Genomic DNA, 144,179 nt, shown 5'->3' with positions numbered 1-144,179 from the left:
TAGATATGTTTAACTGAAACTCAAAATAAGCCACATAGGTAAAAAAGAAATACTACCATTACTATTTTTCTCTTTTACATGTCCTCTTTCCTTTTTTGTATAAATTGCTCCTTTTTTAAGAAAAAGACAAAAAGATTTACATTGTGAAATTAGTAATACAAAGCTTATAAAATAGAGGATGTCCAAATTTAGAACCAAAACTGTTACAGAAAAAAAAAATTGATCTCTAAGTGTAAATACCCTGTGATTAGGCCTACCATGTGCTCTATGTAAGGATTTTAGTAAATCTTGTGTTTCAAAAAACATCAAAAAAACAATTAAAACTTTTCATTTTAGCAATCTCATTCAAAGGTTCTGACCTTTGAGGGACTAGATGATTCTGCATAAATTTAACAAGCTTCTAATAATTCTACAAATACTCTCTTTTCTTTTTAAATGTGCATTTTATTGGTGAAAATGTTTTTTAATTGAAAATAATGACTTTATCTTACCAGATATATTTTATTTCTGTTGTACAAAGGAAGCCATATAACAAAAATATCACTGAGACACTGATAATTTTGAACAAAAGCTGAAACCCTTTCAGTTCATGATGTATAGAACAAGCTTACATAGCTTAAACTGCCTTTAATTTTACTTATTAGAAACTATAAAGAATCATGAGAGACCAATAAAGAGGAAAGTTTTGGGTGATTCACAAATAACATACTATGCTATTATTCCATTTGGAATAAATAATGAATACTGTACTCCTTAAATAAAATATTATTTTCTGAAAAAGGAAAATTGTTTGTTTTGCTCATATTTACATCCTTAAATAAACTAAAGGACCCAATGCTGATTTACTTTCTTTCTTGACTTCTTAACTCCTATTTGATCCAATTTTTTTTCTTCATACTGCTTTTGTAGTAGTAGTCCTGAAAGAGAGACCAGTTACCATCTCATTTATTTTAATAACACTGCTAATACTAGTCATTATTCTGAAACCAGATTGCCTGAGTTCAAATCCTGATTCAACTACTGTTTACTATGTCTTTAGGCAAATGACTCTATTCTTCATCTGAAAAATGGGAATAAGTATCTATCTCACTGGATTGTTATGAGAATTGAATTAGTGAATATACATTATACATTAGTTAGTATACCTTAAAACAAATGTCATAAAGTAAGCATTCAGTAAGTACTTATTGTTATTATTATCACTATAATATTTTTAGTATTTTTAAAAATCATTTTTCTTCCAGAGTTGCCATGGTGTCTGAAATACTATTTTTGCTTGTTTTTAAAAAATCTGAATATTAGTTGATTCTTAAACGCTTGATTTGAATTTCTAATCCATCTTATAACAAACTGAATCCAAGTGCATTGATTTGACGTAAGGGTTGGAGGCATGATAATAATAATTTGAACAGAGGCAGGTTTTAGAAGTATAAAATCAAAGTGCTGAAAGGATTCTAGAAGGTCATCTGCATTTCTTCCCTTCTCTTCCCAATCTCCACCCCTACCATCTTACGCTGACATCAGGTAGCTTTATCCTTCCAAGACCAAATGACTCTATGTTGGACCTTTAAATACTTCAATAAAAGTAGATTCTATGTTTTCCTGATTAAAAATTTGAGGCAATAATGTATTGAAGAGAACATGGCTTCAGGCAAGGCAAATCTGGGATTAAATTCTTGCTCTAACATTTACTTGTTGTATACCCATGGGAAAGATAACTTAAACGTTTTGTCCTCAATCTATCTGTAAAATGAAGCCAATGCCCATCTTGCAGGGTTGTTGCAGAGAGTCGTTTACAAGGTTTATAAAGTCTTAGGAATAATGTAGCTTAACATCATAGCTGTAAATAAAGATGAACACAGATAACAATATTTCTCAGAATTATGTTATATAATCATAAAAGTGAAATATGCATTCTATGAGGAAACATAATAAAGGCAACTACCAATAATCTGAGGAGTTTAAAATGCAATAAATTTAGAATAAATTAAAAAATAATTGGTGGGACTTCCTGGGTGACGCAGTGGTTATGAATCTGCCTGCCAATGCAGGGGACACGGGTTCGATCCCTGGTCCAGGAAGATCCCACATGCCACAGAGCAACTAAACCCATGCGCCACAACTACTGAGCCTGTGCTCTAGAGCCCGTGCACCGTAACTACTGAGCCCACACGCTGCAACTACTGAAACCTGGGCGCTCTAGGGCCTGTGTGCCACAACTACTAAGCCCACGTGCTGCAACTACTGAAGCCAGTGCGCCTAGAGCCCCTGCTCCACAACAAGAGAAGCCACTGCAATGAGAAGCCTGAGCACAGCAATGAAGAGTAGCCCATGCTCACCGCAACTAGAGAAAGCCCACGTGCAGCAACAAAGACCCAACGCAGCCAAAAAACAAAAAAAGTAACTGGTTCAAGATACACCTGTACATTGATTTCTAAATCTAGTAGATAAAAATGTGGTTTTGAGTTTTATTTTTATTTCAAATTAAAGATTTTGTGATGAGGAATCTATTTGTTAAAGCCAAAATCTGCAATTTGCTTATCAAACCTCTTCATTATAGGTGGGCAAATGGTAATTAGTATGTAGAGGTAGTCCATGAAATTTTACAAAGGTTTTTAAATTATTACCAGCTAAGAAAGAGTGCATTAAAACAAAACTAAATAGGGAATTATCTACTTGCTTGTTTTGTGTTAAATCCCTGAGATTTATTCCAGTGAGACCAATAAACAGAGAGAATGAAATAAAAAAGGCGGAAGGCCAAAGTGTCATAAATGCTGTTCAAGTATTCGATAAAAGCTATCCACTTGAGGTTCACTGCAACACATTGGAAAAAATGATCTTCTCATATTTAGACACAAGCGATAGCAAGCCAAACACTCTGAAAAAGATGTGATACTGTTATACAACACCACACAGAACCATATTTACTTTATTATTGCTACCTATGTGGCCTATAGTGTTAGCAGGAAAACTGATTTGATGTACATGATATTATGTTTGGAAGCTGCTCTGCTTATTCTACCCTAATTAGCAGGATGTCTGGTAAAAGTCAGCAAACAACACAATCCCTCAGTTTGGTACTACAAACTAAGTCTTAAATCTCCATAATATTTTTAAAACAAGCAAACTAGGACATGAATTTTTTTTTCCTGGATTCATCTTTTTCGAAAATTTTCAAGATCTTTCCAGTCAATACTTAAGATAGGGCACATATTGTCAAGAATAAGTTGTTAAAGTGAATATGAAATGTGCTTCTCAAAATATCGTTTACACATTTACCAGATGGTAAAATAAACATGTAAATTGTTATCAAGTATACACTAAGTTTGTATTAAAATTTTATGCACTGTAGGAAGGGTGTAAAAATTATCACATATTGTATTACCTGTTCACTTAATAGTTGATTAGCATTTCATAAATATTTTCTTTAAGAAAATAGTCTTAAATAGTCAGATGATTCTGATCAGAACTGAAAAAGCTACGAACCCCATTAGAGAATGCAGAACAATCAATTTTCTCCTATTCATTCATTAGTCAAAGGTAAAAAGAACATTTTTTAAAATTTTAACTAGTGGCTTCCCTGGTGGCGCAGTGGTTGAGAGTCCGCCTGCCGATGCAGGGGACGCGGGTTCGTGCCCCGGTTCCGGGAGGATCCCGTGTGCCGCGGAGCGGCTGGGCCCGTGGGCCATGGCTGCTGGGCCTGCGCGTCCGGAGCCTATGCTCCGCAACGGGAGAGGCCACAACAGTGAGAGGCCCGCGTACCGCAAAAAAAAAAAAAAAAAAAAAAAAAATTTTAACTAAATCCATAAGTTAATACAGTTAATACCTTTGCAAGCTATGGCATTAACTAAGAAAACTGGTTTGATGGCCATGTACAGTACACTATTATACTGAGGGTCATCTAGAATATTCCAGATTATATAGAGTCCTCTGCTCATTGTCGTTAACTACCATAATAATTTAAAGTATTTATCAAAGAATGTTGACAAAAAAGAAAAAGAAAATTAAATCTCTGTAAAGCTTCTATCTTTTCAGTTCAATCTGTGGTCATACTTCATAGACAAAGCTTTTGAATGTCAACAGGAGCATTTTATGACACCTCCAATCTCCTCTTGGGTTTAATCACAAGTTTTAATGTACAGTGCTGGCATTAGTGCCTTTAGTTATCTGCCACACGTCACAGATCTCCTGCTATGTGCAGCATGTTGATAAAGAAGTGGTATTATGGACTTCCCTGGTGGCGCAGCGGTTGAGAATCCACCTGCCAATGCAGAGGACACAGCTTCGAGCCCTGGTCTGGGAAGATCCCAAATGCCACGGACCAACTAAGCCCATGTGCCACAACTACAGAGCCTGCGCTCTAGAGCCCATGAGCCACAACTACTGAGCCCATGTGCCACCAACTGCTGAAGCCTGCATGCCTAGAGCCTGTGCTCTGCAACAAGAGAGGCCATCGCAATGAGAAGCCCGTGCACCGCAATGAAGAGTAGCCCCTGCTCGCCACAACTAGAGAAAGCCCGTGCACAGCAACAAAGACGCAATGCAGCCAAAAATTAATTAATTAATAAAAAGAAAGAAGTGGTATTATTATAATATTTAAGGCAGAATTTGTGGAGTAAATCTACCTTTAGAATGAATCAATGAGCCAATCATCAAAGCTTACTTAACATACCTCAGAAATATATGATTATTTAAAGGAGACTGTTTTCATAAAATTTAAGGAGTCCTTTTTTTAACTTTTCCACCAAAATATTTTGGTTTAGGAGAGCCTAGAAGTCAGGAGCAGAGCCCAAAGCATCCAGCCCAAGTATAAAATTTCCCTGAAGATTTATGTTTTAAAAGAAAACGATAGAGGGCTTCCCTGGTGGCGCAGTGGTTGAGAGTCTGCCTGCCAATGCAGAGGACACGGGTTCGTGCCCTGGTCCGGGAAGACCCCACATGCCACAGAGCGGCTGGGCCCATGAGCCATGGCCGCTGAGGCTGCACGTCTGGAGCCTGTGCTCCGCAACGGGAGAGGCCACAAAAGTGAGAGGCCCGCGTACCGCAAAAAAAAAAAGAAATCCATAGAGAAAGGATCAATGAATCACAATAAGAAAGCTCTTTGAGGGTCACAGAGGTAGCTTAATTTATTACTATCGTTACCTGGTTCATGCAAATAAACAATATGATAAAATGAAATTCAAAGACCTGTTTGCTTCAGCCAAGAAACCTGGACCTTTAGAGTTTCATATAGCATATCCAGGACCTATTATCTTCCAAAAACAGAGTAGAGAATAATCCATTGAGTAATCTGGGGGCTTTCACCTAGTGGCTCCTAAAAAGCAAGGGCACCAAAATCGCCTAGGAGGGTATTGCCCCTGCACTGTGTTCCCAACAACCTAGATAGGTTGGGGCTACCCTCAGGAGTCACTGGAGGAACTGAGGGAGAGAGGCCTGGTCACCAGAAATCCTGGGACCTCACCCTGCTTCAACAGAACACCTCCACTTTTACATCTATATTCTGCACTTTGAAAAAGAGTTGTGTTGCTAAAGAATTTTTAAGTATGAAGGCAACCGTCCTCCTTGAGAACCTTAGAGACACTGAAAAGTCAGTATCTTTTCTTAGTACTTCCTTCTATTAAATGTGTTACCTTAAATATGAATTAGCCTCTGTGCCCTTCAGTTCACCTACCAGTCAAGAGAGTTGTGTACATTATGTGGTGACTATAAAAAATTATTTGATATCTGCAAGTTTAAAAAGTGACTTTTTTATTAAAAGCAAAATAAATAAGAAATAAGTAAAATTAGTTAAGGCAATGTAATAGTTTGCTTACAAACTGAAAGGGAAAAAGAGAGAGAAGTAGGTGTTTATAACTAAATTCTACTCTATGACACTTTTTGATTTGTGTATGCAACTATTCTATCAGAACATTTGAAGAAATAAACAATTTGCCATCCCTTTTTCTTGTACACTGATGGCTTGGTTGAGCAATGAAAGGAGAATTTATGTCCTGTAATAGGTTGTTGACTAACACAGTAATAAAATTTGTATAGCACTCCAATACGCAAAGTGCTATCATAAACATTATTTAATAATGAAACATTATAAATATTCATTTTTGTTAATAAAAAATCATAAACACCAAATTCTACCTTTAAATTTTTCAGCTTGTTTTAAAATGAAAATAACATGTTTTCCTCCCAAATCTTTAAGTAAAACTAACAACCTAGAAAGGCACGTAAGATAATTCCTGTAAGTCTTCTCTTCTACTGTCACACCATCCCCTACCCCAGGACTACACATCCTCCAAAATTATTGATATATGTTCTCTAGCTAGTGGATACCTTCCTATTTTAGATGTCAATTTCTAATTTCACCAAAACAATCAAATTTTTAGTTATGTCAAGACTGACACAGTTGGAACTGGTAAGTGGGTGAGGAAACAAATTCTCATATACCTATGGAGTAACTGTAAATTGACAACAGCCTTTAGCCCAGAAATTCCACTTTTAGAAACTTACCCAATAGTTATCTAACACAGGAACACAGAGATAAATGTATAATGTAGCATTTTTACAATAGAAAAACCTAGTAAAAGCTACATGTATATCAGTAAGGACTAGTTAAGTTAGGTATAATTTACCCATGTAATATTAATAGTAAAGATGTTAAAAAGAATGTAATCAATAGGCACTGATTTAGAAATACAGCCTTAATATATTATTAAATGAAAAATATAAGTTGCACAACAGTACACATGGTTTCTTCTAGTGGAATTCATAGTAAAAGTCAGTTAAATTTAATCAGATCAAGTTATTTTCATTTAATCAGAAGCCCAGTTTGTCTTAACCTAACATTCAAGGTGTTCCATCAAGGTTTTCCATTTTATGGCAACCAGCCTCTCCAAATTTACCATTCTATTACCTCCTCTACACATGCTATTTCCTAAGCATCAAATCTATTACCTATTTCTCCAATAGGCCTCTGCTTCTCTACCTCCTACACTTGGCTTAAGACTTTTTTTCTTCCTATCCAAAATGCCTTTCCAACCTCTGACTTCTGAAAATCCAGGCTCAACAAGTAACACATCCATAAAGCCTTCCAAGATTCCCTCAGCTAGGTGTAATCACACCTTCTCCTGTGGTCCCAAATGATTTTTACCTGTGCTTCTCTTCTAGAATTCATCACTCACCACTTTTTATCATGCAATATAGTCTTTCACAAGTCACAAAGAATCCATATTTAATTCATCCTACAGTTTCCATGGTGCCTTATCTAAGCCTCTATCATAGTCAGCAATCAACAGGGCTTGCTATATTAAAATAATCAGATTGGGACTTCCCCGGTGGCGCAGTGGTTAAGACCCTGTGCTCCCAATGCAGGAGACCCAGGTTTAATCCCTGGTCAGGAAACTAAATCCCACATGCATGCCGCAACTAAGGAGCCCAGCTACCGCAACTAAGGAGCACACCACAACTAAGACCTGGCACAACCAAATAAATAAATAAATAATATTAAAATAATCAGATGAACATAGAAAGTTCTTATTGTTATCAGTTTTATCTTAGACAAAGAATCCCCAATCTTTCTGTGAAGAGGAGCTTAATAGGAGCTCATACTTTTCTCAAAGTTGTGAACACAAAAGAGTGGCAGAAGAGAAAGGAAATTTATCTAAACTACTGTAACCCTAAACAGAGACATGAGTGGGGGGTGGCACCACTGTCCATTATAACTCTTCTTACAACTGACAATCCGCAGGAAAAATGAGGACTAGTCAGACAGCCAGTTTGCAGATCTACCAGGGAGGCTTTCGAAATTATGGCAGAGAAATCCTGAGCTCTGGTTCAAGTATTCGAGAGTTCACCTTGGAAGTACATATTCACTAGAATTTCTAGGAAATGAACTATGGCAATGTTGCTTTCAGTTTGCAATAAAAATAAACTAAAATCTTTCATTTAATTGTAGTTTAAGACTGCAAAAGAACAAGGATAGATAAAATCCATTGGTCTAAAGATTTCATTTTAGAAATATTTTATCCTCCTTCTTGCCAAATTGCATTCACTGATAAACAGATTTCATTTTTACCATAAACTTCCCTTTTTTGTTATCTAGGAAAAATAAGGAGTAAAAGTAATCAAAAGATTGGCAGATGGAAGCAAGTGAAAAGCAATGTACACAGATAATTCAGAAATAGGAAATTGTCTGAATTTTTAAAAATTGACTGTATATCATTTCTAGAAAGTATGCTAATTGGACAAACAAAAGAAATATAATTTATACAAATAAAATCTGCAGATCTCAAAAAATTCTAACACAATCTTACTTCATTCTCTTAAAAGGCCCAATACAGTATGATTAGGATAAAAAATCTAGCTTCAAAAAATATATAAAATCCAAAACAAGGAGTAAACTAAAAGCTGTGCATTTGTTCTCTATTCCCTTCACCATTTTTCAATCTGGAAACACTTTTAAATTTAGGAATGAGCTATAATAAGCCATGGTCAGATGACTGCCTAGTTTCTTGAACATTAATAAATACTTAATTCCAGCACAGATTAAATATTGCATTTGGAGAGGTGGGTAGTACGCAGTGAAAAATAAGTAGAATCAATAACTTTAACTTTTCTCATTGCTGTGGTTCTCTTTTATTTTTAAATCCCAGAGCCTGCAGACTTCTAAAGATTGAACAAACTGAATTGTTTGTATATGACAAAAACTTTATAACTCTTCTAATACTTTAAGCTTAGGAAATCCCAAAATATACTTAACCAAGTTTTTTCCTTTTAACCTTTTGAGTTTTAACCATTTTGAGTCCTAGAGCTGATGAATTTGCATATCCTAAATTATATTTCTCAGCAAATGAACAGATTTCATTTCATCCTATCCTTTAGTTATGATATAATGCTTCACTATATAAATATTATGTAAAACACAAACAACTCAATTCAAACTAACTTATTATTCCTAGAGATAATAGAAAATAATAACCTTAACATAATTTAGTGGATTCCAAATCTGAATGAAAAAAGCAAAATTTCTATGATATTTCTATTGCAATATACTGAATACAACAACTTCTCAAATATGTAAATTAACCTGTGACTCAGTTTGCTGGGTGATGTTCACATCATGACTCAAATGGATGCAACCACTTAAAAATGAATGAATTGGGAGGTTGCCATGGACTATGAAGCTATCTGAGTAAGCTGCTTGTATCTAGCCTATATTAAGGGTAAGAAATTTTTCCATCTAACACATTTTGAAGGTAATCCCTCTATAACCGAATAGAAATATGATATATGGCTGGCATGGCTACACTGACTTCCTACCCTAGAATTCTGTATTTGTTCCATGGATTAGAACTATTCTAGATACTCTGGCATTTATTCTTTTGAGAATGACATCAGATAGATGTCAAACATGCAATACTTCCAGACAACCGTCCAACTTCCGTGTATGTAGATAAGGGCTACCTTATGGATGTCTGTCGTTTCCAGAGACAGCATTAATCACCACATTTTAATCATGATAAGCTTGAGTACAAATGCTTCTTCTGTACAGAAAGTGAGAAGACAGTGTTCTTCAGGTTGCTCCTCTCTTAGAGTCAAGGTGATAAACTCTAAAACAAGACCATACATGTCACAGTGTTTTAAAAAATAGAAAGGTATTTGAAAAGAGTTATTTTTAAATCTGTGAACTTATTTCTATTTTTAAGAAAGTTACCATTATAAGAGTCCCTAGGCATGAAATTATAATGGACAGATAGTTTGCCACCATGGTTAATAGCTGCTAAGCTTAAAAAAAAAAAAAGAAAAAAAAAAAACACTTTACCTTCTCTTTCATTACAAAAACAAACAAATAAACAAAAAACCTAGAGGAGCGGTTCCCAGATTTTGCTACACACTGGAATCACCAAGCAATCTTTTAAAAACACTGATGCCTAGCTCTCACCACCAAACATTCATATTCTGATTTATTTGGAATGGGGTGCAAATCCAGACAACAGAATTTCTAAAAGCTCCCTTGGGGATTCTACTGCGAAGCCACTGACCTAAAGGACCTTAGATGCTGATAGCCTCTTCCTGCATCCAGCTGTGTTAGTGTCAAGAAAGGGCAAGAGGCAGTTCATACAAAGAACCACACCAGCAAGTATGGGCCTGCTTATCTCAAAGACTAGAAGTGACCTCGATTTCAATAAATCAATATGCTTAGAGTAAGTATGTTTGCGTGTTAGAGAGAGAAATGTTAAATGCCAAAAAACATAGTCTTAAATAAAATCTAGCCATCTCAAAGAGAAAGAACTTTAAAAGATTTTTAAATTGCAGACCATAATGGAAAGAATACTGTAAATGACAGTGTCTCAATTTTTATATCAAAACATGCTTTATACCATACATTCAAGTAGCTTATTAAACAAGAAGTGATTCACACTATTTCACTAATCCGTATATTCTGCGATTCTAGAAGAGAAATATTTAAATGCAGAGATGTAAGAGGAAACTGAGGATGTTACAGGCTAGTCAAGGTAACACTATCACTGTGGCAATGCTTCTCAAACTTCAAGTCACTGTCAAATTTACTAGGTCATAACCAAAATTTTCTTTTCAATAAAGTTGACCATAAAAGAAAAAATATTAGAGTGTATCGAATGTGGTAAAGTTAAATGTTTTGTGACACTTGTATATGTCTATGCGTACTTATTTATTACTGCGAGTCTCAATTTAAAAATTTTAAAAGACACTGCCCTAGAGGTCGTTCTACTGCAGCTCAGAACATCTGAACTCAAACTGCAGAGAAAATCAGAGGTCCAAAAGAAACAAAGTTCTTTAAAGCTGGAAGATACTTAAAAGATTTGCTTATCATTTCATTTTACGAATGAGGATATTGAAAATCACAGAAATAAAATGTTCTGTGTCCAATTTTTTCTACTATACCTCAGCAGTCAGGTTCCTTTGAGACCTATACTTACAAAACAAATTTAAGGCAGTATCACGCATACTACATTGGCTTTGGCACCAACTACAGATTTTCAGTCGTATCACGTGAACATTCCTTTGACATGGTGGCATTTTCACCAACTTATTATTCAAATGGAAAGTCTACTGTGTGCAAATTAAATAATAAATTTAAAGTCTTTTGATTCTAGTGCTCAGAGGTATAGAATTCTTTTCATAGATAGGAGATTATTAAACGGGTACGTATTCAGGCTCCAGTAAGAGAACCTCATAAAGCACACGATTATGACAGTGCCTAAGATGCAGGATACAAGGAGTGTCAGAAATTCCCCGCTCATTATCCTTGATTTTACGTTCTCGTTCTCTAGTTTCATTATGGTGTTATACACAAACACACACACACCCATTTATATTTTGAAAGATTACTGTAGAGAATCTGTAAAAAGAATTGAAAATGAAATTAAAACTCTTTGTAACTTTAAACTCCAGAGCAAAGAGTTTCCTAAAAAGTGGTGATGCAGGTAGAACTGTTTATCATAATCTGTAAGGCCTGAACCTCTTAGGTTTGGTACTTTATTTTTTGTAACTATGTAGAGAAAGGGCTGATAGTGATGTCATTTAACATATATACACTATCAAAAGTAAAATAGATAGCTAGTGGGAAGCAGCCGCATAGCACAGGGAGATCAGCTCGGTGCTTTGTGACCACCTAGAGGGGTGGGATAGGGAGGGTGGGAGGGAGACGCAAGAGACAAGATATGGGGATATATATATATGTATAGCTGATTCACTTTGTTATAAAGCAGAAACTAACACACCATTGTAAAGCAATTATACTCCAATAAAGATGTTAAAAAAAATAAGATATAGTACATACAATTGTATAGCCATTTAAAAAAAAAAACCTTCCTCCTTAGTGGTGCTGCCACATATACTTGACATTCCAATCTCCTTAAGGGGTTACATTAATATTAACTAAGAGAAATTAAATTTTTAAAATTCATTTCAATTCTCATCATGTTAAACTTAAAGGCAAGAAGAACATGAGTCTGTATCAGATGGTTCAAGGAAGGACAGATAGAAAAATTCAGAATGTCAATTAAAATGTAACAGGCTAGCTTTGTGACCGCCTGGAGGGGTGGGATAGGGAAGGTGGGAGGGAGGGAGACGCAAGAGGGAAGAGATATGGCAACATATGTATATGTATAACTGATTCACTTTGTTATAAAGCAGAAACTAACACACCATTGTAAAGCAAGTATACCCCAATAAAGATGTTTAAAAAAAAAAATGTAACAGGCTACAAGAAATAAGAAACCATTAAGCAGGCAAAGGTTGTTAGACAATGGGTAGAAGGTATGTATTAGGAAAACTAGTACTAGATCTTCTTTTTCCCACCCCATCCTTCCATAACAGATGTCAAGCAAGTTTTCTTGGAAGAGGTATATGAGGGCATACCCTGTGAAAAGCAACCCTATAGAAACGTAGAAACTGCATAAATAAATAAGCAAGCAGAGAGCCCCATGAAAGAAAAGCCGGAGGAAGGAAGGAAAACTGAAGGAGTTGCAGAATCTGTGATTCTGAATCACCCAAAGGGCTAATTATGATGTTTAAATAGCTAAGAGAATAAAGATTAGTCTATAACAAGGCCATTACATTTGGTTAAGGGCACACTGGTAAAGGTAAAAAAGATTTTAATGTCTGTGCAAATGAGGAAGCTGAATTGAAAAGGATCAAAGAAAGCATTGAAAGATGGGTCCTAAGTACAAAAGATGGCAGGGAATAAATGGAGTGCCTCACATAGCTAAGAATGTTAGGGGTAAAAAAGAGAACAGAAATACCAATAAAAGAAAAATACTGTCCTTTCACACAAAAAAATCCAAGATAAGAGAATAAAGTGAATATTGAGAGAAGTGATTAGAAATATATAGGGGAAAAAAGCACAAAATAAAAAAACCAATGTGGGAGAAGTTAAATAAAAAGACATATTGTATCTGATATTTGTCCTGAAAACTTTACAACTGCTTTTGAGGAAAGCATAAAAATTCTGATCTGAAAGAAACTGATGAATCAGGCATAGATTTTATAAAGACTCAGGTTCAGGGTGGTAGCATGAGAAGGAAGAGTAGGTTTAAAAAAAAAGTTGTTGGCAAGAGAGTTGACAAGGGCAAAATGAGTGTCAGAGAGACAGCAGAGCTGGGGGGAGGAAAGAACAAATTTGTTGAGGAGGAATCAGTATGTCTCTTTGACTTTCTTCACAGGAACAAAGCAGAATGTGAGCATAAATTAAGAGAGTGAATCCCAAAGGTGAGTGAGCTCTAAGGATTATTTAGAACACAGTCATTAAAAAAAATAGCGCGCGCACGCACGTGTGTGTGTGTGTGTGCGTGTGCGTGTGGGTGGGTGGGTGTGTAGCAAATTAAGACAGAGGTAGGAAAAAAAGATTTCATTTGAACATAATACACAGCATTCAGTGGTAGGTAAACTGTGAAAGGATAAGTCCTCATTACAGCTTCTGTTTTTTTAGGAAGGTGCTGAGTAGTAAACATTGTTATTATTTGGTGAAATTATATCCAAAATTATACAATTCAAACTAAAAAACAAATCAGTTATAAAAGTACTAACCACCTTTGAAAAATTTTTTTTAGAAATAATGGTTTGGCCTTTTGTAAATTCCCAACTGAGGGAGCCATTCAAAATAACAAATCTATACGATAACTGAGACGGTCTCATAAAATATCACTGTTGATTGCGGATGGCCTAAACTGAATCTATAGAACATGTATGTGTATTTCATTCACTGAAGTTCAAGGATGTTAAACTTAAATATATATGTGATAGTTTCATACCGTAAATAGAAAGATTAAACTATTGAGAAGTTATAATTACACAGAATAGCCTATAATTTGACTGTATTACAAAGGGGGAGAGATGATTTTGCTAATTCATGTTTTAGATACAAAGAAAAGAGCTTCCAATGCAGAGTGAGAAAAACACATCCCAGAGCCTAAAAAGAATAACCTTTTGTTGATAGAAGACGGCAAATCTTTGAATGCTCACAAGTATGCTTATCACTATTCAAAAAGGATATTTAAAACACACACACATACAATTCAAACACACATATCTGAAACGGTAGTGCCTTCTATCCACTTTCAAAGGAGGCCTTACTTGTGCCCACAAATGGCAGCCCAGTAGGCAGTGACATCAGACCTAGAAATGATGTGGCCTGTATAGTATGCAGTGAAGTGCAGTGCTCTACTTGTTTGCAATAGTTTTATTTTTCGACTAGTTTTTATCACACTTGGCATGAACAAGGGAACATGTGCTTTGCTAAATTTGAACTTTTAAGATGAGACTGAATTAACTGAGAACCAAAAAATTGCCTCTGAATTATCCTAAGATTGAAAAATGCCTTCCCCTTCATACTAGGAATGACAAAATAAAAAAGAAATACACCTTAAAAGTTGAAAATTGAGCTAGGAATATCCTTTCAACCAGAAAGTTCAATTAACTTGCCATTTCTTGAAACTTAGTGTATATGTATATACATATATAATGCATGTATATGACATATATATACTAAGTAAGTATAACTTTTGTCCCCAAACTTAAAGTTAACCTTATATTATTTTTTTTTTACTAGTATTGAAACAAAATATATATTAGCCAAAATGTTAGCCAAAATAACCAGAGGCATATCCCTAGAGATGCTCTCCCTTCATAAATTCCATCTTCCTCCTCATGAAAGGTTGGCCAAGATACATAAGTATAAATGCTTTGTATATAAAATGAGTGCCTTGTCATGCAGATATTTTTAGAGTTGAAATCCAAAATAATTTTAATATAAAATTCAAGTTATAAATCACAGGATATGTTCATAAGGAATCTAGTGATTAGTAATAGGTCAAACAACCTGAAAGAATCAGCTTGTGGTACAAGTTTCATTGCATTAATAATGTCACAGTTAGTGTGTTTATTAAATTAAGTATTACCAGCAAGGGTCTTCTAAATGCCACGTTCCTAATACTAGACCACATATTTATTTCAGAGTTAGCATAGGAAGATGGGGATCTATCACTAGAAGGTCTATTAAGCCATGTTTTTTTTTTTCCATTGCTTTAATGGAACTATTCAAATCAAATTCTTCACACTATGCCTTGAACACCACTGCAAACCATACTGTGGGTGTAAAATACATGCAAGGCGGATATAATCAGCTCAGATGTGACCAGTCACTTGTACACCATCAAGTTTACTTTATTGTGAAAGCAGTGGGGTTTTCTTTCAAGTAAATATATTATTAAATATGTTGCAACCTAACTTACAAGCTGAAGACCAGAACCAGGAAGACCTACAAATCTCAAAGCAACTGAATTAAATCAAATATAATGCAATGCCTAAAATCCTACTTTGTAGGATTTTTGTCTCTGTCTTCCTACTGCCTACTTTGTCTCTGTCTTCCTTGACTCATCTTGTTCTGGCAAAAGAAAAACTCACTGTCCAAAAGTAAATTTTGCACTAAAATTGTAAATTCAATAAATCATAGAGATTCAACTTGCTTAAAAATTCTCAACTACCTTTTCAAAGACTGATTCTACTGATATTAGGATGAACATTTACTCTTTAAAATATTAAAATTAACCAAGCAATTGCCCACATACCAGCGTAAATTAAATATTTAAAAACTGAAAGCTTATCACTGGTCTTTAAAGTTGCTGACTTCTTCAAAGTAAGTTTGCCTAAAAATGAGAATAATTGTTACTGTTTCCTATGGAGGAATCTAGATTGGTTTGTTTTCACACAGGATCATAAGCTCTGCGATTTTTCCTATCTCCATGGCTAAAAGGCATACATGATAAAATAACTCATATACGCATAGAAAAGGTGCTGCACCAGAGGACAGGCAGAACATTTTATAAAAATCACTTATGTACACAAATACGTTGCCCAAATACTGCCACAGTGCATTTTAAATTCCCCGAGAATGTAAATAGCCTCTACTCAACAAGGCTTTTGTTCCTAGCCTGCACCCTAAACAGCAAGTACAACATCCTTGAAAGCTCACTCCTAAAAAGATAAATACTTAGCATCACAAAAAAAAGGTGGGTCACAGTGAGTTTTAGCAGCAGGATTTATAAGAAAATGTAACTGCAGGAGGTAAGATGGTTCATAAAGTTCTCCATAGACCCTAAATTACAACATTTTAAGAGCTCGGGGGATGTTAAGTCAGTCCTAAAGAGACAGAAACGACCTGATTTTTGAAGCAAACCCAGTAAGTTTCTGCTAGGCCTACAAACGCTTTCACGCCCTAAATCCTAGTGGGTTGCCCGGCTTGGGAGGGCCGCACCCAAGGCCAGAGTCAAGGCCGCGAGCCACGCTGGACCGGACTCTTGAAGGGACAGGAGAACCGCCTGGACTCCAGGTCTGGACCTACGCTGGGCCCCCTGTCTAGACGCGCGGCCTGAATCCCTGCCTGCGTTCCTCGCCTGGACTCCCGGCCTGGATCCACGGCGGGGACAGCCAGGACGCAGCCGCCCCCCACCGCCACCCAACAGCGAAGCCAGAGAGCCTGGGCCCAGGCTCAGCGGCACAGACCAGGCCTTCGGAGCCGCCCCACTGCCGGCCGAACTCGTGCGGATGTCCGTCCCCGCCGGCCTGGGCTCCCGGACGCCCTCGACCGCAGCGCGCTCTGTGCCCGCCTGTCGGCCACCCTGACCCGCGGCACCAGCTCGAAGGTGAAGAACGCAGGGCGCAGCATCTCTGGGCTCGAGCGGCGCCTGCCCGCCGCGCTCGGCCCCAAGCGGCTGGTGGGCAAGGAGCTAAGATGGCGAGGGATGCGAGTGGCGGGAAGGCTGGAGCCAGAATAGAATGCTAGCCGCACGCTCGCCTTTTTTTTCTTTCTTTCTCTTTTTGAAAAGACACTTTGGAAAACTGGGGAAATCTGCAGTTTACGGGGAGGATTCGTCATCCTTCTCCGTCCCTCCCGACTCCTACCCTCACGGAGGTAAAAAGGCAACTCGAAATCTAACCCGGGACGCGAACTCTGGTTCCCGCAGGCCCTCCCAAAACGAACTCTGATTTCCTTGGAATAGCAGCAGCTTCTCCGACACATTGACAGTGTCACTTCACTAGACACCCAAGACTCCTTGGAAGCCAGGAGAAATGATCATGCTTGCAAAGGACAGGAAAGCACACTGGCTCCGAGAGGAGTGCGGAGCTGCAAATTTACCTCACGCTGACTCAGTCCACACAGCAGATGGTGCAGAGCTGCAAGGGAAACGACCTCCCCAATTTTTTTAAGTACTTCCTAATAGCAGCTAAGTGCGTCTTTCAGTACCCGGCACTACGTTCCTGTGAAATCTATCCTCGGCTTCTAAGAGCTTCGTTTCCGCACATGACACCGACTCCTTTGTTCGCGGTGACTCTGGCCCGAGGGCGGCAGGTCTGGCCGGGCGCCGCGCTCCGACCGCCAGGCTTACTCCCGGAAGCCCAGCGCGGCCCCCGCTACCCTCGCCCTCGGCCTGGGCGCCCCCGGGCCTCCCGGCTGCACGTGCGCCTCCTGCTCGGCGGCACCGAGGTCGCAAGAGCGCAGGGCCAGTGGGTGATTGCAGGAACACACTGCTCCACTTCACTCGCCACGCAGGCCCCCTGTTTTGTGCTTTTTGTCCTCTTGTTTAGTTCTTAGGTGTGGGAACGGAGAAACACAAAGGAAAATCAGTCTTCGCTTTTCTATGTGGCAGACAAAACTCCGCGGAACGCCGTCTAGTGGCGAAATCGCCCAGGGAAGGCAAATCGGTCTTGTTCCCCCCACCAATTTTCACTTTAATTGGAACTTTGAAGCCTCTTTGCATCTGTCAAATTGCAAAGGGGATACACGACCATCTCTGGGTGGTGGTAAATTTCGTCCCATAACCTGAGACTGGCCCAGACTAAGCAAGAAAGTTGAACCATTCTCCACCTCTTTCTTGGATCTCGTTTCTCTGGACACAAAAGTACAAAAATCGCTTCTCCAGGAGGTAAAGGCAGAGCTCTGCGGACACCTTGACTAAGACGCAGCGACCCCCCAGCTGGAATATCCACATTTCTGTATTTTTTTTCTCAAGGGATGGGGACCTGGCTTGGGCAGGACTGGCACAGGAGTTCCGTTGTAGAAAAGACGGGAGTGGTGCCCCCCAGATACCTCCTAAAGCAAGTTTTAAGCTCAGTGGTTAAATACCGACCTTTCACGAGTTTGCTCTATGAGTCCTTCCCCCCTCCAACCCCTCCCAATCCCCCCAAAACAATCCACTCAAGAAATGTAGGCCATCCTGTGTATTCATTTACGGATTCACCACTCAACTCCAAGGCCTCGTATTTAAGGACCGGAATTTTCGACATCTGCCTAGAGCTGCGGTCAACAGCCTATTTTGACAAGCATTTAAATCACACCCTTCTCTTGCCCAAAGCCTCCCTCCTGACTTTGTGAAATTTAAAGAAATTCTAAATTTCGTATTAAAGACCCTCCTTTTCCTGCTCACGTTATTTCCTACTTAAAGATATAAGGAAGTGTCTACATTTTCCTGAAAAAAAGAAAAAGTGCAACAAAGTGAAACGACTCACAGGGAACTAAGTAGTTGTAAATAAGAGGAAAAAAAGTAATTACTGGTAGTGCTATAAAACAAATTTAAGAGGAAAACGGGAGGCAGTTTCCACTAAACAGACTGCCCCATATTGGAGTAGGGACAGGCTATTCTTCCTTAACCCTTAAAAATAATCATCTATAATTAAATTATTTTCAAACTGTAAACTGCTTTCAAACACCATAGCATTTTACCAGATTTATTTTACTTGTTATACACAGACGATACAAACGAGCAAAAAACAAAACGTTTCTCAATGGAGTGTGTACTTGTATAAATTATTCAGTTCACAGACAAAACGAAACAAATATAAAAATCACAACATTAGATTTACAGAAGAGCCAAAATATACACACGTTTAGACCCTGAATTCCTATCAGGAAAAAAAATCCCCCCAATGGACTGAATCTAGATTGAATATTGTGTATGATGCATATTTCACATTAATTTTAAAATACAAAAAAAAAGTATAGGTTTGCTACACAACATTAGAAATCCTACTAATCTATTTTCAGGGGGATTAGTGCTCCTTATCAAATATAACAAGACTTAGTGGGAGGGGGAAAAACAGTCTTACTTGCATTAATGCTAGTGTTTTCCCAAGGAAGTCAAATTGCAGCTGTTTCTAGGTGTCGGGGAAATCATTTTCAAAACTAAAATGCAGTAAAATATACAACTCACACAATTCATCTTCACTAGACTACACTATAGTTACCAACAATTCAGTCATCTATATCATTAGTAGAATATTCATTACAAAGATTTACAGCATATAAAGGTGGAGGGGGGAACTGAAAAGATACTCAGAAACAGTTTGTCAGCATATGTGGCACCTGCACAGACCAGTAATGGATTTGGCACTTGGGGAAAAACAAATAAGGCAAAATAATATTGCTGATGTCGAGCTATTCTATTTAGAAGTAAGGGGTAAAAAACATATAACTCCAGTTAGCTTTGCTTTGCAGGCATCATGCCACTTAATCGACTTGCCTATGAAAAGACACCTATCCTTTACAGGTGTTTGGTCAGATTCTCCTTAGCTATTTGTGTGCAGTAGGGCACAGAGTAATTATTTCATGCAACGGATTGAGGAGAAGTGAGAAACCCATCATTATCTAGTTTTTCAAGTTTCAAGTTTTCAGAGCCTCTTAGAATATTGTTAATTATCCCACCAGAAAAAATGTTAAAGGGGAGGGGGTGGAGAAAAAGGCAAAGAAAGGAAAAGAAATGAACGAGAAGGTTAAGCATGAACTGGTTTTGTGCCTTGACGATGAGAATAAAAACTAGCCATTCGTTACAGTAAATTAACACTATATACAGTCATTTCACAGGCTTTGTTCCACTAAAATTATTAACATCCCTACCATCCATCCATCCATCCACTCGGGGATAAGAAAGGACGCGCTGGGGGGTCCAGGTTCTAGAGTCAACATCCTACGGTTAATGGGGAGGCCGAGATTTGGCGGGTCGGAATAGCTGCTGCCTTACAGGACTGCCCAGGTCTCCTAAAGGTGAAGAGTTTCATTACCAGAAAGGGAAGGAGAGGGTGAGAAAAAGACGAGGGGGAGGGGAGTTGTTGGGAGGATAACTTCACAGAAGGTTCGGAAGTAGGAAAACCAAAAGGTTTACAGCCAAGTTGAAGGTCGGTGCGCTAACTGCGGAAACTGCTGTGCAAAAAAAAAAAAAAAGAAAGAAAGAAAGAAAAGGTTAAAATTACACTCGGAGACCTGTACTAATCCGCTGCAGACGGTGTTCGAGGGTCAAACAAACTGAGGGGGCGCGCGAGTGGGGCGTGGGCAGGAGGCGCAGGGGGAGAGGCGCGAGGGGCTGGCGGGGGCCCGGCCGCGGCGGGGCGCGGGGCCGAGGCGGGCAGGGGCGGCCTAGCTGTGCGAGTAGAAGCCGTAGTAGCCGCCTATGTCCTTGGCGCAGTTCTTCTCGCAGTCCCGCTGGGCCAGCACCTCGCTCTTGAGCGGGGACGAGCTCTCGGACACGGGCGTGTCAGCGGGCGAGATCCGCCTCCGTTTGGCCTGCTCGTAAATCCCCGAGTCGCTCGAGTCGATGGACTTGATGGAGGAGGGCGTCTCGATCCAGCTGGAGTCGGACAGGTCCTTGGGCTTGGCGTCCTCGGCGCCGGGCGGCAGCGGCGAGCGCTCGGCGGCCAAGCCCTCGGCCTCCTCGCCCAGGTAGGGGTTGGCGCCGGCCATACGCGCGGCGGCCGCGGCGCTGTTGGGCCAGCAGGGCAACACCGAGCCCGACTTGGCGCCGCAGTACTGCGGGGGGCTGCGCGCGCCCCAGCCCGACGGGTCGGCGTAGTAGCCGAGCGGGCGGCCCGTGCAGCCGGCCGCCTGCAGCGGCAGCGCCTTCACGCCGGCCGCCGCGTACGAGAGCAGCGTGGCCGCGTTGCCCGCGAAGTCCGTGGCCGTGTCGTAGGCCGAGGCGGCGAAGTCCAGCCGGTTGTTGGCCGGCGTCACAAACCAGCGCTGCGGCGACGGCGCGCCCGGGTCCTCGGCCTGCTGCGGCGACAGCAGCCCGTTGGTGTGCGGCACGCTGCGGTCCGTGCCCGGCCCGGGGCCCGCGCCCGCGCCCGGGTGGAAGCGGGCCTTGGCGTAGTTGCTCACGAACTGGTCCTGCAGGAAAGAGCCGGCCATGGCGTAGCGGGCCCCGGGCACGATCTGCGAGCGCGGGGAGTCGTTGGGCGAGGGGGTCAGGCGGTCCATGTCGCAGCCAGTGTAGATCCTGCGAGGGAGGGAGAGAGAGAGAACCGAAGGGTGGCGCCAGGTCCCTTCGGGGGGCAAAAGGGAAGGCCACCCCTGGTTGCCCACCCACACCATCTCCACGTGTAACCTGCCGCCGTCCAGGATGGAGACAGACAAAAGGTCACAGACCTGCATCCTCTCCAAAATAAATCGTGAAATTATAAAGGAATCAATCTGTCTATTCAGGGACCTAAAAATGATACAGGTGAAGAGGAAGGCTTCCCTCCTCTCTTGCGTTCTCTCGCCAGGTGCACAGGGGGCCCAAGAGAGGAGCACAGCAAGGGATTCTCATCCCACTTCTCCACTGTATGTGTACACATTAAGGCAGATTTACCCAGGAATTAAGGTGTTATTTGCCCAGTGGGCCTTTCTTCTTCGCTGAGAGTTTCTGAGCGAAATTTCTAAACAAGTCACCCACTTCCACCCTTTTAAGACCGCTTTCCTCCATTTGACACACGCGCGGGCCCCCCAGGTACTGACAAGCATCGGACTGGTTTTCGCCAGTCTGCTGAGACCCGGGAGGGTTACTGCTGCAAGCCTCCGCAGGACTTACTGTCTTGTTTTCCCCGTGTGATCTTTCAACCCCCAGCTCCCGACCTAATACAAACAAGAATTACTACTTGGAAACAAAGTCATCAATCAGTAAAATTCTTTTGCAGAGAAAAAGCATTCTTTACTCTGACCTTCTTTCCCCAGCTTTTGATCTGTTACTGGTTAAAAACAACAGCAACAACAACCTGGGGGGCAAACTCTTGAAGTACAGTTATCAACCTCTGCCAAGCAGTCTCCCACTAATAATAGCTCATCCTTATACAACTTGATTATGTGTACCAGGCACCCTTGTCTAGGACTGTACAGACAGTAATTTATTTAACCATCACAACAATTTTCCAAGTTAGGTACCATTATTATCCCACTTTACAGGTGAAGAAACTGAGGCAAAGGGAAGTTAAATAACTTGCCCAACCACATACAGTAATTGTGTTACTAAGAATTACCTTAAATAAAATAGTCAAAGATTAGCTCTAGGCCCTGGGCCTAGAAAATCCCATTCGAATTGAGAAGGAACCAGAGATTGGATCAAGATTGGTCGAAGTATTTTCTCATACACATACACACATGCCTCCCTTTTTATTTAGCTCACACATAAATGTTTTAATCTTTAATCAACAGACTGTTTTGAAAGAGAGCCTCAGTCTTGTCAGACCTCAATCCTTTGGGGAGGAGATTCCCTGGTGAGTGGCCAAGCAAACCCCCTGGCCCCCCTGAACTCTTTATTGCTCTCCCTGTTTCTCCAAAAGTGAGCCAGGCCCGAATAACCGACATTAACAGTGGAAAGGGAGTGTCATAAACCATTCTACTCTTCTCTAACCCATAAAGGTCTAAGATAACCACTTGTATAGTTAAAGAAGATTTTTATGAGGAATATATAGTGGTTTAAGAACCAAATGGAAGTGGTTTTTTCCAACAGAAGTCAGCCAGAAGAGGGGCAAGTGAGTGTTATGCTGTGGCTGCTCAGGTGCAGTTTGCTTACTGCACAAAATTTTCCTCCTGAAATTTAATTCCAGCCTCAAATAAGAACAAGTAGAGGGAGGCAGGAAGGGAACATAACCAGCAAGGTGCAAATATCTTCTCTGTTTACCACCACAATATTTTAAAAAGAAAAAAAAAAACAATCTGCAAAAGATACAGTTTATATGCCCATCCAGGTCCCAACCCACTTGGGATTACTGAATTGATTTGTGCAAAATAAATGCTTTGGAACAGATGTTCACAGCAGAATTAAAAGCTCCAAATCTACAAGACCCCCTAGTACAGAGACCAATATCTCTGGTCTCATGGGCCACACACTTTCCACTGTGCTGAGCCCACCTTTTTTAGATTGTGAGGAAGGACTAGAGTAGCCAAGTTTTTTTTTTTTCTGGGGAATCATACTGATTAGGCTTGCTTCCTTTGGACCACTTTTGAGGGATGCACATGGCAGTTACAGGCAGTACCATCCATGACTGTCTTTTCAATTTGTTATAAAAATATCAGGAGGGAAGTTCGGTATCTACCTGGAGATAGCCACTTGTCTCCTCCACAAATTTAATCTATTCCTAGTCAAAGACAGATTCAACTTTGTAGTTCTATCCCAAGCACTTAATGCAAGCCATGAAATTAAAATTTATGTATCCTTCCCTTCTATGGTCAGAAAAAAGTGAAGGGATCACCATAATCCAGATTTAGATTTTGCTATATAACTCTATCTGAACTCCTAGGCACTATACCTGGGCTCTGAGGAAGAACGCTAGAACAAGCCCAGGAAGTATTCAGTTTACACCTACTGTTGCCCCCAGAGGACAGCATTTTGATAGAAAAGACATGGAGTAGGTAAGGGATGCCTGGAGAAAAGGGAACCAACACATTTAATTAAAACGCACCTAGATAAAAACGATAAGAGGAAATATTTTTCTTTCGAAGCATAAATAATACACAGCAACAGAACCTGGGTCCTTCCCAAAGCCTGAAGTGACTGCAATATCGGCTGTGCTCGTGAACTTGCCTGTAGTGGGTGCACATTTTTATTCAGTCCATAGTAAACTTGCACAGGAAAAGCTATTACACAAAACTTGGAAATGGGTAAATAAAAGTCACATATGCCAAGGAGACTGTAACAACTGCCAGAGCCACATGCACTTTCAGGCAGGCTCGGGCGGTTTCAGACACAGACAATCTGAGCTGAGCATCTGCAGTGCCACATACAACTCGCGCACCCGGGAACCAGGGCGGCTTCCCCAGCCAGCCAGTCCCCAAGCCCCGCCAACAACTTTGTAATTCACGCAAAAGCTAAAAATAGGCAGAGGAAACCTTTCACCAAAACCACAGAAGTACTAAGCCAGGTCACCAGAGAGAAGGGGAGCCGACAAAAAGGAAAGGAAAACCTCGAAAACAACCCTGTCTTTACACTTTCTAGCTTCCAAAAGCCTGTACAAAGCAATCCACCTTTGACCTAAAGCCCAATTCCACAAATTTGAGAAAGTGCAAAACTACTTACGTGTCATAATTATCCCGAAATCCTTTTGCAAAGGGGTTGTGATCTATTTTCAGTTGTGTAATCTGGAAAAGAGAAAAAAAGATTAATACGATTTTACATTCTATACAGAGGATTGGGTGTTTAAGGATATGTCATCTGCTGCTTTTTACAGGGGCTTACGGCCCACAATTTCATGAAATAGCAAAGTTTCCCTAACTGAAAAATTTGAGGGAATGGGTGGAAAGGAAAAAAAAGAAAGTATGATGAAAGTTATGAGGAACATGTTTAAATTAATGGTGACTAAAACTAAAGAATTGCTTTCAATTAGCTCTCCCATGTGTTCTAAATTGGTTCAAATGCTCATTTTTTTAAATGCTTGTTACATAATGCCCTTACTCAGGCAAAAATCTTTAAGGGGCACTTGAATTCATCACTAAAAAATGTTTCGTACCTTAAATGTTTCATCACATTTTTTAAAATTGGTTGCTTTTGATACACAACTTGAAGAACCCACAATCTGCATCTTAAAATCAGTTTTGATTTAAAATAAACGCATATTTTTAACTTCTAATATTTTCATTTAAGTTTTTAAAAAACACCATCAATTCTAGTAGTCAAATCAACAGTAGTAAAATAAGTTTCTGCAAACTTGCAAATGCTTAAGTTCAAACTGCTAGAAAACTCACTTCGTAGCCCCCAGTAATTTATTGTAGTTTTTAAATATATGAATGTGGGTTTCTTTTGATCACCCAGAAAGTGATGCTTGAAAACTAAATAAAAATTCCCAAGAGGCCCGAGAAATTCTGGTCACCTTAAAGGTGGCCCGGGTGACCCGCGACGGAGACGAATAGGAAGCGTTTTCCCACCGGCTAGGTGTTTAGGGAAGGTGCCCAGCAGGCCCCTAGCCCTACGCCTAAAAGGCGCAGCAGAGCCAGCTGCGGCTGACGTTAGTGCCAGAGCGGGGGATGGCCGGGGGTAGCGGCGCGGGCCTGGAGAAGCCGGTGCCGACCGCCGCGCGCCCAGCCCCCAGGCCTCCTTACATCGGTGTTCTGGTAGGCGGTGACGGCGATGAACTGAGTCTCGGGAAAAGTGAATGTCTGCACGCGGCCGGGCTGGCTGGTGTCCTCCGTGCCGTCCTCGTTCACTTCCACCACATGCAGGCGGGGCTGGTACTTGTGCAAGGACTGCAAAACCACCATCTGTCCGGCGGAGAGAAAGGGGAGCGCCGGGCGGCGCGTTAACGCAGCCGGCGTGCGCGGGGCTCTGCGCCGCCCGCCGCGCGGAGGCTGCAAGGAGCCCGCCGCCCCTAGTAACTGATAGCGGGCCTCGCCCGGCTGGTGACTGGCTGGCGGGGGCAGACCAGCCCTCGCTGCCCGGGAGCACGGATCGCCCGAGCACGGGAGGAAAACCAAACCCGACCGCCCGATCCTCAGGGCCCTTCTCCCTGTCCTCCTTTAAGGAGAAACAAAGATTTTCACAACCTGCAGATCCTGCGCGTTTCCTTCTCAAAATCAACCAAGTATTTGTACTTGGGAAGGTTGGGAACTCGGGAATTGGGCGAGAGGGGGGGAGAAGAACAACTTTGTAGATTGTTTAATATAATTTCGGAGGATGGAAATAGAATTTTTTAGAAGTCTTTTTAATGAAGCAAAGAAACGTGTCCAGTTTCTCATGTTGGTTTAAAGTGATGAACTGGATCTTAGGGAGGGACGAGTATGTATAAGTGAGTGTGTGTGTGTGTGTGTGTGTGTGTGTGAGAGAGAGAGAGAGAGAGAGAGAGAGAAATGAGCGCTTGAGCCACTGACCTGCCCATTGTTGTTTGAAGCTCCTTTGTTGTTTGTAAGTTTTAATTTTCCAAAAGAGATTTCTTGACGCATCCAGTGAGCCCCCGTGTTGGGGGAATCCGGATGCATATAGACCCGATTTCCTAGAGAAAGAAACAAGTTGTTTACATGTGCCCCGGGCACTGCCCAGTCTTAACTCCTCACCACGCAGGACACACACACATATACACATACGCACACCCCTTATTCCACCGTGAGGCCCATTAGCTGGGGCTTTTTAGGCCGTGCTTTCTTCCTATTAACTGGGATGATTAAAATTGCTTTTGCATAATCCTCCCCCTTCTCGCGGCTCAGTCTGTCCCCCTATCCCCCTCGTTTGCTTTTAGAAGTCATTGGCCGATCGTTTTAAAAGTCGCTCGAGCCAGTCCACAAAGGCTTTAATTAATCATTCTCACCTAAATAAGTGTCAGGAAAACGTGTTAATTGGAAGGACTTGCCTTGCACATTGGTGTCCGCTTTGCCGCAAGGAACCCATTTGCCTCCTTGAAACCTCCAGTGATTGGGATCCGCCAAAATCACATCCACAAAAATATTGTAATGAGCCGTGGGATCGAGACCAGAAATGTTAAAACTTAAAAAAGGAAACATGCGCCTATTTAAATTAGGAAGGGGGGAGAAAACAAGGGGGAAAAACATAAATGTTAAAGATTAAATGCAAGAAGCGAGGCGCCAGATAGCAAAGCAAAACTTGTTCTCTCAGCGTCAATGAGCGAATGTTTGCTGGGTTGGAAAAGGGGTGGTGGCGGAGGAAAAGAAGTGGGGCTGAAAGTCGGGGAGTCGGCAGGTAGCACTGCCCAGCTGAAAAGCGAGATTGGCGACCCGAATCTCCACCTGTCGGTGCATCGGGCGTTGATGCGTCCCTCCCATCTCCCGGCCACCGGCCAGGGCTCTCCCCCTCTCTCTCGCTCTCCTTTCTCCGGCCACTGACTGGCTCTCCGACCACCTTTCTAGAGCGGGACCCCCCTCCCCGACATCACCGCGGTGGCTAGACCTTCCACTTTCCGTTTTTCCAACACCAGCCAACTCTAGGACGCGCCAGAGCGCCTTCCACTCTGCTCCCGACCCCAAATCTTCGCTGCCGCGGCGGTCACAAGCCGGGTGCACTTGCCCCCGGACCGCGCCTGGAGCAGCGGCAGCCAAGAACGTAGCATTACCTGCCCTGTTTGGTGATGATCATCTCCGTTTGGTGCCGGTGAAATTTCAGCCAAAGGGGCCTGTTGCACAGGTACACCTGCGCTTTGCCGGGCACCAGCCCGGGCTGTGTGGAGGAGAACTGGTAGAACGGGGCTCCTTGGTAGGAGTGGCCGTACTGCTGTGGGTAGGGGTAGCCGGCGGTGGGGTAGCCCTGCGGTGAGGAGTTGGACAGGAGGCTGTTGTAGGCTCCGTTGGTGATGACCGGGTGGTGGGCCATGTAGCGGCTGGGGCTGCCGATGGAGAAGGCGGGGTGCGCAGGTCCGTGCTGCCCGGCGTACGGGAACATGGCACTGGGAGCAGTGGCCGCGGACTGTGGCTGGCTGGACTGAGAGAGGAGGTAGCGATCTGCAGCAGAGCCATCGAAACTGTGACGAAGCTCAGAGACCCCGTCCAAGACAGGAGAGAGTTTACTTCTCTGGACGTCCCCTGGTGAGTCCTTGGAGTCAGGAAAATTGTCTGTATCTGACTGATTCGTCATCCCCCTGGTAATTTTTTTCAGAGGTGAACTTCTCTCCAGGTTGTCAGTGGTCGAGATAATGGGATGATCGTGCAAGACGAGCTCAGATCCGCCTGAATGTGGGTAGCTGCTGCTCACATTGAGAAATTTCTTGGAGAGCATGATAGAAGGAGAAAGGCAGTGCTCCAGCTGCATAGCTCTGGAACCTGAACACTCGCCCTCCTGTCCCTGGTTTTTAAAGTCCTATTTATCATAAACTAGAAATCCACAGACCCCCTCACTAGACAGAAAGCACTTCAACCAGCAAATGCTTCTCAAAGGTTTGATTTACTTTTTTTTTCCCTGGGAGAAGAGATTGGCCAATTGACACTATGCAGCAATCAGAAAAGGCTCACTTTTGATCTTGCTGCTTGTGCAGCCGATGAAACGGCTCCTGCCATTGGTTAACTGCTGACAGTAATTTAATTAGATAGACATTAATTAGGATAATCACCTGGCTCCTGGTCGCTGCGATCATGGCAAACTGAAGGGGATGATTTTATTGTTGGCTTGGGGGTGGGATGGGGAGCGTGTGTTAGTTTTACGTGAGCACTGTTGTGTCACCTTTAAGCTTTGTGACCACTGCTTTAGGAAGATTCAAAGATGTGCAATTTACTAAACATTCTCCTACCTTCTCCCCCCACCTCCCTCCTTTGGAGCTGAGGGGCGGAGGAGGGAATTCAACGATGCTAGGAGATTTTTCGGATCTGAATGAGCCAAATATTCAGTTGAATGTAACGATTTCAAGTGCAAAGTATACAAAGCGCGAGCCGGTGGCCTCTTCTCGCCCTGTAAAAGTTCCAGAGTCTGTCTTTTCCAGTTAATACAGAAGCACAAGACACCTGACCCAGTCCTTTGTGAGCAGGTCCTGTGTGTCCTCCACGAACACCCCCACCAACGCACACCTTTTAAACTACATACATACATAAATAAATCACTGCTGCTGAGAGCCACCTCCATGAGAGAGAGCGGGAAGGGGGAGTAGTGGGGGAGAAAGGCAAGCAACTCAGCCCCCCCATCCACCCACCTCGGGAAGGTTCGGTTTCTTGGTTGAGCACAGAAACAGTGACAATCAATGATCTCCTTTTTAAGTTTTGAAATAATCATAAGCTGTCGGGCTGAAGTGCCTTAATGTAGTTGCTATGATGTTTACGAGGTCTTTCCTAAATATTTTATCAGCGAGCTTGGTTGCAGATTATCTGAAGAGCATCTAACTGGGGGCAGGCGCCATGCATGCCTCGCATGCCACTGCACTTCCTTCTCTCTGAGGTACGGCCTTGGCGACAGGTTCAAAAGCCTCGCCAGGAAAAGAGAGGGCCGGGTCCTCGCGCAAATGGGTGCCCTAGAAGCGTTGATCTGGGGAGACAGAGTGGAAGTGGTGTCAACGCAGTGATCGTTACGGAAGACTCTCTCTGTGTGTGTGTGTGTGTGTGTGTGTGTGTGTTTAATGTTTATATAATCTGGAGGGGAGAAAAAGAATCCATGCCAGTAATTTTAAAATGAGAAAGAATCTAAAGAGGAATAGAGAAAAGAACCAGTTTAAAAGGATGTTGGCACAAATCAATAGCACGAGGCCCAAAGCAGCGCCGAGGTGTAGGAAGAAATATCCCAGTACTGGGTCTACAGAGGAGCCCAGCCCTCCGCCCGAATCAGAGGGCCAAGAGGCTTCACCGCTCTACGCTGCTTACCGTGGCCGGCACCCGCCAACCTGCCCTCCTGTGGCTTTCCCGGGACGCCGAGCCGCGCGGGAACTAGGAGGAGGAGCGCAGCGCCGGAGCTCAGCTCGGCCCCGCGAGCTGGCTGACTGGCGGGCCGGCTCCACGCGGGGCACTGCGGGGGCAGGCGGCGAGAGAAGCCACCCCCGCGCCCGGCGCTCGGCCCCAGGCCAGCCGCCCGGCTCTGGCTCCATTGTCTAAGGTCCCCGTAGGCTCCCCAGCACCCTGGCGGTCCCGAGAGGGAGCCGCCCACAGACCCGGGGAGCGCGGGGCGAGCGGCCGCTGGCGCGGACCCCGGGGGCACACACTCTTTCCCTGCCGGAGGCTCGGCCTGGGCGCCTCCGCCCGGTGGAGCTCGTACCTTCCTCCGAGAGAGTGCATCTGCCTTTCTCGGGCCCGGCCGCTCCCTGAGGGAGAGCGGCGCCGGGGACATTGGGTGGGTCTGGCGCTTTGCAGAGAGGGTCTAACCCGACTCGACCTGCGCCTAGGCGGGCGCATTTTGAGAGCGCCGCCTCTGGGGGCTGAGCGGCCAGCGCTGAGCCCGGACTGCGCCCCCGAGGTGGGCGGGCGCTTTGGCCGCAGAGGGCACCAGGCGTGGCAAGGCCCGGCGAGCGCGGCCCAGGGCCGGAAGGGTTGGTGCCCAGATGTCCCGGACTGGGAAAAAAAAAATACAGCCAGACCCCATTTTCCTTTAGAAAGCAAATCTCAGCTCGTGGCCAGGAAGCTTCACTAACAAGCAGGGCCTTAACTGTTGAGGCGTTGGGGTGTGGGGGGAGGGGACAGTAGCTATGACATTATTGGACGCTTGGTTTTCTTTGCCTTTTACCTTTCACCGCCATTTCTCCCGAGAGCCTTTGGCCTGGTTTTGGCTACTCTTGCTTTCCCCTTTTTCGATCATTCACTTCTTTGTCCCCGAATGCCTCTCCACCCTCTCCTCGGTGGGACAGAGCCTTCAGTGTGTCGCAGAAAGGAGACTCTGCCTGGGCTCTTTTTCGGGTTTTGTTACTCCCGGTACCCTGAACTGGCTTTTTAAAAAATGAAGAATGCTAAAAATGACATGTTAAAGTAGAGGAAAGGGAGAGTGCCTCCTCCTCAGAGTTTCTAAGGAATTGGATTAGGAGATAAATGTGCATTCTCACTTAGATTACCAGTACTGAATTCAGTGATTCCTCACATACAGGCTACATCTTCAACGTATATGCTCAAGAAGGAAAACAGGCTTTTCTCAGAATCAGCACATCAGCTCTTGAATCATACTTCCACAGAGCTGGTCTTCTCAAACTTTAAAAGTGCTTATGCACCACACCAGGATTCTTGATTCGGATTCAGCAGGTCTGTATTTCTAATGAGCTCCCGGAAGACTCAGGTGCTCCTGGTACAGGCAGATGGCACTGAATAGTGAGGCTGGAGCTTTTGATGCCCCCATACTAGGCTAAGTGGAAAGCGGGAACATCTCTGTATTAGAGGCAAGAGTTTTGGTTCTAGTGCTGCTTTAGTGCTGCAGAGACCGGTAAAGATGCTCACATAAACACACACACACACCCTGAAGTGGCTTATTGAGCTTGTGATTAAATAAGTTGTTTCAGTGCCTGCCTCGGCCTGGGTTATCAGGCTCCTGCTAAAATAGCTGTGCATTCCAAGAGAAAGGTGTTCACTGAGCCTTCTTAAGACATCCTCATTCTGATTGACTCCAAATCTACAAAACTGTAGGTTTTTGCTAGGAGGGATTCTGGTAAGGTTTTGAAATTGGGAACGTCTCCAACATGAACCAAGTGGGAGAACATGGTATGTGACTGTGGGAAGTCCCGGAAGATGAGGTGATCAAACAAGAAGAGCAAAAGGCAGGCCTTGTGTAAGCCTTCTCAGTCACTTTACTCACTCAGGAGCTATTTTTCAGGGGACTAAAGTGAAAGAAAGAAAAAAAAAAAAAAGTAGTTTCCAATGGAATGTTGAGAATAACCCTTGTATTATTGAGGCCTTCTTCTTTGGACATATTGTACAAAAATAATCTTGACTAGCTTTTCACACTATCTGTGAAAGTCACAGAACCTGATTTATGTAAAGGGGAAAATCATGTATTAAAAAAACCCGAAACACTTGCACACAAGTTTAAATCAGGCAAAAGGAAAATTTCTACAAACTTCAACTCATATTTTAATTGTAAATGGTTAGCTGTTGTAATCCCAACAATTAATACATATTACAAGTCCTATATAAAATATACCATCACTATATTTAAAAGAAGAAACCACAGCACAATCAAGAAATGCTCAGAATACCTTATTCCACCAAAAACAGAGACTGTGAAACATAGTGGGAATTTAAGCCACTTCCACTTTTAGTTTCTGGTAACTTTTCATTAGGCAACCAAGAACAGCCTAGAATTATTCAAATAGGAGAGTAATTTGGTTCACCACATTATTCATACTACTCTATCGGAGGCTAAAGCTCAATTCTAAATCCCCAAGTAAATTCCCTCTTTAATGAAGCCTTAGAAACATTCTTACCGTATTTTCACAAAGGGAGAGACAATTAAATCTTTGTCTCCATGCGTTTTGCACATTCTTTGGTGTACCCAGTATGGTGCTGTACCATGTGTGAGTACTTATGTACATCAGGTTAGAAACAGGTTGAGGGACGAGGTCATCTATGAAAACTGCCATTAGTCAAATTTTTGTCTTTATCAGAAAACTGGGTACTTCTAAGTTAATTTAAGAAAGATGAGAGAAAACAGTAACAAAATTACTGCTTATGTGCTCATGATATTCAATTCACATTATGGCTACGTTTCTCGTTTTGCTTTGAGGACACTGCACACCTTCTATGGCTGTCTCAGCTGAAAGTCTAGTGAAGTTTTGCAGCAGGCAATTCCCAGACAATCGCAACACTGTTGGTGGAATGTACTCTTTAAAAAAAAAAAAATCATCAAAGTCTAAATTTAAACTGCCTCCCTTTTCTCCTTATATGTACCCCTCTGAAATACTGAAAGTATAATCTGTTAACAAGATATTGAGTATTCAGTATTAACTTGTGACAAATATTTTTAATAAAATATGTCAACATTTTTCTGGGTTACTCACTAATGAGGTAGCCACTCTTTAATGGCAGTCATTTTACATTTGTGAAGTTTTGTTATCACACTGATGTTTTATGTGTTATCTTAAATTACAAAGGAAAACATATCTTTGTGTGAGATTTCCAGTGCACTGTCAAATGTTATTCTGTCAATTCCACCCAGTGCCAAAAAGACCTCAGGAGACATAGACTGTAAATGTATTTTATTTTGTAAGCAACAATCAAAATATATTTGTGTTACTGATTTCTTCAAATATTAAATGGGATCTTAACAAAATTTGTCCACTTTGATGTATTCTTATACAACTTTGGAATCTGCAAAGACCCTGACTAAAGAAACAGAAGTAATTGCACAACGGAGACTGAAGGTGTTACAGTGCTGCAAATGATGCCAGATGTCTTACATTTAACCAAATACACCTTCAGAGGTCCCTTGATTTTGAGCATTAGGAACAAGAGGACTATACACTGAAAGTATCACTAAGAGCTTTTTGCATTGCTTTATTTAAATACAACAGTATCCAACATAGCTGCTAAACACTGGACAATATTTGAAGTCATAAGTACATCCACATGTTCCTCCAAATGACGTTTGGGGTCCTAAAAGAAAAAAGGAATAAGGAAAGAAAAAGGAAAAAGAACCATATTACTGGTAGATGAATTATTTAGATTTTTTTTCAGTAGCTGATGAAATTGGTAAAGAAAGCCAAAACTAAATTTATATATATTTTACAATTTAACTTTCCCTATATATTGTTACATTTTCAGGATTTCTAAATCTGTTAAAATGTTAAGGAGCTGATAAAATAAACATCGATTTACACAATCGATGGTATGACTCTGCAGCAGAAATGATAAAGAGTCACAAGGAATTCTATACAAATCCGAAATCATCTGATTTTTTTTAAAAAGCATAAGCATTTTATCTGTGTGCATAAGCCTGATTATGTGTGTATATTTTCTGCCATTCATATATACTGAATGTCTGAGGGGGTACTTTACTCAAAGCAGACATACCAAAAGGAAAGAGTTCAATGTGAATTCTCATCACTTCCTCTGTAATTTTAATTTAATTCCTATGTAATTTTAATATTTCAGGAACAGTGCTTTAAATGATTCAGGAAATATTCTTGGATCAAAAGTCACTGTTAGTAATTAAAAAATTTAAATACAATTTGGATCAATTCTAAAATGTTAAGGATAAATATTTCGTGTAGCTATTTGGAAAAAATGTATCACAGAAAAGAATATAGGTACAATCCGTTAATTTAAACCTGATCAAATCTGTATTTGAAACATCTGAGTTAAAAACAAGACTTAAAATTGCATTGTAATAAAGGAAGTTAAGTTTAAATGCTTAATACACATTTATGTTTAAGGCTGAGCTGATTAAAATATTTCAGCTAAATTTGAAAGCTTTGAAATAAAGGATAGATATTGCACACAATAAAAAACTTTCAACTAAACCATTATTTTCTTATATGTATTTTGCTAAAATACCAAGACTCCTAACTTTAAACAAATGTTCACCACTGAAATTACTTCTTGGCTGTTCTTTTCTAAACTACAATTTCAATACGCTCGATTTCTTTAAAATACCCAGAGATACAACACGCTACAAATAATTTCAAATAACTAGACCACAACACTAAATTTTCTTTATTTCAGAAATAAGCCTTAGGACATTTTAGGTGACAGAGACTAAGAAAGACTGGCAGGAGAAAAAGATATTGGTCTGATTCCATCATAGGCAGTTTTGCTTTTGCCACAAAGGAGGCCAAACTAGTGAAGTACTATATTTTTAAAAAATGATTCTGATGATTATTAAACTTTGCCAATTATATATATTTTCAGTTTCACTTTTAATTTCTTTGCTGCTGTTAAATAGAATCTACATCAAGAAACTATAGCATCAGAGTCATTTATTCAAAAAATAGTTACTGAATGCTAGGCTCCAAGTTGGTGATCTAATATTACATATTAGACTAAAATAAGTAGTGGGAGAAGACAACAAGGGTGACTGTATCACACAGGATGAGAGAATAAGATGAATTATATCTCATTTTCGGTTTTGGAGGGTTCCTCTTGTTAATGAAACTGTAATATTCAGAATGCAGTGAGATTTGACTTCACCAATTATGATACTTAAGTCAGACCTTTGCCCCTACTGCTCTATTGGAATAACTGGTTTTGCGGTGAATTGGTAACACACTTCCCTCAGTTATCTACATTACTTCTTGTGGCAGCTGGGTGATTCTTAGAGATTTCCCATCCAAGAATGGTCCTGGCCCAAACCTACATAGCTTGTGAGATGTGATGGGATCAGAGCATATGGTAGGATGGCTGAAAGCAAAGACAGCTTAGTGTCTTGCATCTGAAATATCAAGATTCTGCCAACATCAGCAATATGATAACCATGTTCCATGAAATGAAAAAATGTAATCAACATTCTTTAAAAAACAGTCTAATTAATCTGTAGATTCTTTTAATTGGTTGCTGTGTTCCCCCCAACCTTCAGAAAAATAGGAACTAAAATATATATTTCATCTTGGGAAAAGTGAAAGAGCAAATACTTAAAACCCTTTCCCTTCACTCAGTAGAATCCAACAGGGCTCTAAGCTTTCTCAGGAATATTACCTATATATTGAAGCCTACATATTGATAAACTATATCATTTTAAAAACTGTTACATATGAAATAAACCTATCATTCTATTATCTTCATGGACAATATTATTTCAAGTAAAAATAGTGCTTGGAAAATCAACTCAGGACACAAGTTTCCTACTTTATTTCTACAAAATTGTTTTCACTGAACATAGTATCTCACAGGTATATTTGTGATTTACTTCTCTATAGATGGCAAAAAGAATCTGACATCAAATAATTCAGGGACCTTTAAAATTAGCATCACATTTACATGACAGAAGAAAAATGTACAGTGAACAGACAGGGAAAAAAAAAAATCACACAGGCTCCAAAATACTTTTAACTCTACAAGAGCATGTTATTATGTGAATGCATAACCTATTACAGTACACCTCACCTGCTTGCCAACATTCTTTATTGCCAGCTGTTCAGGTGTCATCTTATCTTCTTCTTCTACAGCCTGTGAATGAAACACAAAGGACAGAGTTTCAAGTTCTAAATGTACTTTTCCCACTGCTGAATAATTATCAGATAATGATGATCATAATTTTCATTCACAGAACCTTTTATTCAAGTAATTTATTGCACAAAAAAGCAATTTTGCTAATCTTCAGAACAGCCTTCAGGGTAATAAAAACTATAACCACCATCATTTTGAAAACAGACTTAAGAAATTTGTAAAAGACATTGAAAATATCCAATTGGACCACCAAATGGAAGTGGTAACCATTTGAAAACTGTTATGGAATTATCTGAGGGATGGCTAAACTGGAGGATGGAAGACCCTAAGGGAGCTGCTTGTGGCACTGGGGTACTAACTACTCCCATTCTGTCTCCTTTTTCTTTTCCTACTTTCACTATGGCTCTCCCCCAACTTCCTATTATCTTTGTCACCTTTTTCTTGTCAACCAAACTGTGCATACCCAGTATCTAACTATCAGTAGTAACACTTAGGATCCAAGGACCTGCTACTGACTTTTGATCCACAGTTAACAAATCATATAGTGTAATCCCTTAATACCTTCACATATTTAAATCTGTAAAAGTAATAGATGTACTCAGAAAAAATTCTCAGTTCTCCACATGAATGATCTTTAATAATCATGAAGAAATAGAGTAATCTGAAGTTTTCAACATCAAAAATATTACTTGAAACAAATGCCAAATCAAATAAAAATTATTCAACCAAACCATATATACAAACCACTTTCTACTATTTTCAAAGCCAGCTACAAACTTTTATGTGTATGACCATAAATTTTCTAGCAGAATAATTTTGAAGTAATTACAGCATTTAGATTAGCTACCAGTATTGCCCTCTACCCTAATAATGCACCACTGTGTAACCTCTTTATCGAGAATTCTAAGTTTAAGCAACCTCCTTCATAACAGTTTTGGGTATGGTACTGCCTGAAGCTAGGACTCTGCATCAGGTGAACTCCTGGTCTATGATTTATTCACAGCATTTGATAAATGGAAAATGAAGAAAATTTAAGTATCACCAATCTTAAGAAGTAATACCATAGCACTTAATATGGTTACAAAGGGGGTGAGAAGACAGGGGCAGAAAGCAGGAAACCAAAATCCCAGTGAGGGTTAGATTTGGATACTCTAAACTTAATCATCTCACAGCTGCCAAATTTCTTCATGTGTGAACAATGAACACGTAGGAAATGCAAGCATCAGACATTTCCCATAAACTGGGAAGTTTGGCTGCATTTCACACCTTCTTAATAGTTTTGTAAACAGAGAACTTGAAAATGAGCAAAGATGGCAAGTATCTAATTTTATAAACGGACAAACTATCTGGAGAATTTTCCGCAGTAGAATCTGCCTAAAGAGAAAAGACAGTTAATAAGTATTGTATCTACTGATTATTACAGGATACTTATTTACAACACATCATTAGGAAATACATTTATGACTCATAAAACTAAAAAGGGGAAAATAAGTTAATAACACTCCAAATCTAGAATTCCCTAGACAGAGAATATATTCATTTTCAGAGTCAGATGTCAATCCTATTATTCGCAGCTAGTTAAAAAACGTATCTTCTAACTGGGAAATTGCTTCTCCTACTATCTCAGTGTTTTACATATACAGAAACACTGGCAACGCATAAAAAGTCTGTCTTTCTAAATTACTTTTACAAATCATGACACTACACCTTACCAACCTGAAAACATATTAGATAAATGGAACAATTCACGTTAAGTCTGTACTCTATATCCATTCAGTGTTAGTTCTATGCACACGCCAACAATAGTACTTTACGGTACTGGAAAGAGGTAAGGGTTTTGGAATTTGGCTCAAAATACCAATCCATGTACAAAATAGTTATTATGGAGTATTTTGGAGTGTTGCAAATATCAAAGATGGCAGACATGCAAAGATGAAAGTAAAAAAGCACTTAAAGCATTGATCTTATTTGAAAGGTTAAACAGAATATAAAAAGCTCTAACTCAATTTTAAAAATCTTTTATATCATTTAACCACTTTACCAATTAGTTTTTCCATTTCCTATAATTAAAAGAGAGAGTTCACAAACTCTTTGAGAAGTGCAGATGGTAAAAAGTACTCCCAGCCATAGATGCCATCTGGAAAATGAGGAGCAGCTGTAGATTTAGGCATATACTAAGGTTGCAAACCCCCATGACAAAAGAGTAAGCACATCTCTTACGTTCTGAGATAGACCAGATCATCACATTAAACCCCTAAATATTTTCTCCAGCTACCTAAGTTACCTTTATCTCATCTATCATCTGAGCAAGACCAGTTTGCCTTCATTCATAGCTCTAATCTGGCTAGTCACCAGGAAAAATTAAGAAATGGTAGCAGCAGAAACAAATGAAATTCAGGCACAGGCAGTGTCCTTACTAGGGGAACTTCTGTGTTTATGGCAACTTCTGTGATTTGGCATCAAATTTTGCTTTTGCATTCGTGCTCTTCGGTTTACTCAACCAACAAAAAAGCACTGAAAATGTTTGTGGCTATTCACACTAGAAACGTTTTTAACAGTTTATCAACAAAGACCCCCAGATGGCTATCCCATCATGCACGGTCTGCACAGTTCTAAGAAATTCCTGGAATTTGGTCTGTTATGTTATCATAATCCCCTCAGATGTACCCCCTATCTTAAAGAGGCTTTTACTAAAGCCATTAACCTCATTATTTTTTTCCTGGTAATAGTCAAATTTCTCAAATGGAAAATCTGTGTTTCAAATTCTACCATTTTATTTACCTTCTAACAAACATGGATTGGACCCTTAGCACTTCATGAGTACTCTTTTAAGGATCTCCACCTGGCAAATTCCAATGGACTCAGTTTACTTGAACTTTCTGAACACCTTTTCCAATACCCCTTTTCTCTTCTAATCCTTTAACCTCTGCTTTCATGACACCATGTCTCTTATTTCACTTTATATGTCATATCTATTCCATTCCTTGGGCTTCTTTTTTTCCCTTTGATATGTTTGCAGTGTTCACTCTTAACATGCCATGCTTCCATTTAAGTACATGCTTTGTAAAATCACCTATATGGTAAATTTTTTCACCATTAAACAATCTCTGCATAAACTGCTAGTGAATGTAATATAGGCATTTTAGTTCTTTCTTGATTTTCATAAAAACTCAATGCATTGACTATATAACTGAAAATCACATTATGGGTTATGGGGATAGAGAATAAGTTTAAAGAAATGGCTTTTATAAAACATACTTGGGAAAGCAAAATTAACAAACATGAAACGATTAGAAAACTATATGAGAAAGTATTACAGGTGTGAATATGGAGAACAAAAAAATGGGTTCCCTACAACCATTAGTAATTAAACATTAACATGTACATATTAATTTACTGAATCCTTAAAACATCCCAGTGAAGTAATCTACATTTTACATAAAGAAATTAGGCACTATCTCCTATATGTTAATTCCAGCAATACTTCTACTATAAATTTTTTTTCTAACTCTCCTTTTGAAAGTGCTTATAATGCTCTAGTACATTCTATGTATGTCCTAACAGTAGAATTTTCCTCATTTTATACATTTAGTAAATAACTATTAAGTACTCACTATGAGTAAGACAGTTCTTGCTCTTCAAGAAGCTTGCATTTGGGTTTTACTTTACCTGCCTGTAAATCTCAAACTATAATGCAATAGGAAATATACAAAAAAGGAATGTGCCCAACTAATGGTGGGGACAATATAGCCACACAGCCAATAAGCAATGAAACTGTGACTTAAATACAGTCTTATCTATCTCCAAAGACCTCAAAGCAACATTCATGGCAATTCGGGAAATCATTACTTTATAATGACACATCCTGAATAAAGCCAAACCCATGATTTATTAAGTGACCCAGAATATGTAAATTCCTTCTAAAAATATTATAAGGAATCCAATTTTAAAATGTAATTATATAAAATAGAGATATAAAATAAACATCATGTGTGTGCCCATACAAGTGTGTGTATGTATAATAGAAACTGCAGTTTAGACTGTTGAAAAAACTTTCTATGGCAGAGTCTACTGCTAGTTGCCTACCTAATACACATCTTCTTTTATAATATAGCTCTAATTTTATTAAAGGCAGTAATGCTCCCAGGTAAAAGACTATATAGCCTTTCTCAAAGCAAAGTATGTCCACTTGATTAAGTTCTGCCAATGAGATATAATCAGAAGTGCTGGGTGGGACTTACAGAAAGGATCCTGAAAAGGAATTGATTTAGTTGAGAGGTCTCTCTCTTTTGCCCTTGCATTTCTTCCTGTTGCTTGGAACTCAGATGGGATGGCTAAAGCTTTAGCAATCACCATGAATCATGAGGAGATCTAAACGATGGAAGCCAATACAAGGAAAGTGGAGCAAAAGATGGAGATATCTGGGTATGTGAATGTAATAACTTCAAAGTTTCACATGGACTTGAATTGCAAGAGATGTACATTCCTATCCTCTTTAAGCCATTGCTACCTCAAGCTAACACAATAGATATAAATAACACCTGCTTAGTGCAAAAACTAAAAAGAATCCAGGATTTACATAAAGTATAAAATTCCCCTACCTTCCACCTGAGAGGTGACACTGTTAACAGCATAATACGTTGAGATATATGTGAGACAGAGAGGTATCATTGAAAAATGGAGGGAAGGTAACATAGTAGGGACTTTTCATATTGTTACACAATTTCATTTTATACACATAACATCAAGCTTTAAATATTTCTCTAAGTTGGTACTTGTAGAATTTCATTCTTCGTAATAAATCCTTAAAAGAGAACACCTTGGCTTAAAGAGTTATATGCACTTAAAATTTAAAGATAAAATGGGAGATGGCCTTCAAAAATGTCATATATCACTTTTTTATTTTCCCACTAGTGGCGCATTCTCCCAAACCATTTTTTTTAATTTGAAAAGAAAAAAAAATCTTATACTTTTAACTTTTTTCTTTGAATACTTAATAAGACTGAATTCTTTTTCATGTTTATATGCCATTCATCTTCAGTGAATTTTCCAGCTCTGTTGTCCAATTTATTATCCTTTCTTTATATTTTATAGGAATTCTTTGTCTGTTAGGTACTTTTTGGATACTAGCCTTTTCTGTGTTATAGGTACAAATATTTCCTGCCAGTCTGACTCCTAATAAGCATTCAATAAACGTTATTTTTATTGCAGGTAAACTTTACTGTCAAGTTATCAAAATTTAAAAGCTCACCGATATTCTTACTAGCACTAAAGTAACCTTTGGGAAGCTTGACCACAGCTTTACAAATACTAAGTCTTCCTTTTGGAAATGGGAATTTATTCACAAATGTTTTTAGCATTTTTCAAAGAAGTCATATATACATATTTATACATTTACATTTTTTATGGTAGTTATTCCTAAATACTTCGTAATTTTGGATGCTTCTGTAAACTGATTTGCCTTTTATATATACATATATATTTTTTATGTGTGTGTGGTACGCGGGCCTCTCACTGCTGTGGCCTCTCCCGTTGTGGAGAACGGGCTCCAGACGCACAGGCTCAGTGGCCATGGCTCATGGGCCCAGCCACTCCGTGGCATGTGGGATCTTCCCAGACCGGGGCATGAACCCACGTCCCCTGCATCGGCAGGCGGACTTCTCAACCACTGTGCCATCAGGGAAGCCCTGCCTTTTATATTTTTCAACTGGTTTCAGCCTATGTAACTGCATGGCTACATAATTCTCAATCATAATAGTTCTAATAGTATTCTAGTTTAGTTTCATGTATTTCTATGCTTGATTGCAAACATATCCTATCATACTTAAATAATGATAATCTGGCCTGGTTTCCCAATATTTATATCTTATTTTGTTTTTCTTATCTTATTGCACTAGCACAAAACAAGACCTTCTTATTTAATACAGCTACTTTGATAAACCAAATGTAATCTTATAATTACATATTTTGTATGTAATTACATAAAAGTTGCATCCAAACCTTCTTTCAGGTTACTAAGTAGGCAGTTTTTCTACCTGAAAAGTAAACTGTCAGATCTCTGAATTTATAGGGCTACATGCTTGAAAACAAAGCAAAATTTTATGTGTCTATGCTATTCTTAAAAGTCTTTTACAATTCATTTTTTCACTGGCAGATTCATTTACAAATATGCAATCAAATGTTATCAATATTAAAATACTGATGCATCTTGGCACGAATAAACTAGGAGATTTGGAATAAAAGAGTTGTGGGTGCTAAAGTTCAGTAACTAGAGAAATCAATGACTAATAATCAAGCAGAACGTCTGCGTGGACTCCAGACTTGAAATCAAAAAGTTGGTACAAAGGAATTTAATTATTTTCTAACCTTCTTTCACTTTAGGAGCTAACTGGCACCTAACAGTAATTACCTTAGTTTAAAACACCAACCAATTAAAAAGAATACTATGAAGAACTGGTTGTATGGGCCTTTCTTTTTATATTTTAAGTGTTACTAAAAACTCCACCACATTCTCTTTCAATCACAGAGGGAATTACAGCCCCAAATTTGGACTCCTTCATATCACAGCTTATACATTGTTTTCACTTTATAACCAAACCTTACAAATTTTTGAGTACTTCAGAGATTTTTTAAAACTGTAAAATAGCAAAAACTTCTGTGGATGGGCAGCAGTAACCATAAATAGGTTATTTCCTGGCAGTAGTACCAATAAGAATTTACTTAAACTTGTAATGTTACAGAGAAATGAAAACCATTCCTACAGTCTGCTGAATAATAACTTAAATTTCCTTAAAGGTTAATTTATAAAAGGTTAACTGTTTTAAATAGGATGAACTATTGTTTTCTCTTTAATCTCCACAGCATGAAAACATACACTAGAAAGATTAAATATATATATATAATTTCCCTACAATCTAGAAGCAATGGGAATTTCCAGCTGGAACACTACATATAAATCAGGGCATGCTCTTCAAAGCTAAACCTAATTCTGCTGGAATTTAGCTTGTATGGGCCCATCAACATTTTTTCAAAGCTCAATTCTCTCAAAAGGCTTGTTGTTAACACTTGGCAAATCTTATACACCGTCTCTTGGTTAATATTTATTTTGTAAGATGTGTTTAATTTAAAAAGTAAAATATTACTTTTTTGGTGTGTGACAACCAATATCAACTTTAACTGTCTCCAAAAGTTCTAGCCCCCACCATTAATTTTTAGTCCCACATAGTAAACTGCTTGTTTAAACTTTTTTTTTTTTTGGCCGAGCCATGATTTGTGGGATCTTAGTACCCTGACCAGGGGTTGAACCTGCACCCTCGGCAGTGAAAGTGCAGAGTCCTAACCACTGGACCGCCAGGGAATTCCCTGCTTGTTTAATCTCTTTATCTTCTTTCTCAATCTTTCTACTTCTACTTAAATTGGAAATGTTAATGGTACCAACATACTTCTGGTCACCTAGGCAGGAGACCTTTAACTCATCTTTGATTCCTTCTTCTTTTACTTTATCTATCCAACTGGCACCATGTTTTATTTTATTAGTCTATTGAAACCTCCCTTCCCACTGCCACTACAGTAATTCACACACTTAGTACCTTTTGTTTGGGTAATAGTAAGCTCCTCCTAAATATAGAAACTCCATTTCAAATCTCCTCTTACAACACTCTTTCTTCTATAGCCTTGTCAAATTATGTTTCTAAAGTCAGGTTCTGGGTATACCATGCCCCTGATCAAAAATAACTCTATCCTGATTTTCCAAACTCTGTTACTTGACTTCAGTAACTTTAAAAATCTTTATTCCCCACTATTCACCCTTTTATGTACACCCTTCTCATGTACTCTAGCCAAACACAGTTTCCTAAAGATGCCCTTGCTTTTCTGTCTCCTAGTCTTGCTCATGATGTTCAGTTGGCCTAGGGTAACATTCCTTTGTACGTCCAAATCTTATTCATGCTTTAAGGTCCAGTTCAAATGTTATTCTCTAAAGACATCATTCTGGGTCTGTACCAGCTGAAAGCAAAAGCCTTTGAACTTCTACAGGACTTCACATGGACTTCTCTATGGCAGTGTTCTCTAACTTCTAAGTTGAATGAATATACAAATCTCTTGGAAATCTTGTTAAAATGTTGATTCTGATTTAGCAGGTCGAACACCTGCATTTCTAACAAGATCCCAAGTGATACTGATGCAGCTGATCTGTGGACAATCTGAATACTAAGGTGTTATCAAACACACGAATTTTGGTCAAGTACTCTGGTTATGAACTTTTCTTAATGCCCCTGTTTTCCTAAAAATGAAGGAAGGATCCCTGTTTTCCACTGCAAATTGTACAGAAGATATTTGATAAATATCTGTAAGCATAACACTGTATAGTATGTATACATGTTTTACAAATTGCAGGTTTTCAACCCATTAATAGGTTGCAAACTATATGTCGATGTATATAATATGTATGTATATAACTGAAACAGTATGAAGTTGAGTCAAATGAGAAAGAAAATAGAATATAACCACTTGTAATAAGGGTAAATATTGCTTCATAAAACTTTTGTTGCAATATATATACACACATACATATACATTTGCAGGTACTGGGTCAAATGTAAAATTTATTCTTTATATGGGTTTTGGTCAAAAAAGTTGAAAAATACATGTTATGAGTTGAATCATGTCCCCCCTAAAAGGATACATTGAAGTCATAACCCTGGTTAGAGATTAGAGTTATGCTGCCACAAGCCAAGGAATGCCTGGGGACCAAGAGAAGCTAGAAAAAAAAAAGAAGGATCCTCCCCACTAGAAGCTTCACAGGGAGCATGACCCTAACAATACCTTGATTTTGGACTTCTAGCTTCAGAATTGTGAGGGAATAAATTTGTTGTTTTAAGTCACCCATTATATGGTAGTTTGTGATGGCAATGCTAGGAAACTGATATAATACAGAAGATACATTTTAGTCTTGGTCAAGTATTCTCTTAATTTCAGAACTGTAAAAGAACATAAATCTATAAACAAAATGTTATCATGGCCACATATACTTTAACATACAATAAATATTTTCAGAAAATTGTAACTTTTTTTACATCCTCATATGAAGTGGTCTCCCTTTGCTACTCTTTACATCATCCTGTTTATTGTCTTCACAGCACTAATTACAATGTATTATGTTGTGTTTGTTTACTTTCTGTTTCCCCTACCAGAAAATAAATTCCATGAGGATATGTCTTATTTTTTACCATATCCCCAGCACCTGGCACATAGCAGGTTTTCAATAAATACGTATTAAATGAAAAACAGAGAAGTTCATAAAATAAGTTATATGTTATCAAGTATTAAATGCTGTTGTTGTTCACATCTCTTTGTTCCTCCTTCCCTTCCAAGAAAAAGTCCTCTGAATAATGAAGAGATTTCAATTGTAAAGCTATTTACAACAGGGGTTGGCAAACTATAAGCCACGGGTCAAATCTAGCCAACTGCCTATTTTAGTAAATAATGTTTTACTAGGACACAGCCTCACTCATCCCTTTATGTATTGTCTGTGGCTACTTTTACACTATAACAGCAGGGTTGAGTAGTTGCAACAGACTGGATGGCTTATAAAGCCTAAAATATTTACTATCTGGTCTACAAAATAGGCCACTCTACTCTTAACTATTTATATTTATACAATGCCTGATATCTAATCATATATATTCCAAAGATTATAAGAAATAAATGTTGAAAGTAAGTTTTTACCTTATTGTAATTTTTGGCTAATTCCAACATCTCTTTTACCACTGATTCATTGTGTTTACAGTGTTCACTGTAGTCCTGAAGTGTCAAACCTTCCATCCAACTCTTCTTGTGCAAATTTAACAACATCTAAAAAATATAAAGAAAAATTACTTTCCTGTATTGAGAAAATTTCCTTTATTTGTCTTGAGAAACAACTTTACAAACAACTTTTGGAATTAATGAATTTAAGTTTAATTTTATTAATTTAAATAAACTCTAATAAGTATCCTTCTAAATTTATATTAATAAAATCTAAGGAATACTCCAACTCATGGCCTTTGCATTTGCTGTCCCTTTGCCTCAAAGGCTATTTTTCTTATCTTTCTATGGCTTACATGTCTCACTTCCTTAGATATAGCTGCCATTCCTCACCACTATATAATAAAGCCACCCCATACTATCTAAACATCTTTCTTTCCTTAACTTGCTTTATTATTTTTATAACACTATAAACAGCTGAAATTTTTGTTTTCTTGTTTAGTGCATTTCTCTCCCATTAAAGAGAAATCAAGGCAAGGACTCTGCTCTGTTTATTTCAAGATCACAAAGGTCTAGATTCTAGAATCTAGATCATAATCTAATCATAGCAAATACTAAATAAGCATATGTTGAATGAATGAACTACTATGTTACACACAGGATTTCTATTAGTTCATATAGCCCTGCTCTCAAATGCCGAGATAAGGAGGTAAATGCCTCCATTTACTGAATGACTGTGTCAATCTTTCTGAGTCCCTGTTTACATATCTATGAACTGAAGGCTTGTATTAGATAATCTTTAAATTTTCTTCAAATTCTAATATTCCATCTATAATTTAAAATTTTTGAACTTCTTTATACCAGAATGAAAAGTCGTAAAACTGGGAAGGAAATCACAGATCCATCCACTTTGCAATCACATCAGCAAACTGGGATCAGACCCTATTAGTAGTGATCATGGAACTAAACACTTTAGTTCATTATTTCTCAAACTGGACTCCTAATTCTGAATACATATTCTTCGAAGTTCGTAAGTTTTCAAGTTCAGAGTCTTAAGACAGTTTTTCTTAAAAGTCCTACTCTATAATGTCCTTCAGTTGAGGATAATCATTGAATAAGAAGAGTTTTCTAAACGATTGATAAAATTATGCAATGTGAAAAAAAGATGGTACCTACAGAATGACTATTGTTCTTTTGCTGTGAGAACCAGTATACTTTAAGTGAGATCCACAAGCTATGAGGATCTAAAGACATAGTCGGTAAGTTTATGGGTTTAGTTTAGAACAATTATTTGTTTAGAGGTTTGCAGCTAAAAGTGGTACAAAGTTTTCCTTATGCTGGAGAATAAGCTGCATGTCAAAATCACCTATGAGAATTTTCAAGACACAAAAGATCCATATTCCTCCATGCCCCTCCTAGGGCCCATGGAGGCAAAAGTAGTTTGGAAAAAAACTGGAAAACTCCTGCACATGTAACCCGAATTTCTTGGATTGCTTCCCATCTTCGCCAGTGACAGTGTTTTAGAAAAATACATCCTCAGGAAATTTTGGTGCAGCTGCAACTACCTATGCTATAAAGCTACCTATAATTAAGTGTTGAGAATTGGATTTTTCTACACTTCAGAAGCAAACAAAGAAAGTTCCCACAGAGCAGGAGAATAATTCTACCATGCCTGGACAAAGATTGGATTGGGCCCCTCAGGTAACACTTGGAGTTAAGTATACAGGTTGGTGAGATAAGAGTAAAGGCAGGGCTTTGGGTATCAAGAAAGCACGTGAACTGAGCTATACTAGGAACATAAACAAAATATTAATTAATTTATGTAAGTATTTATATGTGTGTTTTTTATACCAAGGATGGTGGCTAAGTTTATGGGGTACCATAAAGGAAAAAAAGAAAAAGAAAATTTGATGTAATTAGACGGATATTTCCAAATAGTTGGGTGTCAGACTGATAAAATATTTATGTATCTGAATGAATTTTTCAGTTTATGTCTGAGTGGTACCCTTTTATCCCACAGCCTGTACCTATTCTACATAAAATTAAAATAAGTGTTGAAAATGTACTTCAAGCTATCAACTAAATCTACCACAGGTGATATGAACTTTGGGACAAAAGCAAGCAGAAGGAAGAACCATGGCTCAGTGTCTCCCCTCAGGTCAAGGAAGAACTGGTCCCCTGCAGCCCCTCACTCAAAATCATGCTCAAGCACCTAGGAACTTTGAGTGAGTTTACTGGTGGCTTTGAACTTTTAAAACAATTGTTTATCAAACTTCAGAAAATCTTATACAGCACATTCTGCCCACAATATATAAATAAGACTGAAAATGGAGATGATCTGGTTGAAAGAGGGAGTAGTATGGAGAGCGCTCTAACTCCACTCCCATACACCATCACTAGAATCCCTTCTAGGGTGACTTTGTGGGGAACACTTTCAACTAGTAAGAAAGGTCTTGTTTACTACTGATTACTTATGTTTGGACTTCAGAGTGCATGTAGAAACCAAAACTTTGGGGCTGTCAATAGTACTCATGTTCTTTCAAATTTTTTAAGTCTTTCTCAGAGAGAAATACAAGAAGCTTATTTGGAGGATGACTAATTGTAATAATAAAGAAAAAAAGCAGTTCAGATTGTAATTTCAAAAAGCAATAGGCAGACTTAAATATTTCCAATTAGTTGAGAGAAAAACTGTTCTTGAGATAATCCTAAAATAGTAGAAACTAAAGAATGCTAATCTACCAAGACGCTAGGTAATTTTTAAAGTCATCAAATTTGATTACTATAAAAAGGTATAAAAATTTAGATCTAAATATCTGAAAACCCTTAAAATGCATTCCCCTTTTGACTCACCTTTAGTTTATCCTAAGTAACCATGGTACTTTTTTAAAAAGCACTATACAATTACAATCTAATTTATTCCTTTCAAATCTGGAAAGCTATTTATTTAGCAATTTAGTAACAAAAGGCCATTTTATTGAAGATAAATTAATCTGAAAAATCGCAGAACTAGAAGAAAGATTTTTATAATTTATCATAAAACCAAACTGGAATGTTTGTTTCCTACTTCCTCTCCTGTTTTAGCGCCTACCAATAAGGTAAAATGTCTCTCCATTTGTCCAATAAAATATTCCTTTATTTTATGCTACAGTTCATCAGGAATGAAAAAAATATTTGAACACATCAATGAAAGAGGTCAACAATTTAAATTCAAATATACCGGGTAACAGTTTAAATTGTTTGAAATAGATTTTTTTCCGCCTCTAAGATAAAAATTTAAGCTTACCTTCTGTTCCAGTTCATTTTTCCGATAGTTAATAGTAATGGAGTAATAATGTCTGTTTAGTCCATGAATTAATGCCTATATAGATAAATGATTAGAAGGACAAATTAGTATTTTTCATCTAATAAAATAAATACAACTGTTTGAAACTGTTGACATATCCTGTAGACAATACCTTTACCATCTTCTAAAAATAGCTTTTTATCCTAAGTAAATATTAAACTATTTTTTTCTCAGCTACGAGTTTAGAAGTGAGATTTAGAGGTACAGGGCACACATTCTTTAAAACATGACATAGAGCCCCACAAATTCAACAGTTTTAGTAGCCTTGCTCAGAGTCAGAGATATGATTTGACCTCATCATAATCTAACCTATAAACTAATTATTCATAATTTATAAATAATACATAATTTATTAAGTCTGATTTTATGATTATCTACATAGGGGGCTCTTTCTTATTTCAAAAGAAAAGGCTAAAAAGACATAAATATAATTATTCCTTCACCCACAACATTAATCTGGAGTTTCCGTTTTTCTTAATTCAGTTCTAACGTATTAAAAATAACTGTGTCCAGGGCTTCCCTGGTGGCGCAGTGGTTGAGAGTCCGCCTGCCGATGCAGGGGACACGGGTTCGTGTCCCGGTCCGGGAGGATCCCACATGCCGCGGAGCGGCTGGGCCTGTGAGCCATGGCCGCTGAGCCTGCGCGTCCGGAGCCTGTGCTCCGCAACGGGAGAGGCCACAACGGTGAGAGGCCCGCGTACCGCAAAAGACAAACAAACAAACAAACAAACAAAAAAATAACTGTGTCTGGGCTTCCCCAGTGGCGCAGTGGTTGAGGGTCCGCCTGCCGATGCAGGGGACACGGGTTTGTGCCCCGGTCTGGGAGGATCCCACACGCTGCGGAGCGGCTGGGCCCACGGGCCATGGCCACTGAGCCTGCGCATCCGGAGCCTGTGCTCCGCAACGGGAGAGGCCACAACAGTGAGAGGCCCGCATACTGCAAAAAAAAAATAAAATAAAAAAATAACTGTGTCTGCATATGTCTCCAAATTAACGAAATGGGGTTTGTTTTTTAGTGGGTCCAGTCTCAGGCAACCTCACTAAGCAGAAATTTTTCCACTGTACTTGATCACCAAGACAAACAGTCAAATCATCATAAAAACTGAAGCTAATGGCATGGCTTTATTAAGAAACAATAATCCTACATGTGCTGTAATCCACTCACAGCTGCACAAATGTCTAACTCTAGCTACATAGGTTCAAATGAGGTCCAGAACAGTTTCTGTGGACCCCTCTGTCAGCCTTCTAAGACATTAAAGTACAGAAATACACCTTGGACATATCTTCAAGTACAAAAAGGGCTTTGGGGTTAACTCTCAGGAATCTAAAGATAAAGCTAACTAAAACAACCACCACACTAATAATTGGATTTTTACAATGTAGTCTTAAGGTGTTGAGGTAGAAGAAGGGGTGGAAAGGAAACATTTGATGAGCACCTGCACCTGCTTTACACAATAAGTCTTCTAATCTTCACAACAATCCAGTAAGGTAGGGTGGTTCCATTAGTATTTTGACAGATGAGGAAATAAGACACAAATCTCAATTTGTCCTAGTTTATACCTAATAAAATGCAAAGCTGGGATCTGAATCCAAGCTTTTCTGACTCCAAAGCCCATGTTTTTTTCTATCATACTATGCTACAACGTATCTTAGGAAATTCTTAAATTAAGTCTTTGTACTTCAGGGATCAGAATGAAAACAAAGCATAGTCTTATTTTTAAACTTTGCTAGCAAAAATCGCCCCACCAAATACTAACCCATTTTAGGTATGTACTATAACAATCCATTCTTTTTTGTTTTGTTTTTTTGTGTGTTTTTTTTGTGGTACACGGGCCTCTCACTAATGTTGCCTCTCCCGTTGTGGAGCACAGGCCCCACGGCCATGGCTCACGGGCCTAGCTGCTCCGCGGCATGTGGGATCTTCCCGGATTGGGGCACGAACCCGTGTCCCCTGCATCGGCAGGCGGACTCTCAACCACTACGCCACCAGGGAAGCCCAACAATCCATTCTTATATTCCTAACATCTGCTATAATAAAATGGTTGCTATATGAAATTAAAGTACTAGGAGTATCTATTAAATCCTTATTCATTTCAATAATAATCAGGAATAGTGAATTAAATTTCAGTGCCTAGATATGCTGTACTGTGTGAATCAAAAAGTGGAGCTAATCAGTGCCTCCCTTAATCTGTACTCACCTTTATGCAAATTAGGAAGTGCATCCTCTGGGTGGAAGAATTAGAAAAAGGTGCCCAGTGCTCCAAGCAAACTCAGCCTGGCTGGAGAGCAAAGTGTAGGCTAGATTCCAGGTGCCAACTGCCCTCTCATCCAATCACCTTTATGCAGTGCTTCAACTATATAATTCTACATAGTGGCCATAAAGCTAGTAACAGGTATGGCCAAGAGATACAGAAGTCAGACAAATGGACACACAGATAGGTCCACATTTTGGAGATTAACTGTACTGCTGAAATATACAGTTTGGAACTTGAAGGCACTACCTACTTGATTTTCAATTACATTATTTAGATGAAAGTAGTACAACTAACAGGCAGCATGAAAGATTAGCAGGGACAATAATAAAACAAATATAAATTTAAATCAAATGATATCCTCAAGCCATTTCCCAATTTCACTTACTCACCTGCTGTGTGCCCCCAAGTACATTCATCCCAAATCATAGGTAAACTGGCCATGTACAGTCCTCCTTCCATATAAACCCAAAGGCACAGGCTCTTTTATTTAGCTCAGTGAAAAATAAATTCTCTCAAATTCCCCATTCTAGTTGACATTGAATTACAAGTTGTGACAGCATACACCAAATATAAGATTAGCTTTACCAAGGGGGAGACTAGCCTTTTGACAGGGTCAAATTGCAAATTAAACATAACATACTAGCAAATGCCATAGTATGTCAGGCAGACAAAGAAGTTACATAATCAGGAAATTTCTCAAAACATCAATACTTAACTTTTAAATTTACACCTAACAAACATATGATGAATTTAGGAAAATTTAGGCAATTCTTCATTAAAACAGGATATTATCCTGAAGCTCATTCATTAATTATTTGAAATCTGCAACAGTTTCTCATAGAAGCACTGTTAAAAAGCATGGTTCTATTCTATAGTGTTTATATTGTGGGCTAAATAATATTTCAGTGACTGACCTGGGAAGCTAGCCACCTTTTAGAGCACTGTTTCTGGGACAATACTTTTTGGAATTACTAACAGGACTTCTTGGGTATCCTGACCCTTGTTTTCTTTGCTCAAAGGCTGCCAACCTTTCAAAGTAGGAAGTTCTTCCTAGGTTGGTACTATCAGTCTAAGATGCTATTTATTCTAAACAAAGAGTGGTTTGGAGGAGGAACTAGACAAAGCAGAGTTTTGAGATCCCACTGATTAACTTCCAGGTTATTTCTATGTTTCTTTAAGCTAATCTTTAGAGTAGAGCTTTATAATTTTGTTGGTATGACAAATTCAAAGAAAAGCTCACAAATAATCATTACGGTGAAATAATACTTCACTGGCATTGTCCAGACTACTGAGAAGAGGTTAGAAGTTATAACTCCATTTGCTCACTGCTGTGGAAAAGCAGGCATATTATAAAATACACAGCTTATGAACTATGTAATAACCTATTTATAGGTTCTTGATAGGTTAAAAAAGTTTCATGCTCTTAAAAAAGGCATGTTTACTTAGATCTAAAGATATATGTTTGCCTTAAATTCTTTTACATTGATAAACTGAAAATGTGGTACTAAATATAATCCAGTAAATCATACTTTAAAATGAATCTTTCTTTATATAAATATAATAGCTCTGGAAAGAAACAAAACATGTGCTTTGTTCCCTTTAGGGTGGAGAACTGGGTCACAAATGGCAAAAGAAGAAAAGAATTTTTGCTAAATACCTTTTCATACCTTTTGAATTTTGAGCTGTATATATACGTTATCTATGCCAAAATTAATGAATTAATGAAACTTCCAAATATAGTATAAAAGAATGAGGAGCTCTGGTTATGTACTAGTTCCTACAGTAACTCAGTGGATAAGCTAGGCAAATCACAAACTTGCTGGGCCTCAGTTTCCTCACCTACAAAATCATCACAATGGTTCCTTCTAGTACAACTATTTTATAACTGTTTAACAGCTACCGAAAACAATGTTTTTCAAATAGTTTAACTGTGTTAGACAATGCAGTTGTACTCAGGGCTACACTTAGAGGTTCATAACCCTAGTATAATGCATCTATGCATCAACAGCTACTAAATTTCCATTCAGTTGACAACCAGTCTTCATATACACTGTGGCCCTTAAGCATCTGAAATGCTGTTGAACAATTTTTAGTGGAATAGTTTTACATTTTTAGTTACTAAAATAAATGCTTGCTAACTCTCAATTCTATACATTTGACAATAATGGTCAAATGTTCCAAGAACAAAATAATACAAAGTCACATATATTAATAGAGAAGTCTACAGTACAGGCATTATCCTCTTCCCTCTCTATCAGGATTATTAATGACTTCTCATTTAAAACATGAAAGTTCACATAAACTTTGTCTATTAGCTTTGTCTTGTGGCAGATACTTCAACGTTGTTATTAGTGCTTTAAAAATAATATTTTCTAAAAGCAATATATGTTTCATTATAGAAAGTTTAAGAAATATAGAGAAGGAAAAACAAGAAAAAAAATTCAATAACCCTACAACCTAAAGGTAATCAATACTAATATCATATTGTAAATATATAGGCACAGTTTATAAAATATATATTTTCAAAAAGGAGAACTTGCATATGTGATTTTATAATCTTTTTCTTAACATATTTTGAACTTTCCTCAATATATTAAATAGTAGTCTACAGTATAACCCTAATATTTCCCCCCCTACTTTTAAGTATGATAGTAAAAAAAAATCAGTGTTAGAAAAGCATTAGTAACCACCCACATGAGTGCTGATGGTACCTGTTAGGTTCCTATTCCTAACAGTAATAAGCTGGTTTAGGAATAAGATCCCTCTAAATACAAACTAACTTTCCTTCAAAATAAAAGGCATGGCCTTTCTGAAAGGCTTCTGATCCCTGAGGTAAAGATTCTGCTAACACATCTTAAAACTCTATTATGAATATCACCATTCACTTCAAGTTCTCCTGGGATGCTTTCTTTCTAGCTTGTCTTAGAAAACTAAGAAATTGTTTTAAGGTGTGCCTTTGTTCCGTCACTTTTTGGCTTGATCCCATTTGAGTGTTTCAGTATTGGAATTGTCTCAAAACTGTAAAGCACCCAGATAGATGTTTTCCTGATGGACGCTATAAAAACTGTGAAATAAATATATATACAGATTTTAAATGGAAGCCAAAACAAACTAAAGTGAAATGGAAAACAATGATGCTGTAGCTGTTATATACACAGGTCCTTTTAACTTCGGTTTGGAACCTGCTTCATAAGGTTCACCTTAAATTACAGACTATAAGGTAAAAATACAAACTGGACTGATGTAGAAAGAAACAGATTTTAATTATTTAATTAACTCAAATTTTAAGGTTAAAAACCAGTGTTTAAATTTAAAAGATGAAATCTGCAACAGGTGGCTGTTGACTTGCAATTAGTAAAAACTTCTGGCAGAAACACACCAAGCAGTAATCACAATGATCTTAGACTGTGAGATGCTACTTAACAAAAAAAATAATATTTGCAAAAAAATAATGAAGCAGTATGATGCTATGGGGGGTATAAGAAAGGTCATTATCACAGGCTAAACAGGTCCAATAAAATATTCTCTTGGAACATGCAAGCATGGGCTTGTCTGTACCCAATCAAAAACACTAGTAGCTTATTTCATCATACTCACTATACTTTGCAGTTTTCCCTGGCTTCTAAGTAATTTTTTCAAAAGGAACACACCTCAATCCTTTGAAAGAACTTTTTCACTTTGATGAAGATTTCAGATGAGTGACTGCTGAAAAAGTAAGCATCTAAAAGTATAAAGTTATCAAAGTATAACCAAGCTTAGTTTAACTGTCAAAGCCACAACTCCCCAGAGACAATCATATGACAGAGCAAGGTTTCAGAAGGGGAGCAGCAATAGCTACTATAATGTCTCTGTCCTATGTGTTCTGTTTAACCAAACACGGTATTTCTGTCCTTTTAATTAATCTTCAGAGAAGCAATTAACTATATAGACACAGGTTGTGGTGCATTTAAAAACACACTTAAAATAATTTTTGCAGACAATAAAGATCTGTGTAAAAACAATGAAGCATGTGGATGATACAAAGAAAACAATCACTCAGGAGGATATTAAGTGTCTGAATAACTGTAATAATGGTGGTTGACATCACTAGAAAGAACAAGATATAAACTTATCAAAAGAAATATGTAGTTGTGTTATATGATTTGTTTTAAAAGTAGGGATTAAGGCAAAAAAAGAAAAAAGAAAAAGGTAAAAATATTTAAGTACTATTTAGGAACTGCTTCTGGGGACCTCTTAAAGTGTACAATAATTTACCATTATTTACTACTATAAGAAATGTCTACTAACCAAACCAATAATGATACCATGATACCTAACGCACTCCACCTAAAACCCCTATCAGTCCTTTACCACAGTGTTAACCGTGCAAAGCTGTAAGGTACTCTCAAGATTAAGGCTCTACTATGGCCCCAAAAGGGTGTCCTCAAACTATGTTAGGAAAGTTTAAAGACTTCACTGAAAGCAGACTCATATGTGAGCAAATCTAACTTTTGCAACACTATTTCCATAATCTCCTTTTAAAGCACAAGAAAAATTAATTGCAAAACAAATTAAAATGCTAAGTACTGGATCTTAAAATGGTCATTTATAACAGGCTTTTAAAATGTAAAACAGTTTTAACACATTATTAAATACAGGTATTACCTGGATAGATGGCTTGTTTAGGTGACCCAGATTTGAGGTTGTTTGTCTTGGTTCATGTCCTAAGACCATCATATTAGCATTGATCAATCTGAAGGCATCAATAACAACCTGTAAAAACAAGGTGTCAGGTCATCTCTTTTTTAAAAAGCAAGTGATGGTGCCAAGCAACACTGGACAAGGCATGATCAACTTGCATCTGTTTCTGGCCTATTTCCAGAAAATCATTTAATTATAATATTAATAAAAAAGAACCTCCTGCTGACTGCACCATCAGCACACCACCCTCTATCTTGTAATGTAAGGTGACACCAATTATTGCAATTTTCATGAAGCAGTAAAGGAAAATACTAACTTTGCATCTTTATTATTGAAATACGTCATTACTAAACTTACACCAAACAGCCTTCATCGCTGTGCATATGTCTGTCACCTAAATTTTACCTAATCAAAATGAATGACAAAGAGAAACGAAAACTGAAAGTGAGCACAAGCTAAGGGACCACATCTAAAGCCCAGCCCTGTCACATCAATTATACTACCACAGTACTTGAAATGACAACAAAATTACAACCAGCAAGGCACTTGCTCCACGTATTCTCTTCTAGTCAGATACCTTTTACTTCTTGTGACTATAAAAGACTTTGTACCTTGTCTGATGGCCTTAAATGTCCAGGCCACTGTCAAGAATACGAGGCACAATACAAGAAAACCAAGGTCATCCGTGCTTTAAGCCAGGAACATGGTATAGAATGATACAGCCCTAAGTTCATAGTAAAGAAATAACAATAGGTATCCTCTTTTTCCTAGGTGTACTCAATATTTCTGTAGAGAAACACTTCAAATTCTTACATGATACAAATCATCTTTTAGCTCATATATTAAGAGACTGAACAAGAATCACATACTATCCGAATGCTTTTCTCTGTTCATTATCATGGATTTGAAAGAACTTGTTAAAGCTTTTAAATGTTGTTAAGTTTTATGTAAAGAACTGGGGATCTTAAGACAGATGCCTCTTCCAGGGAATGTAAATCAATTACCTAGAGAATAAACTCAATACATTCTTCACATAAAAATATCTTAAAGCAGGGTAATACAGTTATTTCTAGATTTGCCTTTAAAAGTGCTAAACAACTGAGATTTATCAATGTTTTAAAATCTATTGTCTACTAGACTGTTTCTCATTTGTATAATTATAGTTTGAGGATACTAAGGGATTTAAAAAAACTTATTTCCAAAATAAACCAACTGGAATCTAATCAAGTCTGAAAACTTTGTATTAAGTATTACTAAATGCTATATGCTAAAGAATAAGATTTAAAGAAAGAAAGAAAGGAAAAAATCACCCTTTCTAAAAAGCTGCCATGAAGGGTCAACGGTACTAATGAATACAAACTTACACCAAAGCACTATGACAAGTGACTCAATCTAAGGCCTCCATCTACTCTGGCAATTCCCCCCCCGCAGCCCCAAAACTCTGAATTTTGCTTTTATTTCTAACAGTTTGAATTTCCCCAAAGATTCCTCTTGCCTTAAAATAAAACCAAGTATCCCCAGAACATGCATGATTTAATAGTTTTGTGAAAACTTTTTTCTTTTTATACAGCAACTGTAATCCAGACTTAACTTTCACAATTATGTATAAATAAATATGGCCTAGGTTTATACCTCTTGCTTATAAACTTTTTTCTAATCATTTTCATAAAGTAATAAGTACTACTATCAAACATGCTTTAATCAGATATTATCATAAATAATTTCAAACAATTGTTTAAACACATATAGAAGTAAAATTTTCTACTAAAAAGCACATAAAAATAAGATAAAATGTAGGCTAAAGAAGGGAAAAGAGACCATTTTGATAGACAGATGTACAACTTAAATAAATACAAAATTAAGAATTGCTTCCCTAACCAATAGCAGTAAATATTTAAGAGCAAAGCATCATTTTGGTCCAGTTGTTTTTAGAATACTTGGATTCCATTTAAAGATTTCTGTATCATTTGTAGAAAAAGAACACTTCTACAAAACTATGAAAATTCCACAATATATCACAAAATATCTTTTTTATACTGAATGCTTCCAAACTAGAACAGAAGACCAGCTATTTTACACACAAAAAACATCTCTGTAATATTTCTCTAGAATATTATAAACAGGTGTGAAACTTCATAAAAGGGAAATAAAAATACCAGCTAAAGAGATATCATGATCAATTAAAAACAGTCTGAAATTTAGAAATTTTAATTCTATTTAAAATTAAGAGAAAAATTCAAGAATTTAATATACTGTTCAACTAGTAAATGATGGCCCAAATGAAATGAAATGTTTAGAATGACGATTTCTGAGTAGCAATATGAAAGCCAATAGAAAATGAACACTTTACACCAAGATTAAAGGAATTTGCTGCCATCACTATAGCAACTGTCTTAAGGAAACTAACATGTTCAACAACCTGCAGACCAAAATTAGATTTAGTACACAATAAAAATATAAATATGGCAATATAGTCTACATTTTAATTTCTGTACAATTTTATAATTGCTTTTTGTGCTGTGAGAATAAGTGGGTTTCTCCTTTAGAGCAACCTATCAAAATAGACTCATTAATGTCCAGTGCACTAATGAGCAATGGGTGAAGAAGGTGTTAATTATGCCATAGTAAGATTCAAGAAAAAGCCTTGGTGAGCACTTGGAGGTGTGTATAGGCTGAAGGCTTTTCTCCATGTTTATGTATTTACAGCATGATGCAACAGAATGACAGCAAAGTGGTCACTCCATGGATGAGAACAGAAATCTTAGATACAATAGACTGAACAAAGAACCCCCAAGGATTAATTAAGTTATGGGAGGGGGGCAGGGGAAAAATTCATTTTTGGGGGCTATATGAATTTTCTAAATGGTTTGTTTTAAAGTATATATACATTAAACCAGTTCAGCTTATGTCTTATAAGGTTATAAATCCAAAAAGTAATTTAGCCAAAAAACTTTGCCCAAAAACTACCCCTTAATATGTACTAACAAAAACTTCCAAGCTAAAGTATGACAAATATTTTCAGGAATATGAAGCTAGACTTTTATAATTCCTTTCCATGCTGCAGTCCTACGCACCACATTGAATCTCCATTCACCGGCCTGACCATTTAATTTTTTCTGGTACAAGTGCCTTGAGACTTTTCAGAGGTCACTGCAACAGTAGACAGCTTATAACAAAACCATTAGCAGTTTGGCTAGCTTAGGGAAACCTCTTACTTTCCTTTTTTGTTTATTATCACTGCATGAATCTGCAGCATATGATAGTTTATAATTTCTCAGGCTTGTTAAATTCATGTTAAAGGTCTGTTTTCTTGTTGAATAAATTTTGTTCATATAATGCTGCCTATTTCATACACTCAGTCTTTAATAGCACCTTTGGTCTATGCGCAACTCACAGATCAAAACAGAGGACTAAAATAGGGGTTGATGATGCTATTTACATGTGTGATTCCTGCTGTCTTCTTGTTAGTAGCTTTAATATAATAGAAGACCTTGTCTGTTTTGTAATTAACACATCTTTACTGGAGAGATATTTGGAAGTGATTGCTGTGAATATACTGGTTAGTAAAATAAACACAATCACACACCACTTTCTGTTATCAGACAAATTTGTGAATTGTACACATTATACCCCAGATCAACAAACTGTGATATAACAGCCAAGTAGAAGACACATATTTATATAACCCTTTATTTTTCTGAAAATATGTATTCACTCTGACCTTGCAAATATAATTAGCTTGTGGGATGTGCAGATTTCAGTACCATGGTTGCTTAACTAATTGCAATTCTTGGAAATAGATACTAAATATTTGGAAGCTGCCAATACAAAATAAAAACTGCATTTTTTTTGTACATCTGTCTTAGCTTATAAAAGCAAAATAGTTTTAAAAACAATACTGTGTTCCACATTTATTCCAAGCACACCCAAGGGTCAAAGACCTATCATTTCATTTTAACAACGAATCTGGTTTAGGACACAAAACTGTAATTATTTTCAAATTCAGTTTAATCCATAATTTTTTGGCTTCTTTCATGAGTATGGTACAGTTTATCCAATATGCTATTTATTTTTAAATTCATGTTTTCATATCAACTGCTAGGTCACGGAAAGACTAAATTTCTAAAGCACCAATGTATGGTTCCCAATTTTTACATTCAAAGGAGACTAATTTTTAAGTAAAGCTTGTAAAATTAATTTAATTCAAAGGTGTTTGAAAGAAAAATGCACAAGCACTTCTGGCAGTAGATGCTGTACTTCATAATTTATCTCCCTCCCCACCCCCCTCTCCTTTTTTGTTTAACAGTAGCTGCCTTTGGCATTCCCAGCTGCCCTTATATTGAAGTCAATGACTATGGGAAGTGTTTATATATAAAATGAGCTGGAAGAAAAAAAGCTTGAAAAAAAAATTCAGACCTCAAAATCAATGTCAAACATCAAGAAAAGAAGAGTTACAATTCAGTGACCAGTTAGGTTACATATTTAAACACATATAAACCCACCACCATAAATAAGTCTCTAAATGACTATAAAAATGCTAGGTGTGGAAATCAAATACCCTTTATCACCTAGAAATGACCTGTTATCAACTGCTTAGGTTGTTTCTAGATTCTTTAAAAATTAAGGGTGCATGTGACCTGGGAAGTACTGCTGGGGTTTGTGACCAGTTCGTTACTTCTGCTGCCGTGCACTGCCAGGCATCTATAAGAGAAAAACATCTTATGTCTCTTGTAAGCCCACGGCATAAAAAATTCAAAGAAATCTTACTTTTTATGCCATTTCCAATGAAAAGCACTAAGAACTAAAACTGACTCATGCCAAATGCATATCACTGAATTGCTGTGATTTCTTAGTCTCAACTTTGCAACATGGAAATTATTTATAAAATGTCAATTTTAGCTCTGGAAAAGAAATTCCTATGTGTATGTACATTTTCTTTCTTCATCCTTGGAGAATTGCTTATTGTAGCTAGAGATCTGTAGTACAACTTCAATATATTGGGAGAAAAGGGGATGGAGTATAACTAGCATAACGTATTTTTTTTGACAAGTGAAGACATGCATCAAAATGCAAACAGTAAAGCCACCGTTTTGGATATATATACTTTAATAAAAACAAATCGATCTCTAAAAACTAGTATGGTGAAAGGTAATTAAACATTTTTAGATCCATGAAACTTTCTAAAAAGAATATAGTTATGTCATAAAATAAATTTAGCAAAATTTTTACAGTGTATGCATGTACTCAGTATGGTATAGGTATTTAAATGCTTAAGACACTGCAGTCAGAAGCCTGCCTAAGTTAGAATTCTGGTTCTAACACTTGCTAGTTATTGAGCTAAGATAACTGTTATTTAACTTCTCAATGTCTCCATTTGCTCATGAATGACACCATTTAATGATAAGATTAAATGAAATAATATGTGTGTACCTACCACTATAGTTCTCAGTGTTTTTAACTATGGTGCTCATGGACTTGCCTAGCTCAGATCTCCTTTCAATAGAACCTACTGTAGAGAGCATAGCTGACTCACAAACTCCAGATGCTACACTTTTGGATCCCTCTGGGGGTTCACCCCAGGTCAAACCTCCCTTGGGCTACTCCCAGCCAATGTCTGAGCACAGCAGGGGTACTACAAACCTAGCCATTCCTGCCAAATAAGGGCTTCTTCTAAAGGACAACTGTCTCAAGGACTCCCCAACAGCCTGGCTGAAACTTTCTTAGGAACATGCTGCAGTCTGACGCTCTTCCTACCCAATCCTACTTTCTCTTTCTCCTTCCACACGGTCAGACAGATTGAATCCCATTTTGGCGTTTGCTTCTTGTAGCACTCAACCTGACCAGTAAACTAAGCAGAATACTGCTACTGCAATACAATGTTAAAGTTAGAAAAAAGCCACCCTCAAAATCAAATCAGAATTATAAATTTGGTATCCACAGACATTTGGCATATGAAAATACCAACAGGAAATTAGGGAGAGACGTTTAAAGACATATTTCCCTAGGAAAATTCCTAAATAAAATAAAGAAAAAATGTAACAGCTATACTGAATATTATCTCTTTAAAAAAATGACAATATGCCTAGAATTTTGATACTCCTCTATGATAGGTATTTCTAGAATTATAGGTGATGAATAAACAGTGAACTTAAAAACTGAACTCTTCAGGGACTATTAATGAGCTACAAGATACTAGCATCTCTGGGTCACTGGTCAGATAACCAACTCAGAGTACCAATCCTATCTGGTGGCTACTCTGTCAGCCAACATAAAATGAGCAAGTGACTTCAGATTCCCCTCTAGTAGACAAATGAAAGCAACACAGTTGGTATGCTTATTGACAGTTCCACATAAAGTAAAGGAATAAAAGGCTCTAGAGATTAAGGGCTAGGGCTCACCCATGTTAGAAAGGCAGTAGGGAGGGGATAAGGGAAATAAAAGACTTAACATACATTTCTTGTGCTTTAACATCACCTTCAAAGAAAAATACAAATATATCCTTCAGACTGCCATCTCTCAAAAAATATAGTTCTTTTTGTGGGAAAAATATGCAAAGGTCAATTACTTTGCTATGTTATCACTTTTACATATTTTTATTGGGCTTGTTAAAATATCATATAGAAATTATACTGTCTAATACTCAACAATCAAGAGGTAGGTATTAATATTCTCAATTTATGGATAAGGAAACTGAGGTTCCGAGGACTTGAATACATTAAATGAGATGACAACCAGGTAAGTGACACCACTATCATTTGTACATACACAGCATGCCAAAGCCAGTACTCTTCATCACCAAGCTATTTGATGTAACAGTTATCCTAACACAAATGCAAGAAAAGATCACTCTTAGATTCAGTTACTTCACAGCAAGGTTTGTGTCTTATCCACCACTGAATATCCATTCCCCAGCAGAGTACCTGGGGCACCTAATATGGTGCAGAATAAATATCTATTAAAATGAAAAGCTCCAAGAAAGCATTTTTGGTTACGTTTTTTGGGGGTTTTTTTTGGCCACAATGCACTGCATATGGGATCTTAGTTCCCTGACCAGGGGTCTAACCCACACCCCCTGCAGTGGAAGCACGGAGTCTTAACCTCTAGGCAGCCAGTGAAGTCCCTTTGGTTACCGTTTTATATATTTACCACTGAATGCCCCCACAAATTCATTATCTATAAAAATCTAATCACTAGCTTTACAAAATATATACTTCCCATTTCCTTACCACCGCTCAGTTTTGAATTCATGAAACACTCAAACATCACAAAGCACTGACTTGTGTTTAATTAGGAATAAAAACTGCATACAGAAAAGCTATTTGGCATGTAAAAAGTGGCAGTGGGCATCTACTGAAAAGCTTACTACTAGTCTAAGAATAATTACTGATTATTAGAATAATAATCAACTATGACTTAGAAGAAAATTCACCAGCACAATCAATTCTACCCTCTTCAGGAAATTAGTGATAACAACAGACTAAATCCGCCAAAACTAAGTCCCAGGCCCAGAAACATCCTCACAATTAACAAGGGTTAATGTCAAATCATTTGAATATGATCTTAAACAATTAATATACACGGGCTACACAAAGGCCTTTTATACAAAGTCATAGTTTCCATTTTCCGGTACAACACTGGCATTAAGGACAGGGAGTAGATCTTACTCTCCAGTGTGTCCACTGTATGCCTGGCACACAGTAATGATCAATAAATGTCTGTTGAATGAATGACCAGGGATCGTTAGATTGGGGAAAGAAAAGCATTCAAGAGGCAAAAGAGTCAATAAATAATATTCTTATAGATAATGGGACATTGTTTTAAAGGTTTTCCTATATCTTTACAGAAACAGCTGAATTCAAACTAATTTGAAGCAGATGTCTATCACTCAAATGCATAGCAATTACTAAACAATAATATATTAGCTCAGAAATTATATTACTAATACAGAAGCTCTAAATTAAAAGAACAAAACTAAGAACTGTTAGTTCTATATCAGATTTATGCTTCTTAGAATTTTAAACATAAAATTGGTTTAAAATTCTTAGCTGACAATTTCTGATTTATCAGCTAAATTAATGTTATAATTTAAGACTATTAAGTCTATCAGGAATAGTACATGCACATTAGCACCTAAAATATTTTCTTAGACATCCTCACAGATTGTCTGAGAGTATTATAAAACTTCAAATTGATACTAGGAGTAAAAAACAGGACACAAACAAAAGATAATATAGTAACTAACCTTGTTCCAAGAGTTGGATGAGTATGCTCACAGAGCTATATTAGGAATGGAAATAGAATTTTTATGTGTCCTATTTTCTATTTTTCTCTTTCAGTCTGAAAAACTAGGCAAAGGAAAGGTATGTGTATATATACAATTTGAGATAAGAATTATTCAGCCCTAATTAACCTTTATGGGATACTGATCAACAGAAAATCTTATGAATGACAGCTATTCTAAATATCTTCCACTACCTTTGGAAGACAAATGACATGATAAACTTGAACTCTAACTCTGATTACACAAGGCTCGGATTCATCAAGGTTAATGTCTATGAACAAACTGGCTCACTGACCTTGTCAATCTCATGTTTCACTCATTTAATAAGTGATCACCGCTAATGTATACAAATTACTTAACCTCACAAAATTAGTTACAGTTTTCTTATATGCTAAAAGTCTGAATTGGTAACAGCTAGCTGACCACTGAAACATTCATTCCTGATTTTACCTTATATACATTTATTTTAAAAAAACTACTTTTTGCAGACACTGCATCAATTCCAAGATATGGAAACGTTTCTCCCTTAAACGAAGCTCCAATCTTGTGAGAGAGACAACATACAGACAGGTGAATGAAACACAAAACGGTTTCAATCACAACCATCATTTCAAAGGCCAGAATTTTAAAGTAATATATTCATTTTCTTTTTCATCAGCATGCCCCAGAGAAATATGTTGAAAAAACAGTAAGTGCTCAATAAAAAAATCAGCTGAATCAGAAGAGTGTTCCTAAATTCGTCTGAACGTACAAAATATAAACGGGAAAGTTTTCATTTCTTTTGTAATTATTACCTTCATCTTCCTAAAGTGAGCAAGTTAGTAATTAATTTATAGACTTGTTCTTAACAACATTTTCAGAAATGCTCACATTCTATTTTTTTAAATATGCTAGTTGTTTTTCCTGTTAAGTATCAATTATTTTAATCTTCAGAATAATAAAGTGATATTTATTGCACACCTTCTATATGCATGTGCCCTGTAATGATTACATATATCACTTTATAATATTCATAATATAATACTATGAGATAGTTACTAAAATCCCTGTTTAACAGATGAGAAAACTGAAGCTCAAGATTAGGTAAGTTGCTCAAGGTCATGCTATAAAGAAGAGATAAAAATTGGATTCTAATACAGGCCTGATCCCGAAGCCTGTGCTCTTTACTTTATGCCCAGCCTTTATGGTATATAATTTTTAATAGCAATAAGAAAATGCTAAAACAAAACTATTAGTGGAGTAGTTTAAAATTGTCACCATCTTAAAACTTTCGAATACAAAATTTCTTGGATAAGTAAAATATTTTCCCCCTTACCTTGAAAAAGACATGACCTTCTAGATATCTGAAAATAAAAGGTAAGCTCCTATAACATACATTCCCTCATTCTTTCCCCTATGTTTTGTAGTTACTCTTCAGAGCCCTACCTTTTCTGTAAAACGCTGATTAAAAGACAACAATAACAGAGTGGTGTCCTTAAAATTCAGTCCAAACTTCATGTACTTTATGCAGTCTACACTGATTTCTGCCTACTTTTAATCTGCATTTACTATGTTTGCTATACAAGTACTATTTTATTGCATATTGACACATAAAAGGTTCTAGATAAGTATTTGTTGAATCATTTGTCACTAGCAACCAATTTAATACTTAGTTACAGAAACAAAGCAGTACCAGTATAATCTGTATTATATCAGTATGCAGTGTAGGATTACCAGCACATAACTAGCAGAATGTTGTCTGGCTCACTAGTGACACTAAATGTATATGACTTATGTTCTCAAAAAGACTAAGACCATTTTTTATTTAATTTGTATCCCCAAATCATTAGCATACAGGCATATCAGCTGTACTTAAGAAATACCTGATGATGAGTTGATCTGAAACTAAACACCACATTTTCAGAAGCCCATTGAGTATTTCCAATCAAAGTAAATAAAAAATCTTCAAGAAAGTCCAGCCAGTGTGAAGATTTATTTGAGATAAAAGGGGTTTTAGTGATTGTATTTTCAAAATAGAGAACAGACACAAAGATTGTTTGGAGTTAGCAGGTAACATGTGAACATTTTACTGACAGGAATCCTGACAAGAAAATTAGTTCTCAAAAGTAGTCATGGTTGTAGGCTAGTTTTATGACTTTGCACAAAGTGACTGTTCTTTTTGCCCTAATGAAGAAGTATAGTCATATTACAAGTTGAATTTACTTCTAAATTTGTTGCTGGATTAAGTCCAGGTGTAGGCTGAATATACAAGATAACAAAACATTAAGCAAGAGGTTGCCACCATACCACTTGAGAACTGAAGTTTAAAATATTTTAATACGTGTTTTCTTTACAAGTAAACTAAAACAGAATCTTAAAAACTATTTCACTGGTAAGTTTTGAGTGGAGCTTGCTGGTAATTTCTATAAGCTTACACTCCATTTAAATTACAAATGTTATTATCATTGATTTTTCGCCTGTATCATTTTTAAACATTTCCAAGATTATGTGATATACAGTGATATGGATTCTTTATCATATAGTACATTTTATTTTTTATGTTGGTCTCAATGTTTGGTCCTAGGGATGTCACAAAAGCTGACAGATGTGAGTCTGTCTAAACTGTTTTTAATTAATAGAAAAATACTACATGAGAAAATCAATTAATATATAATATCTACTAAAAATAGTACCCAGAACTCTCGAGAACTCTGAGAAACTGTGCAGCTCCTTCCTCTTGACTTATGTTGAAGGGAATGATATCTACACACGTAAATTAAGAAAAGGCCCTGCAATGACTTTGGTACTCATTTTCCATTCCTGAGTTATTCTAATTACATTATTCATAACTGTCTAATATTAAAAAGCCAGTAAACAGCTTGAGTTCTGAAATTTTATAGACCTAGATTTGTATCCTTGTTCTGCTGCTTAATACATAATAGTATGATTTTGGGCAAAGTAATCTTTTTGACCCTAAATTTTTATACCCTTTCATTGACAAATGGAATAATAGAACCTATTTCCAGAATGATCAAAAAGAATAAATGAGACAAGTTCAAATGATTATTGCCATAATACCTGGCACATAGCAATAATTCCATAAAGATAAAGTCAAGTCACTATAAAAGGAAATCAACCAGTTTGAATCAATTGAGATTACAAAGAAAGAATCCATTTTTACCTAATCACTCAAAAAAACAGAGATAATACTGGGACTTACAAAAATGAAAATATAAAAATATACAGGAAAGAGGTATTAAAAGAACAGACACCCACTTAAATCCTTTATATATAGATTGTCATTTAACTCTTGATCTAATCATTGCCTTGCTAAATATTTTGACAGCTTTGATAAATCATGTGCAGGGAAAGGGAAGGGAGAGTCCTATGTTACTCTTCATTTTCTTGTAAGTTTATATTCTTAAGTATAATGATTTAACTAGAACACTCTGGCCATGGACTTACTAACATTTAATTTAATTCAGTTTTGAGACACTGAGAGAACTATAAATTATAACCAAACTCAGACACCTTATAAATGAAGTTACCTTATTGACAAAAAAATGGATCCTTATTTGAGGTGATATAATTGTATGGATCTCGTTAGGTACAACAAGTGATGCGAATCATCAGTGATAGATGCTTATACTAAATTTTTTCCAAATAATTGTTTTCATGACATATAAAACTAGACAGCGATACATGTAATTTCCTAAAGTAATTTTTGATATATATTTTTAAATACTGCATTTTACCACATGACAACAGAGTCATGTGATACAAGTATATTTTTTAATGAAATGCATTCTTTGAATCATGATTAATTAGAAACAAACAATGCAAACTCCACAGTTATATAATACTAGGTTTGGAAAACTAAAAACTGGGTTTGGAAACTAAAACTGCCATTTAAAATACTATAAACAAGATAACCAAAACACATATTCATTTATTTACATTCTATTTTGAAACTGCTTTCTTTCATTGTATTTAAGTTTATATTTTCCTTTTCAAAGCAGCCACCATCACATGAGTTAAGTATCCTAAAAAGTCACACTAAAACTACAAAACAGAATTCTAATTATGTTTAAAATTAAGCTTCAATTATTAGTAGTATATATTGTGGCATGGGAATTTAATCAGATAATTCTATTATATTTCTAAAATAATAATTATTACTTAAATGAGTTACTTATGGGTTACTTTTTTATAAGGTATCTTAATTATCAGAGAATTAAACTTAAATATTATACTGTACTTTAGTTCATAAAACTAACAAATGTCAAAGATTTTCAACTCCTTTTATCTATATCAGTTAAATAACAATACACTTAGTAAAACAGAAAGTAAATAAATTGAAATATAGTTATATAGCAAGCCTCAGAAGTTACCCATTCAGAACTGCCTAGTATTATCAGTTTCTATTATTATTGTTTTTGTGGCTAGTTTCTGCCTCTAAAAAGCTAAATCACATCTAATAGGATCAAGATTTAGAAAAGACCTCAATTTTTATTCATCACAATAATATAATGTCAGAAAGTGTTCAAATTCATGACAGATAAAAACTCCATGTTTAAACAGCCATAGTTTGTCTGAGCTGGTGAGCAGATGTAAATGTAATCTGCAATACTATCAAACTCCAGGTCTGATAAGCTAATATTTATTTTTAAGTGCTCCAAAAATTATTTGTAAAAGCTCCATAAAAAGGATTCCATAAATGTATTGTGATTGTATTTTAGCAATTATTCTACACTACAATGGACGTACATGCTCAAACAAGACACCTCAGCAGTATTTTAAAGCAGAAACCACCTAGCCAATTTCTGTATGTTCTGTAGTTTTTCTAATCCACTCTCCCTGTGGTTGAGCAAAATCGAATTGCCTCTCACATTTGCAGACAGCTCTGTGAAGGTGATAATAGAGCTGCTCCCTGCTGTCATGAGGCAGGAAATAGGAAAATGGCATATGGGGCTAGAAAGAAAGAAAGAAAAAAAAAAAAAAAGAAAGAAAAAAAGAAAAAAAAGAAGGAAAAAAGAACTAAACATGAACAAAAGATTTCAACAAAGAACAACTATAACCCAATATGCTTTGCAAGTTAATCTCTTTTCAGAATCATTTAGCATATCTAATCATTCATCTGTGTCCTCACTCCAAAAATGCAAACGGTTGATACCAAGTGTTTGGGTCAAGTTTTCACTGTCTAAAATATTTGGAACCTACAACTGCAGAATATGTCCTGCACAATGTCTGCAAACAGAGCTCTTTAGATTTTTTAAATGTGCCAATCCCAAATTCACCATTTTAAAATAAAAGAAGGTACAGCAATGTTTATTAAAATATTAATAAAATGTATATAGAAGGCTTTCAGTATGATTAACATTCCTAAATCTATGAAATAAAAATTAAAGATAAACATTTATAATTAGACTAATTAAAGTGGAAACAAATCTCTAAATAGGTAAATTGCTAATAATAATACCAAGACACATTTATTAACTGGTACAGTTTTTTGTTTGGTTGGTATTTTTGTGTAATTAAGAATCATGCTTTAAACAAAATAGATTTTTATGTGATATATCTGTAAATAGAATGTGGCAGGAGATGCTAATAAAGATAGAATCCACTCTACCTTTCCTTTTACACTCTGAATGGGATCCACAACCACTGCCACAGCTCTTTCCGACAAGGCTTCAAAGCTCTGCTGAGTGTTGATATCCACACCAGAAAGCCAACAACCAAAGCCAGGGTGACTGTGATACCAACCAACAACCATCTCAGGCCTGAAACAAAGAGGGCATTCAGCCGTTCAGAACAGAATAAGTACTACATTTATGATAGAAAAGAAACAACACACTAACGGTATAAATTAAGAAGACATGAAAAACACACAGGTGTGAAAAAGCACCATTAGAAACACTGAAATCATACACCATATTATCCAGAAAACATGGAAATGAAAAAGTGTGACAAAGGAGTGCTATCATTAAGAGATGCGCATTAGCAGTGGTAGATAAGGCTTTCAGTTTTTCACCTTGTTACCACACTTTCGCAGAGCCAGTTTTTACCCTTTCAGCATTCAAGTAAATATCTACTCTTTAACTCCTTAGCTCTGGGAGTTGGATTTTCCAGGCAGAGTACATTTTTAACAATGGACACCAGGATCCACTGTTGTGAAAGGATTAAATATCAATTAAACCAGCAGTAGAACTAGGAACTCAGTCAAAAACCAATTTGCACTGTTCTGCTCAGCTGCTGAGCCTTTTGCTAACATTAATTTTGAAGTTTTTTCCACAGTAGAAGAATTTGAGCAAGAGAATGACAACTATTGAGAGATTTAATCTGGGGTAAAAAACTTGAACAATATTTGGATTGTACTTTCCCTGTCTTTAAAACTCAGTATGACTACAAATATAATTAAATATTCAGAATTTTATTTAGCTGCAACTCTCAAATTTTGGAACATACAAGCTCTTTCAATTATAAGTGACTAGAGAGTAACTCCATATGCTAAACGGTGGGAAGCTACAGTCCAAATTTACTATGTAACAGTTGAGAATTTTAACATGAGGCAGTTTCCTAACTGGCAAATTTCTATGATTCTAGAGAAAAGAGATACTAGATAGGTGGTGCAGAGCACTGACAGTGATACTTTTACATTAATTACGTGGCTTTTTTTCCCTAAGAATGATATTCACCAACATGTAAAATTCTGAGATACATTTCTGAAAATATTTCCCATAATTCCATTATATGATCATTTGAAATACTTACCTTCCTGTCTGCTTCAACATATCCAACATCTTGGCTTGGAACACTGGATCGACTGCCTCCACACTGACACCCTGATTTAGAAAGAAAGCAAAACGATTAGCTTCTATAACAATGAGAAAAAAATATATATTATAAGATAAATGAACAAAAAGCTACTGCCTAAAAACCTGTGTATATTATTTTGGGATACCAAAATAAGTTAATAGGTTTTGATACCCATATTTGATACCCACTCATGTCATTCAATTATAAACCACACATCAATAAAACTTTTTAAATTGCCAAGTACCAAGAAAACAAAAAAATTGCCAAGTACCATACTGCTGTTAGCTAATGAGTTAAGATAGTTTTTTTTTTTTTTTGAGTTAAGATAGTTTTTAGGCTCCTTTAAAAGAGTTTATGGCCATGACTAATGTGTGTGTGTATATATACACACACCAGAAATACCAAATAAGTGAACCAACTATTTTTTGGTTAGATCAGTCTAGGCAAGCATACTTCCTAACATCATCCTCTGATAACTGATAAGCACTAGGCCTCTTCCATCTCATCTGAAGTTCTACAAATATTGTGCTATTATAATAATCAACAGTTCAAGTCGGTTATTTTTTTTCTTCAGTAATATAAACACCTTGAGGAAGGAAAATAATTTAATAGTTTCCCAGAGTTGTTTTTATTTGTTTTTTGGTTGGCTGAGTTGGGAGGGGAGGATGTTCAGTGCTTTAGTTAGGACTACTTGGTAGATTAGGCAATTGGAGGGAAATATATACATTTGAATATTACCTCAAATATAACAGCATTCTCAAAATATTCCCCACAAGAGGCAATCTGCAACCAAGTCTTTTAAATGTTGCATTATTTTGCTAGTTCAACCAAAAGAAAATTTTAGGACATGGAAGAATTAAAGGCATTCATATTATCTCTCCAGTGATAGATCACTGCCATTATAGCTCCCTCAAGGTTTTCCTCTAACATCAGGAATTTAAGTCTAATCTACCTAAACAAACCAGTTAACATAAGCACTTCTTCCTACCAAAATAAACAGTATTTTGAATTCTAATTGAGAGTGCATCATCAAGAACAGGGGTATGCAATCTACTGCCTACAGCCTAAGAATGTTTTTTAACATTTTTAAAGGGTGGTTTAAAAAAAAAAAAAACAAAGCAAGAATATGAGACAGAGATATATGTCTTTACAGAAAAAGTCTGCTAACTCCTGGGCTAGAAGAAAAACTTTCCAACTCTACTACAGAGAATGAACATGGGGATCAAATATTCTATTTTATATTGTCAAACAAGCACTTGTAGTACAAGTAAATAAAGGATATTAAAACTTAAGAACCCTTTACTACAATGGATATCCACATAAGGACATTCATCAGACGAATATACATATTATATTTTCTTAGGCAAGTAGATGAGAAGGATATATGTGTTATTTTTTGGAAGGTAAGTAAATGGTTATTGTTTTTTGGCCATCAAAAAAAAATCTAAATACATACCTATCTACAAGTCCAATGCATTAAACAAAACAGCAAAACAAAACAAAAAACTCCCACAAAGAACAATGCATTCTAAATGCATTAAAGTAGAGGACTTTCAAAATGTGTATGCAGTATGGCTCGTCCATTAACAAATTACCATGCGAAAAAGGCAAAAAGAACTAAAGTTTGTCATGGTTTTTTGTTTTTTTTTTAAACTTAACATTTTGAATAGGAAAAGCTTAAGAGTCATTTATCACCATACACAGAACATTTTTAAAAGGGTGATATTTCAAAACAATAAAAACAAAACATGAGGACTAGATAATGTAGGTGAGTTGAAACTCTAATTAAGAGTGTCTCTGGGGGCTTCCCTGGTGGCGCAGTGGTTGAGAGTCCGCCTGCCGATGCAAGGGACGCCGGTTTGTGCCCTGGTCCAGGAAGATCCCACATGCCACGGAGCGGCTGGGCCTGTGAGCCATGGCCGCTGAGCCTGCGCGTCCAGAGCCTGTGCTCCGCAACGGGAGAGGCCACAACAGTGGGAGGCCCGCGTAAAACAAGAGTGTCTCTGAAATCTTTTGAACCAAGTGTTCAAACTAATCAAACTAGTATCCTACTATTTTAAGGTAACTAACTTATAAATCCAGTACACTATGCTAGTTAAAGCTGAAAGAACAAGTAAAGGGATTAAATGTTAGCATCATTCAATTTGTGGATCTACAGGGAATTCATAATGCATTTAAAAGATCAATGATTTGATTCAATACAGTCTAAAAATTTCTATCATTAATCTTATAATGAATTTTTCTATCAGAAAGAGAAAATTACAATATGATGAGAGTTATTTTACACAGGAAAAGAAAAGAGAAAAGAAACACGTTTAGTTGCATCAGGCAACCAAAAAAGTACTCACTGTTCCTGACTGTGGCATAGCAAACACGTCAATCACTCTGACGGTGTAATCATCAACAAATTCTCCAAGCATGAGACCCATAACTTCCATTGGAACCCCAGCACGACCATGTTTTAACATCTGTAAAGAGGAAGATATATAGACACAAAGCTTTGAGATCTTTGGACCCACCCCCCTCTTTTAAATTAATAACTTAATTGTGTTTCAGTGGAAATAAAACACTCTATTTTATACATGCACCTAAAACAACAGCTTATGTGTGAGAGGGTTAACGTGAAAAATATTCCGAAGTAAAAGAGAGAAAGTAGCTGAACTCTCTGAAGCCAGTAACTCCATTCAACACTTACTTTTAACAGTGCCAGGGAAGAGATATAGACTTGTTCTGCTGTGTCCACTGCAGGAGCATCTGTAGGTGGGCCCTAGAAACAAGCATACAAATCATTATAAATACAAAGAACTTATGAGTTTAAAATTTAAAAGTTACAAGTTATTTAAACATGATTGTTTTAAAAGAGTTTAGGGGAAACATGTTAAGTATTCAGCTACAACACAATCAAAACAAGCTTGTAAATATCAAACCTGTAGAAAACATCAAACTTAGTACTCAGGTAAGTGTCCAATGGACAGAATGCTTGAATCTTTCAGCGATGCTAATTTACCTCCACTACAAAATAACTATAATGCACCAATTAGCTATGTTTCTTACCCCAACGTGAATGTAAACTGATTAACTTGAAGGACCAACACGAACAGTAAATTCTCTGAGCCTGATTTTCAGCTAAAGACAGCATGTAGATTAGGGCTATGGGATCTCTGCAGAAACTTAGGTATGGGGTGGGGGGTGAGGGGCGGAGAAGACCTCTAATCCCTAGGTGAAAGAGCTGTGAACAACGTGCTCTTCACTTCACCTGATGAAGTTGTTCCCCTCCCCTATACAATATCAAATTTAACACAACTGCCCCAGATGTGAACAAACTGGTTGAGACTGGTATAGCTAACATGAAAATACTTCCAAATCCTGACAACTACCTTTAAAACAAATATTACTATTAATCTTATTACAGCCTAAGAAGATACTATGTTTCCCCCTAAGGATTCTATCTTCTTTATCAAAATCACCAAACCACTATTTAGTGTTAACATTCTGCCACACAAAGTAATTTAGATATAGTCCTTACCCTCAAGATGACTACAATCTTATAAATTTAATTCTGCCCCAATCAGTGCACATGGAAAGCTTCTTATTTTTTAATACTGAGCAGTCCTGGGAAACTAAAATGAGATGTGACTTTTTTTTTTTTTTTTCCCGGTACGCGGGCCTCTCACTGCTGTGGCCTCTCCCGTTGCGGAGCACAGGTTCCGGACGCGCAGGCTCAGCGGCCATGGCTCACGGGCCCAGCCGCTCTGCGGCATGCGGGATCCTCCCGGACCGGGGCACGAACCCGTGTCCCCTGCATTGGCAGGCGGACTCTCAACCACTGCGCCACCAGGGAAGCCCGAGAGATGTGACTTTTAATTGCCAGGTCCTGTTTTGCTTAAAGTTCCCTTTCCTCAACAATAACTCTATTACAATTACATAATGAACACGTTAGCTATCTAAATTGTAAGTCAATATTCTATCTTGCTTTCGTGGATTTGCTTATTACTAAAATTAAAAAATTGCTTTACTCATTACATTTCACACTTATAGGTCTGTGTGTACTTTGTGCTTCTTGTCTATTTATATGCCAAATTCTGTGATTTTTGTTTTGTTTAAAAGCTCATAATACTTACTAGAAGCACTGAGTATGAAAAGTTCTAGAATAAGTTTTCTCTAAATATAAGCATCACATACAAAAATTACCTCTATTTCCTTATATACAAAGTGGTGAGAAACATAAAATCCTTCAATCCTTCAAATTTTATGTTTAAAAATACATGTCAGATAACATATTTTAAAAAGAAATGAATTCTTCATTGTTATCACCTAATGCAGCTTTACTGCTTGCCTTTCAAATAGATATGAAAATTCTAAGGTAAGCTAAAGTGCTATCATGCCAAAACATTTGTTGAGGTCACCACATAAAACAAGATAATTTTGTTGATATTATAATTTTATTCATCTAATTAAGAAAGTTAAAAAAGTTTAAGAAAAAAAGAGAAGAAATAGTAAATTAGTTGTCACAAGATGTTTTTGGGGAAATAATACCCTAAGGTCAGGATAATGAACACTGTATTCATAAAAGTTATTTCCTAATTCAGAACAACTTAAAAAATGCCCATGACAAAAGTTAAAACTGATATCTAGGCTAGAGTTATTAATACAGCCTTTCTCAATGTGCCAGGAAATACTTATTAAGAAAAAAAAAAGAATAGGGAAATAAAACAACACATCATCACCAAAATGCACTACTGACAAAGTTCAAAAACTATTTCTGCCAAAATGCATTACTGACAAAGTTCAAAAACTATTTCTGCCATCAATGAAAGAAGAAACACTGTTTTGTTCAGCATTATATATATCCAGTACCTAGCAAAGTGCCTGGCACACAGAACTCACTAAGTATTGGTTGGAAAAAAAGAATGAACAAGTTAAGGTAGTGCAAGCCAATGGAACAGGAAGGGAAAATACCCACCAGTTACCCTGGGAGAGAGAACAAGCCATAGGCAAGCAAGTACAAAGATCGCTAGCTCCTCTCTCACTATGTTCTTCTGGTTCAGAAACATACTAACAGAAAACCATGTAGCTGGCTTCTCTATTGTTGCTTTTTGAGACAGGAGCCAGTGATATTTCCTGTTACCCTTCTCACTCTATTACTACTCTGTTTCTTGATCTAGTTAGAATAAATTTCCCAGAAAACAACTTTTAAAGAAGTAGAGAAGGGTTTGTAGCAGTGAACTGCAACCTAAAGAAAAAAAAAAAAAAGAGTAACCCATGTAAAACACTGTCTATGGAACATGTGTTAAGGATCTCTGGAGCAGATGCTATCATTTTTCTATCATCATGCTCACCTGTTCAGAATAGCACACAACCAGGCAATGAAGAAAACCCCATTAAATATCCTGGAAACTGAGCTAAAACAGTTATGTAAGAGCCAGTACAGCTGTAGATCAAAGATGACCTGAGTTGAGAAAACTGTGGAGCAATGTACAATTTACATACATTGCCTTTCAGCAAACACTCCTGAGGAATAGCATTCAGATAATTCAAAGAGAGGAAAGTCATTTAAAAATAGGAATCGTATACAAAATTCTGGAAAACTATTTGGCACCAGCAGAATACAAGACGATTTCTTATCTTTGAAATAGAACACTGGAGGATAGACCAAGATGAAAAGATGAAAAACAGTTAAGAATTAAAGTTACACTGGAGTAAACAAGGGTAAAAATAACACTATGACAAGTTTAATTCAGTGATACAGAACATACACTTTTGAAGATGTCTTAGAATGTAGAGTAAAAAAGTTATAGATGAAAACTATTAAAAATATAATACTAGAGGAGAAAGGAAGGAGATGTAAGCTAAGAAATACAGTTGATCCTATGAATAAAATAAGAAATGGAAAGCATCAATAAGACAAAGCTGAAGAAAACTTTCTTGAATGAAAAACAATTCAACTTTTGCATCACTAAATGTCAGGCAATAATCAATGAAGAAAAGTGTTATATACATTGTAAAGTCTTAGGTAAATCTTAACTACATGAATAAAGCAAAATTTCTAAAACCATACAAATAGAAAAACTACATAACCTGAAGAAAAAAATGCACCTCAGTTGACTTTGTATTTCTTTGCAACATTAAATGGCAGAAAACAATGAAACAAAGTTTCAGACTTTTAAGAGAGATACCTTGTGGAGTCAAAAACATTACACTCTATGAAAAAAAAAATGTCTGAAGGCCCACAAATATATTACTATATACACAAGGGCTCAGAAAATAAGATTCCATGTATCTTCCTTCAAAGAACTTTTTGAATAAATGATCCAGTTGAGACCCCACAAATCAAAAATAGAAAATTAAAAATGGAAAAGCCATTATACAAAACAATTTGTTAAGACCACTGAAAGCAGTTAAAAACAGAGAGAGCTAAATAACATAAATAACCAGAGTTCAAAACCACAGATCTCACCCAATAACTATATAGGGCGATGGAGAGAAATGAAGTATACAAAACTCTCTGTTTGACATATAGGAGGGGAAAAAAGAGATCTGTTTAAGTGTTGACTTAGACTATTACAGAAATATGGATTTGAGAGTCTTCTGAACAAATTTAAAGTAACCACAACAAACATTAAAACTGAATATACACCTTACCAAATCTCTGAAGAAGAAAAAGCTAACACAACACTGACAATAAAAAATATGAAATGAAAATGAAATGAAAAAATATAAATGAGGTATAAATGAGGTAAAGTCCCCTGTTAAAGGCCTTCTATAATGGGTTTAAAATGGAAATTCATGTATATGCTGCTTACAAATAAGAATTAAAACAAAACAAAAGGATTGGTGAGATTTGTCAGTGACATAGCTATTTCTTTTTGCAAAAGAAGCCACAATGGCCACTATATTTTACTTACCTTGCCTTTCTTCAGTGATGTGTTACATTAATAGATTTCCTAGTATTAAACCACCTTTCCAGGATAAATTGTTCAAGTTTAATTTACTATTTTTATACTAAAATTTAAAATATATTTATATATAATTTTTATTTATATTACTATATATATTATTATGAGTGAGACTGACCTGACATTTTCTTTTTTTCTGTTAAATTTGTCAGGTTTTGATATCATTATGCTAGATGTATAAAATGAATTGGAAAGTTTTACAACTTCCCATTTTCTATGTTGTAATAAAACGTATATATACTAAATTATCTATGTCTTCAGATTTAAATTTGGACAAGTTCACTAATGAAACATTTGGCTCTGACGCTGATTTTGGAGCTAATTTTTATAACATCTGCAGTGGTATTAATAAATTCAGGTTACCTGTCTTGAAACTAGATGGAATATTATATTGTTCCAGAAAGTTTCATTTCATTTAGATTCAAAGTTATTACCATAGAATTGAACATATTCTACTTTATCTTTTCTTTTTTAACTGTTCAATATGGAAAACATTTAAAACTAAATTTGTTTCTCCATGTCACATTATCACTACCCAGATAGATCAATGATTTACATTAAAAAAAATCAAATCATAACCAAAACCATGATAAAAATATTGGTGAAGGGAACACCTCCTAATTCATTCTATGAGGCCAGCCAGCATTACCCTGATACCAAAACCAAAGACACTACAAGAAAAGAAAACTACAGACAGACCAGTATCTCTTATGAACATCGATACAAAAATCCTTACAAAATACTAACAAACAGAACTCAGTAGCATATTCAAAGGACTATCTATACACATGACTGAGTGGGATTAAAACTTGCAATGCAAGGATGGTTGATGGTTCAACAAACAAAAACTGGCCAATGTAATACACCACATCAACAGAATGAAGGGGGAAAAAACCCCACATGATCATCTCAATTGATGCAGAAGAAGCATTTGACAAAATTCAACACTCTTTCATGAAAAAAACACTCAACAAACTAGGTATAGAAGAAAACTACCTCAACATAATAAAAGCCATAGATGAAACATCCACAGTGAACATAATGTCCCATGTTGGTGAAAGACTGAAAGCATTTCCTCTAAGATGGGGAACAAGGCAAGGATGCCTGCTTTCACCACATCTATCCAACATAGTACTGGAAGTTCTAGCCAGAGCAATTAGGCAAGAAAGAGAAATAAAAGGCACTCAAGTTAGAAAGGAAAATTATCTCTGTTTGCAGATGATATGATCTTATACAAAGAAAAGCCTAGGGCTTCCCTGGTGGCACAGTGGTTGAGAGTCCGCCTGCCGATGCAGGGGACACAGGTTCGTGCCCCAGTCCGGGAAGATCCCACATGCTGCGGAGCGGCTGGGCCCGTGAGCCATGGCCACTGAGCCTGCGCGTCTGGAGCCTGTGCTCCGCAATGGGAGAGGCCACAACAGTGAAAGACCCGTGTACCGCAAAAAAAAAAGAAAAGCCTAAAGAATCCACAAAAAGGACATTAGATCTAATAAGTGAATTCAGTAAAGTAGCAGGATACAAAGGCAACATTCAAAAAACCATGCATCTTTATTCCTGTCTTACCCCTAGGTTCTTCATGACATTTTTTTCCCTTAAATTCCATATATATGTGTTAGCATACGGTATTTGTCTTTTTCTTTCTGACTTACTTCACTCTGTATGACAGACTCTAGGTCTATCCATCTCATTACAAATAGCTCAATTTCATTTCTTTTTAAGGCTGAGTAATATTCCATTGTGTATATGTGCCACATGGGGAGGGGGAAGGGTGATTTTTGACAGGGCGAGAGAGAGTCATGGACATATACACACTAACAAACGTAGTAAGGTAGATAGCTAGGGGGAAGCAGCTGCAAGGCACAGGGATATTGGCTCGGTGCTTTGTGACAGCCTGGAGGGGTGGGATGGGGAGGGTGGGAGGGAGGGAGGCGCAGGAGGGAAGACATGTGGGAGCATATGTGTGTGTATGGCTGATTCGCTTTGTTGTGGAGCAGAAACTAGCACACCATTGTAGAGCAATTATACCCCAATGAAGATGTTTAAAAAAAAAATAAAAAACCATGCAATTCTACATACAAATAATGAACAATCTGAAAAAGATATTACAAAAATAATTTCATTTACAATAGCATCAAAAAGAATAAAATACGTGGAATTAACCAAGAAGATGAAAGTCTTATACAATGAAAACCACAAAATAATGCTGCAAGAAATTAAAGAAGACATAAATAAATGGAAACACATCTCATGTTCATGGACTGGAAGACTTAATATTGTTCAAATGTCAAAACTACTCAAAGTGATCTATGGATTCAAAGCAATCTCTGTCAAAATTTCAATGACAACTTTTGCAAAAATAGAAAACCCATCCTAAAATTCATATGGAATCTCAAGGGACCCTGAACAGCCAAACAATCTTGAAAAAGAACAAAACTGGAGGACTCAGACTTCCTGATTTCAAAATTACTACAAAGCTACAGTAACCAAAACAATGTGGTATTGGCATAAAAACAGACATATAGACCAATGGAACTGAACAGAGAGCTCAGAAATAAACCCTTGCATATATGGGTCAAATGATTTTTTAATAAGAGTGTCAAGGGTGCCAAGACAATATTTGCAAATTATAAATCCAAAATACATAGCGAACTCCTAAAACAACCAAAAACCTGATTTAAAAATGGGCAAAGGATTTGAATAGACATTTCTCCAAAGAAGATATATAAATGGGCAGTAAGCACATGAAAAGATGCTCAACATCACTAATCATTAGAGATATGCAAATCAAAACTACAAGGAGATACCACCTTACACCTATTAGTATGGCTACTAATAAAAAACAAAACAAAACAGAAAACAAGTATTGGCAAGGATGTGAAGAAACGGAAAACCTCATGCACTGCCAGTGGGAATATAAAATGGTACAGCCACTGTGAAAAACAGTATGGTGATTTCTCAAAAAGTTAAAAATTGAACACTGTAAGATCTGACAATTCAACTTCTGGGTATATAACCCCCCGAAATGAAAGCAGGTTCTCAAAGAGATGTCTGTACACCAATGTTCACAGCAACGTTACTCACAAGCGCTAAAAAGTAGAAGCAACCCACCAATGGATGAATGGATAAGCAAAATGTGGTATACACATACACAATGGAATATTATTCAGTCTTAAAAAGGAAGGAAATTCTGCAATATGCTACAACATGGATGAACCTTGAGGACACTATGCTAAGTCAAATAGCCAATCAAAAAAGACAAATACTGGGTTTCCCTGGTGGCGCAGTGGTTGAGAATCCGCCTGCCGATGCAGGGGACGTGGGTTCGTGCCCCGGTCCAGGAGGATCCCGCATGCCATGGAGCAGCTGGGCCCATGGGCTGTGGCCGCTGGGCCTGCACATCCGGAGCCTGTGCTCCGCGGCGGGAGAGGCTACAGCAGTGAGAGGCCCGTGTACCACAAACAAAACAAAACAAAACAAACAAACAAAAATCATAAAGACAGAAAACATAATGATGGCTGCTAGGGGCTGCATGGAGGGGAGTATGGAAAGTTACTGTTTACTAATGGATAATATTTCAGTATAACTAACTAACTAAATAAATAAATTTGACCTGGGCAAGGAAATACATTCTTGTTACAAACCCAACTGAACAAAAAAAAATATATAAAACCGACAATATAATCTAAAATTTCTGAATACAGGCATACCTTGGAGATACTGTGAGTTCAATTCCAGACCGCTCCAATGTAGTGAATATTACAATAATGAAAGTCACATGAATTTTTTGGTTTCTCAGTGCATATAAAAGTTATGTTTACACTATACTGTTGCCTACTAACTGTGCAATAGCATTATGTTTAAAAAAACAATGTACATACCTTAATTTAAAAATACTTTAGTGCTAAAAAAAATGCTAACCATCATCTGAGCCTTCAGTGAGTCATAATCTTTTTGCTGGTGGAGGGTTTGAAATATTGAGAATTACCAAAACATGACACAGAGACACGAAGTGAGCAAATGCTGTTAGAAAAATGGCACCAACAGATTTGTTGTATGCAGGGTTGCCACAAACCTTCAATTTGTAAAACAAAATTATCTGCAAAACACAATAAAGTGAAGCTCAATAAAATGAGGTATACCTGTACTAAAAAGGTTAAAAGGAAAAAAAAAAAAAAACCCTGAAAAAATAGTTGCCCCATTTATGACAAAAAGTCAATACCCAAGTTAACGAAATACTAAAATCTTAATGGAAACATGGGCAAAGAATATAAAGCAACTAATTACATAAGAAATAATGAAATAAATATGAAGAATATTCAACCTCACTAGTTGACCTCCTTTAATTAAGAAATGCCAATTAACACATTAAGACATTGTTGTTGCTGTTGTTTTCCTATCAAACAAGCTTTACAATGCCCAATTTTGGAGCGGGTGTGATAAAAGAGACACTCTCAGCACTACTGGTGGAAACGTGAATTAGTACAAACTATCAGAAAAGCAACTGAGCAATGTATATCAAGAGCCTTACAACTGTACAAACTTTTAAACCCGCTTTTGCACTCTTAGAAATTATTTAAGTAAATAAACAGTGATGTTTGCTTGAACCAGAATATTCATGATAGTTCTTTTAATAATGCAGATAAACCTAAGAACAAATAACAACCAATAATTTAAAAATATTGTTGAAAGCTCCTTTCTCTGAGATCTCAGATGACTCTAGCCATCTTAATCAGCAATATTACCTTAAGTTAAAAGTACCCTAGCTTGGGCTTCCCTAGTGGCGCAGTGGTTGAGAGTCCGCCTGCCAACGCAGGGGACACGGGTTCGTGCCCTGGTCCGGGAGGATCCCACATGCCGCGGAGCGGCTGGGCCTGTGAGCCATGGCCGCTGAGCCTGTGTGTCCGGAGCCTGTGCTCCGCAATGGGAGAGGCCACAACAGTGAGAGGCCCGCGTACCGCAAAAAAAAAAAAAAAAAGTACCCTAGCCTGCTGCTATATTGAATATTTTTAACTTACAATATTGAAGGAAACTTCCCTTAATTTAAAAAGAAAGCTAATAAAAAGGAGTATGGCTGTGAAGTACATTCACATGGAGGCAGATTCCTCTCCCATCCTGAAGGCCATGATAACAAACAGAGGTAAATTAGGAACTAACCTATAAGACACCACACAAGTTTCAACATTTACCAGTGCAAAGTATTTTAGAGCACTGAACCATGAGGTCTTTTTATGGCTGGCTCCTGACTGTATGTAAAGGATTCTACTCCAGAGTTCTTCACTCTCAGAATCTGAGCTACCAAGTATGGAAAAGTGACTTAAAGTCATGATATATAGGAAATATTCCAAAGAACTTAATAAAGCTTGGAAAAGACAAGATACAAAACAACTGTCTTCAAATATATGAAAAGCTGTCAGACAAAGTTCAGACTAATAGCTCTCAAAGTGCAGTCCCTAAACCAGATGCACCAGCACCACCTGGGAATTTGTTATAAACACACATTCCTACTGAATCAGAAATTCTGGGGGCAGAGCCCAGAAATCTTGGTTTTTAGAAAGCCCTCCAGGTGATTCTGATGCTTGCTAAAATTTGAGAACCACTGATTTAGACTATATAATTTGTAGAACTATGGACTAATGGAATGAAGCTATGGGGAGATTGAATTTGGCTTCAATATAAGAAAAATCTTGTATTGGTCCAAGCTATCTAAAGAAGAGCTCCAGTTAATGAGTCCCCTGTAACTGGAGTTATGCAAACATAAGTGGTTCATATTGGGGAAAATGTTACAGAGGGGTTCAAATATCTGATGACTAATTAAATCAGATGATATTTTTTTAAGGGTTCCCTCCTCACTTAGTAATACTACCAATCATCATATTATTTCCTAAGGGAGACATCTCAAATTAAACATCTTCAAAAATCAAACTCACCATGTTTCTCTACAAACTAACCTTCCCAACTTATAATTATCTTGAGTCTCAAACTAGAAACCTAGGCAAAATTTTCATTTACTCTCCTTCAGTCCTTATAGTCAATATATCACCAAGTTTTATCAATTCTTTGTTATTCTGCAGTGTGACAGAGATTTTTTAAATACTCATTTTTGGGGAAAGAGTTTCAAGAAAATACCATCCACAGAGTTCACTCCTAGTTAAGTAAGTTTGGGATATAATGAATATCCACCCTACCCCCCAAATTTATGTTGTATGTTAGAATATTAGAGGCTCTAAGAAAAATCCTGGAGTGGAAAAAATCTGTTTGTCTTTGTTTAACCTGAAGTTTTCCAACTCATTCAAAGGTCCATGTGGTCTTCTCAGAGAAAATCTGGACTTTCTTTTTCAGGCTCTGAAAAAATTTATCGTTTTTCAAATGTGAGGCAGAGATCAAGCCCAGGCTCCAAATAATATTTAAGTATTTACCATGTGCCTAGTACTACAGCTGTATGGTTAAATGAAGGCTTCAAGAAGCTTATAATGTAAATGGAAAGGCAGACGAAACACACATTGGCACAGATCATCAGGACTGAAATGCAGTCTCTGACTTCTAGCCATGTGGCCTTTCCACTACAGCATACCATCCCTTTTTCATATGCCCAAATATACTTTTATTCTGGAAGCTTAGTTCCTTTCCATTGTTTACAATTTTAGAATCCTCTTCCACCTGGAGCCATTTCCTACTAAAGAAAATGGAAATAAGTCTTGGGATGCTCTTCCTACCTAAAAGCAGTTAGTATGCCCACTAAGAACGGGGAACACTTCTGGGCCTCCCTTTATTTTCTGAAGTCTAGATGGGCACAGGGGGCTTGGCTGACCAAAAGGCACTACTGAATTTACTTATAACATAGTATGTACACTACTGTGAAAACAAAAATATGCCTTTTTATTAAAATATACTGTAGGAAACAAGTTACACAACATTTGGGGCTTTTTTTTTTTTAATCACAGCATACAAATGATAGAAAAGTAGTAAGGCAAGCACAGTTCACAAACATATCACCTTATTCAAACAATTAAATCATGGTTGTACATATGTCAGCGCACCAAATTATTTATCACTTTAATGTATTTTAAAGAACTGAGTAAATATGCACAACAACAAAAGTAGGACACTAGTTCATTACAGAAGCAGAGATATCAAGTAAGAATTTTCAAGATACTTGAGGTGCAAGATGGCTATACCCTAGGCAAATAAAGATATCGAGGTATAGCTCTATATCAAATGTTAAATAACTTAAGAAAAAACACGTGTGAGTCAGGGTGATTCAAGGAGGAGAAATGTACAGAGTAGGAGCAGTCAGGGTAATGAAGTGGTAATGGGCACAGAAAGGGACTTCCAGGATTGGGAGGTGCCACCCAGGAAAAGAGATACAGGATGGTTTTTATTCCTCACCCACCGAAAGTTTCCACGTCCCTTTACCCCTGCCCTCATGTCTCATATTTATAATCCTATGACTTTAATGAGAAACAAAAGATTTCACAAGTAGAAAGTGATACAAACTTTAATGTTAGATTTAAATCAACTACTGTTAGTCTATGTTTACATTCAACTAAAATGGACATATGGTGATCACATACAATGACAAATTACATGTGTTCCATTCACAGGATGAAAAAAATTTGAATAAATGTACAGAATTTGAATTACTTTCAAATACCTTTCATTTATTGAGAATTTATTATGTTTAAGAAACTAAAGAAAAAAGAAACTAAGCTAAATGCTGGGTAAACTAAAGTAAAAAACTATACAGTGATATAAATCAAATGAAAACCTGGGCCCAAATACTTTTTGAATTTCAAAAATTGGCTTAGGCTGTTATTATTCTAAAAAATAAACAATGAAGAAAATGTTTCTGATGTTTAATCAACAGCATAGCTCTAAAATTACCAACTTACATGGTGTTTGAACTAGTCAAGTTAACTCTATTGACCTTATAACAACTATCTAACCACCATAATAAACAAGTACAGAAAGTCATTTTTTTTTAAAGATTGAACATGATGTAACTTAAACTCCAAGGTTCTTTAAAAACAACTATGAGAATAACTGAAGGTACTTTTATAACTGAAGTGGTATTACGTAAAAGAAAAAATAAAATAAAAAACTAAAGAAAATTGGTCTGTATTTCACAAAAAGCACACACACACATCACTGACAACAAATAAGTAAAATAAGAAATATATGAATGTTCTACAACTTTATAGTCTACTGTTAAAACTTAAATGAATGTAACAATTTGAAAATTAGAATATGATTTAGTTATATATTTCTGTAAAAAAACATGGAACTAAAATGCACATACCCCTCATACAAATAAGAAACTGAAATAATTACTTTTGCTATATAAATCCACAATGCTCAAATCCTACAGGCACAACTTTGAAATCACTTAAGTAAGTGCCTAACTCTTTAAAATAAGTTTGTTTAAAATGAGGTAGGGGGGAATCCATACCTTTAAACTGACTAAGAGTATAAGTTAGCTATCTAACAGAACTGCAGGGTAAAATAGGTGAGCCATAGGCACAAGCAGTGTGACTGACCTTTATACATACATGAAAATCTACCTAACCAGTGATATAATACCTATTAGGGACCCCACAAGGCCATCAAACTTACCTCTGTACAATGAGTTTTATCTGTCACATTTAGTAAAACAGAAATTATCATCCAGGCCCACAAATTTTAAATGTGGTAAAATTAAATGAGACATGAGTTGTTTTTTTGTGTTTTTGTGGGTTCCCCCCCCCATTTAGAAGGTTAAAATCTGATCCAGCATAAAAGGCTGTGACTTTTACTTGGGCAGCCCTTGTTGACTAAGTGTTAAAAAAAAAAGGCATTTGCCATTATAACAGGATAAAAACTAATGCCTCAAAGTGTTACCTACTCAGGCCTTTTAACAAATATGTTAACACTATTAGTTATATTACTCCACCTTTCTCTTAGTGTGAACTGGTATCAATTATTTAGCCAATTTTATAATGTTATTAAAGTACCTGCTGATTAAACATGAACCAAAGTGTCACTTAAAAAGAAATGTAAAATAAGTAGTATCACTGAACTGCAACACTCCAAAAAAACCCAAAAATATAAAGTTACCTTAGGAAATGACATAAAGCATTTCAAAATTTATTAAAAAGTTGTTCTAGGATTAAAATATTACCTGGACTTATTTATTTTTATAATGGCTGTTTTAAGGTATTTGGTCCTGCATTATAGAATTATTTTTAGAGGTCTGTTAAAATATTTTTCAACAAAGAGAAAGCAAGTTTTATTAACAAATGAAGGTGACTATATTTTTAAAAACAAAATAAAACCTAAACGTATATTGGAAAGCTGACAGAAAATAATTCTTAATTTATGGTATGCAACATAACCCTCGACAAATTCTGTCAAAAAATTTAAAATCTGATGAAACCACCACCTTCAGTTTCCTCAGTTAATAACCCCTGAAGGGGAAAAAAAACCTGAACAGAAAATAAGCAAATTCAAACATTCACAAATAACTATCACTGTATTGTTTATCTCTTACCCAGCAAGGTAAGAAACAACCTTTTAATACTTTAATTTTGTGAGTATTAAACAACTAGTGTGAAAAACAAGCTGCATGTAAACTATTTCTACTGTCTGAGCTTCAATGACTAGCTGAGGCAACCTGTTATAGGAGGTGTTAATTGGCAATAGGAGTACAAGTCAGAAGCATGTTCCCCATAGTCCTAACCCAGCAAGGCTAGGTCATTAAAGTGGAAATGAATTCTTTCATGTCGACTTAACCCTTTCAATGCATGCTTTCAGCTGTTTTCTCTCGGTTAATTTTAAAAACTTGTTACTTTTTAGAGTTAAAAAAAAAAAAAGTTCCAAAAAAAGGTCCTTTGGCTGACAGTTCCAATGACTACATTATTCCAGAAGAGAAGAATAGAGCAAGCTAATTGCATGGTAATACTGCAACTCTCCCCTCTGAAAAACATATAAACTAAATGTATTCTTATTTTAACACTGAAAAAAGAAATAGGATATAGTGTTTAAAAATAGCTCAGAACCATTCAGCCACATAGGTTTTGATTTACATTTCTGTTTAAGATCCAAGGACTATCTCATGATGATAACTTAACCACCTTAACCTTGGGATAGAGTAGTAATAATTTTTTTATTTCCACAATGTCCATACAAGAATCCCCATTATGAAAATGTTTTGGAACATATATGAGATAAACACCTTTCTAATTAAGTTTCATTATTCTGATAAGGTGCACAGTCACAGCATATCCTGATGACTGGTTGCCAAAAAGCCAAAATTCTTTTTATAGCATGATTTCAGAGGTTTCCAGATGGCACATTAATTCTTTAAAAAAAAAAAAAAAAAAGAGACAAAAAGAAGGAAAGAAGAATAATAATAGAAATGTTAAAATAATGATGTATTACTTTTGAAATACCTTATTTATAAATACTAATATTCCCATATAATAAGCATTATAGATATTTAAAACTCAACTATATAAATAACATTCTAAATATTACAATTTAAAAAACTAACATACGTATGCTACATCTTTCATCGCTAAGTAATCTTGGAAGTATTTCCTTTAATAAAAATATAATCAGAGGACTTCCCTGGTGCCGCAGTGGTTAAGAATCTGCCTGCTAATGCAGGGGACACGGGTTCGAGCCCTGGTCCAGGAAGATCCCACATGTCACGGAGCAACTAAGCCCGTGCGCCACAACTACTGAGTCTGCGCTCTAGAGCCACGAGCCACAACTTCTGAAGCCTGAGCACCTAGAGCCCGTGCTCCGCAATACGAGAAGCCACCGCAATAAGAAGCCCACGCACTGCAACGAAGAGTAGCCCCCTCTTGCCACAACTAGAGAAAGCCCATGCACGGCAACGAAGACCCAACGCAGCCAAAAAAAAAAAAAAAAAAAATCAGAGTAAGAACTAAACATTAGAAAATCTATAATGCTTAAAATTATGCCTTGTGATAAATCAATAAAAAAATTACCAGCATGACAACAGAGACATAATTTCATCCACTGTTGTAACATAGCTGAGCTCTCAAGTAACTATAACCAACAATACGCTTATTAAAAACTTGATCAGCAAGGGCTTAGATAATAATGGGAAATTTAATGGTTGAGGATATCAAAAAATGGAAATCATACATGCTATATTCCTACATCCTATTCTTTATTCTTTTCCTCCTTCTTTTCATTCGTCTCCTTCTTTCAAGCATTCCAATTATGACAAACTCAGTTCCTCCTCTCTGAAAACTGACTTTTTTCCCTAGGCTTACTCAGCTCCTCCAATACAGCAAACCTAAGTGGCCACCCTGGAGCCAATATTTTGAGAATATAAAAATTTCAGTGGGGAACAGGCAGTGGGGTAAGGCAAGGTAACAGTCGGGGAGAAGGGGAGATGACACCATTACTTGGTTAAAAAGACACCTGATCAAAATAACATAGGGGCTGGCGGCCTAGTGAACAATGCCCAGCTGTGATATTTCTTTCTCTTTAAGACCACCCTTGATATTCACTTTGAAACATTTTCACCTACTTGAAAATGTGTGTGTATGTGTGTGTGTAAAAAATGCCATAAGCACCAACCACTTCAGACATTTTTGTGAAATCTGTCTTAACAGAACAAGGACCTACCGTCTCCCACTCTGGGTGACTTTCACTCTCCCCCACAGCGATGAGAGAGGAACAAGCAGTGTTTAACTACCTCTGTTATAAAGAAGCATCATCCACAGAGGTTCGATTAGTCAAACTTCAGAAGCTGTAACTACAAACATTTAGGAGTGGCTAAAATACGCTATCTTTTATACTGGAAATAGGGTCCCGGAATCAAGCAGAACCTCTAAAGTCCTACAACAGAACATTAAGGCATCAGAACTGTTCCACAACAGACCCTACAATTGGCTTTGACTTTAAAGTTCTTACAGTCACCGGTGGCCCTTTCTCCTTTTATACTGTTCAACTATTTATGTATTTAAATTATAAAACACGTAAAATATAGTCAGCCACAAATAAACTGGTTATTTTGGGAAGCATTCATAATTCACTAAGTAGCTCATCTTTTAAAGTATAGTATGCAAAGTCATGTATGGAATGTTACACACACATATACAAAGAATGCATGCTTTTATTTATTCACTCAACAACCACAGACCTGAGAGCCCACTGCCATGTACTGGTTATACAAAGGTAAACAGGCCCCTGTCCTCAAAATGTTGACAAACCAGAAGGCAGGCAAGAAAAACTATAAAAGCACCACAAAAGCATGTATAGGGGGCAAAGAAGTCAGAGCTATGTATTTGATACAATTCTCCCTGATACTAAGAATTGAAAAATATGTATAACTTTTCCAAGCAAAAAAAAAAATAAAAAGAGAGGAGAGTGGCAAGGAAAGAAACTGACATTTAAAGGCACAAAGACATGAAACAGCAATCATCCTGTACATTACCAGTCAAAGCTTTTTAAAAAATAAAATGAGCTGACTGAAGCATGGATTCTTAAGAAGCCAAACATGAGTCAATACTGCTTCCATTTCAATGGGTGTTTTACTGAGGATGTGACTTTTTTTAAAGGTCATTTTTTTTCTTATCCACACTTTGCCTTTTATGAAAAATATCCAGCACTTCAGAATATAAATCAAACAGTTTGGAGTTCTCTGACATGCTTAAAAGAAATACACAGTTATAAGACAAGAGAGAAGATGGTGTGTTTTCCATACAAAATGCTTATAGTAATATGTAGTATCTCTTCGGTTTATAGAAGTTCTACAAATATTATATCTGACTTATAGTCTTGAGGCCAAGGGCTATTTCTCTTTAACATACAGTTCTCAAAATAAAATATTTTTTCAACAAATATTTGTAAAAAGCTGATTACCTGACATCCAAGCAATGGGTATCCCTGGAAGAGAAGACAGAGTTCAAGACTAGTTGGATCACTGATCAGAGGAGCTTAGAGTTAAGTGGATGCTACTGTGACCAGCTTATTAGAGCCACTAAGCAGCCATAAAAGCCGGGCCCTAGAGGTGTTAACACAGAACACTAATAACCTTGCCTGTTTGGGTGCATCTTGCTTTATATTTTTTCAAATATGATATTTATCTCATCTAATGAAAGAAGAGAAAGACCAAGGAACCATGTATTATATAAGAAAAAGTACCATATAGAGTAGAGGGAATCCAAAAATTGTGGGCATGGCTAGGAGAGAAAAAGGAAAAGGACTTGGGGAAACTGTATGTGCTACATACTGCGACATGAACTAGGTATATGATGAACCAATTACACGTGGTGCTAGTCCTTAAAATGTATGTAGGAGACAGATAATTATACAAGTAAATATAAAATATATATATATAATTGTAATAGGGGTTTGGTACCAAAAAAATAGGAAAGAGAATAAGCCTTGGGGATATAATAAAAATAAAGCCTTATTTTCAAAGAGCCTCCCCAAAAAGCAAACAAGCAATGAACATGGAAGCCAGTGGTTCTTAAACCCTGTTTATTCCTCAGAATCACCTGGCGAGCTTAAAAAATTCTGATGCCTGGACCCACCATCCGAGACTCTGATTTAAACTGCTCTGGGGTGAGTGATTCTAAAGTACAGCCAAGGTTGAGAACCACTGCTGTAAACTTATAAAGCAAAGATTTCCTTATTGCAAGGTTAATGAAATGACTGAGGTAAGTCTGCCCAGCTACCTGGCTAGGAATTTCAGAGGTCTACAGCCAACTGCCAAACATATCACATTCAATATTACTATAGGGTTTTATTATCATTTCAACTCAGTGAAATACAGAGGTTTTACAGTGTCACAGAAATACGAAATAAGGAGAGATTAATCAGGTTTGGAGACATCATGGGTGACAATTACTGCTATAGCCCTTCTCTCTGGAACATAATAGAACTGCATCTCCTTGACTGAAGTTAGATGTGAACATGTGACTTGCTTTAGCCCATGAGATGTAAGCAGAGGTGACCTGTCATTCCCGGTCAAAGCTTTTTTAAGAGCCAGTGCTCAGAGATGATGTTCTATCAGCTTGAGTTCCAGAGTAAGGATGACACCACAGAATAGTACCCAGCTGACCCAGCGTGAACAAAAAAGAAAGCTTTGTAGTTTTAAGCGGTTGAAGTTTAAGGGTTGTTGCTAAAGCATACCCCAGCCTTCCTCACTGACATAGTAATTAGTAATTAGTAAGTAGTAGTTAATCAGACAAACAATGGAGGCAAAGGACATTCGTTTAGAGAGAATTCCTTATACAAAGTCATGAATGAATGAGAAGAATGACATGGGACACTCGAGGAATTACAAAAAGATGCTCAATAAATAACTCTTCAATTTCTTCATAAATAAATGCAGTTTTGGCTTTTATTTTTTGATCACTATCTCACCCACTAACATGCCAAGCAAGGCATTCTGATGCCTCTCTGAGCCAAGCACACACGAAAATGCCAAAGGCAATCCTATGCTTATGTGGTCTCCGTTAAGAACTTTAGATCCCTTCTCCAGGAGGATAAGTATATCCAAAACGCTGAATAAATGAGAGGCTAGAGAAAAGGAAACTAATATGCCTGAAGTATACTTAGAGAACAAGAGACTGAGAAAGTAAACCAACTAGGCAGCATGGACACAAGGGTTACTGTTTAGGGAACTAATCTGTTTTAGGCCTAAGAGTAGAAAGTTGCCTTCCTGGGTGTCAGAGAGGCCAATGAGGCAGGTATGTGAGCAGTTGGGAGAAAAAGAGAGCCAAGTGACAACTATCCACAGAGCAAACAACAAATGTTTTTTTCAAACTAACCACTGTTAATTTCTTTTAAACTTTGTTTCTTTTAGACTTCATTATAAAATATTTAAGAGACACAAAATACCTAATAAATAATACTCTCACTAAACAGCTTATGAAATAAAACATCACCAAAAGTTAGGCTGAAGCTCCTGTGTCATTCTCCCTGATTGACTGCATCTTCTCCATACCCCCTGTTGTACCCACTATTCTAATTTTTGGTGATATCATGCATTTCCTCATACTTTCACTATGTAAGTACATGTAGGTAATAGATTTTATAGTATTTGTATGTTTTTAAATTGTATATTAAAACTTAGAATGTATTATTCCTCCACTTGCTTTTTTCCTCCAGTATGTTAGTACGGATTAATCATGCTGATTTGTGTAGATCATCTACTTTACAAAAGTCCACTGTTAAGCAAAGTTATGTACACATTCTCCTACTGATGGACAATTAGGTTGTTTTCAATTTTTTGATATTATAAACTAGAGATCAGCAAACTAGGGCCTGTGGGAGAACCAGCTGACTGTTTTTGAAAAGTGAAGTTTTATTGGAACACAGCCAGGCACATTCATTTTGTATTATGTATGTATGGCTGCTTTAACACTACAATGGCAGAGTGAAATTGAGTGGTTGCAACAGAAACCATTTGGTCCACAAGTCTAAAATATTTACTATCCAGCCCTTTAAGAAAGGAGTACTGAAGGGTTATAAACAATGCTGTTGTGAATGTTCTTGCATCCACGTGGGAGACTTTCCCTAGGGAATATAATTAGGAAAAGATCTCCTAGGATGTAGGATAAGCAAATTTTTTTTCTTTTTTTTTTTTTGCGGTACGCGGGCCTCTCACTGTGGTGGCCTCTCCCATTGCGGAGCACAGGCTCTGGACGCGCAGGCTCAGCGGCCATGGCTCACGGGTCCAGCCGCTCCACGGCATGTGGGATCTTCCCGGACCGGGGCACGAACCCGTGTCCCCTGCATCGGCAGGTGGACTCTCAACCACTGCGCCACCAGGGAAGCCCAGGATAAGCAAATCTTCATCGTTACTAGATTTTACCAAAATGTACAAGGTGGCTGTACACTACCACTAGCTTATATATGTTTATAAACCATGTATAAGCTTCTAACGTTCCTATCTTTTGCCCATTTAAAAATGTATGTCTTTTTCTTATTGATTTGTAGAAGCAAAATATATATACTGATGACTAGTGCTTTGTCCATTATATGTTAGATATATCTTTCCCAATCTGCGGCTCCCCACTTGCTTTTTACATTTCTTCATGCCTCAGTTTTATCTGAAAAAATGAGGACTCTTAGCAATAACACAACTTCATATAGTTGTTCAAAGACTGCATGAGTTAATATATTTAAAGTACTTAGAACAGTGCCTGGCACATCTAAGTGTTCCACAAATATTAACTATTTATTTTATAATCACGTTTATAAAGGAAAATGAATTTTAAATTTCAATGTAAATTTATCAATCTATCCCGTTAGTATTTGTGCTATCTATCCTGTTTAAGAAATCCTGCCTTACACATTAAATTTTATGTGTCCATAAAGCAATAACCTATCTTGTTTATTTACTACCTCTGAATGCTAAGAAAGAACAGCACTTTCTGTTAATTTGGTTTCAATTAACTGTTCAATGTCAGCATATTTTCTTAAAATCTAAGTACAGGGGCTTCCCTGGTGGCGCAGTGGTTAAGAATCTGCCTGCCAATGCAGGGGACGCGGGTTCATGCCCCGGTCCGGGAAGATCCCACGTGCCACGGAGCGTCTGGGCCCGTGAGCCATGGCCGCTGGGCCTGCGCGTCCGGAGCCTGTGCTTCGCAATGGGAGAGGCCACAACAGTGAGAGGCCCGCATACTGCAAAAAAAAAAAAAAAATCTAAGTACAATTTTAATACTGATTTCTCTAAAGTTCCACTAGAAAAGAGAATCCATCTAGAATAACCAGTCCCACACAAATTTTTCTTATTAAAAAGTAAGTAAAAAAGACATCTGCTTATGTCCAAGATAGAGTAACAGGGACTAAATTTACGTTCTCACCAGAAAATAAAAAAGATAAAACTATATAAAACAATAGCTTGCAAGACACTGATCAGGCAACAAAAGACAGTGATCTCTGAGAACCTGGAAACAAAGGAGGTGAACCCTGCTACTACCTTGGCTTATTGCCTTGAGACAGTTTCCAGGCTGCAGTGCAGGGGGAAGGAAACCAGGCAAAGACTACTGGACTCTCTAAATTGAGATGTTAAGAGCTGAGATTACTGGGAGACCAAAGCAGCTAGAGTTATCAGGACAGACTACCAGAGAGAAAATAGCTGCAAAGGGAGAAAAACCTTGGGATCTTCTGAGGGTCCTCCTTGAATATTCAACTGAGTACTAATCAGTGCAGGTATATGAGGAAACTACTTAAGGCCGTGTTAAGAACACCCAAAAAGATTAGAGGGAGGAGTACCTACCTCTCACATAGCACTGGTAATAATGCTTTTCCCATCAGCCAAACAGAAAAACTTTAAAATGCACAAGGCGTTGATTAGACAGAAAGGTCTTGCCTCAGTAGTGTAAAATAATAAGCCCAAGACTAAGCACTGTTCGTCTCACCTAACAAATTTTAAAAGCAAAATAGATTCAAACAGGTTCCAAGTAATTTAACTGCACCCCACAACAAGTATCAAGAATATTCTATAAAAATACAAAACAGCCAACATACAAAGTAAAACTCACAATGTCAGGCACTAGTAAAAAAAATTACCAGGCATGCAAAAGAGCAATAAAATGTGACCCACAATGAGGAGATAAATCAATTAATTGAAACCAATCTGGAACCAATATAGATGTTAAAATTAACAGACAAGGACATTAAAATCTTATTATAACTGTCAAAAAGTTAAGACATGAAACACATAAAAATGATCCAAATGAAACTTCTTATGATGAATGCCACAATACATCAGTGGCAACAGGATAAAATATGCGGTGAATTTAGAGGGGCTTGGGGGAGCTCTATCTCTAGGGTGTCCACAGGTGGCCAAAAGATAGAAAAAAATGCTGTAAGATGAAAAATATATTGGATAGGTTTAATGAAAGATCAAACACTGCACAAGAAAAAATTGAGTGAACTTGAAGACACAGCAATAGGAAATGAAACACAGAGACCAAAGACACTGGAAAAATAATTAAGAGCCATCAGCAGGGACAACTACTGTAAGAAAAATATACATGTCATTGGGATCCTTGAAAGGGTGGGAAAGGTGGTAGGAGGACAGAAAAAATATTTTAAAAAATAATTTCTAAATCTGTTGAAACTTGATGAAAATAATAAATCTACAGATATGGGAAGGTCAACAAACCACAAGCACAAGAAATACGAAGAAAACTATATCACTGCATAGCATAACTAAAAACCTGTGATAAAGAGAAACATTTTTTAAGTGTTACAGAACAATAAGGAGAGATACTGAGATCAATGAAACAGATTTGAAAGTTCAGCTATAAATCCCAACATTTATGGTCAATAAATCTTTGATAAAGGAGCCAAGACAATTCAATGGGGAAAGAAGAGTCTTTTCAACAAACAGTGCTGAGACAACTAGATATCTACATGCAAAAGCATGACCTCACACCATGCACAAAGTGGATCACAGAACTAAATGCAAGAGTTAAAATCATAAAACTCCTGGAAGAAAACAGAGGAGTAAATCTTCATGAACTCTGGCTAAACAATGATTTCTTAGTACAACATCAAAAACACAAGTTATAGGACTTCTCTGGAGGTCCAGTGGTTAAGACCCTGTGCTTCCACTGCAGAGGGTACAGGTTCGATCCCTGGTCAGGGAACTAAGATCCTGCATGCCGTGCTGTGCGGCCAAAAGAAAAAAAAACAAACACACATCATAAAAGAGAAGGCTGATCACCATCAAGAAAGTGAAAACACAGCCCACAGACTGGAAGAAAATATTTGCAAATCATATAAGGAGGCTTGAGTCCACAGTATATAAAGAACTTCTACAGCTCAATATTAAAAGAAAAATAGTCCAATTTTTTTAATGGGCAGCAGACCTGCATTACAAAAAATGTTATGTCCTTCAGGCAAAGGGAAAATAATACGAGATAAAAATATAGATCCACACAAAAGAAATAACACAGGAAATGATAACTACATAGGTAAATATATGATTTTTCTTATTATTTAAATCTCTAAAAGATAATGCACTGCTGTGAAAAATAGTATGGCAATTCCTCAAAAACTTAAAAATAGAATTAACATATGATCCAGCAAATCCACTTCTGGGTATATACCCAAAAGAATTTAACACAGTGATTAGAACAGACATTTGTATACCAATGTTCACAGAAGCATTATTCACAATAGCCAAAAAAGGTTGAAACAACCCAAATGTCCATCATCAGATGAATAAACAAAACGTGGTATATCGTACATGGAGTATTATTCAGCCTTAAAAAGGAAGGAGGGACTTCCCTGGTGGTGCAGTGGTTAAGAATCCGCCTGCCAACGCAGGGGACACGGGTTCAAGCCCTGGTCTGGGAAGATCCCACATGCCACGGAGCAACTAAGCCCGTGCACCACAACTACTGAGCCTGCGCTCTAAAGCCCGGGAGCCAGAACTACTGAGCCCGCACGCCCTAGAGCCCGTGCTCTGCAACAAGAGAAGCCACCACAATGAGAAGCCCACCCACCGCAATGAAGAGTAGCCCCTGCTCGCCACAACTAGAGAAAGCCTGGCAACAACAAAGACCCAACACAGCCATAAATAAGTGAAGGAAGGAAGGAAGGAAGGGAGGGAGGGAGGGAGGGAGGGTGGAAGTGAGGGAGGGAGGAAGGGTGGAAGGGAGGGAGGGAGGAAGGGTGGAAGGGAGGGGGGCAGGAAGGAAGGAAATTTTGACACATGATGCAACATGGATGAACTCTTAAGACATTATGCTAAGTAAAATAAGACAGTCACAAATCGGCAAATATTGTATAATTCCACTTATATGAGGTACCTAGAGTAGTTAGATTCATAGAAACAGAAAGTATAATGGTGGTTGCCAGGGGCTGGAGGAGAGGGGAATGGGGAATTATTGTTTAATAATAGGTACAGGGAAGATGAAAAACTTTTGGAGATGAATGGTGGTGTTAAGTGCACAACAATGTGAATGTACCCAAAGCCACTGAACTGTACATTTAAGAATGGTTAAACTGGCAAATTTTGTTACGTATATTTTACCACCGCCACCAAAAAAAAGACTACTCAGACAAAAATAATAAAATCATACTACAGATTTTGTAACAGGTAAGACTAAAACTTATAACAGTAACATACCAGAGGAGGTACAAAATATACTATTTTAACATTCATATGCTACAAGTGAAGTAATATAATATTACATGAAGGAGGTAGAAAAGGAAAAAGCAACAAAAGAACAAATGAGAAAAACACTAAGTAAACAGCAATATAATAGATTGAAACTTAATCATATCAATAATTGCATTAAATGTAAATAATCTTAAAATTTCAATTAAAAAGCCAAGATTATCAGAGTGGATTAAAAACAAACAAGACCTAACTATATAGTGCCTACAAGAAAGTTACTTCAAATAGGAAGTAATAAAGACCCAAATATATTAACATGAAAAAGATAGGAAAAGATACACCACATTAATAGTAATCAAGAGAAAGCTAGGATGCTATCAATTTCATAGCAAAAAACATTACAAGGGCTAAAGAAGGTCACTATATAATGATAAAGGGTCAAAACACGATCATCTCAAAAGATGCAGAAAAGAGACTTGACAAAATCCAACATCCATTCCTGATGAAAACTCTGACAAAGTAAAAATAGTAGAGAACTTCTGTAACCTGATAAAGAACATCTATTAAAAAACATACAGCTAATATCATATTTGATAGTGAAATAAATGCTTTCCCCCTAAGATCAGGAACAGGATAGGAATGACTACTTTTGCCACCTCTATTCAACATTTTACTGACATTTACAGTCAATTTAATAAAGCAAGAAATAAAAGGCATCCAGATTAGAAAGGAAAAAGTATAACTGTCCTTTTTTTTTTTATATACTAATTCACTCACATTGAGTCTACATTTCAATAAAAAAAATAATTTTTTTTTTAAAATTTATTTTTGGCTGCATTGGGTCTTTGTTGCTGAGCATGGGCTTTCTCTAGCTGCAGAGAGCGGGGGCTACTCTTCGTTGCGGTGCGTGAGCTTCTCCTTGCGGTGGCTTCTCTAGTTGCAGAGCATGGGCTCTAGGCTCATGGGCTTCAGTAGTTGTGGCTCGCAGGCTCTAGAGCGCAGGCTCAGTAGTTGTGGTGCATGGGCATAGTTGCTCCACAGCACGTGGGATCTTCCTGGACCAGAGCTCGAACCCGTGTCCCCTGCACTGGCAGACAGATTCTTAACCACTGCGCCACCAGAGAAGTCCCCTAAAACTGTCTTTTTCACAGGCAAGATAATCAATGAAATAAAAATACTGCTTATAATAGCATCAAAAATATGAAATACTTAGACATAAACATGACAGGATATAAAAATTCTGTACACTGAAAACTACAAAAAAATTACTGAGAAAAATTAAAGAAAATCTAAATAAATAAAGAGATATACTATGTTCATGGGCTGGAAGACACAATATAGTTAAGATGTCAGTACTCCCCAAATTGATGTGTAGGTCTGATATACCATCAGCCAAAACCCCAGCAGATTTTTATTTACTGAAATTGACATACCTAATTTTTAAACATATATGAAGATGCAAAGGACCTAGAATGGCCAAAACAATGCTGTTAAACAACATCAACAACAACTGGAGGACTAACACAACCTGATTTCAACACGTGTTATAGAGCTGCAGTATTCAAGACAGTGCAGTACTGGCTTAAAAAGATAAATAAATAGATAATGGGACAGAATAGAGACTCCAGAAATAAAGCCATACATATAGAGACAACTGATTTCCAACAAAGGTACAAATACAAAGGTAGAGAAAAAAATAATCAACAATTGATGCTGTAACAATTTGATATTCACATGCAAAAAGTTTTAAAAACTGAACATGATCCATATCTTGCATCATATATAAAAATTAATCCAAAATGGATCACAGAACTAAATATAAAATGTTAAACTATAAAACTTCTAGAAGAAAACATAAGTGAATATCTTTGTGACCTTGGGTTGGCATAAATCTCTTCGATATCACACCAAAGTATAATTTATAACAGAAAACTCTTATAAACTAGACTCCAAAATTAAGAACACCACTCTTCTTTTTTTTTTTTTTGTGGTACGCGGGTCTCTCACTGTTGTGGCCTCTCCCGTTGCGGAGCACAGGCTCTGCACGCGCAGGCTCAGCGGCCATGGCTCACGGGCCCAGCCGCTCCGCGGCATGTGGGATCTTCCTGGACCGGGTCACTAACCCATGTCCCCTGCATCGGCAGGCGGACGCTCAACCACTGCGCCACCAGGGAAGCCCAGAACACCACTCTTTGAAAAACACTAACAGAATAAAAAAATAAGCCATAGACCGGGAGAAGATATCTGCAATCATGTATTCGATAAACGACTTATATCTAGAATAGATAAAGAACTCACAAAACTCATTAATAAAACAGCCCAGTAAAAACTGGGCAGCAGACTTTAATAAAGACCTCACTAAAAAAGATATATAAATAGCAAATTACCACATGAAAAAATGTTCAACATCATAAGTCATTAAGAAAATGCAAACTAGAAGTATAATCAGATACCACTACCTTTTAGAATGGCTAAAATTTTAAAAATTAACCATACCATGCACCAAGTGTTAGCCAGGATGTGCAGGAACTGGAACTCTCACACTGCTAGTGGGAATGTAAAACAGTAAATCATTTTTGAGAAGTTTGGCAGTTTTTTATTTTAGTAAGTTAAACACACACCTACCATAGAATCCAGCCATTCCACTTCTAGGTATTTACCCAAGAGAAATAAAACATGTACAGAGTGTTCACAGCAGCTTTATTTGTAATAGCCCCAAACCAGAAAACACTAAAATATTTATGAACAGGTGAATGGATAAACTAAGTGTGGTATATCCAGCCAATGAAATACTACTTAGTAATAAAAGGGAACGAGCTATTGATAAACACTCAGAGAAGAATCTTGAAATATAGTAATGAAAGCCAAACGAAAAAGAAAATTACTGTAAATTCCATTTGTTTAACAGTCTAGAAAATGAAAACTAATGTATAAAGGCAGATGAGTTGTTGCCTGAGGAATGAGGAAGAGTGAAAGGAAAGGGCCTACGAAATGGCATAAATAAATCTGGAGGAGAGGGGGAGATGGATGTTCACCATCATGATTGTAGTGACAGTTTCATAGGTGTATGTATACATGTCAAAACTTATCAAATTATGTACTTTAAGTATGTATAGTTTAGTGGCTGCCAATTATATCTCAATAAAACTATTAAAAATAAAACAAAAATAAAAGGCTTATAAATATTTCTATCCTAACTTCTTATAACTCAAGAATATTGTAAAGTTATTTAATGACCAAGTACCTCCTCTTGTGATCTTTCTCAAATATAGTGACTACAAAATAAAACTCTTTTGTAAGCATAAAATTGAAGAAAGGCCTACAAATAGGGTAGATAATACGATGTCATAGCAATTCAGCAAATTCCGGCATCATGGCAAAAATAGCATTCATTCAAAGATGCCCAATTAAAACTTTTTAAGAGCAGTTTTCCTACCTTTGAAAAAAAAAAAATCAACTCCTGATTCTACCTACAATGTAATTGGTTTACAGCACCTGTGTTTTCTTACACACACACACACACACACACACACACACACTCCCCCTCTCTCTCCCACTCTCACTCCCCTTTCTCTCTGCAGTTTCCAAACCTCCTATCTCATAATTTGTAGTTCCAAAGACAGCTCCAAAAGTTAAGAGAAATTATGGTCTTAGGAGACAATCTAGTTTAGGGATGCTTCATCAAGGCTTGACAACTCACCACAACGTTATGTGCTTGAAGACAGCCAATATTTTAAAGTATTCGTTGAGTGCTGTATGACTTTGCAAAAAAAACATTTTTAAATCCTCTCATCGTTTTTTTATTGATCCATAAAACAACGAAGTGGTCAAAGAAGTATAATCACACTTTTATTGAACATACAGATAGGAACAGACAGGAAAATAAACACAGATAAACAACTGTGCAATCTACACGTCAGAACCAAATCTCCTGATCCACAGTCTAATCCCTTTGATTCAGTGCATCATTTCAATTAACGCAAATGTACCTTACTGTTTACACACTGAAAAATATTATTACTTACTGCTCAAAATCATCTGCACAGGCAGCCCTGAGACCATCACCATGAACAAAGAATAACCATTTGAACTGGGCAATTCCTATAAAGTCAGTATATAAGGAAGATGATGATGCTTATCAACAATTTGATAAAACTCCCTCCCAAACTAAAATATTATAAACAGCATAGATATTTCGGAATCAGAAAAAATAAACGTGAGGTTGAATCCTCACTACACAGCTTAAAGCTAAGGCTCACTTTCCGTTGTGAAATGGGGCTAATCTTACCCAAAGTACTGGTTACTATGAGGATTAAATGGCATCAACATATGTACTGCAAATAATACAGTGCCTGGCACACAGCTGCTATCACTCCACCTACTACTTTTAACGATAAACTTTTAATACTTAAATTACTGATGTCTATCAAAAACTACCAATTCTGGGCTTCCCTGGTGGCGCAGTGGTTGAGAGTCCGCCTGCCGATGCAGGGGACACGGGTTCGTGCCCCGGTCTGGGAAGATCCCACATGCCGAGGAACGGCTGGGCCCGTGAGCCATGGCCGCTGAGCCTGCGCGTCTGGAGCCTGTGCTCCGCAACAGGAGAGGCCAAAACAGTGAGAGGCCCGCGTACCGCAAACAAACAAACAAACTAGCAATTCTACCTTCAATATAATATATATATGCTTTAGAAATAAATACTAAATTTAGATAGAAAAAGGCTAATACTTTGTTCTTCCTTTAACTGAGTTTCACTCACAAACATGCCATTTAGGTACTCAGATTAAAAACAACAAAAACCCGCCAGCACATTTCCTTCGTAGTATACACAGACACAGAACATGCTTGAAATTGGTTCTTAATCTGTATACTTGTGAAAATTTTGATTACTGCCTTTAAAAAATTAATCTAACTTTTCTTTAAATAACTTTGAATAAGAAAACCATTCATATGAAGTGCAAAGGTGTTGTTAACAGATCTTAATGTTTATGAAGAGTGAAGTCAAGGAAAACTTAAAACAAGTTTATTAATAGTTGCCAGACTATTAAGAATGAAAAAATCACCTGTGGTCAAGGAATCACAACGCAAAAAGTTTACTTTTTCAATAAAATTCTAAGGGTTTTATTTATAAGCAACATCACTGAAAATACTAAAGAAAAAACTGATATCTAAACTCATAATATACTTCCATAATCCATATAATTTTATGGCTGCTTCTAAATAGTATAAGCATCTTTATTTTCCTGTTTTCCATCAATATTCAAATATACCATAAAATATCCAAACACAAGCAATGTTGTATTAAGACAGCGATCTTGCTTAAATTTAACCATTGGCTGACAGGCAAGGCACCATGTAAGAGCTTTAAATGTACAATTTTGCCAGCTGATATACAAAAGTTCTAAATTAGCATATGAAGAGTAATCTACAGATGGCTATGCACAATTCAGAGAAGTCAAGTGAATAAAAGGTAGAGACTGTCTATACTTACAAACCTAAAATGGGCTAAGCAAAGCTTTCTCAATTTTCTGCCACAATTCAACACTAAACATCAGCCAATGGGGTTGTTATGGTCTCATTATTAAAATAATACGTAACAGTAAAGCTATTATCTACTACACCTAATTTGAGCTCCTAGACCATTCTTGAGTCTTTTACATAAATTACTTCTAATAATCACATAATCCCGCGAAGTGCTACTGCGCCTACTGTATAAATGAGCAAGCTGAGGCTCAAAAATCAAACAATGTGTCCAAGGTGATCAAGGTAAGTGGTGAAGCCTAAATTCAAAGCTGCCAATGTTGTAGTAAATATCCTCGTGAAAACATTAAGATAGAAAACAACCTAAGCATTACTGACAGAGGACTGGTTAAATAAATCATGGTTCATCCATAAAAAGGAATAGCAAACAATCATTTAAAGAAAATGAGGCAGCTTTATATGTATAAGTATGCAATGGGACAATCTCCAGAATATACTATTAAGTATGTATACTGCACTGTCTAATATAGTAGCATTGGCCACATGCAGCTACTTAAACTATTTAAAATTAAATTTAAACATTTAGTTCTTCAGTCATACCACCCACACTTTAAGGGCTTGATAGCTACATGGCTAGTGGCTACCATATTAGGCACCTAGCTATAATACATTTCCACCCTTACGGAATGTTCTATCAGACAGCATTGATATAGAATATCTTTGGAAGAACAGAAAGAAACTGATAACAGGTGTTTCTAGGGAAGGAGACAGAAACAGCAAGGACACATTCAACATACGCACAGTTAATTTCTTAACTCTGTAACATGTCATATATCACCTATTTTAAAACAACTATTTACCTTTTTAAAAAAATATCTTGTTTGGTTCTCAAAAAAACTCCTTGATTTATGCTCTTAGAAGCATAAAAGGCTCAGAAGTTCTAAAGCATAACAGCTAGAGGGTAAGGGACAGAAATCACCTCTCCAAGACTTCTTAGAAATACTCTTGCCCACTACCCTAACTTCATTAAGCATTTATCTATTCACAATGTTATTTGGGATACCATGCAAAAGATTACCAAGTTGCTATTTCTGAGGAATTATGGAACAGGGACAGAAAAAACATCAGGAAAAAAATGCTTACAAGGTATGAAAGAGTAACTGTGGTCAAAAGGCACAGGGGAAAGTTCTATTCTTTTGGGAAGAAAGGCACAGGTCACACTGTCACATCTCTCTTCTTTTCTTATACTTCCATTTACTGCTCTACAGAGGAGCACTTAAAAGCAACAGCCTTTCAGTTCTGCTTTGAAGTCACTTTTTTTTGCCAAATGTCATATTTCTTCAAACGATATAGTACACTGAACAAGTGAATTGCTGCCTCAATTTCCTCCCCTGTAAAACAGAAACCTGTTGCCTAATCAATGTTATTCACTAACTACCGGACATTTTTGCCTAGGAGAGGGAACAGCCAAACCTTTGAGAACAAAAAAGGCACAGTGGTCAGATACTCCCAAATAACAAACAACAAAACATTTGAATTGATACTTTTCTCTCATTGGGGGATAGATGGTACACTCCGGGAGGCTGAAGGACCTGAGGATGGTTCAAATTTATGAAAATCTACCCTGGAAGAAAAATGAATAGGAACAAGATCACAAACCACTCACTTTCCTTCACGCTGACACAGCATTCTCATTCTCTTCCTCTTCCATGGAGCTCAGCCACCGTTTACATCTGGTCTAGCTCCAGAGCGTGCCTTTCTTTCAGCATTGCCCAAAACATACTGCCTTTCACAATGAGTTTAGGCAGGTCAGAGATCTGTGCCAGGGCAGACAGAAGGGCAAGCTGGTGTCCACAAAGTGACAAGGACGTGAATTTGTCCCCACACAGACTGGTGACCAGGAAGCCTGCCCAAATTTCAGGAATCTGGGTTTATGGGAAAAGAAAAGCATGATACAGGCCTAACAGACAGGAATGTCATTCAGGGACTCCAACAGCTAATCATATCCACAAGCATTCAAGGAAGTCAACTTACTAAAGAAATCATCCTATAAAATATAAGACCACGCAAGAAAGATATAGTATTGTGAAGAAGGACATATGACAATTATTTCCAGAAATTTATATTTCCAAGTTGTTATTAAATTTTTTAATGTAATAATTACCAATATGTAACTTAAATCCTTAAAAATGTATAGTGCAGATGTTAAATTCACTTTATACAATTGCTACATAGAAACCTCAACACTTACATGGCTTAGACTATTATCCATTTACTTAAGGGAGTAAGACACTTGAAACTGAGTTTATATGAATGGCAAAGTGCAAAGAAACTTGCCAACATGTGCCAGTTCCATGGCCCACAGGTAGTGAGCATTGCCTGCCTGTGCCAGTCAGATCACCAACCAACATTACTGTGAAGGCCATGAAAGAAGCTGTTAATACTCTGGTTTAATCTCAGCACAGACCAGAGCAGCAGATTAGGCAGAACTTTACATCAGTGGCAGGTCTCCCAAGTTCTCTTGATGCCACAGAATTCATAAGTGGGATCAGTATGTTCTAAAAAAACATGGTACTGCAAAAGGAAAAAAAGGTTCCACAGCATCAAGCAGTGTAACACTTGAAACCTCATCATCAAAGTGACAGTTTTCAAGTGCCATTTATGATGCCCTAGTCTGGAAACATCCCAGCTAACCCATCTGATCAACAATTTCACAGATGGAAGCACTTGATGGCTAATTGGCAAGTCTATTGTTCAAATAAAACAGCTCTCTGTACCTCTTCTTTCATTATTACAAGTCAAGGTACAACAAGATTGGTCATTCAAATTAGCTTAATAATAGAAGCCTCTTTCCAGAAATAATTTTTTTAATGAAACCACACATTTTGACAATTAGTTTAGAGCACTAATCAGTTTATGAACAGTAATGAAAATGTTTTATAAACTAAAAGGAGTAAGAAATATAAACCTTCTTTAAAAAGTTGTACTATTTGTTTCCTGTCTTCATCAATATGTCAAGATATACACTGTCACAGGGAATAAAATGAATGAAATATTTACTCATTCCTTAAATATTTTAAAAACATTGGCCAAGTATTACACGTCATAATGAAGAAAAATCCTCTCAAATATTTTAGGTTTCCTAAAGAATTGTAAAGCAAGAATCTTCTCTTCACCTACATTTTGCAGTAAAAATTCCAGACTGTTTAAGGTTTTTTAATTTATGAAGCAAGTAGCCAGTGACAACATTATTATAGATATTATCTACCTGAGGACATGTTGATGTAGATAGGCTTTGGCATCAGGACTTGTGTTCCAACTCTAGCTCCACTTCTTGTTAGTTCCGTGACTTGACCCTATAATATGGAAATAATTATCCCTACCCATATAGGATTGTTGTGAGGATTAAACGAGGAGATTATATACATAGAACATCTCACATTAAAACATGGGAGCCCTTAGCATTCGTCCATTTGGCTCTCATCCCTTTCTCCACACCACTGCTATAAATTCTAGAGGGGAATCCTGATACAACTGTCAAAATATGTGAGTTCTGGGCTTCCCTGGTGGCGCAGTGGTTGAGAGTCCGCCTGCCGATGCAGGGGACACGGGTTCGTGTCCCGGTCCGGGAAGATCCCACATGCTGCGGAGCGGCTGGGCCCGTGAGCCATGGCCGCTGAGCCTGCGTGTCCGGAGCCTGTGCTCCGCAACGGGAGAGGCCACAGCAGTGAGAGGCCCGCGTACCGCAGAAAAAAAAAAGTGAGTTCTCTTTACAGATCCATACATTTGCTCCAGATCCCACTGAAACTTACATTCCCTATTTAGAGTATCTGGCTATCTCCCTATATTGCTACAATTTTCATAGACGCCAAGGAAATCTCCAGGAAGACCCTTGTAGAAAGACTGAGCTATAAAATATTTGAAGACCTCAGTTAGCCTATAAAATAGAAACTAGGAAATGCATATAGTAACCAGAACCTGCAAGTGGGAAGGAAACAGTAGCCAGAAACTGTGGAACTAGTTATAAGCTAAAGTAAAATCAAAATTAACTCCCTATAGTGATACAGCAATATAATGGTAACAAAAATGTATTTTACTAGGTAATAAAATAAGTAGTTTCCCATGATGTAAAAGAATACCTTTTCTATATAACAGAAAGGGTGCTTTTCCAAAACTAGGTTTTGTCATTCTACTATTACTTTTGATAAGCATTTTGCTTCTAATTACTCAGGCTCTTGTGTTTACAACACTAGGTAACAAAGAACTAATAGTTAACAGAGAGATACCACAGGCAGGTAAGAATATGTAATCAAGTAAAAACAGAGGAAATGAATACACAATGAATGAGAGAAAAGTATAACTATCATAGTCATTACTTAACTCTTTATTGTCCCTAAGCCTTCCCATTGTGCCCAACACAGGCATTCATTCAGTCTCCTGGAAGGAAGAGCCTGTGAAATCACTGGCAACAGTTTGAAAAGCAGCACTGGGAGGCGGCCCACTAGAGACCATTGCCCTGCTCTCGTGGCATGCTTCCAGGATGCTCAACCCAGAAAATATTCCACAAAGAACCACCTTGAATGTATGTTGTGGGAGAGAACACTGGCCATGTCTGTCCACATTTCAAGTGAGTATGATAACCTAAAGAACTGTCCAAATGATAATATGAACTGAAAAATTAGTAACTATGTAACACAAGTTTAAGATAGGAAACCCAAAGATCAGTGTACCAAATGAGAATGGTTACCAGTAAATCAAACAACTGTAAAACAATGTTGAGGGTAGGGAAGGAAAAGACATAAATTCGATTTTTATGACCATAACATCCCATACATTTGGAATATTAAGATTATGCTGTAACATCTCAGTTTCCTATATTAGACAGAGGTATCTTTTCTTGTTTCTCACCTCATATACCCTTTCTACCAAAAGCAGTATCAGTTGTCACGGATCCATCATATCCTTGACTTTAATTTTAAAATCTTAACATTTCATTTTTCCTGATGATTTTGATTTTCTATTTCATCAGAATGTAATTAATTCTGGAAGACTATTTCACTATAATTGAAAACACGTCACTGCTCCCCTTATGTTCTAAAGAATTCAAGCAAAGTCATTTACGGTAATTTCATATCAAGACAGAATTTAACATTCACAAGTGTCAAACACCTCTTCCCCTTGAAAGCCTAGTCACAACTAGAATGTTCAAACAAAAGAACACGCATTAACTATAGTGCACCCACCAGATATCTGTTTTGTTTCCCTTTTACTTGAGAACTCTCAAGAACAGATTTGAGACTCCTCAGGAGCACATTTTTCATGGGGTTTAATAACTATTCAGAAGAATTATACTACAATGACACCTAGAAAGAATATGCTCTAATTAGCATGTTTTTGACCTGACCTCTTTCTAATTTTCTACAGTAGAAACATCAGCTCAAGTATATGAATAGAATAATTAGGAACTATACTTTTTTAAATAATAAAATTATTACATGACAAGAGCAGCAAATGAAAAAAAATTAAAAGCATTTCGTATTTTTCCTTTGTTTCTAAAGCAAAATCACTATTTACTTGTAGTTAAGCAAAGAAATAAGAGAATTAAAATTTCTTGACCCTTCCCTATTTCTCAATAGGAACAAAAATGGCCAAATTAATCCAACAGTGTTTAGAAAGGCTCTTTGTAAATGTTCAGAGGATCACATCAGGATACTCAATGAATCAAAGGGGGGAGAAAGGTAACCAGAAGCACCCATCAGTATATAAAAACTGTCAATACAGACAGGTTAAAGAGCTCAGGAACATAAAGAGAACTCATAAAGAGCCTTTTGTAAACACCTGCTCATTTTCATGCTACTGCACCAGCAGTAAATAAAGGTTTTATTTCAAATGTGGCTGAAGCCACACCAGAATCTCTCCAGTAGATAAATACACAATAAAAATAAGTCATAATCTGTAATTTACTTTAAAACAGTACCGTAGTAGCTTCATGTCTCCGCTTCCATTCTTAAGTCTCATCTCCAGAGTATCCAGGTTCTTTAAAAATGGAAGTATGATGAGCATAACTCCTTTGCTCAAAAATCTCTAACAACCTCCCAACTCACTTGGAAGAGAATTTTCTACAAGGCCCTGCATGATCTAGTCTCTGGCAACTGCTATAGTGTTACCCTCTTCAACTCCAAGGAGAATATGGAATGTCTAAGTAAGGCATGAAAAAAAGTACTGAAAAATAAAATGAATTTCTGATTATGTTTTACTTGGCAGCTTTTTAAAAAAAGTTTTTACCAAAGGAAAATGTTATTTAATGCTTTTCACTGACTTGTTCTTTTGCTTTAATTTTTGTGTTTGTTTATTAAAAAGAGAGAACATTATTTATGAAGTGGAAATTCCTTTTGTCTCCCTCCCTTCTCATGGATTTGGTATGAGTTATCTGGGCATGTGTTATACAATATGGTAGCCACTATCTACATGTGACTATTTAAGTAAAATTAAAAATTCAGTTCTTCAGTCACACTAGGCACATTATCATGGACTCAACAGCTACATGCGGCTATAAAATTTAAGTTAATTAAAATTAAAATTAAATAAAATTTAAAATTCAGTTTTTCACTTGTTCTAGTCACATTTCAAAGGCTTAATAGCCACATGTGGTTAATAGCTATTGTATTAGCAGAGATACAGAACATTTCCTTCACAGCATAAAGTTCTATTGGACAGTGCTGCTATAGAACTTGTAATACTTTTACTATAAAGTTACATGCCCTTAAAAAAAAGTTATTCTATGTTTTTAAAATTAGCATTAATGCTTTCATATTGTATGTATATATCTACAACCTGAAATTTTCTCTTAATATGTTTGTAAGGTCTATTACGCACATTGAGGTATAGAATCTAGTTCATTTTAACTGGTGCATAATATTCCATCATAATGCATTTTGGCACAGATAGACACTTAAGTACTTTGCAATTTTTCAATAATCCAAACTGCCACACCCACACCAACCCTAAGGAAAAAGGCTTCCATGTGAATTCTTGCTTCCCCAAGTCTTCATTAACACTTAAAACAACATACTTTTGTTTAAAAAAACCAATCTAATACTTGTTTTGCTTTTCATTTCCCTGATATATGGTGAGGTTGACTATCTTTTCATGTTTGTTGGCAAATCTTGTTCTACAGATTATCATTTCATGATCTTTTTTCCTATAGGTCTCTTTTGTGTTACTGATTTATGGTTCCACTAAATGTGTTGTGGATGAACGTGTCGCAAATATCTCCTCTTGCTCTACTACTTGTCTTTTAAGTTTGTTTCTACTGTCTTTGTTAGGACAACAGTTAGTAATGTATTGAGGTAGTCAAATTACTAATCCTCTCTTTTGAGTTCTGCTTTCCTATTTTGAGGTCATAAAGGACGAAATTTTCTTCCAAAAAACATTTTTTGGGGCTATGTATTGTATGTCTGACATGGTCACGGGTTAGTTTATTTAATCCTTGTAAGAACTATCTGAAGTAGATATTGTTACTCTTATTACAAAGATATGGTAATTGAATTTCTTAATTTGGTAAAATATACATAACATAAAATTTACCATTTTAACCATTTTTAAGTGTACAATTCTGTGGCATTAAGTACATTCACATTGTTGTGCAATCATCAGCACTATCTATCTACAGAACTTTCAACTTCCCAAAGTGAAACTCTGTACCATTAAACACCAACTCCCCATTCCACTACAACCCCCAACTCCTGGCAACCACCATTCTACTTTTTGTCTCTATGAATCAGACTACTCTAGTAACTCATTTAAGTGGAATCATAAAATATTTGTCCTTTTCTGACTGGCTAATTTCATTCAGTATAATGTCTTCAAGGTTCATCAATGTCATAGCATGTGTCAGAACTTCCTTTTTAAGGCTGAATAATATTCCACAGTATTAATACACCACATTTGTTTATCCACTCAACCATCAATAAGTACAAGTTGCTTCCACTTTTTGGCTATTGCAAATAATGCTGCTATGAAATGTCTGTACAAATATCTGACTCCCGAATTTCAGTTCTTTGGGGTATATACCTAGACATGGAATTGCTGGATCATATGGCAACTGTTTAATTTTTTGAGGAACCACCATACCATTTTCCACAGAGATCACACAATTTTACATTCCTACCAACAATGCACAAGGATTTCTCTACACTCTCACCAACAGTTGTTTATTTGCTACATATATTTGGATAATAGGCATCCTAATAGGTGTGTCTTCCAAAATTATAAAGTTTAATCTTCACAGGTAGGTCTTCAATACATCTGATATACACTTTTGTGTACTGAATAATGTAAGAATCTAATATTATTTTTCCCCCCATATAGAAAGCCACTTGCTTCAGCATCATTTAATGAACAGGCCTCTCCTTCCCCACTAATTTTTAATACCATCTCTATTATAAATCAAGCTCCCATATATGCATGAGTCTGTTTCTGGACTTTGTATCTGATTATGCTGATCTACCTATTTCTATACCAATATAACACTACTTGAGTCACACAGCATTAAAATATATTTTGATATTTGGTAGAGCAGTTTCTTTTTCCTTTCTAAGAATTTATTTGCTATTCTTGGATTTTTTTTCTCCTATATGAATTTTAGGATCAGTTTTCTAATTCCATGAAAATTCTGGTTGATATTTTTATTGGAACTGTATTGAATTTATGATTAACTGGAGATAACTGGCATGTGATATTGAGACTCATCATTCATGAAAGTTTATTATTTCTTCATTTATTCCAGGCATTTCTCCCCATTACTATGTTAAATTAATTCTTTCTATAAAATGTTAGACCAAAATCTGAAAGACAGGTAACTGAAAGAACATTTCTATTCCAAGACACATAACAAAAACCAAAAAAACAGTTATTGGTTATAAATATAAAATCTGTATACTGTGTGAATGTGGGAGTTATAACAAATAAAACAGATCATATCCAATTCACGAAGTTATTTTTTTAAGTCTAGCGACCTGAAATAACCCTTCAAAATGTAGCTTACATCTCACCATTTTCAGAAAGCCTTTTCTGACCACTCACCTACAGTATTTTCCCTTATTTTTGCATCTGAAATTTACTGCGTTATCAAGGTACAATCTGATAACTTATAGGCAACACATATGTGTTTGGTTTGTGCTTAGTTTGGCCTATATCATGTTTCTTAAAAACTAGAGACTAGGGCTTCCCTGGTGGCACAGTGGTTGAGAGTCTGCCTGCCGATGCAGGGGACATAGGTTCGTGCCCCGGTCTGGGAGGATCCCACATTCCACGGAGCGGCTGGGCCCGTGAGCCATGGCTGCTGAGCCTGGGCATCCCCACAATGGGAGAGGCCACAATGGTGAGAGGCCTGCGTACCGCAAAAAAAAAAAAAAAAAACCAAAAAACTAGAGACTAAAAAAATTAGGGAATTTCACACAAAAATCATAGGATTTCTGACTTGCAGGTTGTATGTCACTCTCTCTCAGTTAAGAGAGATTCCATTTCCATGCTTCCTTGATTATCAGGGCAGGCAAATCACACAGATTCTTAAAGCTTCCACCTAAAAGTGACCTGTTAATTTCCAACTCACACTCCATTGGCCAAAGCAAAATCATGAGCAGGCTAAGTTCAAAAATGATGGAAAAGGGCTTCCCTGGTGGCACAGTGGTTGAGAGTCCGCCTGCCGATGTAGGGGACACGAGTTCATGCCCTGGTCCAGGAGGATCCCACATGCCGCAGAGCGGCTGGGCCCGTGGGCCATGGCCGCTGAGCCTGCGCGTCTGGAGCCTGTTCTCCGCAACAGCAGAGGCCACAGCAGTGAGAGGCCCGCGTACTATACACACACACAAAAAAAGATGGAAAAGTATAACCCTACTATGTACCTAGAAGATTAAAAGACAAAAATATTTCATATAACTGATGACTTTACCTTCAAACTCTTTCCTCCTACCTATTCTTCAAACTACCACTAGAATTACTTTTCAAAAACACAGATTCAGTTATCCCACAGCTTTGCTTAAAAAAAGTCTTCATTAAAGTACATCTACTAGGGAAAAAGTAAAAATCACTAAAAATGGCATTCAGTACCTTTTATAATCTACTCCAAACTCCCTTACCAGATTCTTTTCCCATTTTCCCCCTCACATCACCTATTCTCCAGGCCTTTCTCAATATGTGTTGGCTACATTCCAAAATTTAGCTCAAGCATCATTTCCTCAACTCAGTCTCACTTTCCTTTTTTGGGAAAAAAAATTAAGTACCACATCCTCTACAAATCACATTATTTACAATAAGCACTGGTATTCACTAATTCAAAGAGTTAATATGTGCCAGGCACTTGAAACATAACTGCTGTATGTCTACTAGAATGTTAAGTCCCTAGATTAAGTAACAATGTTTTTGTTTACCTTGGTATTCCCTATAGCATAACACCCAACATATGAAAACTCAAAATACTGGCCTAAAGAATGTAAATACAAGACGAGATAATAAATGTCATTGACATTTTACTTAAGTTTCATTTATTTATTTATTTATTTATTTATTTTGCAGTACGCGGGCCTCTCACTGTTGTGGCCTCTCCCGTTGCGGAGCACAGGCTCCGGACACGCAGGCCCAGTGGCCATGGCTCATGGGCCCAGCCGCTCTGCGGCATGTGGGATCTTCCCGGACCCATGTCCCCTGCATCAGCAGGCGGACTCTCAACCACTGCGCCACCAGGGAAGCCCTCATCTACTTTTAAGCTTATCTTGACTCTTTCTAAAGCTAAAATGGACCAAGAGACTTAAACAAAAACTTTTAGATGGAATTCCCTAGCGGTCCATTGGTCAGGACTCCAAGCTTCCACTTCAGGGAACATGGGTTGGAACCCTGGTTGGGGAACTAAGATCCCCCAAGTCACGTGGCATGGCCAAAATATAAATAAATAAAATAAGTATCATTAAACTATTTTAAAAAACACTTTTAGATGCTGCAGACTATGCTTTGGCTAGGCCCATCTGTTGGGTTTAGTCTTGACTACTTTTGGAAATAGTTTGGTTGCCAAGACCTAAGTTGGGATAGTTATGAAGACAATTGAGCAGTCAAATTACAGCAGTAAATACTTTTAATACAATCATCTCACATCTTTCAGTAATTTCAAGTTCATAAGCCCTTTAGCAAAGTAAATAAAAACACACATTTGAAATAAAAGCTATTTGTTTACAAATTTTAATAGTTCTAATAAAACATCTGTTTCTGCTTCACTACTAATAAGTTATATTGAAATAGGGGATTGTAGACAGATTTAATGATTTTAGCCTGCTACTGTTCACGTATTAACATTTAAAAATGTAATATTTAAGAAAAACTTTAAGTTGTTTTATAGGTATGCATACCATAATGAAGAACTAGGAAAAAGTACCATGATAAAGCTAATGGAAGAAAAATTCTTAAAAAAGACATTGTGAACAGTGTGATATATTAAAGTCTCGTGAAAAAAGAACTAAAAGTAAGCCAATAGACTTGGCAATTTGAACAATTCCAGTACGGTAATGAAGGAAGAGGCCAGAATATAATCTCATGAGAGTCAATGGAGGTAAGGAGATAGAATATGTGAGTATAAGCTATTATTTCAGGAATTCTTGAAATAAATGGAAGAAAAGGTTTAATGGCAGAATGCAGTGAAGTTTTGTTGTTTTTGGGATACAGGACACTTAAACATCTTTGTAGGCAGGGGAAGGAGTCAGTGGAGATGAGCAAGGTTTCAAGAAAGGATGGGATCAGAGAATAAGTCAAAGCATTAGCCATGGAAAAGAGAAAGGTCATTTCTAGTCAAAGAAAGTTGAGTCAGTAGAATGGATGGAAAACCCTGTTCTGCTACTATTCCCATGTTTTAAAAGAGCCATCTGCAAAGTTAACAGCAAGTAACCTGCCCCTATTTATGAGGAAATTTTGACTTTTATATTATATGGTAAGATAGTAACATTTCCCATTGATTTTTGGAGGGGTAAAACAACTTCTATCTCCTTTCTACTTTTTTTTTTTTTTTTTTTTTTTTGCGGTACACGAGCCTCTCACTGTTGTGGCCTCTCCCACTGCGGAGCACAGGCTCCGGACGCGCAGGCTCAGTGGCCACGGCTCACAGGTCCAGCCACTCCACGGCATGTGGGATCCTCCCGGACCGGGGCACGAACCTGCGTCCCCTGCATCAGCAGGCAGACTCTCAACCACTGTGCCACCAGGGAAGCCCATCCTTTCTACTTTTATTGGCTGCTACGCATTGTCTAATGGAAAGAGTAGCTATTAACAATCCAAAGGTCTTTGACTTTTTATTAAAAACAAACAATACACTCGGGACTTCCCTGGTGGTCCAGTGGTTAAGACTCCCCACTTCCACCACAGCGGTGCAGGTTCGATCCCTGGTTGGGGAACTAAGATCCCGCATGCCGTGCGACGCAGCCAAAAAAAATTAAAAAATAAACAATACACGTAACTTTTTTCCTGTTTATTAAAAAATAATACACTTAACATTTCATGTTTTAGAAGTAACATATCCGTTTGTCATATTAGTCTAGAACAAGAGTAAATTAAATTTTAAGAAAAAATGTAATCATTGAACACCTAGTATTTGATAAAGGAGGTAACACAGAAATAAGAACCCCATAAATCATTCTCTTGAGAGTCTGTCATCTAATCAGGAAGATGAAACACATGAAATATCAGATTCTCAGGCACCACATTTTTAAGTTCAAATAAGAATACAAACTGAGGGGGGATACGTGTTGATTACATTATCCAAAACCAAGGACAGGTTATTGAACCAACCCTTAGTTTTCCACTCAATGCAAAGGTTTGCAGCGGTCATTGAGATATGATGTAACTCAATCGGTGGTCAGTCAACCCATTATTTCATGTCCAACAATTTCCCAGCATGGATTTCTGGCATGGATATATAATTTTTTTTTTTTTTTTTTTTTTTTTTTTTTTTTTTTTTTTTTTTTTTTTTTTTTTAACATCTTTATTGGGGTATAATTGCTTTACAATGGTGTGTTAGTTTCTGATTTATAACAAAGTGAATCAGCTATACATATACATGTGCTCCCATGTGTCTTCCCTCCTGCATCTCCCTCCCTCCCACTCTCCCCCTCCCACCCCTCCAGGCTGTCCCAAAGCCCCGAGCTAATATCCCTGTGCCTTGCGGCTGCTTCCCCCCAGCTATCCACCCCACCACGTTTGTTAGTGTGTATATGTCCATGACTCTCTCTCGCCCTGTCAAAACTCACCCTTCCTCCTCCCCATATCCCCAAGTCCGCTCTCCAGTAGGTCTGCGCCTCCATTCCTGTCTTTTCCCTAGGTTCTTCATGACATTTTTTCCCCTCAAATTCCATATATATGTGTTAGCATACGGTATCTGTCTTTGTCTTTCTGACTTACTTCACTCTGTATGACAGACTCTAGGTCTATCCATCTCATTACAAATATCTCAATTTCATTTCTTTTTAAGGCTGAGTAATATTCCATTGTGTATATGTGCCACATCTTCTTTATGGATATATAATTTACTGCATCTACTACTTAAGGAAAAAGTTATTTTGGTATTTAAATTTGATACAACTCCCCTTAAGAATTCTACTAAGGCAACATCTTTACCTGTAATTTGCAGGTAAATGTGCAGTATCTACATACCACCTCAGTTCACTTCTGACACTTTTATATGCCTACACATTGTTATTGCTAATTTCAGAATGAATTAGGGAAATTCTAGAAGCTACCTAGAATGTTTGTAAATGTATGGAAGCAGCTTTAGAAGGGTCAAGTTCAGAGAGGCTTAGGCCTCTTAAGAGAATGTATTACACAGATCTTACAAAAATGAAGAATCATGAAGAAACATGCTTACAGTAAAGGAACATGAGAAATATTCAAAACTAACAAAAGTAGGGGCTTCCCTGGTGGCACAGTGGTTAAGAATCTGCCTGCCAATGCAGGGGACATGGGTTCAATCCCTGGTCAGGGAAGATTCCACATGCCGCGGAGCAACTAAGCCTGTGTGCCACAACTACTGAGCCTGCGCTCTCGAGCCTGCGCACCAAACTACTGAGCCCGCGCACCGCAACTACTGGGCCCACATGGCACAACTACTGAAGCCCGCACACCTAGAACCCGTGCTCTGCAACAAGAGAAGCCACCGCAGTGAGAAGCCCACCTGCCGCAATGAAGACTAGCCCTCACTCACCATAACTAGGAAAGCCCACGTGCAGCAACGAAGACCCAACGCAGCCAATAAATAAATAAATAAATGAACCTCACTGTTTAAAAAAAAAACTAACAAAAGCAAACGAAAAATAACTGAAGTCTGTGCAAGGATGCAATATAGGATCACGTGATTTCAACTTTCTAAAAGGAAAAGGTTTATTAGTCATAAACCATGATAGACCCTTGTAAAAGAACCTACAAAACATTGAAAATTTCATGAAATCTCAAACAAAACTATTTCTTAATAGTCAAAATATTAGACTACTTTGAATAAAGGAAGACAAAGTCATTGACAGTGATATGGAAATAGGAAACAGCTGACAACTAAAAGGGTTCTTAAGGTGGGTTATAAAAATAGTCCCAAAATTTGGACATAAAATACACTGAAGTCTAACATAGTCATCTCTTTTGTAAATGTTGGACTGGAAAGATAATCAGTGTAGAATTCAAAAGAGGCAGAAATTTCTTCTTTAGCTGAAAGCAGATAGAATATCCTGAGATAGAAATCTATCTGGAGGCCATTTGCCCCAACAGTATGGAACAAGACAGATGATAATATTAAAACAACTGAAAATTCACTTAATTTTAATAAGAATGTAAAAAGGAACCATATATACCAAATTTAAAGAAAAGTGAGGTATTGCTTATTAATTCATCCATGTATCATAATTACTAGAAGGAATTTATCAGTGTTAAGACTGTACATACAAACATTCTATGGGTTTTCTGGATCTTGCCAAGAGTATGCCATGTTTACTTTTTCATGTGTTACTTTTAAGGTCTACATTGTAAACCCAGAAATAAGATACTTGGAGTCTTTTTTTTTTTAACCAATAGGCAAGTTTGATAATCTCGCATATCCCAAAACTTTAAATCAAAGCAAATAGAGAAAATTCTTATTCCTGGGAGAAAATTAAATTAAGAAAATAGAACATTTTCTCCACAAGTTATTTAGGATTGGAATACAGTAACCAGCAGTAAGGGAAGCTTCTTACCATAAGGTTATCTGTGAGGCGATTTTCTTGGGACTGACTTTTTTCTCTTTGGATAACTAGTGAAAGGCTTATAGTTTACACACAAAGAAACACGTAGAGTCTATATACTAACCTGGCCCAATCCAGGCATACCTCCTCCAAGTCTAAGCAGTCTGTCCATATTTCTAGAAAACAGAAACAAAGAAAAACGTTCCTAAGCACAAAAGTGTTTACTCAATTGCTATCTACATAATTCACCTTCAGTCACTCAGTATGTCAAAAATATTGGTGGTAATTACAACACAACATCAGACTTCCTGTTAATTAACACCACATATTAATTCAAGAAGCTGTCTTCCATGCTAATTAACAGACCTTATTTTACCGCTTTGGTTTTGGGTTATCCCCAGTTTTAAAGACAAGCAATCTTAGCATACTTTCAAAACTTTGCTATCATTAAGTTAATTATATTTTCTTATTGTTACCTAATAAAGTACCTGAATGAGGAAAAAGTGCCTGAAATGCTTATCATATGTATGATTGAATTTCCTTCAATTTGTCCAGAGTGTACAAATAAAAATACTCACTTTTAAATTAAATTTTAACATCCTCATTAGTAAGTTCTGTGCTAATTAACTTACAGCTTGTCAGTTATCATCAAAACTACATGTGAAAGACATTGTGAGCAGATTATGGATCTCTGAATTAGCATCAAAGGCTTTTTAAAAACGAACTAATTATACTAAAAGAAATATAAAGTAATATTGCATTAAATGCATTAAGATAGTGTTCTAGAATCCACAGATAGTTTGCATTATTTCAGATACTGTAAAGATATACACCTTTTTCACTAAGGAAATTTGGCTGCTGTTCTCAATTACAATTTTAGAGTTAATCAGTACCAAGAGAATTAACTTTGAAATATCAATCTGATTTGTTTTTTATGTCTGGAATAACTACAGAAGATATTCTTATAAGCTTGAAAAATTCACAGAAGAAATCAAAGGAAAAAACAACAAGGATACTAGTATGGCCACAAATACACACAAAGGAATAATCAAATTATAAAAATTAGTACAACTAAATACTCTAAACAATGAAGCATTTTTTTCTACTTAAAAATTGCTACTATGCCTTAAAATTCCTCTTCTTCCTATGTGTATGCTTTAGAAAATGGTATTACCACAAATTATATTCTAAATTAAATGCTAACAGATTACTTTAGCCATTTGTCCATGTTGTTTTACTAGTTAGAACAGATATACAAACTTTTCAATAATGTACTTATGATCATTACATTACTGCCTAATTATATTTGTTGAATCCTGCAAACAATTTAATCCTGTGAATATTTAACACTGTTGGTACAACAAACTTCATTCAAGTCCATATTTAGAAAAGTGCACAAATGATACAGCCATGGAACCTGTACAAAGTGAACACACCACCATAACCACCACCAAGATGAAGAAAGAGAACCCTGTCAGCACCTAAGAACCTCTCGTAACCCCTTCCTAGTCTCTACCACCCTGCAAAGGTAGAATTCCAACTTCCAAGAGCACAGATCACTTCTGTTGCTTTTGAATTTTATGTAAACAAAATAATATACGTTGTCTGGCTTGTTTCACTCCACAAGTTTGTGAGACTGACAACAGATAAACTCATTTTAAAAAATGAAAAGGCATATAAGAAAACTGGATAGTCCAAACAAAATTTCCACTTTATAACCTTAACTCACCCTCCTAATAGCAATATTTACAAATAAAATCTCCATCAAATTCTCATTAAAATTCCTCAACTCAAATATGGCATTCGATACATACCACTTTTTAAAGGCTGTAGACTGAAAACAAAACAAAACCCTGTGTATTTTAAAATATAAAATACGTTTATTCCTCTACAATATATTACCCCCTTCAAAAAAATTCTTTTGGCCTAGTTCAAGCTTACAAACGTAAAGAACAAATGGGAAAAAAAAAACTTCAGACATTCTATATATTCCAGGCCAAAGTCAATTCCCAGCTGTGTTCAGTTTATCTATTCCCCCTGTGTTGTTTCTGATGACTTACACAGACTCCAGATGCTGTGAATATACATGAGCAATGTGAGGAGCAGAGGGAAAGAAAATGTGGCAGGTCAAATTTGTGTTTTTAACAAAATTAGACGTCTCAGCAAACAGGAAAAAATTTAACAAACTAAGTATTTTAAGATAATAAGGTTTAATAAAAATACTAACATTTGGAATGAAATACATCGATAAATGTTCTAAGTCATACTACTTTAAAAAAAGTTTCTAGAAAGCAGACAAGGACAAAACTGCTAGTTATCTAAATGACTTTCATGAGCCCCTCAATCTGGGCTTTTCATGTGTGCTAAAACTGATACATTTTCATAACATCTTTATGACATATCCTGTAAGGATAGATAAAAGTAAAATATATTCTTAATGCTCACCTGGTCAGTAACTACAACTCTTGTGGTGTTAAGCTTCAGTTTGTTGAGTTTGACAAAATTTCTTCTTAACTCAAGCTCTTGCTAATACTGGCAGGTATAGTTTTTCCCAAGTTTTTATTTTTTTTCTCTCCTAAAAAAAAGTAAATAAAATAAGATGTAATTATTTTGAGAACTAAGGAGGGAAATATACCAAGAGCTTTGAAAGAAGCAAAATTCCTAAAAACAAAATAGAAATCAAAATTGATTTTTAATTACCATTTCCTGAGAGTACAGAATGAAATACCATCCAAGGGAGCTACAGAGCATAGTGATTGCCCCTGTATCCAAATTTTGTTTCTAAAGTTTCTTTTTTGAGCTGTTCTAATTATATGTAGATTGACATTTCATGACTTTCAGTCTTTCTAGAGGTGTTTTAAAGAACAAAGAAGATTTATTCATTTTTTAAATAGAACAAAATTCATTCTATTGACTAATTACCATATAGGTTCATTGTACATTATTGGAAATCTATAACATATTATGGAATCTAAGTGGTTAATTTTCCTATATCTTTAAGGTTTGTTATTTCATTATCCTAGGAATTACTTTGTCATGTCGTAATCAGTTATTCCCAACTATGCCAAAAAAGACTAAAATAATAAGAAAATGGAATAATGGTAACAATCATCCCAAATGATGCAATAGTGAAATACATTACAGCCATTGCATCATCCTTCAGTTTTTATTGTGCTGCCCAAAGCACTGCTTCATCTTTCAAAAAGATATAAAAGACTGGAGACATCATCTTTGTAGTCTTTTTTTAGCTTTCATTGAACACAGTTGAGAATTCAGAATTCTTCATTTTCCTCCCATAATGGCAAAGAGAAAACTGACAGAGAAAAAAAGTTTCACAATTATTAGAGAATCACAAGGTGAATGTAAAGAAACAAGTAATAGCACTCTAATGATAACAAAATTGACATAAGCCAAGGTTTCTTTGGCACTACTGACATTCAGAACCAAATAATTTCTTATTGTAGGGGGTTGTCTTGGGCATTATAGGATGTTTAGCAGCATCCCTGGCCTCTACGCACTGGATGCCACCAGCTGTGATAATCAAAACTGTCTCCGAAGAGGGAACCCTCCTACCCTGTTGGTGTGAATGTAAACTGGTACAGCTGTTATGGAAAACAATATGGAGGTTTCTTAAAAAACTAAAAATAAAGCTACCATATGATCCAGCAATCCCGCCCCTGGGCATATATCCGGAAAAGATGAAAACGCTTAATTGGAAAAGATACATGTACCACAATGTTCACAGCAACACTATTTACAATAGCCAAGACATGGAAACAACCCAAGTGTCCATCAACAGACGACTGGGTCAAGAACATGTGGTACATATACACAATGGAATATTACTCAGCTATAAAAAAGAATGAAACATTGCCATTTGCAGCAACATAGATGGACCCAGAGATTATCATACTAAATGAAGTAAGTCAGACAGAGAAAGATAAAAATTATATAATACCACTTATATGTGGAATCTAAAAAATAATACAAATAAATCTATGTACAAAACAGAAACAGACTCACATAGAAAACAAACACGGTTACCAAAAGGGAAAGGGGGTGGGGGAGGGATAAATTAGGAGTATGGGATTAACAGTATAAACTACTATACATAAAATAGATAAGCAATAAGGATTTGCTGTATAACACAGAGAACAACAGTCAATACCTTGTAATAACCTATAATGGATAATAATCTGAAAAAATATACTTATATAACTGAATCACTTTGCTGTACACCTGAAACTAACACAATATTGTAAATCAACTATACTTCAATTTTTAAAAAATGTCTCCAGACATTGCCAAATGTCCCCTAGAACGGCAAAATCATCCCAGTTCAGAACCACTAATATAAACAAAATCTCAGACCACTGACAATATCCTATATCAATTTTTTCAAACTTAAAAATTAATGACTGTTGGAAACAGTTTGAGAGCTCTTCAAAAAGCTCAACACAGAATTACCACATGACCCAGAAATTCTACTCCTAGGTATATAGCCAAAAGAACTGAAACAGGTATTCAAAACAAGAACATGTACATGCATATTTATAGCATAACTATTCACAACAGCCAAAAGGTAGAAACAGCCCAAATGTCCATCAAAGGGAGTAAGGATAAACAAATTCTATATATACATACAATGGAACATATGGAATATTATTCAACTATAAAAAGGAATGAAATACTGATAACTATAAAAAGGAATGAAATACTGATTACAACATGGATGAACGTCAAAACATCATGCTATGTGAAAGAAGCCATGCACACAAGGTCACATAGTGTATGATTCCATTTACATGAAATATCCAAAATATATAAATCCATAGAGACAAAATGCAGGTTGGTGATTGCCAGGGGCTGAGGGAGGGAATAAAATGGAGAAACTGCTTAATGGGTAAGGGATTTTACTTTAGAAGAATGGAAAATGTTTTGGAACTACATAGAGGGGGTAGTTGCACAACATCAATGTACTAAATGGTACTGAACTGTTCACTTTAAAATGATTAATTTTGTGTTATGTGAATTTTACCTCGAAAAATTACTTTTTAAAGGATCAATGAGTTGAACAATATATTTCTAAGACCAGAAAGGAAATATGACATTCTCATCCAGTTAGTATTCAACAAGGACTTCATTATACAATATTTTACAACAAGAACCTGTTTTGATAAAGAGATGACATATTCTGTTATCTTTTATGATGTTGATACAGTTGATAAGTGGACAAATGCTGAAGTGTACACAAAGGTGAGTAAAAGAATGTAGAAATTTTAAAAAATCATTGGATTAACTCTAATTGGTGTTTATAAATCTAAAAATAAAAATGTTTTATAAGCAAAGATGATGGACATCTCCACTTCAACAAAATTATAAGCTTGTTTTAAAAAGTACTGCATCAGGGAAGATGAAAAAGGTCTGGAGATGGATGGTAGTGATGATTGCACAACAATGTGAATGAACTTAATGCCACTGAACTGTATGCCTAAAAATGGTTAAAAATGGTAAATTTTATGATAGGCATATTTTAACACACATACACACATACAAAGTATTGCGAGTGCAAGTAGAACAAAAGAAAAGATAAGCTGGGGCCTATTAGAGACATATTTAAAATGTAGAACTGATCTTTATAAGATGGGTATGTTCCAGGTTCATGCATGATGGATGACGAGCAGTTAATTACATTCCAACAATGTTGTCCATTTCAGGTACATACACCTTCAAATGACTTAAAGGTGTAAGAAATTTTAAAAGGTCTACTGGACCCAGATGGTAAATGGTGATGACTGTTTTTCTTGCTATATGAGGTTAAGAGCTATGAGTCTGCAATCTAAGTGCCAGGATTCAAATACTGGCTCTAACACGTTTTAGCTCTGTATCCTTGGGTCAGTTTCCTCTCTCAGGCTCAGTTTCCTCATCTGCAAAATAGGGATAATGATAGTATCCACCTCATAGAAGTGTTTAGATAATTAAATAAGATAATGAACATAAACAACATTTAACACAATGCTTGGCACACAGCAAGTAAACAATGATGGCACATAGCAAGTAAACAATGAATGCTAGCTGCTGTCATCAGCACCACCATCTGAGCATAGCTACAGTTCATCCAGCATGGGTTCTTCTTCCCATAGTTTGCCATTTAGTGAATTTCAAAACATGGCATATTTCACAGTACTAAATGAATCACACTGGAGAAGAGGGACTTGCATTTTGCAGAACTTCGCAAAGGGGTTCATAAAAATTAAAAGTGTTACACTAGAACATAAAAGAATACTTCCAGTGCTTAGAAATAAAAGCAATGCAAAAGGTCTATGGATCTAAACCAAGTTTTTACACCTATCAAAAAGCAGAGGACTCAACAGCTTATTCATGGTATGATTAACTAAAACATTATGAGATAATATGAATAAAGTGTTTATGCCTAATATGTCATACATAATGTTTAGAATCCTAATTGGTAAAAAAAAAAAAAAAAAAAAAAGGGCAAAATAAGTATCAGTACTTTCAAAAGCCTGATGATTTTCCACTTCTTCATCTCACAACTGAGCTAACAAAATCATGAAGCCCTTATCTGTTCAGGTTTTTCTACTGTTTCCTAGCTCATTTTTCATTTTTTACTCCTCAACCCATGCTGCAGTTATATACTATTACTTCTCAGATTGATGCTAAATCCTTTAACTACTCCATATTTGTGATCTCACTGTATTTCTAATTCCTCTACTGTCTGATTTGTGGAAAGTAATTAGGAACTTCTTTCTCTCACTTTCTTAAAGGCTTTCTTCAGCAGAAAAAATAGAAAGAGTCAACGTTAAACTTAATTATACAAATAAGGTTTTGAAAGTAAGATTCCCCCTGTTTAGAACAGTGAGGATGGAATTATCATGAATATCTTCTTGTGCTATCTCTTAATTACAGCACTGAAGCAAAATATTTATTAAATACTATCTTGATTATAAGGTGATACGGAAACAGAGCCACTAAGGAATTTAGTGACTTTCACTGAAAAAATTTACAATCTACCTGGGGAGGCATGATATAATCCCATAGAAAAAACATAAAGTGAAAGAATAGTAGTATTGAGCCAGAAAGGCTCTGGAGGCAATCAGACCTAGATTTGAATCCTGGCTTCATCACCTACCCTCTATATGATGTGAACAAGTTACCTTCTCTTAGCCTCTAGACTTCATCTATAAAATGAGAATAATATCTTCCTTGCAAGTCTGTTGTAAGAAAAAAATGCAAAGCACCTAATATAGTGCCTGAAACATTCATAGGTACTCAGTAACTGTTGTTATTGTTATTTATCTTAGAGCCAGGAAAGATTATTTCATCCAATTCTCACTTTACAGATGGGGACACCAAAATATCATAAAACAGAATGAGTGTCAAATGAGTGCAACAAACTGGGTATATGACAAGTTCATGAGTACTAAATCACAAGTATTCAGGTAAGGCTTTCACAGGTAGACAATGACTTATGAAACAAACATTGCTATAAAATTTAAAACAATTAAATAGAAGCACAACTGCTCCTTGTTATTGATTTTCAAACATGGGTTCTGAAATTAGATATTAAACACAAGGGTTACAGACAAGTATAAAAATAGAATAAACCCATGTCAAACAGGTTAAAAATCCAGCTTTTCAATTAGAACAGCAATATAATATTTATCAAGACCCTTGGGGGAAAAAAAAAAATCTCCCAAACTCAACAGGTGAGGCTTCATTGAAAGATCATGACTTCAAAACTTTCTTCTGTTGGCCAGATGCAATTCTGTCCTGGGACGAATTCAAGACAATATTCAGGCTTCTCACTAAATACCACTTCACTGAACACATCTTGTAGTTAATTCTGAGCCACCATGTATCTTAATCTCTTCAAATGCACAATAACCCATTTAAATGTATATGTTTAAAAGAAACATAATTTAAACTTCAAATGAGCCAGTTGCCAGCTTTATAGGACAAGACTAGAAGGCCACCATTATATTAATCATCTCCACTATAACTGTATTCAGTTCTTTCTTATTTCAACATTATCAGTGGCTATCATCTTGCTTACTCACAAACATTAAGTCAGCAGCACTAAATACTTTTGTGAGCAATGAAAAAAATGATTTTCACTCTAGAAGTACATTTCTTGCTAATTTTTAAAGCCTCTTCCTTGCCTTTCCCAACTTTTGGATACCATTTTAATTTCAAGAATTTTTTCCTTAGGTCACTAGGTTTATATTCAAACTCTTTCGAGAAATTTACATTTTTCTTCTTTGCCTGACACAAAGTAGTGCCCCCAGAAAAATTAAGTTCCAAGATGTAACACACAGTAGCAGATTTCTACCTTACTGAAAACAGGAAATGTAATCAATTCATCAACAACTACTCAAGTGGGACAAACTGAAAGTTAAGTTAAAAGGCAGAGCAGGAATAACCATACTTTGTTTTAAGGAGTTTCAAGGTTAAAACACAATGCACCTCTGGGGTTTTGTTTGTTTTTGAAGGCAGTTGAAAACCTAACACTATGAGAAAAGGGGTCAAGGCCTAAGGTTAACACAAGTGATAAAGCAAACATACATTCAACGGGAAAGTTAATTTTATTCTCTCGCCCTTGTTTCCTGTCTGGCGGGAAGTTTTTCAACACAGGGGTAAGTTTCAACAGAACACAAACAGAAGCCAAAACTAAGGGTTCTTCTGAATAGAGAGGAGAGGCTCCCAAGATGTGGTGAATTCAGCGGAGCAGAAACGCTTGGAGGAAGGAGACCACATCCAGACCTAACTTAGTCAGAGACCCGGGGAGACAGCGTGTAGGACGAATAGACCTGGACTCCACCCTCACCGCCCGGGACCCCAGTGGAAACTAGGCTGAGCAACGTGACTCAGGAAAGCAAGGCGCTGGCAGCGGCCTACCGCGGCTGCCTCCGCGGACCTCTGGGGCCTGCGTTCTCCGTCTTACCTGAAGGCGGCCGGAGCAGGAGGCCGCGGTCTGGACCCTTGTCTTCCAGCAGCGGTGACGCAGCGGCGGCGGCGAGAGCGACAGCGACACCAGCAAGCTCCGACTCGGCCGAGCTCTGGCTCCGCGAACCTGCGATGAATCAGCCCGATTCCATTCAAAAGAGTCGCCCAGGCCTCCGCCGCGAAGCACTTCCGGGTTCACTGCGCCGCTTCGGCTTCCGTTTCCCCGACGGCCAATTGAAGACGACTCGGGAGTCGAGCGGGCGTCCCAGGAGGAGCGCCCGGGACCGACAACGCGGGCCGCCTGCTTCAGGCGTCCCGGCTTGGAGGGTGGGGCGGAAGTTAGCGCTAGGGCCGCTCCCGCCTCTCCGACATCCTCCCTTCTCTGCCGGCACCTCTCCCTCCCCAGTTCTGCGCGCCCGGCTGGCGCCGAGATGAAACTGCAGGAATGCGAAGACCGGAACCCCTTTCTTCGTTTTGGTGTTCACCGCGGCCCTACTTCAAAACTAAAAGGTTCACTTGGACTAAGATTAACTTGGTCATCTGAGAAGCAAAAGAAAAAAAGGGAGAGGTGTGAAAAGAGTGGAAATCGGTCGGATGTTCTTTTCCATAGTGCAGTCTACCCACCTTCTTGTATTTACCAATTTGCAAAGGTTGAATTTCAAGGAAAACAAACATTTGCCTAGTGGTAAAACCATCTATTTTAAGCCCAATTTAATTTACAAGGTTTAAGAAATCATATACTCACGTTTCTCCAGGTAATTATCATCACCAATAACGTTTCACCCATTATCTGCTCTGCTAGGTTTTCAGAGAGCAAAACCGCCCAAGAAATAACTATTGACAAGTTTATATCACATTTCTGTTTAGGGCAGCACGTTTACCAAGTCCCTCTCACTTTGTCAGATATGTTCCAAATGACTAGCATCTTTAAAGCATTCCTAAATCAAGAATGGTGATGAATCTAGTGGATGGAGGGAAAGGAAGGATTGTGGCATCTGAATCCAAAACTGTTTGAGTGGCACAATTACACAGAATTTCCCACTCAAAGATCTTTATCTAAAAAAATACATAAATTATTTCAATCACAGGTAATGTTAATTATATTTGGATCCCTGTCTTTATGTTCTCCCTCAAACCTGTGCCTCCTCCCTTTTTTTTTTTTTTTTTTTGGTAGATGACCCCATCCTCCATTTAGTTTCCCTAATCAGATCTGAGAATAGACAGACCTTACCTCTGATTTACCTGTTCGCACTGGCCTCCCAATGAAACACCCTGGAAATCACGAAGGGTCTAATCTGTAAATAGCTTTTCCAATCCACCACTCCTCTTTCTCCTTTCTCTGTATTTCAACCTTAACTCAAGCCTTCATTACTCTTTTCCTAAAATACTGCATTAATCTCCTTGATCTCTCTGCCTCCAGTCTGTCTGCCCATAATTCATTCTCCGCTTCATTGGCAAAGGTTCTTTCTGCTATACAAATACAGTCGTGCTCCTTCTTTGCTTAAAATTTCACCAGTGGCTCCTCATCCAATACAGAGGTCAAAAATCTCTCATCTTTGGGCTTCCCTGGTGGCGCAGTGGTTGAGAGTCCGCCTGCCGATGCAGGGGATGCGGGTTCGTGCCCAGGTCCGGGAAGATCCCACATGCCGCGGAGCGGTTGGGCCCGTGAGCCATGGCCGCTGGGCCTGCGCGTCCGGAGCCTGTGCTCCGCAGTGGGAGAGGCCACAACAGTGAGAGGCTCGCATACCAAAAAAAAAAAACCTCTCATCTTTGTCCTTACTAAAGTATTTAGCTGGGGAATGTGATGTCCATAGGGACTTTGAAAAACTCTGACATATTTCAGGGAATCCAAGTAATATGCATGCTTAGGATTGTGTGAATGCCTAGGGCTGTGTGAATGCTCAGGAAAGACCTGAGAAGGCTCTAAGCTCTCACCTCTGGCTAACCTTGAGGCTCTACACAAGCAAGAAATAAATACAAAAATAGAGGTGTATACTCCCTGGCTGATTGTTGAAGTCACGCCCCAACACACATACTAAGCCCCTCCACAAAAACTAGGAAACGTATTGGTTGAAGACATTTAAGGAAATCCCTGTCCAGTCATCAGATGACCGCTAAGCTAACTGAGCAAAGACATCAGTGGTTATGCACAACAAGGAATACAGACTTTAAGGAATGAATTCAGAAAATTCACTAAATCAACAATAACTACAATAACAAAAACAGCAAAAACCCTGGGGAGAGGGTAGAATATGATTTCCAGAGTGGCCACACTGTATTATTCAAAATGTCCAGTTCTCAAAATACAAAAGTTTAAAAGGATGATACATGCAAAGAAATAAGAATGTATGGCCTGTACACAGGAGAAAAAGCAATCAATAGAAAATATTTCTGAGGAAGCACATATTACATAAAGACTTTAAGATATTTTAAATATGTTCACAAAGCTAAAGGAAACCATGTCTAAAGAACTAAAGGAAAGTATGATGAGAATGTTTCACCAAATAAGTAACATTAATAAAGAAATTGTTTTGAAAAAAAAAGAAACAAAAATTCTGGAGTTGAAAAGTATAATAACTGAAGTGAAAAATAAGAAGGGCTCAACACCTTGAGGAAACTGAGGATATGAAAACACAGGATACTGACCCCAGATAACTGAGGTACATATCAAAGGAATGATTTCAGTGAACCTAGACTCCTGCATCTTCCCATACATAGAAAAGTGCTAAATTTCTTAACTTGGGATACCTGGTTTTATTTAATTAACAGTAATCTTTTGATGTTCGAACTACCTGCCCTTTGTTTCTATATATCCTAGCTCCTATATATCCTAGCTCCTAACTCCTATATATCCTAGCTCCCTCCTTGCCCCCTCAGAGCAGTTCTCTCATGGGTACTTGAGATGCTACCTCCTGGGCTTGAAGGCTTAAAAATTCCTGCCAAATAAAACATAACTCTCAAAAAAAAAAAAAGGGGCTCAACAGCAGACTTGAGCTAACAGAAGAAAGAACCAGCAAATTTGAATATCTGTCACTTGAGATTATCCAGTCTGGGTACCAGAAAAAAACAAAAAGAATAAATACGCATGAACAGAGCCCCAGAGGGCTGTCACACACAATCAAGCATACCATGTATAACTGGAGTTCTAGAGAGGAGAAATATAAAAGGAAAGGAATAACATTTGAAGGAATAATGGTCAAAAACTTCCCAAATTTGATGAAAAACATTAATCCACACATCTAAGAAGCTTAATAAATTCCAAGTGGGAAAAACTCAAAGAAATACACACCTGGACACATTATAATTAACCTGTTGAAAGCCAAAGTCAAGAAGAGAATCTTAAAAGTGTCAAGACGGTTTCCCTGGTGCCGCAGTGGTTGAGAGTCTGCCTGCCGATGCAGGGGACGCGGGTTCGTGTCCCCGTCCGGGAAGATCCCACATGCCGTGGAGCGGCTGGGCCCGTGAGCCACGGCCATTGAGCCTGCGCATCCGGAGCCTGTGCTCCGCAATGGGAGAGGCCACAACAGTGAGAGGCTCACATACGGCAAAAAAAAAAAAAAAAGTGTCAAGAGAGAAGCTACTCATCACATAATCCTAAATAAGATTCACAACCAAAGCTATGGAAGCAGAAAGCAGTAAGATGACATATGCAAAATGCTGAAAGAAAAACACTGTCAACCAAGAATTCTATACCTAGGAAAGCTGTCCTTCAAAAATGAAGGAGAAATTAGTACATTCCAAAATATATGCATAAACAAAAATAAAGAGAATTTGTCACTGGGAAACTTGCCATACAAGAAATTCTAAAGGGAGTCCTTCAGGCTGAAATGAAAAGAAACTAGACAATAACTCAAATCCACATGGAGGAATAAAGGAAACTTGTAAAGGTAACTATATAAGTAATTATAAAAGACAGTATAAATATATTTTTTGTTCATAATCCTTTTTTCTCCTACTTGACTTAAAATACAGCTGTATAGAGCAATAATTATAAGTCTGTGTTGCTAGACATATTATGTATACAGATCTAACTTGTATCACAACCGTAGCACAAAGGTGGGGGAGGGAATGAAGCTATATAGTAGCAAAGTTTTGTATACTATTGAAATTAAATTAGTATTAATCCAAGCTATGTTGTTCTACATTGGTAATTGTAATCCCCAGAGCAACCACTAAGAAAATAATCAAAAAATATATAATAAAAGAAATAACAAGGTAATTAAAATGGTACACTAGAAAATATAATAGATATTTAACACAAAAGGCAGCAGTAATAGAGAAATAGAAGAACAGAAAAACATATGACATTTAGAAAGCAAATAGCAAAATGGCAGGTTTAAATACTACCTTATCAGTAATTACATTAAATGTAAATGGATTAGGGAATTCCCTGGCAGTCCAGTGGTTAGGACCCCGTGTGCCATCACTGCCAAGGGCCCAGGTTCAATCCCTGGTAGGGAAACTAAAATCACACAAGTCAAGCAGTGTGGCAAATAAATAAATAAATGTAAATGAATTAAATATTCCAATTAAAAGGCAGATATTCGGCTTCCCTGGTAGTGCAGTGGTTGAGAGTCTGCCTGCCGATGCAGGGGACATGGGTTCGTGCCCTGGTCCGGGAAGATCCCACATGCCACGGAGTGGCTGGGCCCGTGAGCCATGGCCGCTGAGCCCGCACGTCCGGAGCCTGTGCTCCACAACGAGAGAGCCACAGCAGTGAGAGGCCCGCGTACCGCAAAAAAAAAAAAAAAAAAAAAAGCCAGAGATTCACAGAATGGGTTAAAAATAAACCGCAACTATATGCAATCTACAAGAGACACATTTTAGATTTAAAGACACAAATATTTTGAAACTATAAGGATGAAAAATATATATACCATGCAAACAGCAACTAAAATTGTATGACCACTTTGAAAATTGTTCTGGCATTTTTAAATAATAAAGTTAAAAATACAATTACCAGAGACATTGGTTCAAGATGGTGGAGTAGAAGGACATGCGCTCACTCCCTCTTGCAAGACCACCAGAATCACAACTAACTGCTGAACAATCATTGACAGGAAGACACTGGAACTCACCAAAATGATACCCCACATCCAAAGACAAAGGAGAAGCTGCAATGAGACAGCAGGAGGGGCACAATCACAATAAAATTAAATCCCATGACTGCTGGGTGGGTGACTCACAAACTGGAGAACACTTGTACCACAGAAATCCACCCACTGGAATGAAGGTTCTGAGCCCCACATCAGGCTTCCCAACCTGGGGGTCCGGCAACGGGAGGAGAAATTCCCAGAGAATCAGACTTTGAAGGCTAGCAGGATTTGATGGCAGGACTTCAATAGGACTGGGGGAAACAGAGACTCCACTCTTGGAGAGCACACACAAAGTACTGTGTGCATCAGCACCCAGGGAAAGGAGCAGTGACCCGATAAGAGACTGAACCAGACCTACCTGCTGGTGTTGGAGGGTCTCCTGCAGAGGTGGGGGGTGGCTGGGTCCCACCGTGGGGACGGGGACACTAGCAGCGGAAGTTCTGGGAAGTACTCCTTGGTGTGAGCCCTCCCGGAGTCTGCCATTCGCCCCACCAGACAGCCAGGTAGGCTCCAGTCCTGGGCCACCTCAGGCCAAACAATCAACAGGGAGGGAATCCAGCCCCACCAATCAGCAGACAAGCGGATTAAAGTATTAGTGAGCTCTGTTCACCAGAGCAACACCCAGCTCTACCAACCACCACTCCCTCCCATCAGGAAGCTTGCACAAGCCTCTTAGATAGCCTCATCCACCAGAAGGCAGACAGCAGAAGCAAGAAGAACTACAATCCTGCAGGATGTGGTAGGTAAACCACATTCACCAAAAGACAGACAAAATGAAAAGGCAGAGGACTATGTACCAGATGAAGGAACATGATAAAACCCCAGAAAAAAAACTAAACGAAATGGACATAGACAACCTTCCAGAAAAAGAATTCAGAATAATGATAGTGAAGATAATCTAGGACCTTGGAAAAAGAATGGAGGAAAAGATTGAGAAGATGCAAGAAGTGTTTAACAAAGACCTAGAATAATTAAAGAACAAACACCTAGAAGAATTAAAAAACAAACAAACAGAGATTAACAATACAAAAACTGAAATAAAAAAATACACTAGAAGGAATCAATAGCAGAAAAACTGAGGCAAAAGAACAGAAAAGTGACCTGGAAGACAGAATGGTGGAATTCACTGCTGCTGAACAAAATTAAGAAAAAAGAATAAAAAGAAATGAAGACAGCCTAAGAGACCTCTGGGAAAACGTTAAATGCAACAACATTAGCATTATAGGGGTCCCAGAAGGAGAAGAGAGAGAGAAAGGACCCGAGAAAATATTTGAAGAGATTATAGTTGAAAACGTCCCTAACATGGGAAAGGAAATAGCCACCCAAGTCCAGGAAGCACAGAGAGTCCCAGGCAGCATAAGCCCAAGGAGAAACACCCCAAGACACATAGTAATTAAACTGACAAAAATTAAAGACAAAGGGGCTTCCCTGGTGGCGCAGTGGTTGAGAGTCCGCCTGCCGATGCCGGGGACACAGGTTCGTGCCCCAGTCCAGGAAGATCCCATGTGCTGTGGAGCGGCTGGGCCCTTGAGCCATGGCTGCTGAGCCTGCACGTCTGGAGCCTGTGCTCCGCAACGGGAGAGGCCACAACAGTGAGAGGCCCACGTACCGCAAAAAAAAAAAAAAAAAAAAAGACAAAGAAAAATTATTGAAAGCAACAAGGGAAAAACAACAAATAATATACAAGGGAACTCCCATGAGGTTAACAGCTGAATTCTCAGCAGAGAATCTACAAGCCAGAAAGGAGTGGCACAATATATTTTAAATGATGAAAGGGAAGAATCCACACCAAGATTACACTACCCGGCAAGGATCTCATTCAGATTCGATGGAGAAATCGAAAGCTTTACAGACAAGCAAAAGCTAAGAGAATTCAGCACCACCAAACCAGCTCTACAACAAATGCTAAAGGAACTTCTCTATGTGGGAAACACAAGAGAAGAAAACGACCTACAAAAACAAACCCATAACAATTAAGAAAATGGTAATAGGAACATACATTTCGATAATTATCTTAAACATGAATGGATTAAATGCTCCAATGAAAAGACACAGGCTCGATGAATGGATATAAAAATAAGACCAATATATATGCTGTCTACAAGTGACCCACTTCAGACCTAGGGAAACATGCAAAGTGAAAGTAAGGGGATAGAAAAATATACTCCATGCGAATGGAAACCAAAAGAAAGCTGGAGTAGCAATACTCATATCAGATTAAATAGACTTTAAAATAGAGAATGTAACAAGAGACACAGAAGGACACTACATAATGATCAAGGGATCAATCCAAGAAGAAGATATAACAATTATAAATAATATGCACCCAACATAGGAGCACCTCAATACATAAGGAAACTGCTAACAGCTATAAAAGAGGGAATCGGCAGTAACACAATAATAATGGGGGACTTTAACACCTCACTTAACCAATGGGCAGATCATCCAGACAGAAAATTAATAAGGAAACACAAGCTTTAAATGACACAATAGACCAGATAGATTTGATTGATATTTACAGGACGTTCCATCCAAAAACAGCAGATTACACTTTCTTCCCCAATGCACACAGAACATCCTCCAGGATAGATCACATCTTGGGTCACAAATCAAGCCTCGGTAAATTTAAGAAAATTGAAATCATATCAACCAACTTTTCTGACCACAATGCTACAAGATTAGAAATCAATTACAGGGGAAAAAAACGTAAAAGCACAAAAATATGGAGGCTAAACAACACGTTACTAAATAACCAAGAGATCACTGAAGAAATCAAAGAGGAAATCAAAAAACACCTAGAGACAAATCACAACGAAAACACGATGATCCAAAACCTATGGGATGCAGCAAAAGCAGTTCTAAGAAGGAAGTTTATAGCAATACAATGCTACCTCAAGAAACAAGAAACATCTCAAATAAACAATCTAACCTTACACCTAAAGGAACTAGAGAAAGAAAAACAAACAAAACCCAAAGTTAGTAGAAGGAAAGAAATCATTAAGATTAGAGCAGAAATAAATGAAATAGAAACAAAGAAAACAATAGCAAAGATCAATAAAACTAAACGCTGGTTCTTTGAGAAAATAAACAAAATTGATAAACCTTTAGCCAAACTCATCAAGAAAAAGAGGGAGAGGACTCAAATCAATAAAATTAGAAATGAAAAACGAGAAGTTACAACGGACACCACAGAAATACAAAGCATCATAAGAGACTACTATAAGCAACGCTATGCCAATAAAATGGACAACCTGGAAGAAATGGACAAATTCTTAGAAAGATATAACCTTCCAAGACTGAACCAGGAAGAAATAGAAAATATGATCAGACCAATAACAAGTAATGAAATTGAAATTTGTGATTAAAATCTTCCAACAAACAAAAGACCAGGACCAGATGGCTTCACAGGTGAATTCTATCAAATATTTAGAGAAGAGCTAACACCCATCCTTTTCAAACTCTTCCAAAAAATTGCAGAGGAAGTAACACTCCCAAACCCATTCTATGAGGGCACCATCACCCTGATACCAGAACCAGACAAAGATACTACAAAAAAAGAAAATTACAGGCCAATATCACTGATGAACATAGATGCAAAAATCCTCAACAAAATACTAGCAAACAGAATCCAACCACACATTAAAAGGATCATACACCATGATCAAGTGGGATTTATCCCAGGGATGCAAGGATTCTTCAATATAAGCAAATCAATCAATGTGATACACCATATTAACAAATTAAAGAATAAAAACCATATGATCATCTCAATAGATGCAGAAAAAGCTTTTGAAAAAATTCAACATCATCTATGCTAAAAACTCTCCAGAAAGTGGGTATAGAGGGCACCTACCTGAACATAATAAAAGCCATATATAACAAACTCATAGCAAACATCATTCTCAATGGTGAAACACTGAAAGCATTTCCTCTAAGATCAGGAACAAGACAAGGATGTCCACTCTCGCCACCATTTTTCAACATAGTTTTAGAAGTCCTAGCTACGGCAATCTGAGAAGAAAAAGAAATAAAAGGAATACAAAGTGGAAAAGAAGAAGTAAAGCTGTCACTGTTTGCAGATGACATGATGCTATACATAGAGAATCCTAAAGATGCCACCAGAAAACTACTAAACCTAATCAATGAATTTGGTAAAGTTGCAGGATACAAAATTAATGCACAGAAATCTCTTGCATTCCTATACAATTACAACAAAAGATCAGAAAGAGAAATTAAGGAAACAATCCCATTCACCATTGCAACAAAAAGAACACAATACCTAGGAATAAACCTACCTAAGGAGGTAAAGACCTGTACTCAGAAAACTATGAGACACTGATGAAAGAAATCAAAGATGACACAAACAGATGGAGAGATATACCATGTCCTTGGATTAGAAGAATCAATATTGTTAAAATGTCTATACTACCCAAAGCAATCTACAGATTCAATTCAATCCCTATCAAATTACCAGTGGCATTTTTAACAGAACTAGAACAAAGAAAAATCTTAAAATTTGTATGGAGACACAAAAGACCCTGGATAGCCAAAGCAGTCTTGAGGGAAAAAAACGGAGCTGGAGGAATCAGACTCCCTGACTGCAGACTGTACTATAAAGCTACAGTAATCAAGACAATATGGTACTGGCACAAAAACAGAAATACAGATCACTGGAACAGGGTAGAAAAGCCAGAGATAAACCCACGCACCTATGGTCAACTAATCTAAAAAATGAGGCAAGGATATACAATGGAGAAATGACAGTCTCTTCAATAAGTGGTGCTGGGAAAACTGGACAGCTACATGTAAAAGAATGAAATTAGAACACTCCCTAACACCATATACAAAAAGAAATTCAAAATGGATTAGAGACCTAAATGTAAGACCACTCACTATAAAACTCTTAGAGGAAAACATAGGAAGAACAGTCTGACATAAATCACAGCAAGATCTTTTTTGATCCACCTCTTAGATTAATGGAAATAAAACCAAAAATAAACAAATGGGACCTAATGAAACTTAAAATCTTTTGCAAAGCAAAAGAAACTACAAACAAGATGAAAAGACAACCCTCAGAATGGGAGAAAATATTTGCAAACAAATCAATGGACAAAGGATTAATATCCAAAATATATAAATAGCTCATGCAGCTCAATATTAAAAAAAACAAACAACCCAACCAAAAAATGGGCAGAAGACCTAAACAGACATTTCTCTGAAGAAGACATACAGATGGCCAAGAAGCACATGAAAAGCTGCTCAACATCACTAATTATTAGAGAAATGCAAATCAAAACTACAATGAGGTATCACCTCACACCAGTTAGAATGGGCATCACCAGAAAATCTACAAACAACAAATGCTGGAGAAGGTGTGGAGAAAAGGGAACCCTCTTGCACTGTTGGTGGGAATGTAAATTGCTACAGCCACTACGGAGAACAGTATGGAGGTTCCTTAAAAAACTAAAAATAGAATTACCATATGACCCAGCAATCCCACTACTGGGCATATACCCAGAGAAAACCATAATTCAAAAAGACACATGCACCGCAATGTTCATTGCATCACTATTTACAATATCCAGGTCATGGAAGCAACCTAAATATCCATCGACAGACGAATGGATAAAGAAGATGTTGTACATACATACAATGGAATATTACTCAGCCATAAAAAGGAACAAAATTGGGTCATTTGTAGAGGTGTGGATGGATCTAGAGACACTCTGTGTCTGTCACACACAGTGAAGTAAGTCAGAAAGAGAAAAACAAATATTGTATATTAACATATATATGTGGAACCTAGAAAAATGGTACAGATGAACCGGTTTGCGGGGCAGAAATAGAGACACAGGTGTAGAAAACAAACATATGGACACCAAGGGGGGAAAGTGGTGGGGGGGGTGGTGGTGGGATGAATTGGGAGATTGGTATTGACATATTTACACTAATATCCAAAAATAGATATCTAATAAGAACCTGGTGTATGAAAAATAAATAAAATAAAATTCAAAAAAGAAAATACAGTTACCAGGGTATTACCTGGTGGTCCAGTGGTTAGGATTCGGCAATTTCACTGTCATGGCTCAGGTTCAATCCTTGATCAGGGAACTAAGATCCCATAAGCCACATGTCACGACCAAAATAATAATAATAATAATAGTAATAATAATAATAAAATTGCCATTTGACCCAGCAACTCCACTTTATATATTTACCAAAAGTAAATAAAACATATGTCCATGGGCTTCCCTGGTGGCGCAGTGGTTGAAAGTCCGCCTGCCAATGCAGGCGACACGGGTTCGTGCCCCGGTCTGGGAAGATCCCACAAGCCGCGGAGCGGCTGGGCCCGTGAGCCATGGCCGCTGAGCCTGCGCATCCAGAGCCTGTGCTCCGCAACGGGAGAGGCCACAACAGTGAGAGGCCCGCGTACAGCAAAAAAAAACCAACAACATATGTCCACACCAAGACTTAAACATGATAGCTCATAGTAGCTCTATTAACAATAGCCCCAAAGTGGAATTAATCCTAATGTTTCCCAACTGATAAATGGGTACAGTGTGGTATGTCCTTACAATGAAATAACGCTCAGCAATAAATAGGAAATTACTTACATATGCAACAACATGGATGACTTTCAAAAACATCATGCTGGGGCTTCCCTGGTGGTACAGTGGTTGAGGGTCCGCCTGCCGATGCAGGGGACGCGGGTTCGTGCCCCGGTCCGGGAGGATCCCACGTGCCGTGGAGTGGCTGGGCCCGTGGGCCATGGCCGCTGAGCCTGCGCGTCCGGAGCCTGTGCTCCGCAACGGGAGAGACTACGGCAGTGAGAGGCCCGCGTACCGGAAAAAAAAAAAAAAAAAAAAATGGCAAAAACATCATGCTGATGAAAAGAAGTGAGATACAAAAGAGTACATACTGTATAATACCATTTTAATGAAACTCTAAACAAATGAAATCAAATATATATAATAGTTATGGAAAGCAGGTCAGTGATTATCTTGGGGGTTCAAAGCGGAGTTATGTGGGAGGATTGACTGCATGGGGTGGGAAAGAACTTTTTGGATTGTCAGAAATGTTCTATTTCTTTATTGTGATTTATCAAAATTCATCAAACTGTACACTTAAAACAGGTACATTTTATTGTATATAATTTATACTACCATGTAGTTGATTTAAAAGAAGAAAAGAATCCTCACATTTGTTAGCTTATTACTTTCCTTAGTCATATCAAAGTATGACTCCTGTCTGAAATGTACTTCCTTCCGTCTCCCATCCACACACCTTACCCCAGTGTTTTGGAGTGTTAATACTAGTCATGTTGCTTACCATACAATCCTACTCTATCATCCCTGTTTTACTTGTCTGCCTTTGCATCTAAATGTTAAGCTTCTTGAGAGCAGTGGATATGGCCTAGCCATAGTAGGTACTAAAAATTGTTGTTGAATATTGGAGTAATATTTGTTCAAGTACTTTGCTTACTAAGAATACTCAAAAGGATCAGAAACATTTAAAATGCAGATACAGTCCCTCTTGAAATAATCACTTCTTTAAAGTTAAACAAGCAACAAAATTTATAGAATTCAGGCCACATATCTGATATGAATATTACATCTAATATCTAAAACATTCATTGTTTGGGTTAGTCCCAATGTGGCTTTGGAGAACACTATATGCACAGAATTGTGAATTGTTTGATATGTTTTCTAAAATCATAAGTCGCCAAAAAGTTCACCTTATTAAATACATAATATACATGTGTCAGAGAGAAAGTTTCCTGCTCATTTGGTATCTTCTGAACCTGACAGGTTCGTCAAATGAATGAATAACTCTGGCAATTAGCATTAATACATACCTGTTCAAAATGCATCAACCTTATTATAAAAATCCCTTCCTTTTTGTAAAGAGCAATCCATGCATATACATGTAACTCCTTTCATACAATGTCTAACTATGTGTCTAACAAGAAATTATAACAGTAGGTTTTCAGATAGCCTAACTTTATAATTATGAATATTAGAAAACAGCTATTGCCATTTGAATTTTAAAGAAATGTTTGGAAAAAATTTAAGAAACACATTGTTTTCTGTTCAAAATCAGTTTTAATTGTTATGCCTACTTATAGTTTTTGAATTATGCAGTTTTTGAATATTATAAATATAGATCTAGTACAAGAAAAAAGAAAAATAGGAAAATATTTACTTTTTAAAGTACAGTGATTTAATTTAATGTATAAAGCCAATAGAATAATCATTACTTCTGCCAGATGGTATTTTACATTTTGATAAAAAGATATATTCTTAATCATATATGTCAAGAAAAAGGGACCATATGTTGTTAAACACTTCCAATTTGTCATTTAATTTAAAAGGCACTACTGATATTGCCATAAATTTTTTTTGGTGATGTGGCCTAAGTATCCTTGGTGTCAATAAAATTTAATTTTCTCAAGTAATTTCCTTATTGCTCTTTGTTTGAGCAAATAATTCAACAAAGAATTTTTTTAGCATCTATAAAGAAAAGATGCCATAAAGAGGATAAATCAGGGACTTCCCTGGTTGTGGAGTGGTTAAGAATCTGCCTGCCAATGCAGGGGACACGGGTTCAATCCCTGGTCCAGGAAGGTAAGCCCATGCACCACAACTACTGAGCCCATGCATCACAACTACTGAAGCCTGCGCACCTAGAGCCCGTGCTCCACAAACAGAGTAGGCACCACAATGAGACGCCTGCCCTCTGCAACAAAGAGCAGCCCCTACTCACTGCAACTAGAGAAAGCCTGTGCACAGCAATGAAGACCAAATGCAGCCAAAAAAAAAAAAAAAAAAAGTAATGGGCATGTTACCACATTATTAAAAAAAAAAAAGAGAGAAAATACGGCTTCCCTGGTGGCGCAGTGGTTGAGAGTCCGCCTGCCGATGCAGGGGACGCGGGTTCGTGCCCCGGTTCGGGAAGATCCCACATGCCGCAGAGCGGCTGGGCCCGTGAGCCATGGCCGCTGAGCCTGCGCGTCCGGAGCCTGTGCTCCGCAACGGGAGAGGCCACGACAGTGAGAGGCCCGCGTACCGCAAAAAAAAAAAAAAAAGAGGATAAATCAGAATCCAGAGTCTGTATTGAAGTTACTCCTGGGTAAAAAAGCATAACCTTTGTTTCCAAGAGGCCTCTAAAATTTAATTTACTGTATTCTAGCAAAGTAAGTAAAATATACAGAGTAACTCAAATGATTCCAAACTGATGTGCCTTAAGTTCAGAAACCCAGTATATTCTAAAGATTTAAAAAAAGAGAGAGAGAATTCCCCGGCGGTCCAGTGGTTAGAACTCCATGCTTCCACTGCAGGGGCCCCGGGTTCAATCCCTGGTGGGGAAACTAAGATTCCACAAGCTGTGCTGCTGGGCCAAAAAAAAAAAATATATATATATATATTTTTTTTTTAATGGGTAATTATTTATATTACAAAATAATTTTGCACAATAAAAAAAGTTTCTAATGAAAGAAACTATATGGAAGACACAGAAAATAGCATTCAATCTAAAATGGGAAAAGGAAATTGGTATTAGATGAGAATTAAAACAAAGGTTTTATATGCCTTTGTTTCCTCTGCCTTTTGAAAAGAGAATTTGTTGATCCCTTTTCCTCTGCCATTCTCCACCCATTTCTCTTTTCATTCTATAGGGCTTTATATATGATTTTATTCAGGCTGAAATTTTTAATTACCATGTACATTCTGAAGACTTGCAAATTTCTGTTGCCAGGTTTTTCATTGTTGTATGACTATATCACTATTTATCCATTCTCCAGTTGATGGACATTTGGGTCGTTTCCAGTTTTTTGTTTTCAGTTTTTTGCTATTATGAACAACACTGCTACAAACATTCTATGTATTCCCTGGTCTATCTGACCAAGAGATTCTCAAGAGTATCTACGTAGAAATAAAATTGATGGGTTCTAAGGCATGCATGTTGTCAATTTTACTTGATAATACCAAATTGTAATCCAATATAATGTTCAAACTTTCTTGTTGCTCTAAATCATCACTCTCATTTAATTTTGTTGGACTTCTTAATTTTTGTCAATCTAATGAGAATAAAATGATATATCACTTTGCTTTAATTTGCATGTTCCTGATTACTAATAAGGTTGAACATCTTTCAAATGTTTGTTGTCCATTTATATTTACTCTTTTCTGAAGTGCCAATTCATGACTGTCACATTCTTTACTATGAAGTTCTTCTTCTTCTTATTGTTTTGCATACTTTCAAACTCTTCATTTTGCACTTCAGTAAAATGAAACCCAAAGACGATACCCTGCATGGGAAAGGTCATGTAGCTAGTAAGTAGCAGAGTCAAATTCACAGTAACCAGTGATTTTTTTTTTTTTTTTTGGTGGAAAAGCAACTGATGTGCAACTAATGTGATTTCCTTCTATGTTATCATTTTATTTTTCTAAAGTAGAAACAAATATAAGATTTCTATGACACTTTAGACTGTATGTGACTACCTCCTTTCTAAGCCAGGCAGATATATGGGTTTAGCAGTCCACTGAGATTGGAATGCTGCTCCAAGGAGGCTACACCCAACAGTGAAACTTGAAAAGTTATAGGTCTGTTCATTGTAATTGCAAGTAACATAGGAAAGTGGTTAACAACTATCCTGGAAACTCAAATTTTGGGGATAGAATGAGGGAAGTGTGTAGTGTAATAAAGACCCCCAGATGAGGCTGATCTTTCTACTCATTGTGATCTACCTACTCATTGTTTAAAGTGACTGAGAGGTAGGGCTTCCCTGGTGGCGCAGTGGTTGAGAATCTGCCTGCCAATGCAGGGGACTCGGGTTCAAGCCCTGGTCTGGGAAGATCCCACATGCCACGGAGCAACTAAGCCCGTGTGCCACAGCTACTGAGCCTGCGCGTCTGGAGCCTGTGCTCTGCAACAAGAGAAGGCCGCGACAGTGAGAGGCCCGTGCACCGTGATGAAGAGTGGCCCCCGCTTGCCGCAACTAGAGAAAGCCCTCGCACAGAAACGAAGACCCAACACAGCCAAAAATAAATAAATTAATTTAAAAAAAAAAGAAGTGACTGAGAGGTAAAATCAAAATACAGTGTATTTCTCATCGTTTATCATGAATACCACAGGCGGTACCCAAGATGATTTTGGACAGTCTGTGGACATTTTTTACATTAATAGGTATGTACTTATTTTAATGTATACTAGAAAAATATATAAAGAGCATATCAGACCTTTAATTTCATGGCTATTATTGCTTAAGATAACACTCAGTTTCTTTTAAAAGCACCTCTTTAAGGAAAATATTAAGTAAACAATAACGCAAATAGTAAGTGGATGGGAAAAATTGTGAAAAAGGCACATAAATGACCAAAATTTGGGAAACACTGGACAATGATTATGATCATAGACAAATCTGGGTTTATAAATTGACTCCATTACTTCCTATGAGTATGAACGTGGCAAGTTATTTACTT

The 144,179-nt window shown here is 37.2% G+C and overlaps 2 protein-coding genes across 2 annotated transcripts; both read right to left on the bottom strand.

Moving 5' to 3' along the window:
• Nucleotides 1-20,437: 20,437 nt before the first annotated feature.
• On the bottom strand, nucleotides 20,438-28,111 carry TBR1 (T-box brain transcription factor 1). The gene is made up of 6 exons (XM_065880760.1): nucleotides 27,328-28,111; nucleotides 26,611-26,765; nucleotides 26,135-26,256; nucleotides 25,370-25,528; nucleotides 24,351-24,412; nucleotides 20,438-21,293 (listed from the first exon to the last, which is right to left on the bottom strand). Exons 1-6 carry the CDS (start codon nucleotides 28,017-28,019, stop codon nucleotides 20,438-20,440), a joined length of 2,046 nt encoding a protein of 681 aa, XP_065736832.1. The 5' UTR covers nucleotides 28,020-28,111.
• A 4,728-nt stretch (nucleotides 28,112-32,839) lies between these two features.
• Nucleotides 32,840-127,761, bottom strand: PSMD14 (proteasome 26S subunit, non-ATPase 14). Its single transcript, XM_065880620.1, has 12 exons — nucleotides 127,602-127,761; nucleotides 121,085-121,214; nucleotides 118,764-118,815; nucleotides 73,555-73,626; nucleotides 73,208-73,327; nucleotides 70,815-70,885; nucleotides 69,673-69,823; nucleotides 55,748-55,855; nucleotides 48,789-48,863; nucleotides 45,488-45,613; nucleotides 35,699-35,761; nucleotides 32,840-33,253 (listed from the first exon to the last, which is right to left on the bottom strand). The coding sequence occupies exons 3-12, from the start codon at nucleotides 118,809-118,811 to the stop codon at nucleotides 33,155-33,157; spliced, it is 933 nt and encodes a 310-aa protein (XP_065736692.1). The 5' UTR covers nucleotides 118,812-118,815; nucleotides 121,085-121,214; nucleotides 127,602-127,761; the 3' UTR covers nucleotides 32,840-33,154.
• Between the last annotated feature and the right edge of the window lie 16,418 nt (nucleotides 127,762-144,179).

This window comes from Phocoena phocoena, chromosome 7 (assembly GCF_963924675.1).
Source record: "Phocoena phocoena chromosome 7, mPhoPho1.1, whole genome shotgun sequence".
Lineage (NCBI taxonomy): Eukaryota > Metazoa > Chordata > Mammalia > Artiodactyla > Phocoenidae > Phocoena > Phocoena phocoena.
This window is presented reverse-complemented; position numbering and strand designations above follow the sequence as displayed.

Excerpts from the sequence above, each read along its gene's own strand:
- TBR1 (XM_065880760.1), bottom strand. The coding sequence starts at position 28,019 with ATGCAGCTGGAGCACTGCCTTTCTCCTTCTATCATGCTCTCCAAGAAA. Across the intron at positions 26,766-27,327 it reads ATCATCACCAAACAGGGCAG|GCGCATGTTTCCTTTTTTAA; the intron begins GTAATGCTACGT and ends TAATTTAAATAG. Across the intron at positions 26,257-26,610 it reads AGCGGACACCAATGTGCAAG|GAAATCGGGTCTATATGCAT; the intron begins GCAAGTCCTTCC and ends TTCTTTCTCTAG.
- PSMD14 (XM_065880620.1), bottom strand. The coding sequence starts at position 118,811 with ATGGACAGACTGCTTAGACTTGGAGGAGGTATGCCTGGATTGGGCCAG. Across the intron at positions 73,627-118,763 it reads GTATGCCTGGATTGGGCCAG|GGCCCACCTACAGATGCTCC; the intron begins GTTAGTATATAG and ends GCTTGTTTCTAG. Across the intron at positions 55,856-69,672 it reads TTCAGAGTGTAAAAGGAAAG|GTTGTTATTGATGCCTTCAG; the intron begins GTAGAGTGGATT and ends TTGTTTTTACAG.